The 122,696-nt window shown below is 42.0% G+C and overlaps 2 protein-coding genes and 1 non-coding gene across 4 annotated transcripts in view; 1 reads left to right on the top strand and 2 right to left on the bottom strand.

Annotated features, from left to right (window-relative positions):
- Window positions 1-14,724: 14,724 nt before the first annotated feature.
- Window positions 14,725-72,391, bottom strand: PPP1R42 (protein phosphatase 1 regulatory subunit 42). Of its 2 annotated transcripts, XM_065399958.1 has the most exons (8): window positions 72,263-72,391; window positions 69,938-70,104; window positions 68,240-68,378; window positions 64,635-64,751; window positions 56,366-56,483; window positions 55,029-55,160; window positions 50,027-50,195; window positions 14,725-14,797 (listed from the first exon to the last, which is right to left on the bottom strand). In XM_065399958.1, the coding sequence occupies exons 1-8, from the start codon at window positions 72,389-72,391 to the stop codon at window positions 14,725-14,727; spliced, it is 1,044 nt and encodes a 347-aa protein (XP_065256030.1). The 2 variants fall into 2 exon arrangements, with proteins under 2 accessions (XP_065256030.1, XP_065256029.1); XM_065399957.1 differs by lacking the exon at window positions 14,725-14,797 and having other exon boundaries at window positions 49,930-50,195.
- Window positions 72,392-96,181: 23,790 nt separating this feature from the next.
- TRNAY-GUA (transfer RNA tyrosine (anticodon GUA)) lies at window positions 96,182-96,271 on the top strand. Its single transcript is given in 2 exon segments — window positions 96,182-96,218; window positions 96,236-96,271. It is a non-coding gene; the product is annotated as a tRNA-Tyr (tRNA).
- Window positions 96,272-110,142: 13,871 nt separating this feature from the next.
- COPS5 (COP9 signalosome subunit 5) overlaps window positions 110,143-122,696 on the bottom strand; it is a 19,252-nt gene continuing 6,698 nt past the window's right edge. The window contains exons 4-8 of the mRNA XM_065400222.1: window positions 122,241-122,306; window positions 120,104-120,189; window positions 115,766-115,877; window positions 114,131-114,279; window positions 110,143-111,180 (exon numbers count right to left, since the gene is read on the bottom strand). Coding sequence (XP_065256294.1) covers window positions 111,096-111,180; window positions 114,131-114,279; window positions 115,766-115,877; window positions 120,104-120,189; window positions 122,241-122,306 — 498 coding nt within the window. The 3' untranslated portion in view covers window positions 110,143-111,095. The remainder of the gene's footprint in view (window positions 111,181-114,130; window positions 114,280-115,765; window positions 115,878-120,103; window positions 120,190-122,240; window positions 122,307-122,696) is intronic.

The following is a 122,696-nucleotide window of genomic DNA, read 5'->3' as shown; positions in this document are numbered from 1 at the left end:
ATTGATTTGGAATTAGTTTGGCTCAGAAGAATATATCAGATAATATGTTTGAATATACTTGTTCACTTACATTTTTGTTTAGAGTATGATATTATTATTAACAAAATACTTTTACTTGGGTTGTAAGTGCTTGTAATTCAGAGGAAAATCTCCCTATAGGTGTTAATCTTTCATTGTGAAAATTAATAAAATATTAATTATGTACATAAGAACTCTCACTGTAGTCCCTGTGAACTTTTTGTAAGTAAAGACTTGAGGATTGATAAAGAGTTATACTGGTACAATGGAGCTTAGTTATACCCTGGTAACTTATATCCAAAAACCTAGTTTCCTCCTCTTTCTCGTTCTCTCTCTCTGAGGTGGGGAGCACTCCACAAAGTACATTGGCTGAAATCCTGACTCCACTGGCGTCAATGGCAGAACTCCCATTGACTTCAGTAGTGCCAAGATTTTACCTGTGCACTGATTGTAGGTTTTGGATCAAGTATGTAACACAGTACCCTGTGGTGTAGACCCAAAAAAGTGTAAATGGGAAAATACAAAAAATATAAAGTATTTGTTTATAGTAGCATCCGTAATCAATGAGTTAGCTGCTTTCTGAACCCAGAGCTAGACTGTATTTGTTATGAAGTGTTGCTCAATAGATTCATTGTTTCCAAAGAGGTTCAAATGTGTGTGCTCAAATTTCATACTTGGGACTGATCCTGCATTTTCTGCACACCCAACATTTTCTATATGGACTTCCTTAATGGGCCTCTTAAAGAGACATGTTCCAAAATACAGTCTATTTGAAAACAAAAATGTATAAAGCCAATGGCTACCAAACATTTCCCATTTAATTTGTTTTTAAAATTCCACTGGAAACAGCTTTTTTTTTGTTTTGTTTTGTTTTTTGTTTTAAACAAATAAAACATTCCCTTGCCATACAGGTATTTGCAAACCCAAATATTACAGCATTGTGTACAGACTAATCTGAAAATGAAATAGTGAAAGTAAATTAGAAAAACATCTTTCTGTTTTAATAGTCTAAGGTGTTACTTGTATATGCTTTAAATGTATGATGTTACATGGACATCATCAATTTGAAATCTAGTCAATTTACAACAACAACAACAAATAGTTAAAAGTAGTTTCAGGTACTACATCATTCCTAAGCCCTTCTGCCCATTTTTTGTTGTTTTACAATCACATTTTCTTATTTGTAAAATATTTTTCTCTCCCTTGTTCCTGTGTGAGAGAAACATTCAGACAACAAGGGAATCTGATTATCTAGTTAACTGTACAAGAAAAACAGTGAAAATGAGTGTACAAAATAAACAAACTGGAAAAATATGGAGAGAACATTTTGGTAATTGATTTAGAGCACTCTTCAGGTGTTATTTGCAACAATAATAGGTACAAAAATTTCAGACTGATTTTTTTAAACCGATTATGTCCATTTTATCTGTCTGAGACCATTTAAATGGAAATATTTTGATCTTACACAATGAAACATTAAGTACTTGTATGTCTGAATGAGATGTCTTATTATATATATATATATATATATATATATATATATATATATATATATATATATATATATATATATATATATATGACATTTAAATTTAAATATATATATACACACACACATTCTGCAAGACGTTTTATATATTTATACACACACATTGTGCAAGATATGTTTTATATACATATAACACATTTTGCACAGTGTGTGTGTGTGTGTGTGTGTGTGTATATATATATATATATATATATATATATTAGTCAATTTAAATATATACACACACACGCGTCTTGCACAACATGTAAGTGCACACAAAGTAATACACACTATTCAATAGAAATCTATGTAGAATGTGCAGCAATGGCCTCTATTATATATGCAGAAAAAAGTTAAATATTACCTTTTAAATATTTATCACAAGTCTTAAAAAAAAAAATTCCAATTGTGGCTAATGTGTTATCATTATACCTCAAGTCTTTCCTTTCAAAATCTGTTTCTCTCTTTGCAAATAGATTTGTCCCAGTTCTGCATACCATTTTCTATTTAAAACCACATTTTAGACAAGGTTACTTTTGACAACTTCCCTTCCTGTGGGATTTTTTCAGATGCTAATGATTTCATTTATTTCTGGTACATCAACAAACAAAATTACATACAAACATTCAAAAGTTGGCACACATGAGTTCTTGGATGGACAGATGTGGCAATTTTTTCTTGCTTTGGACATTGAATAGAATTACTCCTCATTTCTTTATCATTTTTCAATTTAAAAAAAAAGTTCAAGTCAATGTTAAATACTTGGGATCTTTATCTGCATTATCTACCTCCACCCCAAACTTCTGCCTAACAGTCTTACCCCTTCTCGGGGGTGTTTGTTAGCCAACAAAGGATCAGGTTGGTATATATTAAAGAGGGGATATTTAAATGGACTAAAAATTGTGCGATTTAGTACAGTTTTATCTATTCTGTTACAATAAATACTATGGAACTTACATTGATTAAAGTTAGACTTCAATACAGTGTATGAATTAGGAAGAGCTTTACTAAAGGAATATTTTGATTTTAAATCGTGAAGCCAGCAATTGAAAAGCTCTGCCGCAAAGTCTATTTAATATAAAGTTTTATATAAAAACAAAATGGAGAGTGATATTTTTATTGGACTGATCGCATTCCTCTAAAGACATCAGCTTTCCTGAAAGCCACGTTCTCTTTTGAAAAGCTTGTCTTTTATTTTTAGTTCGTTCAAATAATTGAGACCAGCAAAAACTTTTATAAATGTCCTTTTTTAATCTGTTGGACCCACGTGATCATTTATCTGACCCTTGCACTAAACAGAAAGAGTTGACAGCAATCGTGGTACTTTTGTAACTTACACTGCTTCTTACTGTACAGGATTTTCAGCAGTGAAACTTTAAACAAAATGTTTTCCTCTTTCAGACTCTCAGGAACAGAGGCGAGCCCAAGGATGGAAGCCTCAAGGCATTGAGTCTGAACGGGACTTACTGGTAAATCAGGTCTAACTCTTATGTATTATTAATTGAAACAGGATGTTCTGTGTTGTATAAAATATTATAATTGGAATTCATAAAGCAAAACCCCTCGTGGAGCTTGATCCCAGAGCCAATGCTAGGGAGATCTCAGTACGCTGCTGAAGGGTGACTTACTTTTTCCTCTTGACGCTGCCCGGAGCAGGGAGAGAGGGGAAGGCTGGCGGGCGCTGATTCAATCCGGACTGGGACCGGAGCTCTGTCTAGTCTGCGCGGAGCTTGCAGCCTCCCTACTTCTGCGGTCACATTGTCCCTTGTCTCCCACAGACAGATGTCGGCAGAGCCTTTTATAAGGCACGGGGCGGGCTGCCTGCAGTGGGGAACCCGGAGCTCACCTGAACGCCAGTCCCCTTCGCTCCGCAGCCCGCTGCTTACGGGAGCGGCCGCCCACTTCCCCTCGAGTCATTAATCAAGCTGCAGTCCAGCGGCAAGGGAGTGGGGCGGGGCCACCCCTTCTCCCAGGAGACACCCCAGGCGTCTCCCCGGGGCAAAGAGAGAGGACAAGGGACAGCTGCCCACGAACGTCAGTGACCTGAGAGGAGTGGCCGTTTGGCTCCCAGCCTGGGAAATCTGGGCCAAGGAAGTCTGGCGCTACTTTACTTTTTCCAGCGCTGCAATGGCGGGGGGGGGACCCTGGAGCCCCTGGAGCCCCAGCACAGCTGCTAAGAAAGGCTGCTGCAAGCAAACGGGGTCCTTTCCGTTTCCTTCGGGGAGACCGCGGCTCTGAGCTGGGGGATTTGAGAGCAGCCAGCCACAGCCCGATAGCTGGGCAGATTCTCTCCCATTGCTACACTTGGGTTCTGGACTCCCGTGACACCGTAACAGCACGGGGCTCCCGCCACAGCTGACAAAAGAAACAGGCCTGTCAATTAGCATAAATGAACACTGAGATCATGGCTCCCAACCCCGTCCTATTAACAAATACTATAATACAAGCGAAATAATTAATAATAGTCGCCTCCTGTGCTTTAGTGCATCGCGTGCAATATATTAAAGAGCAAAGTTTAAGACCTCTAGGCACAAGCTTTTTACTGGGAACCTATTAATCAAAATACAGCTTTAAAGGAATGAAATTAACAGGAAATATTATTACAAAACATGGCTCTGAGGGGCTTCATTCCAATAATTTCGAAATCCATCTTAATGAAATTCTGGTTTGGGGGAAGAGGGAAACAGACTCCCTTATTCCTAGAGCTACGATTTGTTCAGGTCTTAGGACCGATAAATCCTACTAAAAACATTAGGTTATTTCGGTTTTAGCTGTATGATTTCACAGCTTGTCATTAGCGCACCCTGACTGATCATTTCCTGTGCGTATTTAATTTCTATTGTCATTACTGCTTCTTTCTCCAAACCTGGCAGTTATTAACCAGGACTGAGAAAATGATCCCTCTGCCAGATTGTATTTGAACTAAAAGTTTGTCGTGAGCTTTCCGTAGAAAGAAACAGAGCTGGTACATACGGTTAAAAACTATTGATGGCTGAATCTGAGCAGGAGATACGGAGCACAGTGCGAATGGATGCTCTCAACAAAACATTAACAAAAACGTAATCTCATGCAAGAAAAAGGAAATAGTTCAGAGACCAATGAATTAATCATCTTTCTATTGAAAGTCTGGCCTTGGGAGTCTCTGTGCGAATGAAAGGAATGACTATAGTCTCTAGGTGCAAATGCTGAAATTGTTCTTTATAAATATTGTTTTTGTTAGGATAAAGTAACAGTTTTGCTGGAGGGGAGTAATTTAAACGTTGGGCTTGGAGGTTAAACAATCTTTTAATAAGCAAGTTCTTTCTTTTCACTCCCTTGCTGTTTCTTTTTATAATTTGGTAGATGTGACCCTTGCATTTCCAAGCAGTGGAAAACTCACAGCTCTCTATCTTTCTTAATAAGCTTTCTTTCGCCTTTCATATTAATATTATAAACCCAAAGGAAACGGGGTCATGACTCTTCCAAAATACCCAATATACGAGGAAAAAAATCATCCACAGTTGAAAGAAAGAAAGAAAGAAAGTGACTGGACAGTGAGACCGAATATTTGATTTCAAAATTAATGGCTAGTAATTAAATATTAGTAACGTTAATGAGAAGAGACATTCAAAATAAATATGCAGTGTATAGAATAATCCCAGAACAACATTTTGAATGAAGTTTGATTGTGTGATAACATAGACACAATAAATCAAATCTTGGACCTATTAGAAAAATAAAGTCTGAACGATTTGTTACCGCTTTTGAAGCCAAGAAAATTAAGAGCTTAATCTTTGGCTATAATTTGAAATATTAGGAAGGAAGTGGGGAGAGAGGGATGATTTAGAGGACAGGGTTCACGGGGTGTATTGGGAAAATGGCTAAGCCAAATATTTCCATCGGGGGCTTTGGCTCCTGCAGTATTCATGAGAACCCAAAATTTCAAACCAACAAAAATAGGTGGAGATAGCCGTTTTAAACTATATATATAATGTTTATGAGGTGCTCTTTAATTAGAAATGAAAATATATTGTCATAGAACTCATTCAGAATGAGCTAGACATTACATTAACAGGATGAGGGACGGAGACGTGTAGGGTGCAGAACGCAAGGAATTGTATCAACCTGTATTTCAGATCCACCTTTCAAGAACAAAGGCAAGACATAGGAAGACAGCTGTCGGTTTGAAAATGATGCTGCCATCCGCTGCACAACTGGATTGGTTTACAGTGATATGAAAATAGTTGTATTCCTACAACTAAGATATTAACTAAGATTTTACTCCCATCATGTTCTCGCCACTGGACTCATTGTCTAACAGAACCACTTTATTTAATTTTATTTCAAGCTTTCTTTTTCCTGTTTATCCAAAGAGACTCTTTCAATAAGTTTAAAACAGACCTGTTTCGCTAGGTAGCAAGATTATATTACTACCATATAAAAAGAATAAAACATATGACATTCTGTGCTTGTTACACAATGTAATTTGAGCCAGCAAATTAATTACCTGTTAATCTCTGGTTTCTCTTCAGATTTTATAAATCTTTCGCCTTTTACTGGTCAAAGTTATGAAGAGAAAGCTCAGATTGATCAAAACAAGAACTGGGTTTTAGATCTGTTTCAAAGTACAGTTAATTGTTTTTCTCCTTCACCAATGTCCATTAGTTTAAATGGCTGGTCTATTTTAATATGACTGACTTGTCCATTTTAAATAAGTTATTTAAGACAGAATGTTAAAAAATAGTCCTAATAATTTAGGACAAATATATTTGACTCTAAAAGATACATTTTTACATTCCTTTTTGCCCTTGATGCTCTAGGTTGAGAGCCATGCCTGCCTGGTAAAGGACCTTGTGAAGGGAACTCCTAATATCGAGAGGTGAGTAGTAATTACTTCATTATGATTCTTTTTAAATTAAGCAAATCAAATCTGCATATTTGAAGTGATTCACTAGGCAGAGAGCTGGGGGCATCGTGTAAAGCATTTGTGATATTTTCCTTGTGTATGCTGGACTAGAGCCTCAGGCGGTGTATTGTCATAGCGCCATTTACTTCAGACCTGTGGCGATTTAGGTGAGGAGCTGCCTATACATACTCCCACGAAAGCTTATGCTCCCAATACTTCTGTTAGTCTTAAAGGTGCCACAGGACCCTCTGTTGCTCTATACATACTCTGTTCAACCACGGGTAACAGGCAGGTTCTCCTGGCTCGTCAGTGATCACTACTAGTCCCTCTTAGAGCAAGTGTGAAATAATATTAAGTAGTAACCTTTTCCAGGCTGTTGCAAGGAAAACGAGACTGTTTTGAGATTAAATACTAAGAATACTACAGAACCGATATTATTTATTATATTATTAATATTCATCTTTTGTATGTAAGTGAATCTCTATGGTAGCATTTTCGTTCTTGGAGAGGGAGTTTATTCAGTCGAAAATTGTCTTGTAGCCGTCTGCAGTAACATTACTGAAAGTTACAGACTTCATCGACCCCCCCCCCCCCCCAATGGCATTAAAACAACCCAACCCAACCCCAAAAAACTCCTCCTGTAAGTGAGAAATTCATCCCTTTCATAAGAGTCTGCAGCCTGCGGCCATCCGAAACCCCAGCCAACCTTCAAGCCTACACTGAAGCGCCCAGCCCGCTGGACTTAACATGGGCGCTGGCAGGGATGCCCGCGCTCCCTGCCTGCTCCCTTCCTGTGAACTGAGATGGCAGGAAACAAAGGTTATTCGCCAATATTTGATTTGTATAAAACGTTGCAAATTTCGCAGAGGCTGCCACGTCTCAGCAGGCACAGGGGGCCAGAGGGGTAGAGCCTCAGGCGCTTTGCTCACGCGGTGGGTCAAACTGGCTGATCACCTAGAAGAGATGGTTACAGGGGTCCCGTAAGCTGCTGGTGCTGCCCAGAGAGGACCCGAATGAAACCAAACCGACGCGTTGCCCCTCGCCTCCCACACATGTCCCCTGTGGGGCCACTGGCTGATTTGTGGCTGGGTACAGGTTTTTAAATCTACTCCTGCCTTCCTGTTCCTGTGCTAAACTCTGCTTACTCTCCGATTGCCGCCTGGCAATCAGCTGCTGGAGAGGAAACCTGCCACAACAGCTGGGGAAGAAACCGTGTCAGTCGCAGCAAGCCCACATGGACCCTAGTGTTCATTGCAGAATGGACCACATGCCAGTGGGGGGCGCATCAACCCCTGGTTGGACAGCCCACCCTGGCTGCTGCAGGGATTACTCAGGAAATCAGCACTGCCTCGTTTCTGTACCAGGTGAAGAATACAGCGGCTTCTTATCCTGCTTAGGTTTTCTTCCGGCATGAGAACCCTAATTTGTAATGACAGACCTGGCTCAATGCATGTTCCTCTCGTCAGCTCAGGGTTTAGATTTAAGGCAACTGCAACCTTCTTTTTGAAGGGCTGGTAAATCATGCCTCCCCTTCCCACAACTCCCCAGGGCCTATTTTAAATGAGAACATGCTGTTTAAACGGGAGCCTCACTTACAGTGTGGTTTTGGTAAGAAAAGGGACTAACAGAAACAGTTCTTCCAGCAGTGGCTACCACATAAAAAAAATCTGCTCAGTTTAAATTAAAGGATAATCTTCTGGTTTTGTAAGTACCATGCGGTCTGTGAAATACAAACTGCATTCTTTCTGCTTTATTTATCCTCACCAACAGCCAATTCTGGGACCAGGATTTGGCTAGTAAGTTTGTCCATTTATGAGGTAATACAGTAGCAATACTAGTTCCACTCCCTCCACTACAGCAAAAGCTAATTTATTAAAATAAGCAGATATGTCTCAAAGGGGACTTAAAGCCATATACTGGCTTTGATCCATGCACAAAACTCCTACTGATGGTAATTAAAGTTCCATAGCAAATCAAAGTCAGGACAAGGCCCACAGGGAACAGGTAAGCATGTAAAGATCAGAGCCAGTCAAAACCCAGAATTTCCATTTGTTTTGTTCCATTTGTTGTTTTGTTATATTATTTTTTATTTTATTTCATGATGTAGTAGTATTAACGAATCTATTTCATATCAAGTCGTGTCATAATATAATAGTTGAAAAATTGTATTGTATTTTTATTTAAAAAAACATTAAGGGGAACTGCTACTTACTACAGATTAAAACATTTTATCTTTTTTTGTTTTGTTCAATGTGCCTATTTGTTTTGTAATGAAATAGTTTGACGCTGACACTTCCAACAAGAAAACAAGGTAGGCACTCAATGTACTAATTGGCAAAGCATCTGTTTTCAACATCCTAGAAAAATATCAGTCTAACACAGGGATAGTGAAAACACCTGCTCCTCTAATTAGTAGATGGTTGCCATGTCATCAAATAATGAAAAATATAGACGTGGGAAAATATATTTAAAAATTAAATTTTTACATTGAAATGAAATTTCAATATTTTTTCAGAATTTTTTTCTACATGAACTTTTTAAATGTAATATTTTTAATAGAAACTTTCTGCTAACAATATGATTTTGCAAAATCATTGGTCTGTAAAATGGCTTTTCTAACAGAAAATTGCTGATTTTTTTCTGACCAGCTCTAGTGAGGCTATTTAGTCTTTTTTTAACACCATAACCATATGTCTCTCTCTTAAAAAAGAGAGATTCACATTTAGCTATTTTCCAACCACATCTTAATTGAAGGGAGGGCTATCAGCAACATGGATTTTTCTACCCTCCATCCTAAAAACATAGATCCAGTCATCTTGAAATAAAAGTAGTGAATTTATTAACTTTAGAAAACCACACAATAGTTTTGTTATTATAAGGCGATTCACAAAAAAGGGTAGGCAAATTCACTATTCATTTTTCCCAATTTGTTATCACCATATGTAAGATAACTGCCAAAAAAGCAGGCAAAACCCATTCGTTTGTTTATAATTTTTACAGAATTGCAAATTTCAAAAAGCATCTAAGATGTGTATGACGAAAGCTTATTCCATCAAAAGCTGTATTTTGTGTCTGTGTTGTAGAAGCAGAATATTAAAGTTTCTTGAAAGATCTAGAGAGTGGCAGAGAGCACATTGTATTTTCATTTTGTATCTTCCACACACACTGCTTTTCTGTATGACAAGTCACTTAGGCCAAAATTTTAAAAGCTGTCCACTAATTCACCGGTGGGTGTTTTTCTAAATGATATGCTCTAGTTCAACCACAAATTGCTTGTCGAGCTGCAGGAATCCCTGGGTGAAATTCTATGGCCTGTGTTGTGCAAGAGGTCAGACTAGATGATCATAATGGTTCTTTCTGGTCTTAAAATCGATGACATCTGTAACGATTGCCTCCATCTATAGGTGCTGGCTGAGTGCCCACAATTCAAGTTGTCTTTAGTGAGAGCTGCAGGTGAGCAGTACCTCTGAAAAAAATCAAACGCTAGCCAGCTCATATTGGATGCCCAAATGCAAAAAACACTCAAAACCCTTAAAACTGTCAATTTTGTAGAGGGGGGAGGGCAGGGTGAGTACAAGGTTGAAAAAGACTTCCTCCAAATAACATTCTGCTACAGAGGTCAGGGCATGACTTGCTAACATGTTGCGCTGAGTCAGTAATCCAGCTGTTGTTAATTAGGCCCACTCCCCAACAGTATTGACTTTTTTCTTTGGGATGCTCTTTATACAAGAAGCAACTTTCTTCTTTTATACAGTTTTGTCCCTTGACCTGAGTATCATGGCGAAAGACAGTTAAAATTAGAAGTGTCACACTCCAGTAAATGTTGGCTTCAGTGACCCAAAAATAATAGCATTTACAAATGTGTGATTTTAGACATATACATATACCTTCAGCTTTTCATATCTTCATGGCATATTACTCATTGATTTTAACAGGAGCAATAGCAGGTTCATAATGAGAACACCACTCTGCATTAATGTCTTACTTTTGGGTCTATTCTCCCCTCAATGTAGGCATTTGACGCCATTCTTAAATGATATAGAAATAAGCTAAGTTGGTTGTTCAGAAACATGTAATTTCTTTTGATGACAGGCAAATGACAAGAGATAAAACAAACCACATACATCTGTGCAATCTGTGAAGGTCAGATATTGAACTCCTTACTTAGTCAGAACTTCCACTTGATTTCAGCGAGATTTTTGCTTGAGTAAGGGGGCAAGATTTGGTCTTAATGTGATTTAATGGCTAGAACAGGAGACTGAATCAGGAAACCTGTTTTATTCCAGTGGCCATTACTATCTGTGCCTCAGTTTCCCCAACCTTGAAATTTTTTTGAGATTCTTGGATGAAAGGTGCTTTCATTTATTTATTCAGACTAATAAAAGGCACCTAACCAGAAGCTCTAGGTGCTTGTACAGATAAAGTACCCAAACTAAAATTAGTATATAATGATGATTACCATACTAATCCCAACAATATAAATTAACCAATAGGATGGATCACAAATCTAATAGTGCCACCCTTTCCAGCTACTCCATTCCCCTCACCAAAAGTACCCCCCAAATAGTTAGGCCTTGGCATACGTCCTGAGCATCAACAAATTAGGGCTCTGTCAAAACCCAAGAGGAAGTGATTATTAGAGTTGAAGACCCCTCTCAACAAAACCCTGCTACTAGCTCCCTTCCCTTTTGAAAGAGCACCTCTACTGATGATAACTGCATAAGTATCATACATGGAGAGAGGCAGGCTTTCGAGCAGCCAGATTCTAGACCATTTAGGACTTTATCAGACAAAACAACTCTCTAAATTGCATCCGGAAAACTAGCAGGCAGCCAGTGCATATTACAGAGCACTGGTGTTATTACATGCTCTTGCTGTGAAGCTCTGCTTTTTAATAAACAGCCACATTCTTACAGGTTCGAATGGTCTTAAAATTTGGGCTGTCAAGAGTTTAAAAAAATTAATTGTGATTAATTGCACAGTTAAACAATAATACGATACCATTTAAATATTTTTGGATGTTTTCTACATTTTAAAATATATTGATTTCAATTACAACACAGAATACAAAGTGAACAGTACTCACTTTATATTTATTTTTTACTACAAATATTTGTGCTTTAAAAACAAAAGAAATTGTATTTTTCAATTCACCTCATACAAGTACTGTAATGCATTTTTATCATTAAAGGTGAACTTACAAATGTAGAATTATATACAAAAAATAACTGCATTCAAAAATAAAACAATATAAAACATTAGAGCCTACAAGTCCATTCAGTCCTACTTCTTGTTCAGCCAATCACTCAGACAAACAAGTTTGTTTATATTTTCAGGAGATAATGCTGCCTGCTTCTTGTTTACAATGCCACCGGAAAGTGAGAACAGACATTCGCATGGCACTGTTGTAGCCGGCATTGCAAGATATTTACATGCCAGATGCGTTAAAGATTCATATGTCCCTTCATCTGCAACCACCATTCCAGAGGACATGCGTCCATGCTGATGACAGGTTCTGCTTGATAACGATCCAAAATAGTGCAGACCGACGCATGTTCACTTTCATCATTTGTGTCAGATGCCAACAGCAGAAGGTTGATTTTCTTTTTTGGTGGTTTGGGTTCTGTAGTTTCCACATCAGAGTGTTGCTCTTCTAAGACCTCTGAAAGCATGCTCCATGCCTCATCCTTCTCAGAGTTTGGACGGCACTTCAGATTCTTAAACCTTGAGTCGAGTGATGTAGATATGTTTAGAAATCTCACACTGGTACCTTCTTTGCGTTTTGTCAACTCTGCAGTGAAAGTGTTCTTAAAACAAACAATATGTGCTGGGTCATCATCCGAGACTGCTATAATATGAAATACGTCACACAATGCGGGTAAAACAGAGCAGGAGACATACTATTTTCCCTCAAGGAGTTCAGTCAAAATTTAATTAACGCATTTTTTTTTAACGAGCGTCATCAGCATGGAAGCATTTCCTCTGGAATGGTGGCCAAAGCATGAAGGGGCATATAAATAAATAAATAAAATAAATAAATTAATGGAGATATCCTATCTCCTAGAACTGGAAGGGACCTTGAAAGGTCATCAAGTCCAGCCCCCTGCCTTCACTAGCAGGACCAAGTACTGATTTTTGCCCCAGATCCCTAAGTGGCCCCCTCAAGGATTGAACTCACAATGCTGGGTTTAGCAGGCCAATGCTCAAACCACTGAGCTATCTCTCCCCCCAACATATGAATGTTTAGCATAGCTGGCACGCAAATACCTTGCAATGCCGTCTACAAAAGTGCCATGCGAACGCCTATTCTCACTTTCAGGTGGCATTGTAAATAAGAAGCGGGCAGCATTATCTCCCGTAAATATAAACAAACTTGTCTGTCTTAGCAGTTGGCTGAATAAGAAGTAGGACTGAGTGGACTTGTAGGCTCTAAAGTTTTACATTGTTTTATTTTTGAGTGCAGTTATGTAACAAAAAAAAATCTACATTTGTAAGTTGCACTTTCATGATAAAGAGATTGCATTACAGTACTTCTATGAGGTGAACTGAAAAAAACGATTTCTTTTGTTTATCATTTTTACAGTGCAAATATTTGTATAAAATAATAATATAAAGTGAGCACTGTACACTTTGTATTCTGTATTGTAATTGAAATCAATATATTTGAAAATGTAGATAAACATCCAAAAATATTTAATACATTTCTATTGGTAGTCTATTGTTTAACAGTGTGATTAAAACTGCGATTAATCACGATTACTGTTTTAAAATCACGATTAATTTTTTTGAGTTAATCGCGTGAGTTAACTGCGATTAATCAACAGCCTTACTTAAAATGTATTAATGTAGAGCATACTGTAGCAGTCTAATCTTGAGATGACAAAGGCACTAATACCCGACGAGAGGTCAGCATCCAAAAGAGAAGGTAATGCTCTCCTTTGTGAGCATGGGTGAAAAAAATCAGTCTTGGCCTCAGCTGTAACTTGGGCGTCCTGGAGCTGCTAATATTTAACAGAACCCTCATACTGCAAACCCGAGTAACAAACTTGCTCAATCAGAGGGCTGATATAATCTCTGCCATTTCTTCTGATTGCTTCTCTAGTGAGTAAATAACTCAACTACATGAGTCAGGTCAGACTAAATGAAATGTAGACCTAAATGTCAATGTCATATCAAAGTCACCATAGCCCATAGCACTTCACTCACACTCTCAGGGTAAGTCTACACTGCAATCGGACAACCATAGTTGGCCCGTGTCAGCCGACTTGGGCTCATGGGGCTCGAGCTAAGAGGCTGTTTAATGGCAGTGTAAACTTTTGGGCTTGGGCTGGAGCCCAAGCTCTAGGATGCGCCTCCAGCCCGAGCCCAATATGTCTACACCACCATTAAATAGCCCCTTAACCCCTGCCCCAGGAGCCTGGGTCAACTGACACAGAGCCGTGGGTTTTTAATTGCAGTGGTGACATACCCTTAATGGCCTCACATTGAGCAAGAGCGGTGATAAGATGGAATCTTGTGGTACTTCACATGAGAGAGAGCCCTAAGGCAAGATGAGCAATTGCCCAGCTCTGACTTTTTTTTTTGTTAGAAGAGGGAGCCCCTCAGAGCAGTCTTAACTAGGTTGTTCAGGACCACAATCATTTACACAAAATTTTAGGATCAGTGTTATCAGAGACTGCTGATAGATCTAAGAAAAATCAGCATGGACACTTGGTCTTCATTTATTGCCAGGAGGTCAATCGATGCAACTACTGCAGTTTCTGTACCATGCCCAGGCTTGAAAGCAGATTGACTGGAATCACCATAATTGAGTTGCCTCACCACAAACATCTTAACAAATATTTCCCAAAAATATAAGTTCAAAACAGACTGATAATTGTCAAGATTATCCATGTAAATTTGTATTCAAATATCCATTAATAATTTTCAGATTTTAATGGAAGCAAAATCTGTATAATTGGTAGTTAGTTTAATTTATATGAGAGAAATGCTAAATCACCAAACTGAAAGCCTTTTATTTCAGAAGATGTTACCATAAAATAAGCATAAATTAATGCATCCACACGTATTATGCAAAATAGTGGTCACACTCTCCTATGTGAGCAAAAAAGGAAAAATCTTCTTGTACAAAATATTCTTTAGTTTTTTTTTTAATTAAAATATTTGGCTTTTGCTTGGATCATTTCATCACTGGCTCTGATATACTCTAATTATGATGTTGCAATAAATTCCGTTGAGAATTAAGTGAACAGAAAGATGTAGTTGTCTCTGCAGTCGCTGGTTACAGGGGTATCTAACTGAGGAGATGAGGTTCCAATAGATCTTTTATTGGCAGTGAACTTTGAGAGTCTTTCAAGGTCAGGTGACTGTTACCAAAATAAAAATATACAGTTAAGCACAATCACATTTTTTCTAAGCCAAATGTGTTGGTCACAATCATGTTTAACATTTACCATTCATTGTCCCTGAATGAATGCCATGCACATACACACGCACAAACATAGCATGTGCTGATGTGCACTTATGTATCAATCCCCCACAAAAAAGTTCTTTAACTCTGAGTTAAGCTTGCTAGACTGCAGAACTCACCGAGGCAAAACATAAAAAAGCAAGGAAATAAACATCATTCAAAACCTTTTCTGGAACTCATTTGATCAGTTCCCCTTCTGAATCACAGACTACCTCCCTTCTAATACTGATAGCTCACATATATGTACCATCATCCTGTACAATCAATAAGCAATCCTGAACTCTGACTACATTTATTGGTTATTTTATCATGTGTTACAGGATTGGTGTAGCTTCATAATTGTATTATACAAAGTTCTGTGCATAGTTTTGTATCCATGTATCTAAGTGAGATTATGCTATCAGATTAAAAATAGCTGCAAAACCTGTTTTTCAGTAATGTTTAGGAAAACTCATGTCAATGAATTTTGTTAATACTAAATTTAGATCAATCACTAAGTTTTATGTAGAGATTGCAGAACTGAATTTTGTACATCTACATGCATGCTGGTGTATTGTATGGATGGTCAAAGCAGCATCATAGAGAGTTCAAGTGTTGATGCCTCAGTGCAGACAAGTAACTTGCCTGGTGCTGTTGCCTGGTTGCCCTTCAAGAACCAATGCCTTGGCACAGAGCCACTCAGCTACCTATTGCACTGGTACCTCAACTCCTGGGTGAACCAGGGCACCAGCACTGAAGAGCTGTCTCAGCGCAGACACTTAGCTCCCTTGCTAATGCAGCCTACTGCACCAGAAAGTTGAAGCTGCAATGTCACCAAAGATCAGAGCTTGAAGGACAACACATGGTGTGCTCAGAAGCTGACAGTATTTTAAACTTACCTTTATAAAAAACATTTTAATGCATCTGAACTCAGAGCACTTTACAGCTATACAATTCTTACTCATTGTTAAAATAAATGTATTACATTCTAGAAACAAGCCATGGGGTTCATTGAAATATGCACTCAGCTGGATCAAATTCCACCACACACTCACACTCACACTCACTCTTGCAAAATATTTGGTAATGGACATGTCCAATCACATACACTAGAAACATTTTAGAGAAAAGCTGTTACTTACCATACAGTAACTATGGTTCTTCGAGATGTTTTGTACATGTGGATCTTATTTTAGATATCCAGGCACAAGATCAGAATCTCTGAACAGCAGTGTCTGTTGAGACACACCTGCATCCTCACCTCCCCACAACCAATGGCATAAACAGTAGAGCACCCGCAGCGACAGCTCAGTTCCCTCACTAATTCAGAATCTCAGTTTAAGGAAAACTCAAAAAAGCAGGGATGAAGGCAGTGCGTGGGAGCCACAGTGATAAAACATTTAGCAGAAGGACTGTTACTGCAAGGCAAGTCATTTTTTTTCTTCTTTGAGTATTTGTACATGTGGATCCCACTCATAGCCCTGCTCTACACTATGAGTTTAGGTCGAATTTAGCAGCGTTAGATCGATTTAACCCTGCACCCATCCACACGACAAAGCCATTTTTGTTGACTTAAAGGGCTCTTAAAAATCGATTTCTGTACTCCTCCCCGATGAGGGGATTAGCGCTGAAATCAACATTGCCGGGTCGAATTTGGGGTAGTGTGGACGCAATTTGATGGTATTGGCCTCCGGGAGCTATCCCAGAGTGCTCCATTGTGACCGCTCTGGACAGCACTTTCAACTCAGACGCACTAGCCAGGTACACAGCAAAAGCCCCGGGAACTTTTGAATTTCATTTCCTGTTTGGCTAGCGTGGCAAGCTGATCAGCACAGGTGCCCATGCAGTCCCAGAATCGCAAAAGAGCTCCAGCATGGACTGAATGGGAGGTACTGGATCTGATCGCTGTTTGGGGAGACGAATCCATGCTATCAGAACTCCATTCCAAAAGACGAAATGCCAAAAATATTTGGAAAAAATCTCCAAAGGCATGATGGACATATGCTACAACAGGGACCCACAGCAATGCTGCGTGAAACTTAAGGAGCTCAGGCAAGCCTACCAAAAAACCAAAGAGGCAAACGGCCGCTCCGGGTCAGAGCCCCAGACAAGCTGCTTCTATGATGAGCTGCATGCAATTCTAGGGGGGGCCCCTACCACGACCCCACCCCTGTCCATGGACACCTGCAAAGAGGGAGTCTCATGCAACAGGGATGAGGATTTGGGGGGATGAGGAAGATGAGGAGGAGGAGGAAGATGAGGATAGCGCACAGCACGCAAGCGGAGAAACCATTCTCCCCGACAGCCAGGAACTGTTCAGCACCCTGGAGCCAATACCCTCCTAACGCGGGCTCACGGACCACAAAGCCGGAGAGGGCACCTCTGGCGAGTGTACCATTGTAAATATAATGCACAGTTTAAAAGCAAGTGTGTTTAATGATTAATTTGCCCTGAAGACTTGGGATGCATTCGCGGCCAGTACAGCTCCTCCTTTTAAATGGCCAACCCAATGGGTACTTGATATGGGAAAGGAGGGCGCCGCTATTTGAAACCATTCCCACATGTTTTGAAGGTTGAAGAAGCTGAAAGACTGTGGCTTACCATGGCTGCCTGCAAGCCGAATTCTGTTGCCCAGCCCTGCATGTGTGATCTCTCACACCAAACTGGCAGGCCCTCAATACAAGAGGTAAAATGCGACCTTGTACCGAAAGCACATGTGCTGTGTAATGTTAACAGCTTGGTTCACTGTGAAAGAGTCTACCCATTGTTCTCTAAAATGTGTCTTCTTAAATACTACTCTCCCTTTTTTTCTCCCGCAGCTGCAAATGTTTCAACGCTCCCCCTATCATCTCCATCCCAGAGGCTAGCGCAGATAAGAAGGTGAAAAAAAACGCAACTTGTGATGAAATGTTCTCTGAGCTCATGCAGTCCTCCTGCACTGAAAGAGCTCAGTAAAAGGCGTGGAGGCAACATAGTCAGAGTCCAGGAGAGCAGAAAATGAACTCGAGGACAGGAGGGACGACCGAGATGAGAGGTGGCAGGAGCAAGATGAGAGATGGCGGCAGCAAGATGAGTGGAGGCAGGATGCAATGCTGAGGCTACTGGGGAATCAAACTGATATGCTCCGGCATCTGGTGGAGCTGCAGGAACACAGACCGCCGCTGCTGCCCCTGTGTAACCGCCTGCCCTGCTCCCCAAGTTCCATAGCCTCCTCACCCAGACGCCCAGGAACGCGGGGGGGGGGGGGGGTTCCGGGCACCCAATCACTCCACCCCAGCGGACTGCCCAAGCAACAGAAGGCTGGCATTCAATAAGTTTTGAAGTGCAGTGTGGCCTTGTCCTTCCCTCCTCCCCTCATCCACCACCCCACCTGGTGCTTCCCTCTTCCTCCACCCCTCCCAGGCTACCTTGGCAGTTATCCCCCTATTTGTGTAATGAATTAATAAAGAATGCATGATTTTGAAACAACAATGACTTTATTGCCTCTGCAAGCGGTGATCGAAGGGGGGAGGGCGGTTGGCTTACAGGGCAGTAGAGTGAACCAAGGGGGTGGGTTTTCATCAAGGAGAAACAAACAGAACTATCACACCGTAGCCTGGCCAGTCATGAAATGGTTTTCAAAGCGTGCCCTGCTGTGCTCTTCTAATCGCCCTGGTGTCTGGCAGCGACCAGGCGATTTGCCTCAACCTCCCAACCCGCCATAAATGTCTCCCCCTTACTCTCACAGATATTGTGGAGCACACAGCAAGCGACAATAACAATTGGAATATTGGTTTGGCTGAGGTCTAAGCGAGTCAGTAAACTGTGCCAGCGTGCTTTTAAATGTCCAAATGCACATTCTACCACCATTCTGCACTTGGTCAGCCTATAGTTGAATAGCTCCTTACTACTGTCCAGGGTGCCTGTGTATGGTTTCATGAGCCATAGCATTAAGGGGTAGGCTGGGTCCCCAAGAATAACTATAGGCATTTCAGCATCCCCAACGGTTATTTTCTGGTCTGGAAAGTAAGTCCCTTCCTGCAGCTGTTCAAACAGACCAGAGTTCCTGAAGATGCGTGCGTCATGTACCTTTCCCGGCCATCCCACGTTGATGTCGGTGAAACGTCCCTTGTGATCCACCAGTGCTTGCAGCACCATTGAAAAGTACCCCTTGCAGTTTATGTACTGGCTGCCAAGGTGGTCCGGTCCCAAGATAGGGATATCCGTTCCGTCTATTGCCCCACCACAGTTAGGGAATCCCATTGCAGCAAAGCCATCCACTATGACCTGCACATTTCCCAGAGTCACTACCATTGATAGCAGTAGCTCAGTGATTGCGTTGGCTACTTGGATCACAGCAGCCCCCACAGTAGATTTACCCTCTCCAAATTGATTCCCGACTGACCAGTAGCTGTCTGGCGTTGCAAGCTTCCTGAGGGCTATCGCCACTCGCTTCTCAACTGTGAGGGCTGCTCTCATCTTGGTATTCTTGCATTTCAGGGCAGGGGAAAGCAAGTCACAAAGTTCCATGAAAGTGCCCTTATGCATGCAAAAGTTTCGCAGCCACTGGGCATCATCACAGACCTGCAACACTATGCGGTCCCACCAGTCTGTGCTTGTTTCCCGGGCCCAGAATCGGCATTCCACAGCATGAACCTGCCCCATTACCACCATGATGTCCAAATTGCCAGGGCCCATGCTTTGAGAGAAGTCTGTGTCCATCACTCTCGTGATCGCGCTGTCGTTGCCTCCTCACCTGCTTTTGCAGGTTCTGGTTCTGCACATACTGCAGGATAATGCGCGAGGTGTTTACAATGCTCACAACAGCAGCGGTGAGCTGAGCGGGCTCCATGCTTGCCGTGGTATGGCATCTGCAGGAGAGCAGAGTTGCAGCGGAAGCAGTGGATGATGACGTATGCCATGAGAACAGATATTTATACCGAACAACGAGAGGACCTGCGAGGCGGATTCATGGCACCAGGAGAGCAGAGTTGCAGCGGAAGCGGTGGAGGACGACGGTTAGCACCGCGCACATTTCCCGAGGAAGAACACACGTTCCCGGGAGCCCATGACAGACAACATGGAGAAATTTGCTATTGAGACACAAGCAGGAGAGCAGAGTTGCAGTGGAAGATGACGGGATGCCACGAGAATAGATATTTATAAAGAACGACGAGAGGACCTGTGAGGTCGATTCATGGCACCAGGAGAGCAGAGTTGCAGCAGAAGCGGTGGCTGGATGATGATGGATAGCAGTCCTACTGCACCGTCTGCTGAAAGCAGTATGATGTCTGCACGGAAAAAAGGCGCGAAACGATTGTCTGCCTTTGCTTTCACGGAGGGAGGGGCAACTGATGACATGTACCCAAAACCACCCGTGACAATGTTTTTGCCCCATCAGGCATTGGGAACTCAACCCAGAATTCCAAGGGCAGCGGAGACTGCGGGAACTGTGGGATAGCTACCCACAGTGCAACGCTCCGAAAGATGACGCTAGACACAGTACGGTGGACACACGCTGCTGACTTAATGCGCTTAGTGGGGACACACACAATCAACTGTATAAAATCGCTTCCTAAAAATCAACTTCTATAAATTCGACCTAATTTCGTAGTGTAGACATACCCTAAGTGACTGACAAGCAGGGCCCTATCTGGAAGGTGGGATTGAAGAGTCCTAGCTGACACTAACTAAATAGTGATTCTAGCATTGCTCTCTCAAATTTGACATCTGATCTTGAGGTCAGGTCAAGGGCATAATATTTAATAAGAGTGAGGGGAATACTCAAAGTGGCTGCCTTGCAGAACTCACATATGGGGATATTTCTGAAGCATGAAAACGAGGCAGCCTGAGTGCTAGTCAAATGAACTTTGATATTGAGAAGAAGAGATATCAGCCTATGATAACAGACTGAAATACACTGGGTAATCTGTTTAGATATTCCCTGAGAAGAAATGGCTTGTGTTTTAGAAGTGCTACTTTTGGAAACAAAAAGATGGAGGGATTGTCTAAAGGGCTTTGTACTATTCAGGTACTATAGCAAGGCCCTGGAAATATCTAAAGTATGAAGATTCTTTTCCCCAGGGGAGAAGTGGGGGTTGGAAATTGGGGAGATTAAAACATTGATTAAAATGAAAGTCTGAAACAACTCTGGGAATAAATTTAGGATGAGGTCTCAATACTATCTTATCTCTGTGGAATGTTGTGTAAGGAGGGTTGGCCATGAGAACTTGTAGTTTGTTGACCATTCTGGCTGACCAAAAAGCCCATCTTGAGTAAGGTAGTGTACAAAGCATTCAGGAGGGGGCTTCCTAATCAGAGATCAGTGTGAAGCAACCCATTTAAAAATCTGGATAATAGGTTGGGGGGGGAAAATGAGAATGACTGGACAGGAGGGTGGCATGCCAAAATCGCTGCAAGGCAGACTAATTGAGAGCCCAAAGAGCTTTAACTGCAGAATGTAATCAAGGATCCTGGGAATAGGAACATGCAACAGATCATGGTTGCACTGGGCTGCCTACATTGAAAATCTTTCCCACTTCGAGTAAGTTTTTCTTGTGGAGGGCTTCCTGCTTTGCTATAGGATTTCTTGCTTCTGTAATGAACAGTATCTATCAGTGGCACTTAACCAGCCAGCATCCAGGCTGTCAGGTGCAATAATTTCGAGTCTGGGTGAAGAGTTTGATCTTTGTTCAGTGATATTATGTCTGGACAGTCTGGAAGTGCTACTGAACACTGAGTTGACATTTGGAGGAAATCCATTAGCCAGAATTGCTTCAGCCAGAAGGAGCTATCAGGATCAACATAGCTGCATCCTGTCTGACTCAGGATATTAAAGGAATTGGAGGAAATGCATGCATAAGACCTTGATTCCATGGTATGAAAAAGGCATCTTGCGTGGATCCTGGGCTCAGGCCTCCCTGAAGCAAAAGGCCGAGCACTTTGTTTTCTCTTTGGTGGAAAATAAGTCTATTGTGGGATTTCCCCATTGTTGAAATATCGATGTGAAGATGGAGTGCTTCCGAGATCATTCATGACTGGTGACAGATTATCTGCTGAGAATGTCTGTTCAGCTGTTGTTCACTCCTGGAAAATGAAGAGCAGCTGGAGTTATCAGATGAAGTTGACACCATGTCCAGAGTCTGATCACTTCTTGACATAGAGGTGATGAACAGGTGCCTCTTTGCTTGTTTACATAATACATCAAAGATGTGTTGTCTGTGAAGATATGTATGGTGGAATTTTTAAAGCTATGAGGAATGCCTTGACGGCTAATCTGATTGGCTGGAGTTCTTGGACATTTATGTGGAGACTCATCTCCTTCTGGGACCATATTCCATGCATTTGGAGGTGGTTGAGGTGAGCACCTCAACTTGTTCTTGATGTGTCTGTGACTAGGTGAAGGGGCGGAGATGGGTTCCCTTTTTGAACATTCTGAATATCTGTCCACCAATTTAATGACTACAGGACATGATGTGTGACTAAGATAAACATGTTCATTTGATGTTTCATAGATTGATATACCGACTTCAGCCAGCCATGAAATGGATACAGGGGAAGTCTGGCTGGTGGCATCATGCAAGTGCAAGCTGATATGTGGCCTAACAGTTTGAAACAGGTTCTCTGCTGCATTAATGGATTTATCTTGATGTTGGAGAGGATTGTCTGGATAGATTGAAATCTCTTCTGGAAGGTATGCCTTTGCTGATTTGGAATTGATTACAGGTCCTGTGAGCTCTATTGTCTCTAGTGGGTTGATCTATCATTAGGCCCAACTCTTTGAACAAGAAGAGGTCAAAGTTCATTGATGCAGCAACATCCAGATGGGACATGACTTAGATCAGCCAATTGTCTAGATATGGATAGATGTGAATGCCTTGTCTCCTTAAATATGCAGCCCCCACAGCTAAGAATTTTGTGAAGAATTTAGATGCTGTGGACAGACTGAATGGGTTGGATCCTTGTTCAATCTAACAAGCGTGAACACAGCATTCAAGATAGCTGTAAGGAAGTTAAGGAGACGCACCTAAAACAAGGCAGAATGTAATATGCCCAGAAATTAGCACCATGGGGGCAGATGGTTCAACAGGATATTGTTTGACCAGGGGTGTGTGTGTGTGAATGCACACCAGAGAAGACACACAAGAAAAAGTGAAGCAAGACAGAGGGACAGCCTGACAAACATGGTGTATGAGACTGGATCAGGGGCGCAACCCAAATTTTCCTAAGGAGGGACGCAAAACTCTCCCTCCCCTGCTATGCACTCAGCCATAAGCTCTCTCCTCCACACTCTCCCCCAGTACCCAGCCCCAAACACTCACCCCATCATTTTTTTCTCTGCCCCGGCACCTAGCCCTGAGCTCTCTCAGCTACTCCCCCATACCCAGTCCTGAGCTCTCTTACTGCCTTCACACCCAGCCCTGTGCTCAGCCTCTACCTCCTGCACCTAGCTTTATGCATACTCCCCTCTTGCTGTCCCACACCCAGCCCCGCACTCTCCCACACACACTGGTCCAAGCTTGTCCCCACCCACACCCAGCCTTTTGGTCTCCCCGTCCCACATCCAGCCCCAAGTTCTTATCCAGAGAGGTGATCAAGCTGAAAAGCACCATCCCCACCAGGGCCTAGGCAGTTTTGGGAGCATCAGACCCCATCATCCTTCCACATCTCTGCTTCCCCAAGAACCACCAAAAGCCCAGATCCAATCCTCACATCTTCCTGTGGACTGAGGATTCCTGGTGCCCCCCTACTCTGCTTCTCCATGGGGGTCTGCGAATGCCCAGTGTCCCGGGTGCCAGAAGGACTTCAAAGGTTGGGGGGAAACCAGGCATATGGAGTTGCAACACCATTCAAATTTGGAGGGGCAGCTGGACCAAATTTCCAGCTCTGGTGAGGGGCCAAGGGGGGCCTTCACCCCCCCACAATTGTGCCCCTGCCTTTGAAGAAGCTAGAGAGGGGGCTTCTAGTCTGGTGGTGGCTAAAGAGGCTTGGGTCTGTAAGCAAAGAAACAATTTCCTTTTGGTTTCGGTTACTCCTGCATTCGGAGAAACAGGGGTTTATATATTCCTTGCTCTAATGGGGTCAACACCCACCTCTCATGAGCGTCCCCTTTTCTCTGGCTGATATACCTGCAATCACAGTCTTTTCAGGATGGCACCCGCCTCTCACGGGCAGCCCACTTTGGTTGGTTGGGTGTGAGCCTGCTTTTGGTTTTAGTTCTTATATTGGGGTGGTACCAGCCTCTCGCGAGCACCCCCCCCCGGCTGATGGTTCTCTTAGCGGGTCTTCAGCGACTCAGCCCTCTAGCGGAGCTGCATACGCTGTCCCCAATCCTGGGGTATACAGTCCAAGTTCTTATCTCGGCTCTGGTATGGGACCATACCTCTTAGACTTCTACCCAGAGGCACTGCCTTCTTCAACTATCCTTTCAGGGTCCATCTCAATACCCTCAGCTGGTGTCCTTGTCAGCAGTCCTCCCTGAGTTCAGTCAGCAACCAGACGAGCAGGGCCCAACTCAGTACCCTCCTCAGGTCTGGCCAGGTTCTGTGCTGAGTTCCCCAGGCTCAGCCTGTCTGTACTGACCTTTTCATGGTCCTGCTGCTAGTCTATCCAGCCAGCCAGGCTTTGGCAGCCTTCCCTGAGCTCGGTTCTGTCTGGTGAGCTCTCTGCAGTGAGCTGTCCACAGTCCTGTTGGTGTTCATCTAGGCACCCAGTTTTCCCTCATCGAGCTCCACACAGCAACTGAATTTCTCTGCTCTGCTGCTTGCCTTATATAGGGCCCTCCTGGCCCCTGATTGGCTACTCCATCAGCCCCTCTGCTGGGCTGCTCCTCTGCAGCCACTCTAGGCTGTCTGGAGGACTTCTCTCTTCTCTGTTCTGGGGCAGGGTCATATAGGGCAACAAGGCCTCCAGACCTAGTCTACCCTGCCACAGTTGCAAATAAACAAGACTGCATCAAAGAAAATACCAGACTCCATCGTCAATTTCTATTCCCAAGGGGAACATCCACAGGGACCCAAACTTTGACTAGCTGCTCAGGTCAAAAGGGGTAATGGTATACAACTAAGAAGTGTCTGTGCTTTGTTGCATATATTGTTCCTCAACGTCTAAAATAAAAGTCTTTTCTTGATTTCACATGTAAAGTCTAGAATCTCAAACTTTTTTGTAAAATAAAGCTGCACCAGGTGACTGTTCATAGTCATGAACAATTCAGTTCCCTCAATAAACACTTAAGTACATTATTAGTTTTTATGGTCCATTTACTAGTTTAGCTGAGGGTGGTTGGTAAGAGCAGTACAGAGAATTAGGCAGCCTATCAGCATCACATTTTACCCTCCTGTGTGTGTGCTGGAATCTGGGGACCCTGCCACTCTGAGGAGGTCAGAATCTCCCTCTATGTGTGTGTGCTTGAAACTGGGTCCCCTGCCCTGCTAGAGGAGTCTGAGTTCCTCTCCCTTCCCCCCATGTGAGTTGGGGGGCCCTATCCCATCTAAGCCCCTCTACTTTTTCTCAAGGGGGCTGGGATCTGGGGAATCTGAGCCCCTCTGCCTGCTCTCCCATTTGAAAACCAGGAAATACAAAGTTAAGGTACATGCCACCCCATGTGGGGTGGGGGAAAGGAAGTGTGTGTGTGGGGGGGGAATTGAGTGGGCATGGCTATGGCGGCCTGGCCAAAGCATGGATGAGGGGACCTGAAGGGGGGGGCCTAGTGGAGGCACAGGACCTGGCTGGGCATACTGCTTGTGCTACGTAACCAAGGGAATGTGCAACCTCCAGTAAGTTGCTGCCTGTGGTATGTTATGCAGCAGCAGAGACCACCAGATAGCAAGGAGCAACTTTTTACATGCTAATGGCTTTTAAAGTACTACTGACTTAATGAGATGAGAAGGGAAGGGATTAGCTGGAAATGTTGGTGGGGGGATATATGTTGCAGGGGATGGTGGGGGAGAGGAGGAGAGACATACACCAGTCTTCTCTCAATTGAAGAAAACTACTGTAACCAACATAGAATAAAACTGCCAAGATTTTGGACCATAGACCTGCCCTGTCAGCAATTTCACCCTCCAAACATTTCAAAGCATGACCACTATCACCATTCCAATCTGACAAAGTGTGCAGGAGAAGGGAAGACCACTTAAGAATCACATAACATCCCTTACCTTTAGCTAGCCACAGTAGCACCTCAACTGCAAACCTGAGTGATAACTACAACTGCTTAAATGAACTCTACTCCTACCAAAAATATTTCTCATTCTGTTAAAAAAAACACAAAAAACTAGGAAACTCACAGACAAAAAACCCTTATTTAAATGAAGAATTAAGGTTACCTGGTGATATCTTGTGCCCTTCCAGAACATCAAGTTCAGCAAAACTCAAACCTCTGAAAACCATGAGATAAAGAGGTAAGGTACATGCCAATGCAACTTTAGCTCTATCCTCTGAGTGATGCCCCAATACAGCAATAACACACATACTCGTCCTCTGCCTTTGCAGATAGTGCAGAACATTCAGGGAATAGCAAATAGGACAGTGTCTCAGCACCTTCTCTTTCCTAAGGCAAAACTTGTGCTTAGGTGAACAGTACAGAACAGGAGCTACTTTTACCTGCCCTGCACTCGAAATTTCAGCCTACAGAAACACCACCACACTTGATAAATTTTACAACCCTTTTACCAACCCCTTCACCTTTCACTCAGGATTCCACTTAACAGTTTACTTTCACTTAGCCATCATTAAACCTACAGATCACTCTTACATCCCACCCAGCTGCTGACAATCCCTGTGGACTGCTACTGACACATCCTAAGAACTCCTGACTGAAATGAGGCATATTGTATCTGTCACAGTACACATGCATCTCTCTCCTCTGATCACACACTCTGGGGGTGGCAGGAGGACATGGGATTGAGAGAAGGGCTCAGACCCACCCCTCCTGAGAGGGGCAGGACTGCTCACATTTCCTCATATCACAATCACAGCTTTGCCAAGCTGCTCCAACTATTTCTTCCACCATTCAATACAACTGCACCTAACACAATGAATCCAGGTGGAGTGCATGTAGATAATTCCCAGTGGCTATTGCCAGCTCCAGGGGGCCTGAGTTAAGGTTGCTTTGCTGTGTACCTCAACTGGTTTTCAGAGGTTTGAGTCTTGCTGAACTCAACATTCTGGAAAGGTATGAGATACCACCAGGCAATCTTAAATCTACATTAACCATGTTTTCTTTCAGTTAATTCTATTCATTAACATTAAATGAAAGTGTGACTGCAAAGGTCATGCTTTGGATGCATAATCAATATAACCTCATTATCAATTATCCACAAAAAATGTTCTAGGATATGCATTGTGTGTATTGTACTATATGAGCCAGCTGGAGATAATAAACTGAAAACATGTTTATATATGTTAAACATGTTATATAACTGTATGTGATCATACATATGTTTAGTTTATTTCATACTGGGGATTACAAAGAACCACAATACACAGAACAGACAACACAATTCAAAGGCATTTGCAGGTATGCAATTGAGTTTGACAAGGAGCATGTGACTAATAGCTGAGGGGATGTGGAAGTAAAACTGATCACCCCAAATACTTCCAACTCTTGAATTAGGCATCCAGGAAATGGCTGGTTGCTAGAAGAGATGATTTTGCATAGGTGCAAGGGCAGACACTAGGGTTTTCACCACTCATTTCCTGATAGTTACATCATTTAAAGATATTGCCATTATTCCCAGTTATATAAACACATATTACGTAGGCAAAACAGGACTTTCTGCACACCTTCTGAATAGCAAACCTATAAAATATTGATTCTACTAGCAAGAAAATGTGGGCTGAAACTGATATTTACAGTTTAATTTTACAACATCAGAATTTCAACAACTTCTCTACTCAGGGAAAATTAATAGCGCTGTATCCCATTGGGAGGTAATAGGTATCTTTAAAATACTTCAGTGATTTATTTTCTTTGAATTACATCCCCCAATACCCACATTTCTTTATGCATACTTAAAACTAACATTTTAACCAACAGAAAATTGCTATTATTTTTACATTAACAAAAAAGATAGATTATTCATTTAATGTTCATTGCTCTTTCAGTGACCTATTTAAGTAATCAAGCAATAATTAGCTTTTTCATTGTTCAAGCTATGCACAATCCTCAGTGGATCTTATATGTAGTTTTAAAAAGATATTTAATATCTATTTTTAAGATACGAAGGGTCAAACATGACCTAGAATGTATGAAAAGAGAGGAAACATCTGTCAGAATAATTTACAGTGACAAACACATAAAAAACAGCATTAATGTTCACTGATTGAGTTTGATCTGATACTGAATTTCAGTTAAACAATAAATATATTTGTTCAGTATCCTCACTTTCTGCATGGGGATGACTTGCCCGTGACCCAAGCCCTTGGGTCTAATAATGGAATACATGTGGACTTTTGATTATATCATTCCTCAGCATAGCTCTGAGAAGGTACATTCTTCTGCTTTATCTTTTTCTTGTTTATATTCTTTAATTAAACATTTTATTTTAAACTGTGGACAAATCCTCATCTTATTCACATGACTCACTAGCTTCAATGGAATGTGAGTAAGGTGATCAGGATTTGCCTCAAGTCAGTGATTAAGTATTAAATTCAATCTGCCTATGCATAGCATCCAAAATGGAATGGTCTATGTATTTGCAAGGCTAGCAGCAATCTTGGCACAAAACTATTGTTCAGATGAGATACTGCAGTTTTCTTAAAAGAGCGAGAGGGTAGATACATGAGTGAGGTGTTACAATAGGAGAATCTGTGGTTGCTTACTTGGAAATTTTCCCTTCTTCAAAGGGATATGCACACAGATCCTCAGTGTGGGGTTGTCACCTGTCTGTAGCTGTAGGGGGCAGAATCAAAGCTGATTGGATGGCTGATGAGGGACGAGCTCCCAAATTCCGGAAACCCTCTCAGTTTTGAGATGCTTCCAAAACTAGCCCTTCTGGGCTGTGAGACAAATAATGAATCTATTGTCCTGCATCAGCACCTTGCAAAAATAATACTCAACATCAGAAGATCATGAACAAGAAACATTTAACTACTGCCGAGAATTTTAACCATACGTTAAACAGATCTCACTTTTTCAGGGAGGGCTATATCTGTGGACCTATGCCTTTGAAGAAAGGAACATTTTCAGGTAAGCAACCACAAATTCTGTCATTCTCTCTCAGGTATAGGTCCACAGATTCTCATTGTGGGATTTTCTCAGCAGTGACAAAATTCCAAGGGAGGGCATAGGGAGCTCCCCCATCAGCTCTCCCCGCCCCAGTGCCTCCTGCCCACCGGCGGGCCCCACAGATCAGCACCGCCTCCTCCCTCCCTGCGCCTCCCACCTACCACGAACAGCTGTTTCGTGGCATTCAGGGAGGATGGGAGAGGGAGGAGCGGGGACGTGGCACGCTCAGGGGAGGAGGTGGAACTGGGCAGGAAGAAGTGGGGATGGGATGGAGCAGGGGTGGGAAAAGGTGGGACGGGGGTGGGGTGGAAGAGGCGGGGCGGGCCTTGAAAGTAGTGATGGAGTTGGGGGCAGGGACTGGGGCAGAGCCGGGGGTCGAGCATCCCCCGGCAGTTTGAAAAGTTGGTGCCTGTGAGGGAGGGTACAAAATAATGTCACAGAGAAAAAGGATTCCCTTACTCTAAGGAATCACTACAGCATGCAGGACCTGCCTGCCAAAGGCTGCACTGGCTGAAGGCTGAGTATCTTTCTTGTAAAACTTGGTAAGTGTATCTATGCCCAAACTGCAGCTTTACAGATTTCATTGCTTTCTCAGTCCATGAGACCACCATCACTCATACTGAGTGAAATCTGGTGCCCAACTGGAATAAAGATGGGACCCATTCTTCAAACCGCTTGGTCTCTGTGAAAGATGCAGCAGGATGGATCAACTGACAAAGTTCCCAGTTCTGACACTCTTCTTGCCAAAGTGATAGTGATCAAAAAGGTCATTTTGATAGTCAAATACTATATGTCCCTTTGGTGGAAAATGGAAGATTTTCTAGATATATTCAAAATTGCAGACAGTGCAAAAACATATACTTTTAAAGTATTAGCCTGCAACCTGATACCAAAACCATCTTGTAAAAACTCCAGAACATGAAACACTTTGGCTACTTAATGCTAAATATGTCTCTCTGTATGCCAAACTTTGAATTTAGACCAGATCCTTGTAAACACCTATCTGTGATAAAAATTTTTTGTAAGAATGCTAAGTTTTAGGATAAGAATTTTGTTACTGATATTAAACCTTATGGTAATGCTAGTTCTCAGTTAATACCGGTAAACAGATTTAAAGCTGATCACAGCAGAGAAACCATAACAAACCTGGTTTGCTGTATGTGAATGGGGAAACTGAGGCACATGGCCTCATGGCCTTGATAGCTGGGTGCCAAGAGAACTATAACACAAACAGCCTTCGAGCTAGTCAGTGACTAACCCTCTTGCAGTAAACTAAGTGGGGAGGTGTGACACTCTGTACCTCGGGGGAACACCCTGCACCCCCATGTTCATCCTTATAATATGATTGTGTGGTATCCAATGCAAAGTTTGTCATGTCGGGTGTCTTCGTAATGTTCATGATGCACTGAGCACTGTTGTTATAGTAATGTTATAGGTTGTAATTTCATGTATATAGTTATGAGGCTGAAAGTGTGTCCTCATGGCTTAAAACAAGCCCAGGCAAAACTCTCCAGGAGCAGGGGGGCAGTTCACACCTCAGCAGGGCATGTATGGGACAAACCAGCCCAGCCTCACAGGAACAAAGGACACTGGCCTAGGCAGCAACAAAGGATCTGCTGGACTGTCGAGTGAGTCACCCCCCTTCCCTTGATCAGTTTGGGACTACGATGAGGTAATGCTCACCTGACTCTGAAGGTCAGGGGGCAAGGCCAAGAGGGAAGAAAGGACGTGATAAAAGGGAGAGACATTTGCCATGCTCGCTCTCTCTCTTCCACCTCCATCTACAGACACCACCACCAAGCGATTGAAGCACTGATCAAAGGGGAGAGCCTGGCTGAAGGGCAACCTGCCAGCCTCTAGTGAGAAGCATCTAAGTTTGTAAGGGCACTGAAAGTGTTAAGATCAGCTTAGAATGCGTTTTGCTTTTATTTCATTTGACCAAATCTGACTTGTTGTGCTTTAACTTATAATCACTTAAAATCTATCTTTTGTAGTTAATAAATGTGTTTGTTTATTCTACCTGAAGCAGTGCATTTGGTTTGAAGCGTGTCAGACTCCCCTTGGGATAACAAGCCTGGTATATGTCAATTTCTTTGTTAAATTGACCAACTCACATAAGCTTGCAGCGTCCAGCGGGCATAACTGGACCCTGCAAGACGGATGTTCCTAGGGTTGTGGCTGTGACTGGAACTATTAGCTAGTGTCATTCAGTTGCACAATCCAAGCAGCGGGTGGCCAAAAGTGCTCACTCACGTAGCTGGGAGCAGCTTACATGCTAGATGCTGTGAGTGAACAGCCCAGGAGTGGGGGTTCTCACAGCAGAGCAGGGTAAGGCTGGCTCCCAGAGTTGAGGACTGAAGTGACCTAGCAGCTCACCGGTCCAGATAACACCAGGGGAACATCACAGATGGGTACTGGGGGAAAAGCATAAAGTAAGTCCATTTGGCCACTTGAGTGACAGAGAATCTATGCCTAAGGCTCCTGGCTTCCTTTTGCTTGCGAAGTATTGGTGACCCTTCTGGTTTCCCTTGAATGCAAAACGATCCAGGATCGGAACTTCAAAATTTTTGGTGATCAACTGGAAGCATTAGTTGTGAAGACTCCATTTCACCTGATCGATTTTCCTTCTGCTCAGCCAGTCAGCCTTCACACTGCTGCTGTCATTGATACACAAGACCCTGACAGACCGTAGATAGGCCTCCACTCACTGCATCCATGATGCTGCTTCCTTTTGTAGATCCCTGAACTCGTACTCCCTGATAGCTTACATATGTCATCATAGATGTACTGCCCATAATTACCAGAATATAACCATTCTGCAATGCTGAGGTCAGTTGTTTAAGAGCATAGAAAATTTATGCTTTTCTTTTGTTCTGAGGACCATGTCTCTGGACCCACAACTTCTTGGAAAATGCTTCCTATCCTTCCAGACTGGCATCTGTTGTTATGACAGACCTCTCTGGCTTCACCATGGCCATCCCTTCAGGGAATCTCTCTGGACTCATCCACCAATCCAGGAATTTCAACACAAATGATGGAACGTTCACTTTTCAAGATGGAAATATCAGAAAATGGCAGGGAAGGAACAGAAGGAAACTGGAGAGTCCTCATATGTTTTCTTGTCCAAGGCACTCTCCCTATGCAGGACACGATCATCCCTAGAACACCCATTGGGGTGTCTATCGACATCACTGGGCACCTCCTCACAAGAGTAATTGCTGATCTCATCTTATCCGATCTTTTGGTTGGCAGATATATTGTGTGGGCCTATGTGTCTATCAACACTCCAAGATGAAATAGGTGCTGAAGTGGTTGAAGATGACACTTTCCAAAATTTACTATAAATCCCTGCTGTTGCAATGTTTAGTTGCTTGAGTGGACCGCTCCTTTGATAAGGCTCTCACTAGAAAGTCATCCAGGAAAGAATAGACTTGTAACCCTTTCTGTCTGAGAAAATCCATCAGAACAACAAGGACTTTTGTAAATACTCAAGGTGTGGATGACAGTCCAAAAGGCAGCACTTTGTACTGAAAATGATTGGTCCCATGACTGAATCGCAGAAATTTCCTGCGCACTTGGTGAACTGGCATACGAAGATAGGTCTCCTTCAAATTGATTGATGTAAGATAATCCACCAGGCAGATTGTTGCCACCATGGACTTCAAAATCTCCATCCTGAATCTGCCCCCCCTTATGAACTTGTTCAGGTGTTTTAAGTCCAGCACCACTCTGTCCTCCTTGGAACTCTTGGGTACCAGAAACAAGACTGAGCAGTAGCCAGAGAACATCTCTGCCTCAGGATCTCTCTCTATCATGCCAATTTGAAAAATCTGATCTATGGCCTTTAGCATTTTTCAAATCTTTTGGGGATTTGAGGGTATTCAAGAAGGGCAAAAATGATGATTTGGTATCTTTGAAAATTCTATGATGCATATCCAGGACCTGTCTGTCTAATATGGAGAGAGGCCATTGATTTTTGAATTTTAATAGTCTCCCACTAGGTCAGAAGTTTACTGCCCATAGTCAGGCACTGGTTCTAGTATTGGAATTTGCATTGTGGGAAGACTGGTCTCTCCCCTTTTCGGGCTTAGACTTTTTCCAGTTGCTTTTGCTGTAATCTTGCAGTCCAAACTGTGAGGAGTAGACACAAAAAGATGGCAGGATCTGAGGTAAAGGCACTTTTCATGCCAAACCCAAGAGCTGCTCCCTAGCGCAAGAAGGAATTTCTTCCTGAGAGGGGGATTCCCTTCTTTTCTCCTCTGCGCAAAATTCCGGGCTTCCCCTGGGGCTATGGAAAGGAGACAAAATTGCCCAGTGAGGGAAGGGAGGCAGAGGGATGATTAAATCTGCACTGCGGGAGGACGAGTGCCCAGAATGGTTTCACTAGCCGCTTCTTGCTCTGTGGCAGATTCAGCTGGTCCTGCTTATGGTTTTCCCATGCTGGGCTATTGCCATTTGATGTAACCACTTGTGGCAGCCAAAAGGTTAACTTCATTTTTCTGTCATCCTTCAAGACATTTGCAGCGCAGCTGTCAGACTCCCCAGGGCTGGCCCTAGTCCAAAGGGCACTTCAGGCAAGGAGCATCTTCTGCGCTTCCCTCCCTCCATTTATTAAACCTTTGAATATCTCACTTTTAATGTATTTGTAGCCAATTTCACGACTTTGATGCATGATTTGCATGCATGATTTATCCTTGTCATAAGACGATAAATTTGCATGCTAGGATCTGTAAATCTGTATTTATTCATGCCATATATAAGCAAATTAAAAATTTGTTTCCTCTAAGCTTATAGAAACTTTTTAATTTTAGGAATAACTGAACTGTGTTCCACATTGGATGGACCAGTATTAAATAGTGTTACAATAGGTGACAGCCTTAGAATGTTAACCCTAGTCCTTTAGTTCAAAAAGTCACTTTTCTCGCCTTTGTCCTCACAGCATCAGAGAGATCCAAAGGCTTTCTAAAGGCATTTTCGAACGATAAAATAGCAAGCGATGTCAGTCTCTTGTCGGCCATCATCGATCAAAGATATGTTTTAATGAGCCTGAGCTTCGAAAAACTGCACTCATCACTCGCGACTGTGACCGGCAGCATGAGCAGAATCCTCAAAGCTATCCATACATTAGGAAAAGTGTCCTTCAGCTCTGCATCATGAATGAATTGGAGAACTTGGAGTGGAGAGTGCTTCCCGTGTTGCAAAATGTGAATGTAAAGTCTTTCCACATAAAGACTTTATCATTGATGCCCGAACATTCTCCATGTGTCAGCATCCGTTGAAGGTCCGTACAATTGTTCAAGAATGTTTTCTTGTCCACTGGGAGCTTAGAGTCATACAATGCCCCCCCCCCAAGTCTTTTCGTGGTGCTTCATTTATCCAAACTCTTCTTTGATGAACATTCAAGCAGTATTAACGAGCGAGCAAAAAAACTCTTGAATTTTTCTTCCAAGCTTTCCATCAACTCATCTATGCCCTCATAACCAAAGTGTCTTTTCTTCCAATGAATATGAGTTTCCTTGAAGACAGGCTCAACTCCTAAGTCTTCTCCCATTTCTTTAGCAGCAATGATGGCATCTTCTAATCTGTTGTCTCTGTAGGCCACAACAAAATCAAGGCAGCTTTTCATCAAAGTCTCATTCCGGTCTCAGTTTTACTCAACTGCGCCAGTTCCATCAGGGCTTGGTACTTTACTGGCCCTATGTTGCCAATGGGGCTCTCCCAGTGAGTGTCGCTTAGTGGCTTCGCAGTCAGATTTGTAACACTGTGAGGATTTTCCACTTAATAGTTGATGCTGAAAACTTATATCCTTTGCAGTACTCCAAAGAGAGATACTGAATCTAAAGATGACATTGCATCTGACACAACCAGGTTGAGGGAATGGAAACCACAAGGCACAAAGAAAGCTCTTGGATTCAGCACAAGGATCCTTGCCTGGATGCCACTGTTTCTTCCCTTCATGTTTGTGCTGTTGTCGTAGCCTTGGCCATGGCAGACCTGAAGCTTTATTTTATTCTCATTCAAAACATTCATAAACAGCTTTGTTAGGCCTTTTCCAGTAGAGTCGATCAATGTACTGGAAACAGATAAGGTGTTCCTTTACATGGATACACCCATCCTCGTCATCAAATAATCTTACTGTAAATTACATCTTTTCACTGTGCCTAATGTCGGGAGTGCAGTCCATTATTATGGTATAATACTTCGCTTTGCTGAGCTGCGTCAATATGTTATCAAGCACCTTCCTGGCCATAAGGTCAATCAATTCATTTTGAATTGTTTTGCTGCAGTAATGGCCCATAGCTTCTTTACAAACTACTCCATGTAAATATGCACACACGACATCATTGTATTTCCCGAAGAGCTCTAACAAACTGATGAAGTTACCATTATGTTCAGTGAACAACTTATCCAACGAGCCCTGGAAAGCCAAATTATTCTTTGCAAGGAAGAGGGTAATTGAGATCAGATGATCAAGCACATTCCTCCAATGCAGAGTTTCGACATTAATAATGTGCTGGTTTTCTGTATTTATTCAGAAATGGCCGGGTGACTTTTCATGTTGCTTCAGAGCTTCAGCTGTATGCCTGTAATTGTATGCAGAAAGCGCACGCAACCATTTGGCATTCTTGTTAAATATTTTGCAACAAAAACAGAACACTTTGTAAGTTGATTTTGAGTAAACTGGCCAACACTGATACAATTTCTCACCATTCTCGAGCACTCTTTTGCAAAGTGACTTTGAGAAGTGTCATTTCTGCTAATTTACTGGAAACATCATATCCTGGCTTTTGCCTGGCCCGTTCAAAATTGTACAATCAATATTGGCAGACTTTAGGATCGCTGGCCATAAAAAGCAGGATCTGATGTATTGATTTGTGGTGTGCAATTTTTCTCACTGCTATATCTGCCATCATGCAAGGCTGATTCTTCTTTATCGTTTCTCTCCTTTTCATATAAACCAGATTTTTCTTTGTTATTACTCTCCTTTTTGTGTGAACCACATTTTTCTTTATCTTCACTCTCCTCCATTCCTTATCTTTAGGTAACTCTACTAATTCCTTATTAATAGGAGTGCCATCATTTAGGCTTCACTCCTCATTTTCTTCTGCACTGGGATGATTGCTACTGCCTAAAGCCTGCACTATGTTGTTCTGTTTGAGATATTTTCCCATCAAATTTGCCCCTTGCTGCAAACTAGATTGCAATTGAGCTTTTCACTTCCTATACTAAGCTCCTGAAGGCTTCTTCAGGGGCATCTTTTATTTTCTACGGGGGAAAGCAGACAGTTTTAGGGATAGCAAAAGTTTATGTTCCACAGTCTTAGAAAGTCATCAAACATTACATGTTAAGCATGGCAAAAGAAATAACAGTATTTCTTTTATATTGTTGAGTAGATAGGGGTTTGATAGATATCTCTGGCGTCTCACTAAATATGTACTTTATTAGTCACTACTTACACTCTTCATGTCTTAAAATCAGGGCTTTGGAGCGGAGCCTGGAGCTGGAGTGCGGAGCAGCTCCGGAGCAGTGGAGCTATAAAACAAGGTTCACAATATTGCAGCTGGGCTCTCACTTCACTTTACTTTGTTCTTATATCTCACTGACTGACTGGTGACGCCTCGCCCCTTATATACCCGCAAGAGCATGGCTGACAACATTCTAGGAGGTTGGAGGAAAATGTAGTTCTCAGAAAGTCTGGAAGGTTCCATGAGATTCTACAAATGTCCAGAACATTCTAGGAGGTTAGTGAAAAATAAATCCACAGACAGAATACCTGAAACATTTTACTTCAAACATTCTATATTCCTTTATGACACTAACAACAATAACAGCACCCTAAACCGGATACCCCCCAAGCCCAGCATCCCAGGCAGTTGCCTGGGTTGCTTGCCCCTAAATCCGGCCCTGAGACTCCTTGCTGGTGGGAACCAGGCTCCTGGGTTGGAGTAAGGCAACCAAAGCAAAACCTTTCTAACCTGATGAATGAGGCAGCTGCAGTGAACGAAACACAAACCTCTCCTTCTGCACACTGTGGAAGAGAGACAGAGCAGGATGAATACAACCTTGGTCTTCTGTTTTTGAACCTTTCTCCGCCATCCTCTTAGCCTGTTACTTGAGTGGTGGGGTGGGTAGTGTTGCTATGGTAATTCCAGGCAGGAGACAAACCACCTCTTCAGGTTTTTCTTTTCTTATTTATTTTTGAATTCTTTCTCTTGCACTGGATTCTCCCACTCAGCCAGTAGCAACAGAAGGCAGAACAAAACTGAGGAGGTATCCAGAAGGTGGGGGCTAGTCCCTCATCAGCCATCCAATCAGCTTTGAGTCTGCTTCCTACAGCTACAAATAGACAATGATGCCACACTGAGGATATGCAGACCTAGCTTTCAGAGAGAAGTCTTACTTCAATAATATTTGTAAAGTGCTCTGAGATCCTCATTTGGAAGGAACTACGCAAGACCAAATTATTATTATAGCAGTGCATATAGTAAGGCAGTGATGCCATCTTTTTTGAGCATGTCTGCCAGAGCTCCACCATCACTTGGATTAATAAAAGGCTTGTTTACAGTACTAATTGTTGAAAATATCAGCTATAGATGGTCTGACTGAAGTTCATTACAGCCCTCTTTATATGAATCACAAAGACCTATAGACTGCTCCTGAGACATCACTTAAATAAATGGTATTAATTTCCATTTACCAATAAAGCAGATACTGATATTTTATTCCAGTAGAGTACTGAAGATGAAGTTCTGCCCCCACAGAAGTCTATCGGCGTCTTCATATTGACTTCAATAGGGCCAGGATTTCACCGTGATTTGCTAAATTATTGGGAATTTTCATAAACTGAAGTTGTTTAAAAGCTGCACATTCTAACATATAAAATGCCTATTTATTATCGTTAGCAAACCAGTCTAACTAAATACAATTTCACTATCAACGCTTACATTCAAGGAGTATTTCCACTTGACAGCTGGTTTTCATTTTTAACATATGTTCTTATAATAACCAACATAATTTCTACTTAAAAGTACTGATGCAATTTTAAGTGTATAAGAGTCACAAAATCATAGTTTTGAACTTCACTGTCACGGGCGGGGGGGATTACTGATATGCTGGATTTTTTCCCTACTAATATAGTTATATTTACTATAGATGATTCAATTAATTTTTATGTGTCCAAATGCAAATGGAAACATAAAATAAGCTTACTATGCCATAGTCTAAAAAAATAAAATAAAATTCAATGAGCTCATATGAAACTCTTTCAAAAGTACAGCTGAGTAGATATGCCTTACCACATCTGTCACTGCAATACAAATAGCCTTTAAATAATACCTACAAGAGGAATAGATAATGTAGCTGCAAGTCTAATCTCGTCTTTAAATACTATTGCTAAGCATTTATTGTTGAACTTTATATTTATTCCGGAACTGCAGTTACAACAGTGCTCACTACGAGTGAGGTAGTCAGCATTTCCAATAGAAACTTTTGTTTCTAATTAATAATTCATCTGCACATTGTTTTAAAATATTTTTTTCCATAAAGAGTTTAATCTTTCGACATATTCTGCCTTTAGCTACTCTAGTACAAACCCTGCAAAATCAATGGGTTTGCACTTATGTAAATGAGAGCAGAATCTGACTTCTACCATTTATTTATCCCCATAAAATACTGTGAAGGTATTTGAAGATGCCCATTTCTTCTTCTGCAACTCAAGAGCAATCTGTTCTTTAAAACAGAATTGTATTTCATGATGTAAACTAGTGGTATTTTGGAAAATAAGCAATTTTGTTTTAAGAAATTTAGATTACAATTTGCATAATTAAACCCTTTTATCCCCAATGAAAAAAATCTCTGAGGCATTTTGTAGTCATATATAGTTTTATGCACGAGAGCAAAAAATAAAAGTATTAATTTATATTTGTTTCCACTCTTCATTCCATATGATTAAAAAAAATAAACATCTCCTAGTAAGAAGGAAAATTTCTGAAGTTTTCCCATGTGTCACTTGGTTTTAATTAGCTCAGCAGACTATGACAGACTGCTTTATCAAGTGAAAAAAAAAAAGACTGTTTTCTGCACTTTTCAATGATCTAGTAGTTACTGGCAAATAATAATAAAAAAATATGAAGCCAGTTCAAGAGTGCCTTTACTGATGAAGGGAAGTATTGGTACTTAAGTGGAACTTAATTATTTTAGGATCACACTTCTTAAAGGTGTGTTTTCTAAGCAGTTGACTGAAACTTGTCCAGGTAATCTATAAACAAGAACGAGAATAATCCTAAACAGTTTATTAGTGTTTAAATGAGAATGCTGAACTGTTTAATTCCATTTTCTTTGTTTGAAAAGATTACTGTGTTCTGCAATCACCAGTTAGACTTTGTTTGGTATTAACCAGGGCTGGACAGAAAACATTTGCAAGGTTTTGAAATCTGTTTTTGTTCTACATTGGAACAAAATTGAGATCTTTTGAAAGTTTTCATGAAAAATGAGAGAAAGACACACCATTGCCCTGCAATGGCCAGTAGACCAGTGGTTCGGGCACTCGCTCTGCCTGAGTCAGAGCAGGGACTTGAACTTGAGTCTCCCAAATCCCAGATGAATCCTTAATCTACTGGACTATAGATAGAGTCAGTCTCTCTTGCTCACCCAATTAATATTTACCGTAATTATTTATACATAGTGGAACAGCTCCAACCAGAGAGACAGAGAGATTTCAGAATCAGAAGGAGCAGGGACTTGAACCTGTGTCTACTACATAGCAGCTGAGTACCCTAAAGACTGGCCTGTTGGCTATTCTGAGGAGGAGGAATGTCTCTCATTTTGAAATTCCATCCTGTACCTAAGAAACTTTCCTGACAAAGGTTTCAATAAAACTGACTCTTTCCTGTGAAAAGTTTTGAAGTTGTTGAATCAATATTTTCCTACAAAAAAAGTTGAGTCACAAAATTCCTGATGAGCCCTAATATTAACACAACAGAAAACAAGCCTAATCCAGTCCAAGGTTTAATCTTGTTCTCAGATACACAGGCACTTATAGCTGCATAATTTATAAAGTCAGCTAATGGTGTTGGTACAAAGATAGTTGTATATATACTAACATGTCTGTGATATAGCAAGAATTCAGAATAAATGATGATAGTATCACTGAGGCTATGTTTTAGTCACAGGTAATTTTAGTAAAAGTTATGGACAGGTCACAGGCAGTAAACAAAAATTCACAGCCCCTGATGTGTCCATGACTTGTACTATATACCCCTGACTATATACCCTGGGGGCTCTGGGGCAGGGGTGGCCTGGGGGTGCTCTGCGGGGTGGGGAGCAGCCCAGGGGTGCCACGGGTGCTCGGGGGGGGGGGGGGCAGCGGCACGCTGCCTGGGCCCCTGCTGCTGCAGGGGAGGGGGGGCACAGCAGCCTGAGACCCCTGCTGCTGTTGGGAGGGGTGGGAAGCGCAGTGGCCCAAGACTGCCCCAGCAATGGCCGGTTTGGCTGGCCCAGGGGCTGCCCGAGCTGCTCAGGAAGCCCCCCCAGGCCAGATGTACCTGCCGCTGCAGAAGTCACGGAGGTCCCGGAAAGTCAAGGAATTTGTGTATTTTGTGACAGACTCACAGTCTTAAGTATCATACCCATGTCACTATGTAACTCGAGCCATCAGAGCGTGGTGGACCAACCTAACTTAGAATTGTTTTCTTTGCAACATCAACTGACTAAAGAAACTAAAGAAAAAACATCTATTCTGTGAACAAGAAAAGTCATTAGGCCCTACATTCTATAAAATATTTTATGGCTACTAATTTGGAATGAGTTAAAATAGCATTTTTTTGTCTCTTGTATCATTCATGTCTCATGTTAGAGGCTAAGCTATCAGCATCATGCTTGACGTATAGTGCAAAAGGTGAACACAAGCAAATTATGCTGTTGGAAAATATATAAAACCCCTGGCTGATTAACTTTACTACCTTGTTTTAGGGCAACACTAATCTTTGTTTTTAAACAACGTATTGCCCTTTCATTGAGCTTTATACTCAAGTGAATATATGTGCTGGTTCATTGACAGATGTAAAAACAAAGCCATTAAGTGAACTGTGAGAGCAGAGAGCCAAGAGGCAGGAGCCTGCAGCTGCAGAATTCCCACTGCAGCACATTGCTCGTTCTCTGTTAGAATGGCTGATGGTAAACAATCTCCTCACACTTTTGAGAAATATCACCAAGACTTTATAATTTAGAAGTTAATTAATTAAGGAAAGAGCCTGCTGTTTAGAGAGAAGCCTATGGATCTGATGGAAAATTTTCAATTGCTAACTGCTGCTGAGAAGCTATAAAGGAGCCTTATTCATCTTTTTAAAAAGTGTGTTCCACCATCTGAACATGTAAAGGATAGTCTTTATAAGGAACAATTGTTTTCAGATTGTAAATTAGCAAAATTGCCACTTTGTTCTCCTCTCCTTATCCTCACATCCTAAACTGTCTAAGGCTTCAAAAGACAGGTTACTTGATGAAAAAATTTTGAGAGACGATATTGTGAATTACTTGATATTATGTTTTTTTAATTATGTTATGTTTGGAAACTCTTCTAAGCAGCACAGCATCATAAAATAATTTATAAGCCAAACTGTACAAAAATTGAAATATTCATTTGGAAAAGTATCTGATAAACTAGATGGGTCAAACAACGACTGTTTTACAATGAAAAATGTCATCATTCTGTTAATATTCAATTCACCTAATGTAAAGTTTCCCCATTTTTAGAGCCCTCTATTATTAAATAACAAGGCTAAAAGGAATGAATTACTGGATTCAGAAACCAATTTAGTCACAGGAAAAAATCCTAGATGGTCTCAAAAATGCTGGGTCACTTTGGGATGCTTGTGCCTTCTGCAGCAGTGGAGTGGAGTTCTATACAGGTTGCTATTTAACTGTGCTCAGCTTTGGCTTAAAATCAATTTAGGTCTACAGGAAGAGGGGTGCCTTACCACTCTTCAAGAGCTGCCTCTGTGCATTTATATTTATGGGATTAAACAGCCACCAGACCATTTACAAGTTGCAAAGAGGGAAGAGGCTTTACAGGTCATTATGGAAATCTATAAGGAAGGAATGATTGAGCTTTCAACTAGTCCTTGGGCCTCACTCACAATTCCAGTTAAGAAAAAAGATGGCAGCACTAGTTTCTAGGTGGACTATAGAAAACTAAATTAAATCACTTTACTATAAATAGATGATAGTCTGGATGCTGTAGCAGGTTCAATCTGGTTTTCCCTACTGGATCTTAAAAGTGGGTATTGGCAAGTGGAAATGGATCCAAACAACAGGGAAAAAAGTGCTTTCACAGAAAGAAAAAGGTCTCTGGCAATTTAAAGTGAGGTTTTTTGGCCTGTGTAATGCACCAGCCACATTTAAGAAGGTAATGGAGAACATACTGCATGGCATGCCTCTCTCTGGTGCATACTAAAATCTTTGAGTAGGAATTGATACATTTACAAATAGTCTGTGATAAGCTTAAGGCTGTCAGTGTGAATCCAAATAAAGGAGTTGTTTAAAAAAAAAAAAAAAGGCAATTTTCCTTGGGAACACAATCTGTGAGGAGGGAATTTCCACTGACAAAAAGAAAATTGAAACTGTACAAAGCTGGTCAAATGTCCAGACACTCATAGATGTGCAAAGTTTTGTAGGGCTCCTATTACAAAAGGTTTATTTGTGGATTTGCCAATATTTCAAAACCATAGTGTAAGTTGGGTGAAAAAGGAAAACAATTTCAGTGAGTAGCAGAGTGTGATTTCACATTTTCAGAGTGGACTGTACCTGTTTCAGCCTATCCATGTTTCAACCCCCCTATTCATATTGGATATAGATGCTAGTGCTTACGGTTTGAGGGACAGTAATGACACGAGAACATAAAGGACTTGAGAGGGTGATGGCTTATTACAGCAAAAGTTTAAGTTTTCTGGAGAGAATGTATAGCACCACCCAAAAGGAACTACTGACTGTGCTTAAATCTAAAGAACATTTTCATCACTATTTGTATGGAAGAAAAACTGTGGTCAAGACAGACCATGTATCCCTGTAATTACTCTTTAGATTCAGGAATCCTAAGGGACAACTTGCCATCTGGTTGGAAAAATGTCAGTTATGATCTCAGAATTACACACAAACCTGGGAACAAGCATGGTAATACACACCCTTGTCTGGGTGGCCTTGTTGAGAGGCTAATTGCAAACTCTGCTCTAAGCAGGAGAACAAGGAATTTGTTGCTCAAGGGAACGAGTGTGCTCAGGAAGAGATGTCTGTCTCCTCTCCTCTTATAATTTGCAGTACAAATGTTCCTGGTTCATCCATTGGAACAGTGGATGCAGAATTGCAAGAATGGACTTCTGAGCAGTTAAATGATTCCCAAAGAGAGGATATGGACATCAGGATAGTGTGTGATTGGAAAATCATTTGGCAAAGGTAACCACACTGGAATGTAGTATCTCCACAGACCACAGTAAAAGCTTTCTGGTCACAGTAAGAAAGCTTGGAGTTTGAAGATGGAATATTGTACAGGAGATGGGAAAAAACAATGGGCAATGGGTACAGGTACTAGCTGGTTGCACCAGATACATTGAAAAAGAAGGTTCTGATATGTCATGATTTTAAAACTGCTGGACATTTTGAGGTTGCAAAAACCACAGTCAAGCTAAGAGAAAATTTCTATTGGATGAAATGCAGACAGGATGTAGAAAACTGATACAAGAAATGTGATGTTTGTGTGGCAGAGAAGAGTCCCCCTATGAGAGGGAGCACCCCTGTGCAGCAGTATCTTGTCACCTTTGTCCGGCTTGTCCTCGTCCATTCCTCCACAGAACGCAAGTCGACGCCACACCATTCAGTTTTGTTGCAAGCACATTCTTTCCATTTCTGGCCAAAGAGTTTTGTCATGGGATCGGTCCAGTATCTTGTGGGGGCACCAAAAGAGCACACTGCTGTCAATGTGCTTGGGCCCTGCCTGAAACAGAGTCTGGCAATCAATATAACTATGTACTACTTCACAAAATGGTCTGAAGTTTACCCAGTAAAGAACCAAGATGCTGTGACAGTAGTAGAGGTCTCGTGAATGAATTCTTCACCAGATTTTGGGTCCTGAATTATACACAGCTCAAGGGAGAAATTTTGAATTCAAAGTGTTCCAATAGGGTTTCTGAAATTCTATGGCTCCACAAAACTCATACAACCCCAGCATACCCACGTCTGATGGGGTAGTGGAAAGACTCAATCAGACTCTGGGGGTTCAGCTAGCTACCTCTGCAGACCAGAACCAAAGGGTCTGGGATAGGGTGGATAAAAATCAATTATTTAAAAAATCAGATTTTTTTTTGATAAAATGCTTTTTGAGGAAAAAACCTATCTAAAGATAGTTTTAATTAAGATATAATGTATCTCAAAGATATCTTATAATGGAATAGGGATTATAAATTCTAATTCTATAGTATGAGACAATATATTAATGAAATGTTTAAGAAAATTTTTGTAAATGAGTTCCAATAGTTCATGGATTAGGAATCCAATCTTATAGGGTTCCAGGGGCTTCTGTATAGATTATTTAGGTTAATCTTTCTATCTACACAGTACACTCAGTGCTCAGTCTAAAACAGTGATTCTCAAAAACTTTTGTACTGGTTACCCCTTTCACATAGCAAGCCTCTGAGAGACCCCCTTTATAAATTAAAAACACTTTTTTATATATTTAACACCATTATAAATGCTGGAGGCAAAGTGGGGTTTGGGGTGGAAGCTGACAGCTCGTGACCCCCCCATGTAATAACCTTGCGACCCCCTGAGGGGTCCTGACCCCCTAGTTTGAGAATCTCTGGTCTAGAAAATACCATCAGAGATGCTTAGTTTTGCAGTTCTCAAACTGTGGATTTGTGTCTCCAGAGATAACATGCTTGTTAACAGCAAAAATATTTTAAATAAATAAATAAATAATATATATATACAGGTGAGAAATAACAGACCTCAACCCTATTGTCCCTCTGCAAATTTGTGTACACATAGTCAATCCCTTACCTCTCTCTAAAAGTGCAAAGTTTCAAAAAGTTCAATGACTAGAAGATTGTTGGGGGCGGAATAGATCTGGACAAGGAGAAGAAGTCTGGAGATAAATGGGAGAAGGGAGGGACAGGCAGTAGAAACAAAAGTGAAACTGTTTGAGCAGCACATTCCAGAAGTCTTGAGGTCTTTCTGAGTGTAGCCTTCATTGATTTGAGATCTACCATACCATTCTCTCACTAGAAAGGAAAACCTATAATAGAAGCAGGCTGTAAAAGAGACCCAGTTTGGGAATAAGAACCATTCAAGAAATATGTTTGCTGATGATGTTTTAAAGAAAGTCATACCAGTGAACTGGTGGAAGTCACTTAGCCCTGGTCTACACTATGAGTTTAGGTTGAATTTAGCAGCATTAGATCGATTTAACCCTACACCTGTCCACACAATGAAGCCATTTTTGTCGACTTAAAGGGCTCTTAAAATCGATTTCTGTACTCCTCCCCGACGAGGGGATTAGTGCTGAAATTGACATCGCCAGGTCGAATTTGGGGTAGTGTGGACGCAAGTCGACGGTATTGGCCTCCGGGAGCTATCCCAGAGTGCTCCATTGTGACCGCTCTGGACAGTACTCTCAACTCAGATGCACTGGCCAGGTAGACAGGAAAAGCCCCGTGAACTTTTGAATTTCATTTCCTGTTTGGCCAGTGTGGCAAGCTGATCAGCACAGGTGACCGTGCAGAGCTCATCAGCAGAGGTGACCAGGGAGTCCCAGAATAGCAAAAGAGCTCCAGCATGGACCGAACGGGAGGTACTGGATCTGATCACTGTATGGGGAGATGAATCTGTGCTATCAGAACTGCATTCCAAAAGACGAAATGCCAAAATATTTGGAAAAAATCTCCAAAGGCATGATGGACACAGGCTACAACAGGGACCCACAGCAGTGCCGTGTGAAACTTAAGGAGCTCAGCCAAGCCTACCAAAAACCAAAGAGGCAAACAGCTGCTCCAGGTCAGACCCCCAAACATGCCGCTTCTATGATGAGCTGCATGCAATTCTAGGGGGTGCCCCCACCACTACCCCACCCCTGTTCGTGGACTCCTGCAAAGAGGGAGTCTCACGCAACAGGGATGAGGATTTTGGGGACGAGAAAGATAATGATGATGAGGAGGAGGAGGGTAGCGCACAGCAGGCAAGCAGAGAAACCATTCTCCCCGACAGCCAGGAACTGTTTATCACCCTGGAGACAATACCCTCCTAACCCTCGCAAGGCGGGCTCCCGGACCTTGAAGGCGGAGAAGGCACCTCTGGTGAGTGTACCTTTGTAAATATAATACATGGTTTAAAAGCAAGCGTGTTTAATGATTAATTTGCCCTGAAGACTTGGGATGCATTCTCGGCCAGTACAGCTACTGGAATGCAGTCAAGCAACATCCGTTCTTTATCTCTGTCTTATCCTCAGGAAAGTGATATTATTCATGGTCACTGGTTGAAATAGGGGAATTTTATTAAGGGGACATTCAGAGGTGGCTGTTCCTGCTGGGCTGCGTGCCTGTGGCTGAAAAGAAATCGTCCCCGCTGTTAGCCACGCGGTGGGGGGAGGGGTGAAGCGATCATCCCAGAGAATTGGGTGTGAGGGGGGATTTAGTTAGGTTTGTGCTGCACGTTAACCCGAAATCCGCAGCCCCTCCTTTTAAATGGCCAACCCAATGGGTGCTTGGTATGGGAAATGAGGGCGCTGCTGTTTGAAACCATTCCCACATGAATGGTTATGAAGGTTAAAGAAGCCAAAAGACTGTGGCTTACCATGGCTGCCTGCAAGACAAATTCTGTTGCCCGGCCCTGCGTGTGTGATCTCTCACACCAAACTGGCAGGCCCTCAAAATAAGAGGCAAAATGTGACCTTGTACCGAAAGCACATGTGCTATGTAATGTTAACAGCTTGGTTCACCGTGAAAGAGTCTACCCATTGTTCTCTAAAAAATGTGTCTTTTTAAATACAACTCTCCCTTTTTTTTCCTCCCACAGCTGCAAATGTTTCAACACTCCCCCTATCATCTCCGCCCCAGAGGCTAGTGCAGATAAGAAGGCGAAAAAAACGCACTCGCGATGGAATGTTCTCTGAGCTCATGCAGTCCTCCCGCACTGAAAGAGCTCAGCAAAATGCGTGGAGGCAGACAATGTCAGAGTCCAGGAAAGCACAAAATGAATGCGAGGACAGGAGGGACGCATGAGAGGACAGGTGGCGGGAGCAAGAGGAGAGGTGGCGGGAGCATGATGAGAGAAGTCAGGATGCAATGCTGAGGTTACCGGAGAATCAAACTGATATGCTCCGGCGTATGGTTGAGCTGCAGGAATGGCAGCAGGAGCACAGACTGCAGCTGCAGCCCCTGTGTAACCAACCGCCCTCTTCCCCAAGTTCCATAGCCTCCTCACCCAGACGCCCAAGAACGTGGGCGGGGGGGGGGCACTCCGGGTACCCAACCACTCCACCCCAGATGACTGCCCAAACAACAGAAAGCTGGCATTCAATAAGTTTTAAAGTGCAGTGTGGCCTTGTCCTTCCCTCCCCTCCTCCTCTCACACCCCACCCGGTGCTTCCCTCCTTCCCCACCTCTCCTGGGCTACTTTGGCCCCCTATTATCCCCCTATTTGTGTGACGAATTAATAAAGAATGCATGAATTTGAAACAACAATGACTTTTTGCCTCTGCAAGCGGTGATCGAAGGGGGGAGGGGAGGGCGGTTGGCTTACAGGGCAGTAGAGTGAACCAAGGAGGTGAGTTTTCATCAAGGAGGAACAAACGGAACTTTCACACCGTAGCCTGGCCAGTCATGAAACTGGTTTTCAAAGCTTCTCTGATGCGCAGCGCGCCCTGCTGTGTTCTTCTAACCACCCTGGTGTCTGGCTGTGTGTAATCAGCAGCCAGGTGATATGCCTCAACCTCCCACCCTGCCATAAACGTCTCCCCCTTACTCTCACAGATATTGTGGAGCACACAGCAAGCAATAATAACAATGGGAATATTGGTTTCACTGAGGTCTAAGCGAGTCAGTAAACTGCGCCAGCACGCTTTTAAACATCCAAATGCACATTCTCCCACCATTCTGCACTTGCTCAGCCTATAGTTGAATAGCTCCTGACTACTGTCCAGGGTGCCTGTGTATGGCATCATGAGCCATGGCATTAAGGGGTAGGCTGGGTCCCCAAGGATAACTATAGGCATTTCAGCATCCCCAACGGTTATTTTCTGGTCTGGAAAGTAAGTCCCCTGCTGCAGCTGTTCAGACAGACAAGAGTTCCTGAAGATGCGAGCGTCATCTACCTTTCCTGGCCATCCCACGTTGATGTTGGTGAAACGTCCCTTGTGATCCACAAGTGCTTGCAGCACCATTGAAAAGTACCCCCTTTGGTTTATGTACTGGTTGCCAAGGTGGTCCGGTCCCAAGATAGGGATATGCAGTCTATTCCTCTCCCTATCCGTCTATCGCCCCACCACAGTTAGGGAATCCCATTGCAGCAAAGCCATCCACTATGACCTGCACATTTCCCAGAGTCACTACCCTTGATAGCAGCAGCTCAGTGATTGCGTTGGCTATTTGGATCACAGCAGCCCCTACCATAGATTTGCCCACTCCAAATTGATTCCCGACTGACCGGTAGCTGTCTGACATTGCAAACTTCCAGGGGGCTATCGCCACTCACTTGTGAACTGTGAGGGCTACTCTCATCTTGGTATTCTTGCGCTTTAGGGCAGGGGAAAGCAACTCACAAAGTTCCATGAAAGTGTCCTTATGCATGCGAATGTTTTGCAGCCACTAGGAATCATCCCAAACCTGCAACACTATGCGGTCCCACCAGTCTGTGCTTGTTTCCCGGGCCCAGAATCAGCGTTCCATGGCATGAGCCTGCCCCATTGCCACCAGGATGTCCAAATTGCCAGGGCCCGTACTTTGAGAGAAGTCTGGGTCCATGTCCTCATCACTCTCATCATCGCACTGCTGTCGCCTCCTCGCCTGCTTTTGCAGGTTCTGGTTCTGCACATACTGCAAGATAATGTCCAAGGTAACTGCTGCGGTGAGCTGAGCGGGCTCCATGCTTGCCGTGGTATGGCGTCTGCAGGAGAGCAGAGTGGCAGTGGAAGTGGTGGTTGGAAGACCAGTTTTGCAGACTACTGCACCGTCTGCTGCCAGGACACAACAGCAGCGGTGTCCGTTAGGTGAGCTGAGTGGGCTGCACGCTTGCCATGGTATGGCGAGACAAGAGCAGGAGAGCAGAGTTGCAGCAGAAGCGGCGAATGACAATGGTCATATAGAGGACCTGCGAGACCACCAGGAGAGCAGAGTGGCAGCGGAAGCGGTGGTTGGAAGACCAGTTTTTCTGACCTATTGCATCGTCTGTGGCCAGAGCAGGAGAGCAGAGTGGCAGCAGAAGTGGTCATTCGATGACGACAGTTAGCAGTCCTACTGCACCGTCTGCTGAAAGCAGTATGGCGCCCACACGGAAAAAAGGTGCGAAACGATTGTCTGCCGTTGCTTTCACGGAGGGAGGGGCGATTGACGACATGTACCCAAAACCACCCGCGACAATGTTTTTGCCCCATCAGGCATTGGGAGCTCAACCCAGAATTCCAATGGGCAGCGGAGACTGCGGGAACTGTGGGATAGCTACCCACAGTGCAATGCTCCGAAAGTCGACGCTAGCCATGGTACTGTGGATGCACTCCGCTGACTTAATGTGCTTAGCGAGGACACACACAATCGACTGTATGAAATCGCTTCCTAAAAATCGACTTCTATAAATTCGACCTAATTTCATAGTGTAGTCGTACCCTTAGTTCCAACTACTTCAGTGAGAGCCATACAAGTGTACATAGCAGAATTGGACCCAGGATCTTTTAGGGGAACATACCTGATTTTTTTGCTAACATTAACATTACTTCCTTCCTGGGGTCTTTGCAGAGGTTCTTCTCTGTTATGTGGAGACCTATGTAGCTCAGATAAAATAACAAATTTTGGTTTTCCTTTTCCAGAAGGATTGTAATAAACAGGAACAATGGGATGGCCTGTTCCAAAGTCATCTGCAGGATACAAAGAATTAAGTATTAATGTAATATTTCAAGTCAAAGTATGACTTCATTTTGCTAGTTATTATATGGCTTGCAAGTTTTAATATTTTTGTTATGTACAAATAATAAACTAAATGGTAGTGTAGACATGGTCTTAGTGGGAGGTCAGACTATTCAGCACCTCCTACAATCAGACCCTTATTTTGTGAGATCTTATGAGATAGCAATTTGATATGGCATGATTGTCGATCACAATAAGCCCTGTCGCTAAAATTACATATCAGAGCTTATCAAGAAGCAATTGGAGAACTTCCATTAGTTCATTTATGTATAAATGCTTATTTACAAGCTATTTGAGCCACCTGAGTTTTAATGACTAGGCTTAAAATCTTGCAAGAACAGTCTCTTTCACAAGCTTTCTTATATATCAGTACTTCCTGCATCCAGTTGGGTTGGAAATGCTGTGAAAATAGCCTTTATCGTTTTAATTATTTATTTATGTTTCCAGTCCTACTTGAAATCGAGAAAAGCAGAAGCACACAAAAATGAAAATTGAAAAAGTTAATTTTTTTAACCTCAAAAAAAGTTTAATTCAGGCTTGTTTGAATTTTATACCTAAATATTTTTTGGGGGAGGTGTGTTCTTATTTTATTTGCCTATTCAGACTGTAAACTTCCTGTGGGAGGGACAGAATCCTCTTGTGTGTCTTTACAGTACCAAAGACAAATTATTATAATGAATATAAACCAAGTGATAATACTAAATATGAACTAATTTGCCAACTCTCATATCTAGTTACATCAGTGGTGGGCAACCTGTGGCCCGTGGGCTGCACGCGGCCTGTCAGGGTAAACCGCTGGCAGGCTGCGAGACACTGTTTACATTGACCGTTTGCAGGCATGGCCGCCTGCAGCTCCCAGTGGCCGCGGGTCACTTTTCCTGCACTGCACTGATTGTGTGTGTATTTATCCCAAAGTGTTGGACAAGCATTCTTCTATATGTGAAAATCAGCCTTACAAAATTATCATGAACATTCACCATCACAGGCTCAAAATCTATTTGCCTATCCTTACCGTGATGCTGACAAGTTTAAAATAGAGGTGAGCCAGAACAAAAACTGAAGATCTAGACCTTCCTGATCAGAGAAGCTGAGGAGCTCCTTGACAGCCAGGTTCAGGAAACATCAGTACCCCAGGTAAAAAGGAGCTGCCCACCAAGGAGTCGGAGACAGAGGAGGTCAGAGAGGAAGACTGGCAGTTTGTAACTACCAGAGGCAAGAGGTCACGGAGACAGTCTACATGGTTGAAGATCGACAAGAATGGGCAGGCTGTGGCCACCAGAGAGAAGAGGACCAGGAAGAATTCCACGTAGCTGGAAGTTTCCAATAGATGCCAGGCCCTCAACTTGGAAACTGTGGAAGATACCTCTCAAGATCCAGCTGGTCACGGAAATGGAGACATGTATGGGACTCAACTGTGGATGGCAGTTTAGTCCAACCTGTAAGAAAATCAAGCTTCCTCACAAAGATTTCTTCAACTGTCCAAGGAAAACTGATGATCCTTGTTGGGGATTCAATATTCCGAAGAATTGATAGAATTTTGTGCAAGGGTCAGGCAGACAACAGGACAATGAATTGCCTTCCCAGAACATAACACTAGATGTTGCTCTAAAATTGGATAGACTTTGAAGTTGACAGGAAGGGATCCATTGGTGCTGGTTTGTTAGAGCACTAATGACACTGAGTCATGGGACGTCTCGCAGATATCGCAGGGAACTTGGAAGTGTGCTGAAGAATGACCAAGTGATATTCTCTGAGATCATTCCCGTCCCACAAGCAAAGGCAGGCACGAGGCAGAAGATTCTGAAACGCTAGCTAGAAAAGTGGTGTAGGTGGGATTTGGCTTTGTGGAACATTGGTCCACTTTCTATAGGGAGAGGGAGCTGTATAGTTTGGATGGCTTCCACCTCACTAGAAACAAGACCAATCTTCTCTGGGAGAGGTTGACTAGAGTCGCCAAGAGGGTGTTAAAAGGGGAGGATAAAAAGAGGGAGGATATGAGCACTCAGCACAAAATTGAGATGTTGAGAACAAAATTAAATCAAGGAACCAAAGGACATGAAGAGAAGAAATTATTTAATTGCCCATATGCCAATGATAGGAGCCTGGGTAACAAACAAGTAGAAGTGGATTCCTCATTTATGAGCATAAATTTGATCTAGTTGGTATTACTGAAATCTGGTGGGATGGTTCCCATGACTGGAATGTTAAAAATCCATGGTCATAACCTAGTTAGGAAGGATTGAGTGGACAAAAGGGGAGGTGGGACAAAAGGGGAGGTGGAATGTCACTCTATGTCAAAAATGGCATTACCCATTTCCAAGTCACTGATAATGCAGAAGAAAATGATCTTGAAAGCTAATGGATCAATGTCCTAACAGATAAGCAAAAGATGGGGTAGTTGATGTCTGCTATAGACCACGACTCCTAATACGTGCCAGTATTAAAACATCCTTGGAATGTCTAAATATTATAGATGACAATTTCCTAACTCAAAAAGTGTTGCAGCCAACACGGGGAATTCTAGATTACACCTCATCTCGATAGATAAAGAAAAAACTGGTCACGGAACTAAAAATTAATGGTAACTTGATGATGACTATAATGTGCAAACAGAGTTAAGTCCAGACCAGTTATATATCCTTGGTGCTTTAAAAGGGCCAATTTCACAAACTAAAAACAATTAGGAGCCAAATCAGCTGGGAGGAAGAATTTAATCAGAAAAATGTGAATGATAATTGGTAATTGCTTTAAGAACATTTTACTACATGCCCAAAAAGCCACAATCCCACAATTGAAGAAAAAGGCCATATTGGTTGAAAATACCAATCTGGTTTAGAGGGGGAGTAAAGCCAGCTATAAAAGTAATATATAAAAATGGAAGACAGCGGAAGTTGATAGTAATGAATATATATCAGGAGCTAGGAATTGTAGAAAAAGGAAGCAAAGGGACACAATGAGAAAGCTATGGCCAGCAGAGTTAAGGACTATAAGAAAGAGTTTTTAAAGTATATTAGCAACAAAAAGAATCCTGACAATGGTACTGGTCCATTACTAGATGGAAATGATATGGATATAATACAGAAAAGGCAGAAGTGTTCAGTAAATATATCTGTTCTGTAGTTGGGGAAAAAACAGATGATGTAATAACACTCTTTCCATTCCACTAGTATTTCAAGGGGACGTTAAAGAGCAGCTACTAAAGCTGAACATTTTAAAGTCAGCCAGTTTGGATAACTTGCATCCAAGAGTTTTAAAATAGCTGGCTGAGAGGCTCACTGGACCATTAATGTTGATTTTCAATAAGACTTGAAACACTGGGGAAGTTCCAGAAGACTGGAAGAAAGCTAATGTTGTGTCAAGAAACTATAGGCCTGTCAATATGACATCGATCCTGGCAAGATAATGGAGCAGCTGATACAGGACTCGATCAATAAAGAATTAAAGGAGAGTAATATAATTAATGGGTTTATGGAAAACAGTTCCTGTCAAACTAACTTGATATCTTTTTTTGATGAGAGATTACAAATTTGGTTGATACCGCATGACCTTTTTATTAAAAAACTAGAATATAAAATTAACATGGTACTCATTACATGGATTAAAAGCTGGTTAAGTGATGGGTCTCAAAATGTAATTGTAAGCAGGAAATCATCACCAAATGGATATGTTTCTGTTGGGGTCCCACAGGGATCAGTTCTTCGTCCTATGCTATTTAACATTTTTATTAATGACCTGGAAGAAAATATAAAATAATCACTGCTGAAGTTTGAAGATGACACAAAAATTGGGGAAGTGGTAAATAATTAAAAGGACAGGTCACTGATACAGAGCCATCTGGATTGCTTGGTAAAGTCCGCCAGAGCAAACAATATGTGTTTTAATATAGTTAAATATACATGCATATATCTAGGAACAAAGAATGTAGGCCATACTCACAGAATGAGGGGGTTCTATCGGGGGAAGCAGAGACTCTGAAAAAGATTCTGGAGCCATGGCAGACAATCAATTGAATATGAGCTTTGAGTATGATGCTGTGGCAAAAAGGTCTAATGCAATCCTTACATACATAAACGGGAATCTCGAGTAGGAAGAGAGAAGAAATTTGATCTCTATACGTGGCACTGGTGTGACCACTGCTGGAATACTGTGTCCAGTTCTGGTGTCCACAGTTCAAAAGGAAGTTGATAAATTGGAGAGGGTTCAGAGAAAAGCCACAAGAATGATTAAAGGATTAAAAAACATGCCTCACAGCAACAAATTCAAGGAGCTCAATCTAGTTACTTTAACAAAGAGAATGTTAAGGTGTGACTTGATTGCAGTCCATAAGTACCTACATGGGGAATAAATATTTAGTATTGTGCTCTTCAGTCTAGCACAGAAAGATATAACACAATCCAATGGCTGGATGTTGAAGCTAGATAAACTCGGACTGGAAATAAGGCACAGATTTTAAACAGTGAGAGTAATTAACTATTAGAACAACTTGTCAAGGGTCATGAAAGATCATCGATACTGTTTAAATCATGATTGGATGCTTTTAAAAAAATATGCTGTATTAATTATTTTGGGGAAGTTCTATGGCCTGCGTTATACAGGATGTCAGATGGGAGGTCCCTTCTGGCCTTGGAATCTGAATTTATTAATTAGATCTGAACCTTCCATCTTGGCCCAATCTTCAGCCTGAAGTTTGTTTCCAACATCTTTGCTGTGAGATAAAATTTTAGCGTTGTTATAATGTTGTAAATGATCATATTGTAAATGGAGTACTTGATTAGTTTGCTTACAGAAATGTGGATAAGCTGCATGCTCATTTGTCATGCTCTCTTCCTTGCTTTTTTTCCTAGAGGCTTTGGATGCTTTCCAATTCATTAGGAATTGTCTTTCCATTTCTTTTATTTCTTTCCCATCAAGGGATTCTGTGGAAAAAGGAAAACACACACACACTTTTCATAATAAAGTTAGTCAACTAAAAGGTTAAACTATTAAATATCTTATGTACACTGATATGTTTCCTTTTGCCAAAAATTGCTTACATTTTAGTTAACTTTGTCAGAAAAGAAATCAAGTGATAGATTATATCTTGAAAATTATTCATAAAGAAATGAATTTCATGTGTAACATGGCAGTTTTCAAATGCATGGGAAAGAGACTATCAATTATTTGTATGGTTTGCAAGGAGAATGTTTGATATCCAAATTAAGACGTGATAGTGAGAGTGCAGGGGTCTAAAAAGAGAGCATACATTTATGCAGGACATATACATTTATAAGGGCATAAGGAAGTACACACTTGCAACCAAAACCTGCTTGCCTTACTCATCAAATAGTCCCACTGACCTCTTGGGGCCACCTGTATGATGTAAGAAAGCACGATTTGATCCTTTATCATAACTTCACTCACTCTGTAGTGCAGTAGGACCCACAGTTCTAGCATGATTTGACTCCATCCACATTTCCAAATTAAGTATCTTGTCTGACTACAACTTAGGCCTGGTCTACACTTAAAAAATAGATCAACTTAGCTACATTGCTCAGGGCTGTGAAAAATATTGTGCCTTGGGTGCCGTAGTTAGGTCAACTTAACTCTTGATGTAGACATGCCTAGGTTGATGGAATAATTCTTCGGTTGACCTAACTACCATTCTTGGAGAGGTGAATTAACTACATCGACAGAAAAACCTCTTCCATCAATGTAAGAAGCATCAACAAAAAATGCATAGTTAAGACACCCAAACTACCTTAACTCTATCCTGCAGTAACGCTACAAGGGGGAAAAAATGAAAGATATCTTTAAAAATCAGTATCGCCTAATTTGGGACCACAAACACAGAAAAGCCTGAATTATAATTGTATGGATATGCCATAGTATCACTCCTTTTTAGTAAACTGTACTTTTGTTAATAATAATAAGTTGAGTCATAATAAGCAACAGGTTTTTTTTTAGCTTATTAATCAATTTAAACTATATAACTTGTACAATAGCTTTTAAAAATTATATTTACCACCTGACATTAATGTGGAGGACATTACTTGGTTTCATAGGAGTTTCACTGTAATTCAAAAATAGATAATGTGCCAACTATTTTTTTTAAGTGGAAAGAGTTCTAACCATACTCTTTTACCTAGAGTTTTTGACTGTATAATAAGCCTGTCCCTGTATTTTGGTTTGCGGCAAACAGGATTCCCTTTAAGATCCATTCTGCACAGCTTGGTCCATTTGTTCAATACAAACTCCAAATCCTGCAATTAACAGAAGAAAAGAGAAAAACCAAGACTGTTGCTTTATCTTGAGACTGTAGATGATAGAGTTCAGTAATCATGCTGGTTGTTCATTGAAAAGTCTTCTTTTGGACTTCTGGGTGTAAAATTAAGTATGTGTGTTTGTAGGACTGGGGCTTTGTATTACACTTTTTGAATGCAGCATAGTATTTTACATAATAGAAATAGGAAGGCAGTGATAGAAACATTTACGATCAAATACAAAGTGAGTGATGGCAAGCTGACATGCCAATCATCATCCGTTGGTTTTGATTCTTTATTTCTGACACTCCCCTCTAGAGTCAGGTTTTCACATCCCAAGACAATTGTCTAGCACTAGTTCCTATGATAAAAATCCTCAACTAGCTGAGGTGCTTCCAAATGGGAGGAATATGGTTATGGAAAGAAGCCAGAAAGCAACAGTACTAAGTAGGACTGGTTCAGACATATTGTAACAGAAGGGGACTCCGGGTCAAGAAGAGAGTGGGGAATGCAACAAGCTGTAGGTCAAATCTTTCCATAAAGGTATTAGGTTACCAGTCCCATGGTTTTGCTTTGCTTGTACTGGACTTGGTGCTAACAACATTCATTATCCTAGAACTGTAAGATGTTGTCTATCATTTTAAATAGTAAATGCTCAGTCCAGGCTCTGATGTTGTCTAATCAGATTTCCATACACTCTGAGCCTATTTTTGCAAAAGCTCTGGCTGGTGGCAGAAGTTTCTTTTGGTTGATTTTGCAGTGCCTCTGGAAAGCCAAATAGAGCAGAGACTTTATCTGAATAAGTCTATTGACCTCCACCTAGTGCTTACCCTATTTTCATGCAGGAAAAATTGATTGCTGAAGAAGCATTTTTGGAGGTGTTAAAGATTTTCTAACTCAGGGCACCAGTGATCAGTAATGACAGGAAAGCTCAGGTCCGACAACGGCTCTAGCCTGAAAACCAGTATTTTATGGACATGCATAAAATCTGGTCTATCTTCATCGTGCTTCGCTTGTGGGAGAGCATGGAAACTTCTATTGGGTTAGTTGGGAAGACCACAGAATAGGGTCCTGATACCAGGCAACAAAAATGTTAGCACTTGGTAGCTGAACACAAGAAAGCTACTATCCTTGTTTTTAGGATATAATAATGCTACTTGCAGACAATTGTCTTTGCCATCATACTTTTAAATGCCAGACACTGGAGAAAAGCCAGTCAAGAAGACAGTAATGTGAGTAACATATGCATATGTTTTTATATCACACATAGGAGAAGATATACAGCCTTTTGCATCATAAAAGGCCCTTAAAAATATAATTCTACCTGTACAGGCTTCAGAAATTCATAGGACAGTGGACATTTCATGCAAAAATTGATTAAAAAAAAATAAAACTAAAATCTGGCAAATCATGCTGGAAAAATATAATTTACACAAGACATAGTAACTCCCCTACATATCTGTGGGTGGCCAGTTACATTCTTGGCCCAAATAGTGAAACATTTAAAATGTACCTTTCTGCAGTCTGGGTTTCTGTCTGGTAAATCAAGGGCAATATGACCTAGATCAAACTTTTTCTGTCTTTTAACTTCAATATATTAAAGTTAACAAGATTTGAAGGCTATTCATAAGTGCTTAGTAAGTTGCTCCATTCTATTCAAAGAGCCTACCTTCTGAAATACACATGGTCCAAAATTTCCTTCCAATGTTACTCTGAATATGAATCCATATAGTATGTGGCTGTATAGAGCATTTGAGAGGATATTCTAAAGGCTATGTATGAGAGCGAGAGAAGAGGTGGATAATACTAGAACTGATGTACCATAGTTGTAGAAACATCTGCTGAATGAGGATCAGCATTTCATAAACCAGAAAATTTGGACAATTTTCATGGCTTGATAGCAAAAGTCAAATATCTGCTGATCCAAGTTCATAGGTCCTCCTTCAAATTCAGACTGCAAAATTAATAACAATGTGCCCCATCATCTACTCTGTCTCTGAGAGTAGAGGGGACTTAAATCCAGGGGGGATGCAGAAGATGATACTCTACTGCATCATTCCACTCTCCTCCCAATCTGATGAAAGCCACTCTGTAGGTGTACCATGTGGTTTAGGATTCATGGGTAGAGAATAAGGGGACAAAGGAAAAGGCAGCATGAACCTCCTCCTTCCCAACAAAAACCCATGGGACTTTTGCAGGTAAGTTAATGCTTACACCCACTTCTCCACTCCATAGTTTGGAACTGTTTAAGGGTAGATCTGGAGTAGCAGCCTGTGGGAAGCCCAGGGGAGAACAGTTCCTGGAGAAGCCATGCTGATAGAGTGAGTGGTAAAGGAAGTCCGAGAGGGGACAGCTGCAGTATGGAGACACAAAACTTTCTTCTTGTGGAACTTCCCGGTTGGGAACAGTTCACCTAGGGAAACGTTGTTAGTTCCATAACATTAATTACAAAGGAAGACTCTATCAGTATCTGTCTGCATAATACTGTGATAACATAACTGTTTAGTAGATTCAGTGTATACCCCCCTCTCCCTCAAAAAAGTGTTAAATAACTTTAGGAAAAAGACATTTTTGCCTGGGCTTATTTAAAAAGAAAATATTTAGCCAGCATAATTTATTATTTTGTTCTTATCTGGGCAATCAGCCATTGTCTTGAAAAATGTTTAATAAGTATTAGATTTCCCTTTAAAAGAATTAATTCAATTAATATAGGTTTTTAGAACACAAAACTGTATATTACTTAAAACCATAACATGTAAACAGCTAAACTTTGATGAATGTACAGAGTGCTGTAGATTTTCATGAGCAGTTACTCACTTGATAAATGACCCAGAACATATTCAGTCCAGTGTATGTTTATCTAAGAATACACTAATCCTGTGCTGAAATATGATTAGCCTTTCGATATGCTCTAGTTGTTCATTGCCTTCCTGTCTCTAATAAAGTGCTTTCACTTTCCAGCTTTCAATAAACTGTACTAAAGGGACCAGACACTTTTCTGGGCAGTCTCTGTTTGATAAATGATCATGTCATGCTATCACTTTGAGGTCTGCTACAAAATATTGAAGAGCAAATTATATTCCACATATAGGAGGTGTGAGTGCCTCAGTAGGCTGCTGTAGTACTGGCAATAACCTTCTTCACAATTAATGATGGCCATTTAAGAACTAGTATTTGACCAGTGTGCTCCAATTTTTATTGGAAATGTCTAGCTCAGCTGCCCTAACTACATCTACAGACAGCAATTTGTCACCATTCTGACTACCTGTCATAATCTATTTGAGAAAAAATCTATAATTTTTCTCTTGTTCCTGACTGAATTGTGAAGTGAATGAATTCATCTTTTTTGATATCTTCTTGTCATAATCAATACTGGCCAGAGGTTGAATAAATTAAAGACTTCGAACATACAGATGGTTTTATATAGGTCTTTTCAGTATTTTCTATATCAAACATAACATTTACATAGACATTAGATCATATTCTTCTCAAAATAAAGGTTTGTTTATTTAAGTTTTTATAAAAACAACAGAATATTTCCAGCACTTAGTAAAGTTCTAATTGAAACAGTTTTTTTTTTTTTTTAAAGCAAATAAACATCCCTTTCAGTATTTGCACCCAAACATAACAAAACAGCATCCTGGTAGTGTGCGTGAACCTGACTAGAAACAAAAGTGAAATTGCTAGTTTACTTTCATTGTCCAGACATAGAGAAATGAAAAAGCAAACAAGCAGAAATAGGAAAAAGTAGAAAAGAGATTTTTTAAAAAAATATTTAATTTGGAAGAATCCCAGGTGTTATTGATAAAGAGAGCTTTTTTTAAATTGTGGTTATCTAAGTTATCTTTTGACAGTGCTGCTAAATGTTAGTAAAAGGCATGCTAAGCATACATCAACTTATAAGTGAGCCAATTTTAAAAAAACAGCTGTAAGTAGTTTCATGTACTGTACATGAACCTGGCTCCCTCCTGCTAGTTTTTGTGGTTTTATAACAACATTTTCTTTTTCTTAAAATGATCTTCTTTTCCCTGTTGCTGTGTCAGAACACTCACAAAAACAAAAATGAAAACTGACTAATTAGCTAACTACACTTAGGAAAGGGAAAGACTGTCAAATAATCCAAATAAACAAATATAGGGAATATATTTTTCTTTAATTATCTTCAGTTATTTGAATATTAGGTATTACTTTTATAACAGTATGTAGAAAATGTTCAGGCAGAAATGTGATTTTTAAATCAAAGTTGTTCATTAGATTTTAGCTTGTCTGTTGTTTTTATTTTCAGCTTCCTGGCATCAGTGTACAGCAATTTATGGTCTTACAACAATAAAGTTGGTCGGTTGGTAAGAAAATTATCTAAAGACTTGTTAAAATTGCCGTCAGTGCAGTTCAGATCACATTTGATTATCCGAACCTCACTTATCTGAAACAGGGTCATGTTCCCTCATGTCTATTAATGAAACTGAAAATTCCCTTAATTGTCCAAAACTTCAAGTATATGAATTTATTAGTCTTAATCCTCAATTATGCTGAGCTCAAGCACAGCACAGGTGCGGGGGGTGGGTTTATTATGCTGCCATAACAAAACTGAACTAAAATGTTATGTTCAGAGAAAAAGATAATTGATATAGTTATACTGGACAAACCTCATACAACAGTGAAAAGGGTGTAGAGGAGATGCTTCATGTCACCTAGTTCTGTTATGCCTTTCACACTTTCTTCTCCTGCACAGACTACTATTCCATTCCCACTGTCATTTACCTCTCCTGCACAGACTACTATTCCATTCCCACTGTCATTTACCTCTCCTGCACAGACTACTTAATGTTCTCACTGTTGCTATTAAACTCTGCAAAATCCTTGATGGCTTTCTAACCCCCGCTCCTCTTCTCTGCCTGTCATTTCTCACCACTGCACAGACTCTGAGTCCTTCTGCCCTCTCTCCTCTGCCCGCACTATTGTTTCCCACTTTTGCCCACAACATCTAACAATACCTGATTTCCTTATCTGGTCTTCTTGCTGTTCCCCTCTCCTGCATAGCAGGAAAGTACAACTTTAATTTGCCATCCAAATCTTTGCACCTTGTTGTTACTTGATGTAAATTATAAATATACAGTAAAGACTTAAAATCTACTTTCCTTTTCATTTTTTTTTATGTTGAAGAAACAGTGAAAAGACACCAGTGAAAAGAGAAGTGTCACTACTGAGACTTTCCTTAACAAAAGCTAAATAATGACATGTTGATTTAGCAGGAATACTGCTAATATGTAGTAATTATTATTAGCCTCATTATACAGAGATAACTGAGGCAGAGAAGTTAAGCGACTTGCTCAACGCCACATAAGGAGTCATTTCAAAGGCAGTATTTGAACCTAGCAGCTGATAGTGATCCAGAACTGGAGTGAAAACAAACACGATATTTCTACTGTTTCCTATCTTCAACCTTTTCTAACCCAGAGAGTCATAGCTCCAAAGTCTATATCTCTCTAACTAATTTAACACATCCAGACAGGTTACACAAAAATATTTTCCCGTGAAGTCAGAGAGAGAAAAATAAGGGTGATAACATAAATGTAAAAGAACTGTCCCAAACTATGTGTCTTCCCATATAAAGGCTCTGATGTGGCTGAGAGGCCATTTCCTGTTATAGTATAGAAAAAATTGTCAAGCTTGACATCTTTAAACCTGTATATATATTTTAAACTGTAGCCTTTTAGAAGTAATTTGTCCATAATGATGATGGTATGTTTTTAAAAAAGGTAACCCATCAAGGATCTGAACTTAAAATAGCTACTGTACATGTTTAGGTGTCTGATTTGCTATCTTCCTACAAATGTATTTGGAAGAACTTTCATTTTGATGCTGACCATGAACGGAGCAGTTCTGTATAACTGGAGAGTTCCTTGATGATTTTATAAGCAGGAAATCTATGGACTTTAATCTGCTGCAAATCTCTAGTGACATAGTGAGCACCCTGATGTTACATATACACTCTGTTCCTCTTTGGATAAGAAAGCTGACTTTACATCTGACAGTTGTTTTAGAATTGATTAAAATCATTTTGAAAACAGCAATTTGCCTTGGAAAGGAAAATTTGTGATTCAGTTTTTGAATATCACAATCTGGTGGTCAGTGTCTCAACCATAACTGGCCAGGCAAAGTGAGGCTCTACACTCAAATTCATGGCTTTGTCTGGAATGCAATAATTTTTGAATGCTGCATCCAATCAATTCCAAAATTTCAATAAACAGTTTAGGCATCATTATTGAGTCTGGTGAAAATCGGAAACTGGACATGGGAAAATGGGGGTGGGAAGAGAAGGTGGGGGGAGAGGGGTTGGACACAGAGCGCATGGCATCTAGTTAGCAGACCAATCAGCTTCACCAGGTCTGTAATTATCTGCTTGATGGCAGCCAATAACACCCCTCATCTCATCTCTGCCCTTCTTCCCAATAAAGTTTAAATTGTTCTCCCAGACAGAAAGAAAAGAAATAATAATGGTGGGGGTAAATGGGAGAAACCTCTGGCATGAGAGATGAAGTTGGAGGTTGCAGGGAGTCCCTGAAAAAGAGGGGAATGGGAGGGTGGCACATATGGAGCTTGCGGGAATGGAGGGATTCAAGGAGTCACTGGCATGGGGAAAGAGCTCAACCTACAGAAGGAATAAAATGTGCAACCCTCTACTATTCATTTTACTATTACATCAGGTGCCATCCTTTTAACTATAGTTTCCAGAATAACATGAGCCACATCAGCCATTAAATTGACTGCTGTAGAAAACAAGTAAAGATATATTCCAAACTTCAATTTCTGATTGACTAATTAAATGTACCACTTCCCCCTACTTATTTTTATTTTCTTCTCCTTCCCAGGTAAGTTTTAGTTGTTTTGTATGAATAAGATTATTACACAATATGTACAGGATTGAATAATATAGATTTGGCTTGCTGTTCCTCTTTTTCTCTTTTCTCAGTTACTGAATCAGAAAGAAGGCTAACAGTGGATTTATTTATTTAGATAGGAATATATTCCTTTAAGAGAATTGGAATTGTTGCCTTTAGTATTTAGTTCAGTTTAAAAAACCTAACCCTCAATTTCAAAAGAAAACTAGCCTTTGCTGTAAATGTCTATGGCCTAAGTAAAATATATTAAACCTATTCATGCAACGTGCTTCTATAGTCATTTATTTAAAATGTACCCTCCTGTGATGCCCCCAGCCTGTGCGGGTCTGGACATCACAAAACGTTCATCACATCTTTCAACTTCAGTCTCATGTGTTAATGTTATTCATTAGTGATATCTATATGAGGCAAGATACTGTTTAATTTTTTTTTTTTTTTTTTTAATGTTGGGGGGAGGATATATCACATCTCACAGAAGTATATGACAGTTGACAAGGCAAATCCCTTCTAAGAAGATAAACTGTATTATTGAAAATATAGATCCAGAAAACTTGTTTAATGCATTTTATTTAAACTACATTCACTGCCGCAAAAAAAGATTGTAAATGCACTCAAGACCTCACTTTCTGTCTCATTATGTAGATTTCTTTATAACTGCTACTATGCAAGATAAGGGCTCTTGCTTAGAAGACACTAAGGTCCTTCTCCAAAAAGGGAATGGGTTCTACAGATTTCATGTCTCCCAAATGAAAGAAATTCAGTAGCCACTTTCATGACCACTGCTTCTTATGATATTCTGGCAGAAATAAAATATCTGGTGTAATTTGAAGATGAGAAGGGCTGAGACACTGGCCAGCCGATCAAATATCTAAGAACTGCCTTAACTCATTTACAATAAAAATGCTGACTAATGTGTGGGGATTTATGGCAGTTATCCCAAGACAGAGAACTAAAAATTGTAATGTGGTAAAATTTACTTGCAAGTTAATTAAAAACAAGCCAAATCCAACATTCTGATGCCATGGGGCCTTTGCACTGTGGGCCTGATTCAAAGTCCACTGAGGTCTGAGGAAAGATTCCCATTTACTTCAATCTGATTTGGATCAAGTTCCATAACTGGGGGCACAATAAATTATTAGAATGAAACAAATGTTGAACTGGCTATTAAAATACCTTAATAATAATAATGATCAGTCTGATTATTTTGATTTCACTCACACTAAATATTAAAAAACATTCTTTTTAATACCTTCACATGGTGAAGTTGGTTGTCAACTGCTATAAGATGAGAAATATTTTCCAGAAGTGCTAATTCTCCCAGTTCATCTATATTGTTATTGCTGATATTCAACACTGACAAAGATTTCTGGAAGAAAAAAGGAAAAAAATACAATTATTTTCTCACATTGCAAAAGTGTAACAGTAATTCCTTTGAGAAAATTCTGTCAGCAGGGCCACATTGTGAATTTTGTAAGGTTTGGCTGAAACGTGTAAATGAGACTACACAGGATCGTCTAATATTTCACATAACCTTTGATGCTGGATGTGCATGTCCTCTGTATAGGGGCTTGAGGGTCCCCACAAGGATATGTATTTTGGGTCATGAAGTCAACCTGCAACAATGTTGTATCTCTACTGTTTTCATAATATAATGCTTAGCATTTATATAGCATTTTTAATTTGAATATTTCAAACTGCTGTATAAAGGTGGGTAAGTATGACCCAAAGAACTCTTGGTGCCAATTGGCAGACGGCACGGGGTGCAGAAGGCTTTACAGGGATCCACTGGGTCAGATACTGCATAACAGTTCACCAAAGGGTGGCATGTGAGGTCTCTACCGTGAGCCAGTTGGCCCCTGGACATTATAATTGTTGCAAAATGTATGTGTAGATAATATTAAGGAGCTATGTATCTATACTGAAAATCATGTTCTTGAGGTCTTGGAGTTAAGGTAGGTCACCAGGGGATGACATACCTTGCAGATGTTCCTTTCAGGCAGAAGGTAACTGACACTTATTTCCCTGTCTCGTCATTTGTGTATTGTATGCTGTGATGCTTCCTGGGGGTACCCAGGATTGTAAGGCAACTTGCTGCCACCTGCCCTTAGCGTGAGGAAGCCTCATCTATGCCTGATAGGGGTCAGTTCTCCAACTCCACCAGCCACGAGCAACACCAGCACTCGACTCCAGGACTTGCAGGCCCCGCTGTTACTTTGCAGGTTAGTGATAGGGACACTCCAACCCTCAAGCCCACTGAGCATCTCCCTGGAGTGTCCAACTCCTGGGCCTCCTGGACACTAACAGTATTCACCAATCCACTACTTCCAAAGAAACAGCTTACCAGTTTCACTTTAGATCACCACTCAGCTTAATTCAAAGCACTTAGTTTTATTTATAGTGAAATCAAGCATACATTTATTTAACAAAGAACAGAGATTCAAGTAGAAGTATTGGAAACAAAAGGTTACATATAAAATAAAATTATAACGCATTCTAGAGCCTAAACTAAATTAACAAGATACTCATGTGTAATAAAGTATTGCTCACCCCAAATTCTTGCAATGCACTGCTAAGCAGGCTGTGACCCTTTTTTCAGACACATGCAAGCTGTCAGTTTGCCTCCTAGGTGAAGGATTCCATGTGTTTCTTTGCACTCCAAGATATACCAGACCAATTCTTCAACTTTATTCATAAATAGGGCACCCCCTGCTGTTTGTTTCTTCCTGTTGCTTTCCTCTCTTGTACATTTCACAATCTCTCAATTTGTACCTGAGTGACAGTGGGGCCTGCAAGGCCTAGGGAAGAGTGCTTGTGTTGCCTGTGGGCTTCCTTGTGCTAAGGGCTGGTGGTACAGTAGTGCCTCACAAGTCAGAGGGCCATGAAAGCATCACAATAAGTATTAATAGCCCTAATTTCCGGATGCAGAGCTGAGACACAGAAGTTAATTGACTTGCCCATGGTCACACACCAAGTCTACAGAAGAGCTGGTATTAAAATCCATATCTTCTGACTCCCACATTCCTTGCTCTAACCACTAGATTATGTTGCCTTCCTTTCAGACCTGATCTCACAAACTTTGTTCATATGCACACTCCTTTCTCATATACACAGACCTATTGCCTTAGCCTTTCTTTTGGAACTTACCCTCTTGATGAGTCCAACAATGAATAAACATGAACTGGGCCTTTTAGTAATGTGCAACTTTTTGGAAAACAACACGAGTTAATCCATCATGGAACACTCTTTTAGAGTACCTATGGTGAGCCCGCTGTTCTATCCAGGGCCGCCGAGAGCGGGTTCGGGCCCCGGTGAAAACATTTTTTTGGGCCCCCAGCAAGGGCGGACCGGCTAAACAGGGCCGACGAGAGGGGGGGGAAGCCGGGCCCGGAATTTTTTCGGGCCCCCCAGCAAGGGCAGACCAGCTAAACAGGGCCGACGAGAGGGGGGGGAAGCCGGGCCCGGAATTTTTTCCAGCCCCGCAGAAAGGGCAGACCGGCTAAACAGTGCCGATGGGGGGTGGGAGGGGAAGCTGGGCCCCCTTCCGGACCGCCGGGCCTTGGTAATTTGTACCGGCTTCCCCCCCTTCTCGTCGGCCCTGGTTCTATCCCCAAAATAAATGTAGTTCAGGTAACATTTATCCAAATTAGCAAAATATTGTATACTTTTATGTCAAAGGAAAAAAGGCACTTATGCGTTTAGGAACTGGAAAGAGGCATATTGAACTAGCATGTTTAAATCTAGGCTAGAAAAGGACTAATTATTGCTTGACCATTGACTGTTTCTTTCAGCAGTGCAAATCTAGAAACCTAAATCCCTCCTAGAACCGGATCTGAAGAGTGAGCTCTGCATATCAGAAAAGGACAGAAGTTTTAGCTCTACCATTCTTCCTGTGCACACAATTAATAACCCCAAACTTCCCAAGCAGTGGTCCAGGGACCACTGCTGGTTGGCAAAACAATAGCTGGTAATCCATGGAGAGATGACTGGGCTCATGTTTCTGGCCCTTTCCTTGTTTCCAGCCATGAGAAACAAGAACAGATGGGAGAGGAAACGAATGTGAAGAGCAAAAATAGATACTGTGATTAACTTTGTACAAAAAGGACAAAAGACATCACTCTAAAGATGGTTGAAGAAAAACCTGATTATATTTCATAGACTGAAAAAACTGTTCATCTTTTCATAAGGATTTTCCCCAGAATGCTGCCAAATTCATTGGCTGCTGGGTTATTAACTCTAAGTGCCACCTCTGAAAAAGTTTGCAAGCTTTGGATTCAAGAATTGAGTAATTGACTTCTCTATAATAAATCCCTTCTCTCTTTTCAACTTATTCACTGTTTATTTCTTCTGCATAAAGAAAATGTATCCTTCAGCTTCAGGCAAATAAATAAATACATTCCACAAATAAACAAGCAAACAGGTTGCTGGACTCCGCTGGAATGTGGCACTCCAGTTTTTTCCTAGCTATTTTCTAAGTTACATGGAGAGAAAAAAAAAAAATCAACCCTTTACAGATCCCACTTGAATGGAGGCCTTATAACTAAGGAAAAGGGGGCAATGTACAAAATATTGAGCCATCCACACTACCTTTCTTTCATAAGTCTATTGCAGGGGTCGGCAACCTTCGGCATGCGGCTCATCAGGGTAATCCGCCCACACTGCTTCCTGCAGCTCCCATTGGCCGGGAACGGTGAACCGTAGCCACTGGGAGCTGCGGGGGGCCATGCCTGTGGATGGGCAACGTAAACAAAATGTCTCGCGGCCCGCCAGCAGATTACCCTGATGGGCCGCGTGCTGAAGGTTGCTGACCTCTGGTCTACTGTCACTGCTTGTCAGAAAATTCATATATATGCTTACTGCCAGGGAATGAAGAGTTCTTGGATCAAACAAGAGCTTTTCTCCAAGAGGAAGCCGCTGGCTTTCAACATGTAGCTCTCTCAGTTCTTCTAATGTTTCCAAGCCCTCTACTACTGTGATGTAATTGCCCCCCAGATACCTGCAGAAAACAACATAAATGGGACTTAACGCAGTTTGGGGGTAAAAGAAAAACAAAACAAAGCAGGTTCACACTCAAGTCTCAAAATAGAAATGAATCCCTTACAGGCATTATTAAACTGTAGCGATTAATGTGTTAAGGAATTGCAACTGAGTGAAGAATTCCTATTTAAACAGACTTGTATCCAACTGTACTATTTATAGATTAATAGATGCAAGTCTAGTCTATCAATTCTATTAGTCTATAGATAATAATACTCTTGTTAAATCTTTTGGAAAAGAAGACAGTATTTCAAACAGACTAAGTCTAATGATAAATTTCAAATAATATCCATTGCTACACAGTGTATGTGGTCACAAAACACTTGAATGGAAATATTATATAGCCAATGAAGGGTATTTATGATTTCTGGCAAGGCTCCTCCTTTGCCTCATCAGCCCGAGTTTCTGCTTTGGCAGTAGAGGCCTAAAGTAAATCAGTCCTACTTTGGAGGTTTTGAATGATTTGGGCTTTTTTCCCCAATGCTTACAAGGTGAGCCTCAAGGTAGGCAGAAGTAGTTCTCTTAAGCCCAAAAAACAAACTCACAACACAAAAGAAATATATTTCCTTGTCCTTCTCCAAGGCGTTGACTTATTATTTTGGCATCTGGCTGCCAACCCTTCCCCAAACAGAAGTAAACTTGGTTGTTTCCCCTATAGCAGGGGTAGTCAACAGGCGGACCGTGGGCCAAATCTGGACCTCCTGTGCTTTTGAATGGACCCCGAAATCTTTTGATTTACTTATTATCATTATTGTTATTTTCGCTGGAGTATTGATCTTGACTGTACCTTGACCAAGAAATTTGGACCTTGACAAAAAATGAGTGACTACCCCTGCCCTATAGGGAGAAGGGCAGCCTTCTACCTAGAAGAAGCTTTTTCTCACTGATACCCTTAACCTTGCTGTAGCTTGTTTGGCATCCCTCTCTCTCACCAGAAGAGGGGCTTTTTAAGGTCACCAGCATCACTTAATTGGACTCAGGTGTCTCTAATTAACCTGAGGTAACCTTGTTTCAGTACATAGGGAAAGGAGCCTTCACCATTCTAGGATTGATATACCTGCCTTCCACCACATTCTTGGTGGTACTAAATAACAATCAGTTGATATTAACAAATAGATCACAAGCTTTAGCTTTTAGTTGGTCTGAGCAACCCAATTCAGCATCCATTTAGCATCCAGAGAGGTTAAATGCTCTACTTAATACTTCCAGGTGGCGGTACATATTCAAGCACGTAGGCCTTGCTTGGTTTTACCTCCTAGATCTGATTCTCATCAAACATTCTCCCCTGCACCCTAGCTTTTATCATTCCTTTCCCTGCAACCACTGTAAAAAAAACAAAAAACAAACCACTTTCTTATAGCTGTCAGATCTGACTTTATCATGGATTTGAAAGACAACATTTAGCTTACTTACAGGGACAGGACTTCAATGCTTAACTTTTTCTTAAATTTCTTATTAATACATAGTATACAATAACATTTTTTTATTTTTTCAAAATAAAAGACAATTTTCACTTACAGTTTCTCAAGTTTTTTCAGTGATGTGAGGTTCTCTATACATGAAATGCAATTGTTTTGCAGGTACAGGTGTGTTAGATTTGAAGCAAAGCACAAGTTATGGATTTGTCTAATTTGGTTATCATACAAATACAGGACATTAAGATTTCTGCACAAAGAGAGGTCATCCTGGAAGAAAGAATAAAATGATTATATTCAGCTCCCTTATAATCAACTTCTGGAGCTTGTTATTTTTTGCCTTAGATTCAGTTCTGCTGTATGATCTATCTAGATTTTCACTACTGACAAACACTAACTTTAATTCACCACTTATAGTAAACATAATTAAGCAACGTCTCCTGGGGCAAAGACTGATTTTTCTCTTTAATGCTTTGCTGTATTGAAACTGAGAATCATGGCTCTCCCCAACCTGTGAACATGACTTAGTTTATGATCTCATTGTCTTCCCTGCCTTCTTTAAGTACATTTCAGGAAAACATCTGTTCAGTGGATTGCTGCCTCAAACAAACTGAAAGCTACCTTAATATGTCATTGGTGTAATGGAAAACAGTTTCTCAATTAAGAAAGTATAAAAACGTTGAATGTATTTTACTATATTTCCTCTTTTAAGATTTCACCAGAATCTGACCCTTCCTTGAAAGACATTCTTAAAAATAACCTGAAAAATATATAAAATTCTGCTAGCATATTTATATCAAAGTATTCCTAAGGCATCTGTCACCTTGGTATCTAAAGACCTGTTCTCCTGCAACTGGATCTTCATGGCAGACCCCTGCTCCTGGGCTTAGCTCTTTTAACTTCAATGGGGCTCCATGAGGGTGCAGGTGTTTGCCTACATAGAATCCAGCCACAGGATCAGGGTGTAATACCTTTACAGTTCAAAACCGGGTTTAATGTTTTATTTTTAAGAAATCCATCCCTGGTTTGAGTTTAGTCAGTATCTTGAGGGAAATCAGAACTAATCCAGGCCCCATTGAAATCTATGGGAAAACTCCCATCATTAAGTTGAAAAGGAGCAGGATAGAGCTCACAGTTTGCAGGTTTACTCTTTTAAAATTAAGTACCATTATTTTTAAAATGGTTAGACCAAAGAGAGGTCAAATTAATTCACTAATGAAAGGTATAACCTGTGCAATTTTGGACAACCATCATACTGGTCCAAATTTATTAGCCTCACTTGACCTATATCCCATCCTGTTTCTCTCCTTCCCCTTCCCAACCTTCCTCCAAAATGCAGGGAATAAATCATAGGCAAGTGCAAAGAATTTGCTACAAGTTAACAACTCTTCCATAAGATTCCTAAGAGAAGAAAAAATAGCTATTTAAAAATGAAAGTAGTGCTGTATTTTAGCAGCATTTGAGACTATTACTACCTCTTTAAAATAATGAAAAATCTGAGCTGCAGAGTTTCTGTTCTCCCCTTCCTCTCTTGGTCATTAATTAGTTACAGTACTTTTATTAGGTATTATTTGCATTGCAGCAATGCCCAAAGGTCCCTAATTATCATCAGTGCACTGGGTAAGCTTTACAGCTCACATTTTTCATGAACTTAATAAGGTGGCAAATGTCTCAAATTAAATTAAAAGATAGCAAACTAATTTCATTTTTAAAACAATAACTATATATTTGCTTCTTCTATGGAATGTTACGAAAGAGATTTTAAACTTTAACCTTTCTTAACCTACAAAACATTGTTTAACATTTGAAAGGCAGAAAGCTACTGAGTGCATCTCTCTTCTTCAAAGCGCAATTGCTTTTAAATACTTTTCTTTTAATAAAAAAATATTAGGTAAAATAGCTGATGTGCCCAATACATCCTTCCTGTGTGCTGGATACATAGGTTACACCCCCCACTTTCATGCAGGTAAAAATCCCAACTGACTTCAATGAGAGTTTTGCCTGCCATAAGAAAACAGAATAAGGCCAATGGTGAAGAACAATTTTGTTGGTCAGTGGGAATTATAAAACACTGAAGTGTGTGAATATCTGAAAGAACTACAGGTACTATCACAGCTTTAAGGTGTTTATATTCCAAATATCTGTACATTCCAAATTAATCTTATGTACTGCCAAGTACACGCAGGCTCTCTCGGAGTATCTATTTTTAAAAATTCAGCAATGCATGCTACAATGTGTGTTTCCAAATAGACCTTTTAAAAAATCTGGTCAATTATAATGTTTTAAAATATAATATAGGGATCAGCATTGTCCTCCCAAAAATTAACAAATAATCAAAAACAGCACTAAAACATCCTAAAACCCCAGCTATAAAACTGAGTTAAAAAATTAAAAGTAGTATTGTCATGATTTATGAAAAAGTTCTTACAATTGTATCAATATTTTTATCTGATAAGTTCAGGTGAGTTATCTTTCTCAGGTACTGTGCCAGAGATTCTTCTTTGCGGTTTTTGTGATTGATGCTTTTAGCAACTAGATCCACTGTTAGTCGAACCATAATTCTGTAATTAGCCAAATTTTCAGAGAAACTGTTTTGATATCACTAAGAATTCCATATATTCTTGTAAGTGGCTTTTCTAAAGTGCCTTAAAAATAAAATGAACAAATAAGATTACAGTGTTTTTATACAGAAACTCTGGCAAAGTTAAAAAAATATATTTTACCAAAAATCTCATTAAAGTTTAATGTAATTTTCCCCATGGAATTTCTTTCACATTTACTGCAAGGCATTTATGTATAAACAGAAGCCTCCTCTTTTATAATCAGCTGCTCCCTCCTGGTTTTCATCTTCTTGTTTTTGGAATTTTTCCAAAAAATAAATGATTATATCACAATATTTTGTTTGTTGTTTCAGTGTGTTTAAGATGCCTGCAACACCCATTTCTAGTCAATTTCATACTGAAACAGCACTACTGTCTGGAGCAGTAGAAATAATTCCTGGCCACTTTTACGTAAATAACTAATTACTGACAGTTCCTAACCTTAATTCAAAAACACTTATCAGTAGTTAATCAATTTACACCAAACCTAAGAAGCTTTAAGTGTATCTGATATCCTTAAGGATTGAAAAACTTAACTCTAAATTTACATTTGTCTATTACTGGGGTTGGTGGCAGGTCTTATCCTAATGATCAGGGGTTCTCAAACTTCATTGCATCGCAACCCCCTTCTGACAACAAAGTTATTACGTGACTGGGGGGCGGAGCCCAAGCCCTGACACCCTGGGTGGGGGGAGAGGCAGCTGGAGCCTGAGTCTCACTGCCCCAAGTGGGGGTTGAGCTCAGGCTTTAGCGTCAGCCCTGGGTCCCAACAAGTCTAATACTGGCCCTAGCGACTCCATTTTGGGGTCCTGACCACAGTTTGAGAACCACTGCTATAGACGCACCAATATGGAGTTGCACAATAGTTAACACAACTCTATAGTGCTGTCGGTGAGCACACAACTTTAAAGTGAGTAAAAATTTAATACTGAAAAATGCCAAACCTAGTTTTATCACTTAAAACACTGATAAGTATGAAAATAAAATATTAAAAGACAACTGCAGCCTAAATTCTTAGGGAGGACTGACCACATGCAAAGTCTAAAGTTCAGCAGCTTTCAGTTGTACATGTACAAAACAACTTTATTTAGTTTTATTTAATGGGGAAAGTATATTTTTTTCCTGCTCATTTAATTAAAAATGGGCTGAGTAGATTCTCCTTAAACTTTCCCCCAGAATTTTGCCAGTGGCTGAGACAAATCATGGAGAGCACAGTGTTACCAACTCCCATGAAATTTGTGGTTCTTCTTAAATCCCAGCTCCTGGATTCATGTGACTACATGAGAATCGACGCTTTCTCTAAAACAAAACAAAACAACAACAACAAAACAACAAAACCCAAACATTTCTAGCTCTCATGGTTGTGGATCAAAGCTTGAAAATGTTTTGTGCCACACCCAAAGACTCATAATACCAACTCCACATTTATTGTTTTAAAAATCTTGTTATTTTTAAGCCAATATTATGATCAGCTCAGGTCAGCAATATTAAAGTGTCACAGAAGAAATGAAGTCTGAGAAACTGATCAGCAGGTGAAATGCAAAGAGAGCATCTGATGCGACTTCAGTACTTCCTGCTGATACAAGCTTCTCCCCATGCTCTATACCAGGAGTTGGCAATCTTTCAGAAGTGGTGTGCCGAGTCTTCATTTATTCACTCTAATTTAAGGTTTCGCGTGCCAGTAATACATTTTAACATTTTTAGAAGGTCTCTTTCTATAAGTCTATAATATATAACTAAACTATTGTTGTATGTAAAGTAAATAAGGTTTTTAAAATGTTTAAGAAGCGTCATTTAAAATTAAATTAAAATGCAGAGACCAGCGGCCAGGACCCGGGCAGCGTGAGTGCAACTGAAAATCAGCTCGCGTGCCGCCTTCGGCACGCGTGCCATAGGTTGCCTACCCCTGCTCTATACCAGGGGTAGGCAACCTTTCAGAAGTGGTGTGCCGAGTCTTCATTTATTCACTCTAATTTAAGGTTTCGCGTGCCGGTAATACATGTTAATGTTTTTAGAAGGTCTCTTTCTATAAGTCTATATTATATAACTAAACTATTGTATGTAAAGCAAACAAGGTTTTCAAAATGTTTAAGAAGCGTCATTTAAAATTAAATTAAAATGCTGATCTTACGCCACCAGCCTGCTCAGCTCGATGCCAGCCTGGGGTTCTGTTCACCTAGGCCGGCAGCGGGCTGAGTAGGGCCTGCGGCCGGGACCCCAGACCTGGGGGTGGGTGTTTCAGGGGTCAGGGCAGAGGGCTGGGGAAGGGGGTGCAGGGCAGAAGGCTGGGGTGTGTGGGGGGTGTAGGGCAGAAGGCTGGGTGTGTGTTGGGGTGGGGGGGGGGTTCAGGGCAGAGGGGTACAGGACAGAAGGCTGGGTGTGTGGGGGGGTTCAAGGGTCAGGGCAGAGGGCTGGTGGTATGGGGGGTGCAGGGCAGAAGGCTGAGTGTGTGGGGGAGTTCAGGGCAGAGGGATGGGGCTGTGGGGGTGCAGGGCAGAAGGCTGTGTGTGTGTTGGGGTGTGGGGGGTTCAGGGCAGAGGGCTGGGGGTGTGGGGGGGTGCAGGGCAGAAGGCTGGGTGTGTGTTGGGGTGTGGGGGGTTCAGGGCAGAGGGGTGCAGGGCAGAAGGCTGGGTGTGTGGGGGGGTTCAGGGCAGAGGGATGGGGCTGTGGGGGTGCAGGACAGAAGGCTGGGTGTGTGTTGGGGGGGTTCAGGGCAGAGGGCTGAGGTGCTCGGCTCGTGGGGGTGCTCCCAGCCCCCTGCCCTGAGCTGCTCAGGGCAGGGGGCTGGAAGGGATATGCCCTATTCCACCCCCTTCCCCCAGGCTCCGTCCCTACCTCTTCTCTGCCTCCTCTACAGAGCTGTGTGCACGCTGCCGCTATTCCCCCTCCCCCTCGCAAGGGCCATCAGCTGATTGGCCAGGGACAGAGAGGAGGAGGGGCAGGAAAGCACCACGCTGGGGGAAGAAGCGGGGGAGGGGGGAAGCTTGGCTGCCGCAGAACCAAGCATCTGCCTCCTGCCCCCGCCGGGGAGAGCAGTGGGCAGGGGGGGGCTGAGGGCCGGGACCATGGCAGGGAGCTGCGTGCCACTCAAAATCGGCTCACGTGCCGTGTTTGGCACGCGTGCCATAGGTTGCCGACCCCTGACCTAGGCTATGGAGCCACCCTGCAGCCTTCCCCACAGCTCCCTTCCCCACCCCATCAGCCACAGTCCCCAGGCTTCTGCTTTCCCCCCACCCATCACTTCCCTCCTCCTTCCCGGCCCATCTAACCCAGGGTGATGGCAGCACCTCTCTGCCAACCCACACCCATCTGCCCCATCGACGGCTGCGCCGCCCCTGCCATCCTCCCGATCCCCGCCATCCGATGGCAATGCCTCCCCTCCCCACCCCCGCCCGATCTCCCCCACTCCGCCCCAGCGCCGCCCATCACCCTAATCTCCCCAGAGACGGCAGCACCTTCCCACCCATCCCCTCCTGCGCTCGTGGCCGGTCGCCCCGCGCCTACCACACGCACCCTCCCCCCCCCACCGGCCGACCAGCGCCAGCCTTGGTGCGGGATGTGACGGAACCATGCGCGGTTTCTCGAGCCGTCTAGTTCAGGGCCGGTTGCTAGGGTGACAGAACGCCAGCCGCAGAGGCTGCCGGGTGGACGCCTGGACGGTTTCTCCGCCCGCAGGAGTGGGCGGGGTTACAATCCTGCCTCTCGCCGCCTCAACTGTCGCAGAGAGTAAGGGGGCAGAAGGGAGGAGGAAAAGAGGACTCGCGCGCATGCGCACTGGAGGCGAGAGCGCCTGGGGTTCCGCCTCCATCTTAGATTTTGGGGGGTTCCGCGCGAAACTGGGTCCAGACCCTGCAAACAGGGAGAGACACTTGTCCTATCTCCCGTCCTCCCAGGGTTGCTGGTTGAGCCGCTGGCTCCCAGCCCCTGGCAGGAAAAGGCGCGGAACGACAGCTCCTGTGCGAGCTTCCACCGGCAGCCTGTGGGCAGCTGCTCCCCCGGCGCTGGTTACTCATAGCCTGCTTCTGCGGCTGGGCCGCGTGCTCTCAGCCCGCCCTGGCGGTGGATGTGGCCCCAGAGCCGGCCCAGGGCTAAGGCCACACGCTTATGCCAGATGCACGTAGAGCGCACAGCTGGGGGCAGGCTGGGAAAGCTGACACAGTTACAAAATAAAATTAAGAAAAAACAAACCAGGAGCCTGTTCTGGCAGCCACACTGTGGTAGAAGTTCAGGATCCCAGGGCAGTGTCCTTAAATTGAGTGAAAAGCCCTCCCTCCCCTATCCCAGCCAGCCAGGCAGGCACCATTCCCAAGCAGCAAAATAGCATCTGCTGTAGGGTGACCCGGTGTCTCGTTTTCGACCGGAACAATGGACCCTGGCGGCTCTGGTCAGCACCACCGACCGGGCCATTAAAAGTCCAGTTGGTGGTGCTGCCGAGCTAAGGCAGGCTACTCCCTGCCTGTCCTGGCTCTGCACTGCATCCCGGAAGCGGCCAGCAGGTCTGGCTCCTAGGCAGGCGATACAAGACTCCATGCACTGCCCCCGCCTCAAGCACCTGCTCTGCACTCCCATTGGCTAGAAACCATGGCCAATGGGAGCTGCAGGGGCAGTGCCTGTGGGCAAGAGCAGCGCACAGAGCTGCCTGCCGCGCCTCCACCTAGGCGCTGGACCTGCTGGCCGCTTCTGGGGCACAGTGAGGAGTCAGGTCAGGCAGGAAGCCTGCCTTAGCCCCCCACTGTGCCACTGACCGGGAGCTGCCGGAGGTAAGCCCACGCCTCAATCCCCCACCCCAGAGCCTCCACCCCTAGATGGAGCCCTCACCCCCCTGCACTCCAACCCCCAGCCCAGAGCCCCCTCCCACACCCTGAACCCCTCCGCCCCACCCCTCCAGCCTGGAGCCCCCTCCTGCACCCCCAGCCAAAGCCCACACCCCCTCCCACATCCCAACCCCCTGCCCCATCCCAGTGAAAGTGAGTGAGGGTGGGGGAATATAGTGAGCAGGGCCAGCTCCAGGCACCAGCTTAACAAGCAGGTGCTTGGGGCGGCCAAGGGACAGGGGTGGCACCTGCGGCAATTCGGGGGCGGCAGGTCCCTCACTTCCTCTAGGAGCGAAGGACCTGCTGCTGAACTGCCGCCGCCGATCGCGGCTTTTTTTTTTTTTCCAATTGCCGCCGCCAGTCGCGATCGCGGCTTTTTTTTTTTTTTTTGCTTGGGGCGGCAGAAATGCTGGAGCCGGCCCTGGTAGTGAGTGGGGGGTGTGGCCTCAGGGAAGGGACGGGGCTAGGGTGTTCGGTTTTGGGCTATTAAAAAGTTGGCAAACCTAGTCTGCTGTAGTAAATGCTATTAAACATATTCTAGCTGCGATAAAATTATAAAATAGGCTGTCAAGGCTGTATCCCTACTTTGAACTTTAGGGTACAAATGTAGGGGCCTGCATGAAGACTTCTAAGCTTAACTACCAGCTTAGTTCTGGTCCGCTGCCACCATCCCAAAGCTAATTCCCTTTCCTGGGTAGCCTTGAGAGACCTTCACCAATTCCCTGGTGAATACAGATCCAAACTCCTTGGATCTTAAATAAGGAGAAATTGACCCTTCCCCCCTCTTTCCTTTCACCAACTCCTGGTGAATACAGATCCAAACCCCCTTTGGATCTTAAAACAAGGAGAAATCAATCAGGTTCTTAAAAAGAAGGCTTTTAATTAAAGAAAAAGGTAAAAATCATCTCTGTAAAATCAGTATGGAAAATAACTTTACAGGGTAATCAAACTTAAAGAGCTCAGAGGACCCCCCTCTTCTGTCTTAGGTTCAAAGTACAGCAAACAAAAATAAACACTCTGGTAAAAGGTACATTTACAAGTTGAGAAAACAAAGTAAATCTAAGACGCCTTGCCTGGCTTTTACTTACAATTTTGAAATAAGAGAGACTTGTTTAGAAAGATGGGGAGAACCTGGATTGATGTCTGGTCCCTCTCAGTCCCAAGAGCGAACAACCCCTTAAACAAAGGACACACACAAAAGCCTTTCCCCCCCCCAAGATTTGAAAGTATCTTGTCCCCTTATTGGTCCTTGGGGTCAGGTGTCAGCCAGGTTACCCGAGCTTCTTAACCCTTTACAGGTAAAAGGATTTGGAGTCTCTGACTAGGAGGGATTCCATAGCACTGTACACAGGAGAGCTGTCACCCTTCCCTTTATAGTTATGACATAGGCACTTAAAAGATCTGACGGTGTGTCACAGCTGCCAGCTTCAGGGATGTGCATGTTTGGTAGCTGAAGGATTTTGTTTAATAACTTAGTTTTCTCAGTTTGACATGTCCTCCCATAGCTGGCAACTGTAACTAGTCATAGAAAAGACAAAAGTGCACTTAGAAGTACTTTTTTTCATTTGCAGACCCTTAAATATTTTCAGATGGAGGTGCATACCCCTTTGGAAATCTTAGACATAGTCTGTGCGGACCCCGCAGGGGTCCACGGATCACAAGTTGAAAACCACTGCTTTAAGATGTTGAAGCAGCACCAATATGGTAGAAGTTAAGGATCCTATGGCATTTTACATAAAATGTGTGAGAAGCTCAGGGTTCCAACCACCATTGCCTCTGTCAGCAAACCTGGTTTTGCTATATCAACAGCACTTAGGCATATTCTATTGGTATTTAACACTAAGAAAGAGCAAACACCAACTATAAACTCAAGGAATAGAATTTATACTCACAAATAACCTGCTGATGCAGAGACATGAGCACTATTTACTAAGCCATATTTACATTATAGAGATATTTCACTGTAATTTCTCAAAATATGCATAATATAAATTAGAAGCATAACTGCTGCTGTTACATAGACAATATGCATTCAACAACCACTTATAGTCTCTTGCTTTCCAGTTGATTCTCCACAGATTTATCTGAAGTGGTACACTTAAGTTATGAAAGAAAGAGAAGCAAAGTAGAAAGGAGCATAATTTGTGGTTTCTGAGTGTCAGGGATTCCTCTAGCCCCCTCCTCACCACAAACATTACATATTAAGAATAGTTGCTTCTAATAATAAAAATAATAATAAAGCAAATTTTCTAATGTCTTGAAGACCCAGCAATTTTTTTTAACCCCCAATTGTTGGTCAGCTGTCAACACAAACTAACAAAAGACAATGTTTAAAAGAGGTCATACGCTATTTGTATTCCTTGCAGATCTCTCTAAAGATTCTGGGGCTGAGTTTTCCCATGTGTAAAATGCATTGGCATGAAGCTTAATACTTTGTTTATAAATACTTCATTTATCCACCAGCTTTTTGGGGATTGTCTGCCCCATTCTTTGCAGCTCAGCCTAATTGAGTGACCACAGCTGGCTCCCACTAGGACCCCGGACACAAAAGCACTTTGGGATCCTCAAGGAGAAGACACTATGTAACTTTAAATTACAAACAATGTTGTTATGCTTTTAAGGAAATGCCTTGAACAGGTGTAAATTGAGTACAATTTCCTTGAGGGGGGAGAGCGGGAAGTGTCCCTTCAATAAGAGATTACTCATTTTGTGCAGTAACTGCAGTCCTTCAAGATATTTGTCTCTATGGGGGCTCCACTTCAGGTGCACATGTGCCTGTCAAGCCCTTGAGCAGAGATTGTCAGTTAGCAGTATCCGTTTGGCCTGCTAATGTGCCCTATGCCTCCTTGTTCTGGATATTGAGACTATATATGGGTGTGCGGGCAAACCCCCCCCCCCCAGGTTCCTTGTCCAAACAAACATTCCCTAAGGAACAGGCCAAAGCAGAGGGGAAGGAGGCCAGGTAATGGGGCACCCAGTAGGTATGCACATCTCAAAGAACCGCATTCAATGCATAAAGTGAGTAACCTCATCTTCCCTATGCATTCTCCACTTCAGGTGACTTCTGAGCAGTATCCCCAGAAGCAAGAGGAAGCTTCAGAATAGAGTCCAGAAGTAAAGACAGTATTGCAGAACCAGAGTGCTGCATTGGATCTGACGTATGGAGCAGGGCCTAATGTTTCGCAAACGTATGTATTGAAGCCCATGTAGCAGCCCTACGTATTTCAGATACTGGTACATTCTTAAGTAGGTTTCAGAGTAGCAGCCATGTTAGTCTGTATCCGCAAAAAGAACAGGAGTACTTGTGGCACCTTAGAGACTAACAAATTTATTAGAGCATAAGCTTTCCGATTGGTACTGATGCATCTGAAGAAGTGGGCTGTAGCCCACGAAAGCTTATGCTCTAATAAATTTGTTAGTCTCTAAGGTGCCACAAGTACTCCTGTTATTCTTAAGTAGTGCAGTAGATGTTGCCTGCAATCTGGTTGAATGTGCTATCTCCCTTTGGGGGCCAGGGGGAGGGGATGAATGCCCACAGCATCATAGCAAGTGATAATACACCCAGATATCCATCTCAATAGTCTCTGAGTAGAGATCGAGGATCCTGTGGATCTATCCGCAGAGGAAACAAAGAGGCTAAGTGACTTCCTAAATTGCTTGGTCCTATCTAAATAGAACGCCAATGCCCTTCTAACATCCAAGATATGTAAACAGGATTCCTGTAGAGAACTATGTGGCTTTGGGAAAAACACTTGTAGATGAATTGATTGATTAAGGTAGAACTCTAATAGCACCTTAGGTAAGAATTTAAGGAGTGGACCTAAAGAAACCTTGTCCCTAAAGAACACTGCAAATGGGGGGAATCTGCCATCAAAGCTCTAATCTCCCTGACCCTGTGGACGGACATGATGACTAGTAAAAAGGCCATCTTCATAGATAAATGCAACAGAGAACAGGTTGCCATTGGTTCAAATGGAGGACTCATAAAGTAATTGAATACCAGGTTGAGATCCCAGGTCAGGGTGGGGTTTGTAATCTGCAGACAGAGGTTCTCCAAACCCTTAATAAACCTAGAATATAACAGATGAGCAAATAAGGAGAATCTTTCTACAGGATGATGAAAGACTGATATTGCAGCCAAATGGACCTTAACTAAACTGATTGATAATCCCAATTTCTTTTGATCCAACAGCTAATCCAGGATGTCTGAAAGTGCCACCAAATCAAGCAGGAGGCAGCGATGACACCACCAATGTAAGAATTTCTTCCATTTCTGCACGCCGTGAGGCAGAGGACTGCTAGGTTTGGATGAAATGCATGAGTTGTGTCTTGTGACAAGAGATAATGGTCAGGACCTTGGATGACGGTTGGACACAGGTGAAACAGGTATGGGTAGTCCGGAGATTAGGGTCTCGGTACCAAGAGACGCTCAGTACCCTTGAGGAATGGGGATTCCGGTTCATCTGTTATTAAGAGTTGTTTAGTATATCTGAATTGCTGTGGTACCAAATAGGGGATTGGTACTGATGCAGAAGCCAAGGCCACTGCGTATGGAGTGGGGGCATACTGAAGTAGATGCTGATGATGTCTGGCGCCATTGCTTGCTTGGTGCCGAGAGTACTGGATGCCTGGTTACCAACAGCTAGGCTGAACTCGATGATGCCAGTCTCGAGTGTCTGTGCTTGCCTTCCTTGCTGGTAGAAAGTACTGAGGCCCTATCAGACCCATGTCTCTCCTTTGTGCTCTGGGACTTTATGGATTCGCTGGTACTGCAGGAGGAGTCCTTCAAATCAACAATACCGAATTGAGAGGTTGAGGCTTCGTAGACCATAGATCTCACCAGGGACCTGGACTTTTTTGAAACTGGCTCCTTAAGGTGAGAGTCCATGCCACTCTTTTTGGAAACCTTCACTGAAGCCTCCAAAGTCTTAGGCTACGTCTTCACTACAGGGGGGGGTCGATTTAAGATACGCAAATTCAGCTACGCGAATAGCGTAGCTGAATTCGACGTATCACAGCCGACTTACCCCGCTGTAGGGACGGTGGCAAAATCGACCTCTGCGGCTTCCTGTCGACGGCGCTTACTCCCACCTTCACTGGTGGAGTAAGAGCGTCGATTCGGGGATCGATTGTCGCGTCCCGACGGGACGCGATAAATCGATCCCCGAGAGGTCGATTTCTACCCGCCGATTCAGGCGGGTAGTGTAGACCTAGCCTCACGCCTGGTCTACACTAGGAGGTTATGTCGAATTTAGCAGCGTTAAATCGAATTAACTCTGCACCTGTCCACACAACGAAGCTATTTAGTTCGACATAGAGGTCTCTTAAATTCGACTTCTGTACTCCTCCCCAACGAGGGGAGTAGCCCTAAATTCGACATGGCCATGTCGAATTAGGCTAGGTGTGGATGGAAATCGACAGTAATAGCTCTGGGAGCTATCCCACAGTGCACCACTCTGTTGACGCTCTGGACAGCAGTCCGAGCTCGGATGCTCTGACCAGCCACACAGGAAAAGCCCCGGGAAAATTTGAATTCCTTTTCCTGTCTGGCCAGTTTGAATCTCATTTCCTGTTTGGACATCGTGGCGAGCTGAGCAGCACTGGCAACGATGCAGAGCTCTCCAGCAGAGATGGCCATGCAATCTCAGAATAGAAAGAGGGCCCCAGCATGGACTGATCGGGAAGGCTTGGATCTGATCGCTGTGTGAGGCGATGAGTCCGTGCTTTCGGAGCTGCGATCGAAAAGACGGAATGCAAAGATCTACGAGAAGATCTCAAAAGCCATGACAGAGAGAGGATACAGCTGGGATGCAACGCAGTGCCGCGTGAAAATCAAGGAGCTGAGACAAGGCTACCAGAAGACCAACGAGGCAAACGGACGCTCCGGATCCCAGCCCCAGACATGCCGTTTCTACGAGGCACTGCATTCCATCCTAGGTGCGGCCGCCACCACTACCCCACCACTGACCGTGGACTCAGAGGATGGGATATTGTCGACGGCCGGTTCCTCGGAGATGTTAGCGGACGGGGAAGATGAGGAAGGAGATGAGGAGGACAAGGCAGTCGACAGCGCTTACAACGCTGATTTCCCCGACAGCCAGGATCTTTTCATCACCCTCACAGAGATCCCCTACCAACCGTCCCCAGGCGTTAACCCAGACCCAGAATCAGGGGAAGGATCAGTCGGTAAGTGTTTTAAACATGTAAACATTTATTTTGAACAGAACATTAATATTAACAGTGGGTTTTTCATGATTTGTTTGCCCTAGGCGCTTAACGTTTCAGTCCTTGGCAGTGCAACTACTGCAAAAAAATCTAACAATGTCCGGTTTATCATGATTGGTTTGCCCTAGGCGCTCTACTGTTTAGTCCTTGCCAGTGCAGCTACAGTAAAATTCGGTCTATATGTCCGGGGATAGAGCTGAAATCCTCATGGGACATCTCCATGAAGCTCTCCTGGAGGTAATTGGAAAGCCTTTGCATGAGGTTCCTTGGGAGAGCGGCCTTATTGTGTCCTCCGTAGTAGGAAACGTTTCCGCGCCAGGAGATCAGCAAGTACTCTGGGATCATTGCCTTGCAGAGCATGGCGGCATACGGCCCTGGTCTTTGCAGGCTTTTCCGAAGCATCCGTTCTTTCTCGGTCTCTGAAATCCTCATCAGAATGATGTCGCTCATGGTGACCTGCTTTGAATTAGGTAGGGGAATGTTAGTATTGGGACTGCTTGCCTGTTCCTTTACAGAACTGTAACCGGCGGTTTACAGCCACGCGGTGGAGGCGGGAGAGGGGCAGCATACAGGGATCTTTCCCTGGGACAGCCACTAGGGGGTGGGACAGGGGCAGAGTTCATGCTTGCCGGATTGCTGGCAGCAGGAACTGGCCAACACTAGGAGCATTGCTTTGAACGTGAAAGGAGGCCAGTGCTATTATTAAAGTTTTAAGCAGCCACAAGTCTACGGCTTACCATGTCAGCCTGCTACCCAAATTCCGCTGTCCTGCCCCGCTTGTCTGATCTGCACTGCAAGACCCCAGGCACTGAATGCGAAGGCCGAAAATTCGACCTTGTCCTGAGTGCGCATGTGATAGGTGCTGTGCATGGTCTTGTTCACAGAGAAAGACTATGTTCTTTGTTCACAACAAAATTAATCTTTCTGAGGAATTCACTCCCTTTTTCCCATCCCACAGCTGCGACTGTCTCCCGACCTACCCTGGCATCACACTCCCAGAGGCTAGCGCAGATTAGGTGTAGAAAGAAAAGGACACGGGACGACATGTTCTCGGAACTTATGGGCTGCTCCCGAGCCCAGGCAGCCCAGCAGACCCAGTGGAGGGAGAACTTGTCCCAAATCCATTGATCACACATTGAACGGGAGGAGAGGTGGCGGCAGGAAGACCAGCAGGCGACTCAAACGCTGCTTGGACTAATGAGGGAGCAAACGGACACGCTCCGGCGCCTTGTGGATGTTCTGCAGGACCGGAGGCAGGAGGACAGAGCCCCGCTGAAGTCTATCTGTAACCGCCCTCCCCCGCCACAAAGTCCCATACCCCCCTCACCCAAAGTCCCAAGAAGGAGGGGCGGCAGAGTCCGTGAAAACTCTCACTCCACCCCTGCAGACTGCTCAAGTAGCAGAAGGCTGTCATTCCCCAAAATTTGATAAGTCCTTTCCTTCCCGCCTCACCCAAGCCCCTGTCCCAGTTTCATCCCCTAAGTGTGTAGTTGCTAATAAAAAATACGTTTCTGTTAATTACTGTTTCCATCATGTTCTTTTAGAGGAGAGTCTGTTTGAAGGGGGGAAAGGGAGTTGGTAATTGGACAGGACAGTCACCTTTACCAGGGTACAGACGCGGGGGCAGGTTCAGCAGCAGGTCACACACACATTGCAGTCACTAGGCACCCTGGTCAGTCTGGGAGGTGGTTTTCATGTTCTGTGTGTGGCGGGCTATGTGACTTTGTGGCGGGGGAGGGCGGTTAGAGATCTTATGCAGCGGTCCTTATCCTGGATCACAGAGCCACGCAGCAGGCGATCTGTAACCGTCCTCCCCCTGCCACAAAGTCACATAGCCCCCCCACACAGAGTCCCGAACAGGAGAGGTGGCAGGCTCCGTTAAAACAACCAGTCCACCAGTGCGGACCGCTCTAGGAGCAGGAGCCTGTCATTCCTCGAGTTTAGAAGTGTCCTTTGCATCACTACACTACACCCGCTCCCCACCACAGTCTGCGTCCCAGTTTCAACACTTTACCGCGAAAACAGTAATAAAGAAAACGGTGTTCATTAACAAATTTCCAGAGATTTTATTTTTAAACGTGTGTTGGAAGGGGGGGAACGGGGTGAACGGGGTATGTAACTGGAGAGGATAGTGAACATTCACTGGGTAAAGAAACGGGGGCAGGTTCAGCTTCTCTGTAAACAAACTTAATAGTCACAGGTTACCCTGCTCACTCAGGAACCTAGCTTTCAAAGCCTCCCGGATGCACAGCGCGTCCCGCTGGGCTCTTCTAATCGCAGGGCTGTCTGGCTGGGCGTAATCAGCAGCCAGGCTATTTGCCTCAACCTCCCACCCCACCATAAAGGTCTCCCCCTTGCTCTCACAGAGATTGTGGAGCACACAGCAAGCTGCAATAACAATGGGGATATTGGTTTCGCTGAGATCAGAGCGAGTCAGTAAGCTTCTCCATCTCCCCTTGAGACGTCCAAAAGCACACTCCACCACCATTCTGCACTTGCTCAGCCGGTAGTTGAAGAGTTCTTTTTCACTGTCCAGGGCGCCTGTATAGGGCTTCATGAGCCAGGGCATTAGCAGGTAGGCTGGGTCCCTGAGGATCACTATAGGCATCTCCACATCCCCAACAGTTATTTTGTGGTCCGGGAAGTAAATACCTTCCTGCAGCCGTCTAAACAGACCAGAGTTCCTGAAAACATGAGCGTCATGAACCTTGCCCGGCCATCCGACGTTGATGTTTGTAAAACGTCCCCTATGGTCCACCAGTGCTTGCAGCACCACTGAAAAGTAGCCCTTTCGGTTAATGTACTGGCTGGCCTGGTGGTCCGGTCCCAGGATAGGGATGTGAGTTCCATCTATAGCCCCACCGCAGTTTGGGAATCCCATCGCGGCGAAGCCATCTATGATGACCTCCACATTTCCCAGGGTCACTACCTTTGACAGCAGTACCTCAACGATTGCGTTGGCTACTTGCATCACAACAACCCCCACGGTAGATTTGCCCACGCCAAAGTGGTTCGCGACTGACCGGTAGCTGTCTGGCGTTGCAAACTTCCAGAGGGCTATGGCCACTCGCTTCTGGACACTCAGGGCTGCTCGCATCCGGGTGTCCTTGCGCTTCAGGGCAGGGGACAGCAACTCACAAAGTTCCAGGAAAGTTCCCTTCCGCATGCGAAAGTTTCGCAGCCACTGTAATTCATCCCAGACCTGCAGCACTATGCGGTCCCACCAGTCCGTGCTTGTTTCCCGGGCCCAGAATCGCCGTTCCACAGCATCAACATGACCCATTGCCACCATGATGTCCACAGCGCCGGGTCCCGTGCTTTGTGACAGGTCTGTGCCACTCTCAGACTTCATGTCCTCACCGCACTGCCGTAGCCTCCTCGCCCGATTTCTCAGCATCTGCCTCTGGAAAAGGTGGATGATAAGGTGCGAGGTGTTGACAACGGCCATAACTGCAGCGATGGTCGCAGCGGGCTCCATGCTCGCAGTGCTGTGGCGTCCGCGCTGTCACTCACCAGAAAAGTGCGCGAACTGATTGCCCGCCGGCGCTTTCAGGGAGGGAGGGTGGGAGTGACGGTTGGATGACGACACATTTTTTTCCCCAGAAGGCATTGGGGGCTCGACCCAGAATTCCAATGGGCAGCGGGGACTGTGGGAACTGTGGGATAGCTGCCCACAGTGCACCGCTTCCAATGTCGACGCCCCATTAGTGTGGACTCACAAAGTCGAATTACTGTCCTTAGTGTGGATACACACGTTCGACTTTGTAATATCGATTCCACATATTCGATTTAAGTAAAATCGAACTACTCTCGTAGTGTAGACATACCCTTAGGTTTCTTAGGGGAAGCCTGCACTGAGACACTGGATCTGTCCAGTGACAGATGTGCAGGGTGACTCCTGGCCAGACTCAGAAGCTGGCCGAAGGGAGCATTCCATCATAAACAGAGAGATTAAACTCAAAGTGCTATTCTTTGCCCTGGATTTGAGGTGTTACCCTGATAAATGGATTTTGGGGTGTGCTACAAATAACCTATCACCCCCATCAGTCTGTCCTGCTGAGGTTTCTGAGATTGTTAAGGAAACACTAAAAGGACACAGATATAACCTTCCAATAAAATTATTGACACAGGCTGTATTATTTTCCTTAATAAAGTATCTTTTTATTAATGTAACTAATAATCTCTACTACAATATAATCTAAAAGTAAAAATCAGACACAAATCCTTTATTGTGAGTTAAAGAGCATCTAAACTGCAATAGCATACAGTTTAAATGATTCTAAGCAGTGTGCTTTGCTACAGGTAGCCAGTCTGTGCTGACAGCAGTTCTTAGCTTATTCTTTTGAGTTTTACATAGATAAATTACAATGAAGACATACACACACACTTCAAGCATATACAGGGCCTAATACTGTACTAAAACTATTCTACACTATATGTTATAAAATAACTTACTTCCTCTGCTGATTATTTGTAGATGTTGTGGAAGTTGCCGGTGTTTGCAGCTGTTGCTGCTCCCGGCTCCCTCTCTCTCCTCAGCAATACTCTTTTTTCAGAATTAAACTGATATTTTCTCTTCCAGAGCGAGAAACGACGATTGGAAGTTATTCCGCCCAGCAAGTCTTCTGTGCTCTTGGGCAGCTTTCTGATATCGCTCTCAACTGTCTCATTCAATTGCTTTATATATACTCGTGGGGGAATTCTGCAGCAAAAAAATTCAAAATTCTGCAAAATTCTGCATATTTTATTTGTCAAAATAACACAATATAATTACACTAGCTTCAATTATTTTGGTAATTTATTTCAAAATACCTGTCAGCAAGTATGTCTGTAACAATACACACAACAAAAAAGATTCAGAAAATGTTTTTTGACAAATAGATTCCTTACTAGGCATATTAATACAGAATTATGAGTAATAATTAATTTAAACTACAAAACAGAACCATATTTCCCGCACCCCTCAGAAGCAGTGCAAAGGCTTGGGGGAATCAGGGTTAATGGAGGAGCTGAGGGAGAGGGAAGTAATTGCTGGGAAGGAGCCTGGGTGTGAACTTGGAGGGTTGTTGGGTCTGGGTGTGAAAAGTATAGAACAGTTGTTGTTGGTTTTTTTTTTTTTGGGGGGGGGGGGGGGGATTGTTAGGGAGTGCAGGGCCGGATTATGACATTCAGAGGCCCTAAGCTATGTCAAGTGTAAGAGGCCCCATACCATAAAAAAAATGAATTAATTACACCTCTACCCCGATATAACGCGACCTGATATAACACGGGTTCGCATATAGCGTGGTAACCCTGGGGCTCCAGCAACGGAGCTTGGGCGGCGCTTTAAAGGGCCTGGGGCTCCGGCTGCTGCAGGGAGCCCCGGGGCCTTTAAATCACCACTGGAGCCCTGCCGCTGCTACCCCTGGGGCTCCGGCAGCGGGGCTCGGGGGGCGATTTAAAGGGCCCGGGCTCCAGCTGCTGTGGGGATGTGACAATGCGGTTCTGGCGGAACCCAACTGAGAGTGCCAACTCAGGACAAATTGCTCAAACAGGGCAGGTACAGCCCAAGGCTGGGGTTTTTTCCTCCTCTAAGGCAAACCAAACCAGCCAGACTAAGAGGACTTCGGTCTCACCCCACTGGCTAACCGCAAGTCTCACAAGCAATCTCCTTAGACACTCCAGTTTCCCAGTATCACCACCAGTACCACTCGTTATGGGGACAAACGGTTATGAAAACCAAGACCCCAATAAAAGAAAAAGGTTCTCCTGATCCCAAAGGACCAAGCCCCAGATCCAGGTCAATATACAAATCAGATCTTACCCATAAATCACGCTGTTGCCAATCCTTTAGAATCTAAAATCTAAAGGTTTATTCATAAAAGGAAAAAGAGAGAGATGAGAGTTAGAATTGGTTAACTGGAATCAATTACATACAGTAATGGCAAAGTTCTTGGTTCAGGCTTGTAGCAGTGATGGAATAAACTGCAGGTTCAAATCAAGTCTCTGGAATACATCCCCAGCTGGGATGGGTCCTCAGTCCTTTGTTCAAAGCTTCAGCTTGTAGCAAAGTTCCTCCAGAGGTATGAAGCAGGATTGAAGACAAGATGGAGATGAGGCATCAGCCTTATATAGTCTTTTCCAGGTGTAAGAACACCTCTTTGTCCTTACTGTGGAAAATTACAGCAAAATGGAGTCTGGAGTCACATGGGCAAGTTCCTGCATACTTTGCTGAGTCTCAAGGCATATTTGCCTTCTCTCAATGGGTCCATTGTATAGCTGACGGTCCTTAATGGGCCATCAAGCAGGCTAGGCAGAGCTAACACCAGTTTGTCTGGGATGTCACCCAGCAGCATAGCATAAGTTTGAAATACAGACAGTATAGAGCCAATATTCATAACTTCAACTACAAAATTGATACACACATATAGACAGCATAATTATAACCAGTAAACCATAACCTTGTCTTAGACACCCCATTTGACCCCCTTTATACAAGATTTGCATGCCACTACAGAACCTTGGTTGCAACAATGATCTATATGGTCCCAGATTATATCAATAACGTCACAGGGGAGCCCCAAGCCCTTTAAATCACCGCTGGAGCCCTGCCGCTGCTACCCCGGAGCTGCGGCAGTGGGGCTCGGCTGATGATTTAAAGGGCCCGGGGCTCCCCGCAGCGGCCAGAGCCCAGGGCTCTTTAAATCACTGCTGGAACCCTGCCGCCGCTACCCTGGGGCTGTGGCAGCATGGCTCGGGCAGCGATTTAAAGGGCCAGGGCTCCCCGCAGCGGCTGGACCCCGGAGCTCTTTAAATCACCGCTGGAGTCCTGCTGCCACTACCCCGGGGCTCCGGCAGCAGGGCTCCAGCGGCGCTTTAAAGGGCTCGGAGCTCTGGCCGCTGTGGGGAGCCCTGGGCCCTTTAAATCACCGTCGGAGCCCTGCCACCACTACCCTGGGGCTCCGGCAGCGGGGCTTGGGTGGCGATTTAAAGGGCCTGGGGCTCCCCGCGGCTGGAGCCCCGGGCTCTTTAAATCACCACTGGAGTCCTGCTGCCACTACCCCGGGGCTCCGGCAGCAGGGCTCCAGCGGCGCTTTAAAGGGCTCGGAGCTCTGGCCGCTGTGGGGAGCCCTGGGCCCTTTAAATCACCGTCGGAGCCCTGCCACCACTACCCTGGGGCTCCGGCAGCGGGGCTTGGGTGGCGATTTAAAGGGCCTGGGGCTCCCCGCGGCTGGAGCCCCGGGCTCTTTAAATCACCACTGGAGCCCTGCCGCCGCCACTATCCCGATATAACGGGGTTTCACCTATAACGCGGTAGGGATTTTTGGCTCCCGAGGACCGCGTTATATCGGGTAGAGGTGTATTTTCACATAAAGGATATTGAATATATAAAAATGAAAGCTTTATATTTGTATATATATAAAAAGGCAAAGTTGTAAAAATAGAATAATAATCTAACTAAAACACGTCTTGCAATATGCCTGTTTGCGTTATAAAATAGTTTCAAATTAACATATTTTCATCTATGATTTCTTGATTAGTAGATATGAAAACTTTATATCTACAGCAACACAAAAGCAGTTACAGTTACACAGACCAGCTTACTTCATGAAAGCAGTACAGCCTGCGGGATGTCTGTTTGCACATCACATTAATTTTAAAATTTGAAATTTAAAATATTTTCTTTCGTGAGTTTTGGAGAGCAAAGTCATTGATGATGTCTTCAAATAATAAGCTATGGAGTTTGTCACTTTCGATGCACAAAATGCTTAGGGCAAATAGCTTTTCTTGCAGCATTGTTGTCCGCAGTTCATTCTTGATATATTTCAGTTGCGAAAATGACCTTTCTCCTGAGCAGTTTGTTACCATTAGATTAAAAAAAAGCTGCAAAATCACTTTAAAAAAACAGTAAAAAAATTATATTATAAATATTGAGATTTTATATATCTATACAACAACTAATAATATTTTATTAATGTATGTATGCCGAAAACCTGTGTTATTTTACCAGGATATTTCTGTGAAAGTTAGTGCTATTTTGTCTATATTCTCATAGGAAAACAAGAAAGGATATATAATTTTTTTTACAACATGAATAAGGAAAATTATCTTTCTTTTCATATGAATAGATGAAAAAATGTTTGATTAATTTTGTTAGGGAAATACAAAGTTTATCCAGACTATATATTTACAAATGTTTATTCTGATTTAATTTTCACTACGAAACAATGATTTGATCGGATTTTTCTTTTGCCATACTATAAAAATACAATATATTATACATATGATATGTGATTTATAAGTCTATATAAGAATTTTTACATAGCATACTACCTATAATAAAATATTATCTTGTGTGCTCCAAACCCGCCGAGCAGAAAATCCCAGTCTTTTTTCTAGGCAGACATCTCTGCTCATGTTTGCTTCTCTATCCTTTGTCTTCCCCCAGGACCACCAATTAATCTCGAGTAAACACCTGGGACACACAGAATGACAACAAGCTATATGCTCAAAAGAAAGAATTTACTAGAAAAAAGACTGGTAATCTCTAGACAGGCATTGAAAAAGTGAGAAAAACTAGCCTATATTCAAGCAAATATAATGAATATTTAATAGCCTATAAATCATATATGCACATAGTTTGAAATAACTTGCTCACCAAATACTCAGAATATTTTGATATATATGTATATCTTCCTTCACTTCTCTCAAAACCCTCTGTTTATCCTTTTGTCAGCACTCTCTGATATTTACTGTGAAAGTTCCCAAAACTGACGGAGAGAAACCAACACAAATTTATCCTCCTCAAGATCCACTTGACGCAAGTACCTAAAACAATCCCCTTCAAACTCAGTCATGTGAAGCATGGATAGCGCATGAAGCAGAAAGTGGCATGCGTACTAAAATACACAATTGTACATATGTACAGATCAAAAGAAGAAAGAACACTCTAACACTTAAGAAAACGATACATGACCTCACTCCTAGGACGAGTCCCATAGGAGTATGAGCTTGGCAGGATTGCTTAACAACACTGCCATCTCCGGCCTCACATTTTCCCCGATTTTATCAGCAGTGAGATTATTTATTTATTTATTTAAATAAGTTATGAAGGCATGGTCAGAATTTTACTAGTAGCAGCTGGCCAACAAACTCTGCCTTAGGAAACTGATAGCAGACTTACTCATAGAAATACTAATTTTACAAGTGCAATTATCATTTTTTTCTCAGCCCTGGCCTCCACCTGTCAATAATGAACAATTATTGAAGGGTAAGGGTATTTGTGTAGCCAGATGTGTATATTTTTGTCATAGTTGAACCAAAATGTCTATTATTTAGAGAGAATCTTCTTTTTCCCATATCTCCTTTATTTATTAATCGATTTTGATAAAATCTGAAATGGAGTCAGTTTTTTCTTTTTTAGAGGGCCCTCATAATGTGAGGCCCTAAGCCGGGGCAGGCGAACTTTTTGGCCCGAGGGCCACATCTGGGTGGGGAAATTGTATGCAGGGCCATGAATGTAGGGCTGGGGCAGGAGGTTGAGGTACAGGAGGGAGTGCGGGGTGTGGGAGGGGGTGCAGTGTGTAGGAAGGGGCTCAGGGCAAGGGGTTGGAGTGCAGGAGGGGTGCAGAGTGTGGCAGGGGGCTCAGGGCAGGCGGTTGGGGCGCAGGAAGGGTGCGGAGTGCGGGAAGGGGCTCAGAGCAAGGGGTTGGGGTGCAGGAGGGGGTGCGGCAGGGGGCTCAAGGCAGGGGGTTAGGGGGCTCAGGGCAGGGGGTTGGAGTGTGGGGTGCAGGAGGGGTTCGGAATGCGGGCTCCGGCCCAGTGCCGCTTACCTCGAGCGGCTCTGGAGTGGCAGCGGCGTGCAACGGGGCTAAGGCAGGCTCCCTGCCTGCCCTGGCCGCAAGCCACTCCAGGAAGTGGCCAGAATGTCCGGCAATGGCTCCTGGGGACGGGGTGGGGCAGGCAGCTGTGCATTCCCCTCGCCTGTGGGTACCACCCCCGAAGCTCCCATTGGCTGTGGTTCCCCGTTCCCGGCCAATGGAGGTTGCGGGGGGCAGTGCCTGGGGGCAAGGGCAGCGCACAGAGCCCTCTGCCCGCCCATGCCCCCAAGGGCTGCAGGGACGTGGTGCCAGCCGCTTCTAGGAGCAGTGCGGGGCCAGGGCAGCCAGGGAGCCTGCCTTACCCCCACTGCGCCACGGGGCTGGCAATCCCGTGAGCCGGATTGAAAGCCCTGATGGGCCGTACTTTGCCCTCCCCTGCCCTAAGCTGTAACATAGTTAGCTTATGCGTTAATCTGGCACTGCTATTAGGGAGTTTCCCCCATGCAGACACTGGCTGACCCCTAGCCTCTCCATTTCAGCCAGGAATATCTGCCCCTGTCCTCATGTGTCCTTTCACCCCCCGTCCACATGTGTCCCTCCACCCCCACTCAGACACTCCCGCCCCCTGTTCCCATGTGTCTCTATGCCCCCCACTCAGCCTCTTCCCCCATGTGGCCCTGGACCCCTCTCCCCGCCTATGGCCCTCCACGTCCACTCGTATTCGACCCCTGCCCCATTCTGTGCTCCCCCACTAGCCCTTATGAACCGCTGCCTGTGACCCCCAGCAGCCCAATGTGCCCCATGCTGTCTCTCTCATGACCTGGCCCAACAGGAGCTGTGAAGGGGGCACCGCAAGCTCTTTCTCTTCCCTATGGTAGCTGGGGCTGACTGGGAGAGGCTGCTCTGTTCTAGCACTACAGCGCCCTCCACGGTGCGCAAGAGGGAGAACTGCAGCACTTTCCAGCAGAAGTTATTTTCTGTGGGAAAATATAACAATATGCGCTGCACGTGAATTAGGCATGCGCACATTGGTGCAGAATTCGCCCAGGAGTATAAGTTAATAACTTGTATACTGTTCCACTGGCCATCAGACCTCTATTGAGCATGCTTGATTCACCTACTTAGCTGTCCTTTCACCTTTCATACTGACAACACTCACTACCAAACATTACCTCATTTTTGATAACCAACGGAAACAGCCTTCAGCTGGCCAAAGCCAGTTCAGCTAGAGGCTGTTTGAACTTTTCTGTCACCCTTTTACTTTGAGTACTGCACATGCTCATTGTCATACATTATCTCATTCTGCACATTCTTGCTTAAACTGTTTTTGCTTTAGAGCCAAGATTACCTCATTTGACCTTACTACTCATGCTCCAGGACATTTACTTCGTAACCATACCTTATTTTATGTAATTTTTACTATTGGGCAAGCTCAGCCCAGAGATACTTCATGGCCAGACTTCTTTATCCATTTTTCCTCAGCATCACAGAGCTCAGTTTATGGAGTAGTGTGAGGGAGCGGTTCCATTTCTTTCCGTTTTGGGCTTTTGTCCATCACATTTGTAGAGCTGGGATTTCTTTGGGCAACCATGATTGCACATAGTGTGTAAAAGTCTTCTGGCGGAGAATTGCTACAACCGATCTGGCGGACTTTCTGGCAAGGAGCTGCAAGGAGCTATCCGTAGATAATCTGAAGCTTTGCTGTCCTTGGCCTGTGCACCGAAGAGGCGGGCAGGGAGGCAACTCGTCCCCTTTACTTTGCAGTTTTTGCTCTTCTTGTTGTCATGAACAGAGGCCTTAGGTGTGGGTGTGTGGGAGTGCAAGGCCTGGGCGTGTGTAAGTTTCTCCGATGGTCTCTGGAAAGGTGTATTTTGTTGAAAGGCAAGAAAGGGGAGCAGCGTTCTTTGCTATGTTACGTGTCCTTGTTGAGTGGAGGTCCTTTCCAAGGGGGTGTGCAAGCATAAAGGTAGTTTGTTTTGCGGTGTGAAGAGATCGCTGGATGGGGTTTGCGCTGAGTTGACAGTGCGTGGCGGAGGGGGCGGGGCTCCTGGGGAGGGCATGGGGACTTAGCTCAAATGGTAGAGCGCTCGCTTAGCATGCGAGAGGTAGCGGGATCGATGGCTGCATTCTCCAGGCTGCTGCTCTTTCTCTTTTTTTCATCCCCACCCGCTTGCACCCACCTGCACCATTTATGTCCGCGCAGAAAGGAGCGTTCTGGTCCGCTCTTGGCTTTGGGGTAAGCCTTTTGTCCTGAGGGAGCAAAAGGGACAGCTTCTCTTTCAGGAGAGTGTGTGTCTGAGTTCTTTTCTGTTGCCAGTCTCTTTGTGTTTGTTTTTCCTGAGGTAGGCGTGGGAGGCCGAGTCGGGTGGGAAAGGGTACGAGCGGGAATGTGTCAATTATTGACGAAGGAGAAGGGGAATGGACTAAGAATATGTTGTGGTTGAAAAGGCCCCTTTGAAGGCAGGCAGGAGGCCGTGAACATGTTTTCCATTGCACCACCGTCCCTATTCTGGGTGGGAATCAGGGCTGGGGTCCCAACATTGTGCTGCGCGTGCTTGAGACAATCCCGGGTCCCTTGCGGGTCAGCGGGAGGACGCGGCGTCCCGGCTAGCAGGCAGGGCTAGCGTCGCGCCCCCTGGCGTTCCGTTCTTACTTTGCGGCCTTGTCTTCGTGCCATGCCAGTTAGGGAGCCTTTGAGCAGTACATGTGTGCGGGCTTCCCGTTGGGTGAATTGCGGGTAGACTAGGCGGCTACCCAGCACCCGGGGCAGCCGTGAGGATGAAGGGATAGGTGCGTGTCGCTTATTCCTTTCAAGGGCTGGGCAGAGGCAAGCCTATAATTATCAGTTAATGCCAGTGGCACTTCTGCCTGACGCCTTGAGTGACTCGTGGCCCTTTGCTCCTGTCTTCCTTCGATAGCTCAGCTGGTAGAGCGGAGGACTGTAGGCTTAATTCCCCTGGGAATCCTTAGGTCGCCGGTTCAACTCCGGCTCGAAGGAGTGGGCTTTTGTTTCCTTGGTTACACGCTCTTCTTTAGAGCTCCCACTCTGGCCACCGCCATGGTTTACTCCATTCGTGCGAGACTGGCCGCTGGAAGTCTGCTGCGTTTAAAGCACCACTGGCCACTACTTTCATCTACCACACCTGCTTCCAGGTACCTAGGCCACAGTTTACGCCTTTATAGGCAGAGTTCCTTTTTCTTCGCCCTCCCGCACTCACAGCGTAGACATCTAGCTATGGATCTCAGGCTTCGGAAGTGCCATTTATCACCCTGGTAGCGGGGCGCCTTTGTCAAAAAAGAGACCGGCCGTAGCTATGTCCCCAAGCTGTCTTTGGTGTTTTTTGCATGGGGCAGAGGTGCCGCGGGGACGTAGTTTCTGGTGGCAGGGAGGAGGGGAACGTAGGGGGAAAAGGAAAGGCCCTTTAGTGGCTGAGAGTCCCTTGTCCTTCAGGCTCAACCGATTGTGTGCGCTGCTGACGGCGGGCTATTATGCTCAACGTTGTAGCAATGTGTGCGTTTCAATGGTTTGCTCTCTCTTTGTCCCTCTTTCCTCAGCGTCACAGAGCTCAGTTTATGGAGTAGTGTGAGGGAGCGGTTCCATTTCTTTCCGTTTTGGGCTTTTGTCCATCACATTTGTAGAGCTGGGATTTCTTTGGGCAACCGTGATTGCACATAGTGTGTAAAAGGCTTCTGGCGGAGAATTGCTACAAGCCCGATCTGGCGGACTTTCTGGCAAGGAGCTATCCGTAGATAATCTGAAGCTTTGCTGTCCTTGGCCTGTGCACATAAGAGGCGGGCAGGGAGGCAACTCGTCTCCTTTACTTTGCAGTTTTTGCTCTTCTTGTTGTCATGAACAGAGGCCTTAGGTGTGGGTGTGCGGGAGTGCAAGGCCTGGGTGTGTGTGAGTTTCTCCGATGGTCTCTGGAAAGGTGTATTTTGTTGAAAGGCAAGAAAGGGGAGCAGCGTTCTTTGCTATGTCACGTGTCCTTGTTGAGTGGAGGTCCTTTCCAAGGGGGTGTGCAAGCAGAAAGGTAGTTTGTTTTGCGGTGTGAAGAGATCGCTGGATGGGGTTTGCGCTGAGTTGACAGTGCATGGCGGAGGGGGCGGGGCTCCTGGGGAGGGCATGTGGAATTAGCTCAAATCGTAGAGCACTCGCTTAGCTCTTTAGTGGCATAGAGTCCCTTGGCATGAAGGCTGAAGGGGACACTCTTCAAAGAACTTATCTTTCTTAATGGTCTTTTCCTCTGCTGAATTTTTCAGTGAAAGAGCAAGTATCCCTTAGTGTCTTGATGAGTTGCCAGTGAAGTACTTGAGCATGTGAATATTCCCATCTAAGTGAATAGAACTACACAAATTTTTAGAGAGACTAGGGAATTTATTTTATTTGACCAAGCGACTGTGTTTTATTGGTGAAAGAGAGAAGCTTTCAATCTTATACTGAGTTCTTGTTCAGCTCAGGAAAATATCTAGAGACTTTTCTACACTAAAGGTTATTTTGGTATAATTTACGTTACTGAGGAGTGTGAGTTATCCACAGTCCTGATGATCTTCCACCGACATAGCTATCGCCTCTCACGGAAGTAGGAGTTATTAAGCCAACAGGAGAGCTCTCTCAGATCACAGAGGGATTCTTAAACTGGGGGTTGTGACTCCTCAGGCGGTTGCAAGATGATTACATGGGGTACATGAGCTGTCAGCTTGGTGGGGCTGACTGCCCCAAGCTCCCATTAAAGAAAATTACCTCCCCTTTTTAATTGGGGAGTCACACTCAGAGGCTTGCTGTGTGAAAGTGGTCATCCATACAGAACGTTTGAAAATCTCTGGCTTAGACCATCGCCACCACAAGCGCTACAGCAGTGCAGCTGTGCCGCTGTAAGTGCTGTAGTGCAGATGTAGCCTCAGAGTGCCACAGCTAAATATGAGGTGGAACAGATTGTTTAGCATAATTAGTTAACACATATTTCAAGGTACTTTTCAAGGTGAAGTGGCCCGTTAACACCCCACCTGGAGGGAAAGAAAGGGTGATTAAGGCAGCTGGTTATAGATTGTAATAAGCCACAAATCCAGTATCTCTATTCAGTCCATGATTTTTAGTGTCTAGCAAAGTTATGAATTTAAGCTCCCAGGCTTGTCTTTTGAAGGTGTTGTGCAGATTTCCTGTGAGGATGAGTACTGATAGATGAGACATAGCCAGATCACTTTGTGAAAAAAGTGTTCACCCACAGATGATATGGTATTTTTGTCTTGTATCATTTTTCTGTGTGAGTTCATTTGAGAGCATCATCATGGTCTGCCCCCCACTTGCCCCCTTAGTTGTTATTTACATATTCAGTGAACTATATATTGTGATAGGCATGTGTAGGACCCGTGGATCTTGAAAGGTGTGTTATCGGGGGTACATAGGTGCTTAGCTGTTTTGCTAGACTGGGGACTAAAAGCATGTCATTTAAGACATAGCCACTTAGAATTTCTCTTTTTTGGGAGCAGGGTCTCTTCCAGCCGTCGGAACTGTCTTCATTCTAACTTTCTCTCAGTATCCTGGAAGATTTTAACAGAAACGTTTTTTTTTTCCCTAAGAGTCCAACCTTCTTCCCATTGAAGTCAATGGCAAAACTCATTTTCAATGGGAGCAGGCTTAGGGCTTAGTTTTTCTATTAAGTGTATAACTGCACCTATATTTACTGAATGTGTAGGCCTTGCCTTTTAACATTTGTTAGAAGCGGGAGCAAAGCCTAAAATCTTCCCATCCTTCAAACCTGGAATTTCCTCTATCCGCCTTGCAAATGACCAAGACTATACCACAGGATGACCTTATTCCTGCAATTTAGTGTGGAATCCAAACTGAGTGTGCCCTGGAGGTGTCGATGCTGGGAAAATTTACGTTTTCAAAAAATTAATATTATGAAAGTTAATTTTGTATTTAGCTTGCCCCCCTCCTGGCTACAGGTTTTGCAGGTGTCTAAAGCTGTCTGTTAGTAATCTGATTTTTAAAAATAGCTGAGAGGTTTAAGAGAAAATATTTGTTCATTAAGATTTGAAATAAGATTCTTGTCTAGTGGCACAAAGCATTAAACAGTCATCTGCGTACTCTCCAGTGTAGCAGAAATTTGGCAGAGTACATGAAGTCCTAGTCTTCAAGAAAGCATTTGGAAATAGTTTAAAAACATCAGGGGCTGGATTTCTTACAGTTCTAGCTTGTATGTTTTAACTGAAAGTCATTTTCTAAGTACACTAAACACCTTGAGAATCTCTCTTTTATAAACATGAGGACACATTTTGCATGATTTCATTTCTGAACTGAACTGATGTATTTTAAAAACACCCCAACTGATAGGAATCTAGATATTTTCTGAGAAAATTGTTAAAACACTTCCCCCAGAGAGGTAAGTTACGAAGTGAAGCTTAAATATTTAAAAAAGCTAGAAGGAAAATGTGGTTAAACTTTTTAAAGATCAATTTTCAAACCTTTTATTCTGTAACATTTAAAAATCTTTCCTGATCATTAACCAATACACATGCTCTCCTATTTCTCCTGGAGAGTGAGATATCTATGTAAAATAGGACCAGCATTGTAGTTACTTCATTTAATCCAGTTTAAAAACACATACGACAACTTGATTTAATTTTTATCACTGAAAACTAGGAGATATATATCTATCTATCTATCTATTTGGAGGACAGTAGAATGTTCCCAAAACAATATGGGCCAGATCAGATGACAGACCATATTTATTGAACTTATGTAGAGAGATATACCTCAGACATTTTACTATACTTGTATATTTTAAAAACAGAACTAGACTTAGTCAAATATGGCATTTTTATTAGACATATCTTCTCCCAAATTACTAAAGGCTTGTCTACACATTACATTTATTCTGGAATGAGGCAGGGTGTGAATTTAAAGCAGAATAGCTATTCTTTATACTCAGCCCTAAGCTAGCATGCAAGTATTTCACATTCTTCACTCATCCCTATCTAGGTACAGTACATTTTTACCAGCTGTCTCTGATCCTGCAATTAACTGCATGCTCCTTCCACACATTTGACTCTAGGAGGAGCAGCAGTCCACCCACACCTTATTAACTGCAGGGTACTGTCCCCTCTGAGTGGTGGGGATGCAAATTTAGTGAATCCCCATTGTGTGTGTGAGCAAGAGAGGTAAGGGGAAGAAAAAGAAAGGCTACCTGTGCTGTGAAACATTCAAAACAAAGGATAAAAGTTCACCTCCAAGGAAGGATCCATCCTGGAAAATTTTACCTCAGAAAATAAATATTTTAGAAACTTGTGAGCAAGAGAAAGCAGAAGTTTAGAATGGAAGCTATTTTGCAACCTTCACTATAGTGAGCATGATCAGAAGTTGCTATAATAACCAAGCTTAGGTTAAAACTGGGTAAAGGAAGAGCTTCAGGATTTCTTTATCATAAAAAATAAATTTAAATTTTCACCAGTGTTATATAACTTAAGATATATAGAGTGAGAGAGAAACAATGCAGGTATTTCTAACTTTTCTAATCCTTTTATTTTCTACCAAGACATTTTAACAGTTTGACATATGTAAAACAAGAAAAGAAAAAGGTACAAATGTTACACACAGCTGTCATTCAGCAACCATTATAACATGTCCTGGTACTCCAGATTATTTTGCCAACAGAGAGAGAGAGAGAGAGAGAGAGAGAGAGAGAGAGAGAGAGAGTGTGTGTGTGTGTGTGTGTGTGTGCGCGCGCGCGCACATATCTGAGAAAATTGTTAAAACACTTCCCACAGAGAGGGAGGTTATATACACTCACACGAATAATTTTTTTTTTTCCAATAGATTTTTCTATAAACGTAAATCAGACTTTTTCAAATGCATTTATCAATTAAGGCTAGCTGATATTTTACATAGATAATTCTAGTACTTTAAGTGATGCAATTGTGCAGCCTTAGCTGGTTGTAATAACAATATTTTTAAGAGCTGAAAATTAAGATGTCCCATGGTAGTATGGTATAAAGTACTGCTAATTTGGAATCTGCATCATGAAGTTCAAAATACCAACACAATTAACGCATTCATTGCACTTTTGAAACATATCTGCCATTTCAATACTCCCAGCTTTCTCACGAATTTCAGGCATCTACCATACAACAAACTATCTCCTTTAGAAAACAAAACAATGTGTGCTTCATTCCAGACACAAATGATATCTCAAATGAAGGCAGGTTGTCTTCAACAGCAGGAAAAAAATTCAGATGGTTGTAATTACTAAAGATTGTGTGTCCTCAGATGCAGGCATATAAATTAATTTCCTTTTTAATAAAAGTTATGCCATTTCAGTTATACACAAGCCCTAAGGTAACTGGGTCTAAAATAAACAGAGAAATTCACAGAGGAAATGATAGATGAATTACATAGGAGTTGAATACAAGTTTCAGTAAAAAAATTCAAGTTCCTAAAATAATATATATAATCCTCTCAAAGGGCTTAAGCATTTCCTATCCACGATGATCTAAACAGACAAACTGAGGCAAAAAATAGAGTAAATGTTCTTTGTTATTAGTATTACTAATACTTGTTGGATAGTATGGCAGTGTCTGACAAATTTGAGATGACATCCACTAATAATTAATAATAATAATAATACTTAGCACTTATATAGTGCTTTTCATCTATAGTTCTCAGCAGGTAAGGATCATATCTCTATTTTACAGACAAGAAAACATGCACAAAAATGTCTTGCACAGGGTCACCCAGTTGATTCATAGGACAAGTCTGGAAAAGAACCCAGGTCTCTTGAGGCCTAGCCCCACAAACTAGCTGCTGGACCATACAGCTTGCCAGAAGTCTTCAGTTTTCAAAAAGGCTTGCATTAAGCAATTTTTCATAACAAGAAACAAACCAAACGTCATAGCAAATATTTCATACCCTTAACATTTCACAAGAGGGTCAAAACTTAACTTTCCTAAAGTATATTTCCTCAGGGATATGACTGAGGCTGTGAAAAGTACCACTGTAGTTAATAAAAAATGAGCCGTTAAGGAACAGTATCATTTTGTTAAGTCATTAAATAGTTTAGTGTAATTGCTGTTAATTCCCAAATAAATATGCATACTGCCTAACTAACTGGAGACTCCCTGATATCAGTTGTTCAATAAGTCTTGGCATGAAAAAAATCCTATGTGCAATCAATCACTTATCATACCGTATTTTAGCCATTTCCTTCTTTTAAGCATTTGTACCCTCAAAATGGATATAGCTTCTATTTATATTTCAGATAAACAATAAATCAATTTTTGAGTTTCTATATATCTTAGCATAGTGTGACCCCAATTCTGACTGGGGCTTGTGTGCTATAGCCCTACAAATCATCTACTTTACTAAGAAATGTACCCTGATTTTAAGTAACAGGGTAATCTAAAAATGAACAAGTCACATGAGCTTTGCCAAAGGGGAGGAAGAGGAACAAATATTAACCATTGTTAATAGTTTATGTTCACTTATGCTTTTTGAACCATGTAGATAAAATACTGATTAACATGTCAACATAATTCATTTACATTTCCTTAACAGAAATGCATTCTTCTTACTTTGGAAGTATCTTTGGTAACCTTTGATAACCAAAAAGAGGTTTTGTAATAATAAATAAAATAAAAAATAAAGAAGAGATGGAGATGATAAAACTTTAAAATAGAGATTCCCCCCTTATTCTGGACTACTCTCATAAAATACCCACGGACATCAATATTCAATGAAATTGCTTGCATAAATAATTACTTGCATGAGCAAGTGTTACAGGATTGGGATTTAATTTAGGCAAACAAAATAAACATATCATATCAGAAGCTAAAGTTGGTGCAGACAGTTTTGTGGAGCAGAACATTTCTTGTAACCTTTACATTGCAAATATATAAGGATCAATTTTCCAGAATGCTCGGTACACCCAACTGGGGCTAGATTTTCAAAAGAACTCTGCTCCTAAATTAAGTGACCAAGATTTTCAGAAATGCTTAGAACCCACCAGCTTTCTTTGCTGTCAAAGGGAGCTGTTGACTTTGAAAATCTGGCTACTTTAGTTAGTTGCTTAAATGGAAGGAAGATGCTGGGTGCAGAGTCCTTTTGAAAATCTGGCCTTTGTATCCTGAATATCTAAGCAAGCATGTTTTCAGTTTTGCTAAATGCTGGTTGCAATCACTGATTGACTAAGTATTACCAGTTTAAATCACTTCAGAAATTAGTGATGGGTAAATATACTGAGTAGTTGATACAACCCTTATTGTGGAACTTCAGAGCTAAATTCCATAACCTTAAATAATTTTGCTATATCTATGAAATCTGAGAATTAATAATAGTGGTACTGCTGCTTTATGTAACTAATGACCCCAGAGATACCATATACATATTGCTCGCAAATGTTGCCTTTGCAGTTTAACTCTTAAAATAATCCAGGAATATAGAAAGAAAATTTGAAAGCTGAACAGTCCATTTTCAATTCAGTGAATATATTTAGATATAGTGCAGACATCGGCAACCTAATTAATTCCTATGCATGCATGATTCCTACATCTGTACCTCATCATTAACATACAAGTGTTTCTGAAACTCTTATTTTTGCAGATTTCACATACCACATTCTTACCCAGAATCACTGCAAGTTCTGTGTTCTTCCTCTGTTGTGTTTATTTGCAAGAGGCTGCACTATACTTGAGTTTATTATCTTATTGTGCAATATTGTGGCTGTTCAAAATATGAAATACTGCCTAGACATTAAGTATCAGAGGGGTAGCCGTGTTAGTCTGAATCTGTAAAAACCAACAGAGGGTCCTGTGGCACCTTTAAGACTAACAGAAGTATTGGGAGCATAAGCTTTCGTGGGTAAGAACCTCACTTCTTCAGATGCAAGTAATGGAAATGTATATGCCATCATGTGCCAGCAATGCCCCTCTGCTATGTACATTGGCCAAACTGGACAGTCACTACGCAAGAGGATAAATGGACACAAGTCAGATATCAGGAATGGCAATATACAAAAACCTGTAGGAGAACACTTCAACCTCCCTGACCACACAATAGCAGATGTAAAGGTAGCCATCTTACAGCAAAAAAACTTCAGGACCAGACTCCAAAAAGAAACTGCTGAGCTCCAGTTCATTTGCAAATTTGACACCATCAGATCAGGATTAAACAAAGACTGTGAATAGCTATCCAACTACAGAAGCAGTTTCTCCTCCCTTGGTGTTCACACCTCAACTGCTAGCAGAGCACCTCACCCTCCCTGATTGAACTAACCTCGTTATCTCCATACTGATTTATATCTGCCTCTGGAAATTTCCATTACTTGCATCTGAAGAAGTGAGGTTCTTACCCACGAAAGCTTATGCTCCCAATCCTTCTGTTAGTCTTAAAGGTGCCACAGGACCCTCTGTTGGTTTTTGTCTAGACATTGTTTTATAAATAGGGCCCTACCAAATTCACGGCCATGAAAAACGCGTCACAGACCATGAAATCTGGTCTTTTGTGTGCTTTTACCCTATATTACTCAGATTTTATGGGGGAAACCAGCATTTCTCAAATTGGGGGTCCTGACCCAAAAGGAAGTTGCAGGGGGGTCACAAGGTTATTTTAGGAGGATCATGGTATTGCCACCCTTACTTCTGCGCTGCCTTCAGAGCTGTGCGGCCGGAGAGTCGTGGCTGTTGGCTGGGCGCCTAAGTCTGAAGTCAGCGCCCTACCAGCAGTAGTGCAGAAGGGTAGCAATACCATACCATGCCATCCTTACTTCTGTGCTGCTGCTGGCGGTAGCTCTGCCTTCAGAGCTAGGCTCTCCTGGCTAGCAGCCACTGCTCTCCAGCTGCCCAGCTCTGAAGGCAGCGCTGATGCCAGCAGCAGCACAGAAGAGTAGCAGTACTGCAACCTCCCCTAGAATAACCTTGCACCCCCCCCCACTCCTTTTTGGGTCAGGACCCCTATAATTACAATACCATGAAATTTCAGATTTAATTTTTAAAATCCCATGATTGTGAAATTGACCAAAACGGACCATGAATTTGGTAGGGCCCTATTTCTAAATCAACAATCTTAGCTAGAATTTCAAAATTGACTGCACGGTATTTTGTATTACAGTATATTGTCGAAACATGTCACAATGTATGATAAAATATAGTCTTAATTAGTTGGGTAAAAAGTAGTCTTAAAAATTAGTAATTTAAGTATAAAACCTCAGAAAAGTTAGTGAACAGTTAAACAGTGGTTCTCAACCGTGGGCTGCACACAGCCCAGTTAGCACACAGCTGCAGCCCAGATCAGCTGTGTGCTAAAGGCCAGAGCACAGCAGAGCAAAAAAAAAAAAGGAAATACAGTAAACTACTAAATAAATAAAGGGAATGTTAAAAAAATTGACATGGTAAGGAAACTTTCTGTGCTTGTTTCATTTAAATTAAGATGGTTAAAAAAGCAGCATTTTTCTACTGCATAGAAAAGTTTCAAAGCTGTATTAAGTCAATGTTCAGTTGTAAACTTTTGAAAGAACAACCATAACATTTTGTTCAAGGTTACGAACATTTCAGAGTTATGAACAACATACTTTCCCGAGGTGTTTTAACTCTGAGGTTCTACTGTAGACAAATAATCAGGTGAGTAAAAGCAGACGCAATTCTACCACGTTGGCACTATCCAAATCAGAAAATATAATCAAAATGCACCTTCATCCCAGTTCAATGTGCTATTTACAGAAGCACATTTCCATCTTCCAGAGAAAAGGATTTATTTACAGCAGTGATTCTCAACCTATTTACCATTGTGGGCCAATGCTACCTGTATGGCCCTGAGGATGTCACATGGGCCGTAGCTTTGTGCTGACTGGGCTGAAATTGGCCCGCAGGCCACAGATTCAGAACCACTGATGTAGGGGTAGTTTCTCCATTGCCAGAATTTAGTGTGCATTTAAACAGAGAACTGCAAAGCAGCATTAGTAGTTCTGGTGGGGCACCAGTGCATCCTTGAATAGTTCAGTATTCAGAGAACAAGACTGAAAGGTAGTTTAAGAAGATCTTTCTTTAATAAGGGCATGTACAGTAAAGGAGGTTAGCATCCTATCTATAATTCTGGCTAGTCTCTAATCGTTAGACTTAGAAATACACTTTTCTCCTGTGCTGTGGAGCTTCTACATACTAAAATTAATACAACGCAGTAAAATATAGTACTCACAGGTTGGAAATATCTGAGCATATATTGAGATACAGGAGAAATTTTGATGACTTCAGAAAGAATTGGGATTTCAAATGCAATTCTCAACATAAAAGTCTGTAAGTTCATCTAACACCTCCGTTTGTAACACTAATTGAGGAAACTACTGTGCTTGTTTGAATTGTTTGTATTTCTTACATGCAATTTGTTTTCTAAAAATAAAAATAGTTACCTGCTATCAAATGAAATATGGTTGTGCAACCGAAATACAGGCCCTGAAATACTGCATTGTGCTGTAAAAATTACACTCCATGCATGATACCAGGGATTGAATTGTGTAATTATTAATTTGTAAATAAGTGATACATCAAACAGAAGTGTGGAGGATCAAGATCACACATTTCTATACCAAGGAAAGATAACATGTAGCTGTCAAGTCCAAACACACAAGGTTTTCACATTTCAACCACTATTCTACGGAATTAGGTTAGAGATTAGCTCCCTACATTTTTTGTAGCAGTTGGCCAGTTGTGTGTATATTCTGTTTACCATACATTTTTTGATTCTCTATGTTCCAGACTATGCCCATAAATGTGTTTATGTAAGATAGCTAGCAACTTGTTACTGTTGGGCAGCTTGGAGAGAAAGAAACCGCACTGTGGCCTCAGTAAAAGCCAAGTCAGGAATAGCAATAGGGGTATGAATGCCTCACCAAATACTAGCAAGGGTTACTACACCTCTACCTCGATATAACGTGACCCGATATAACACGAATTTGGATATAAGGCGGTAAAGCAGTGCTCCGGAGGGGCGGGGCTGCGCACTCCGGTGGATCAAAGCAAGTTCAATATAATGTGGTTTCACCTATAACGCGGTAAGATTTTTTGGCTCCCGAGGACAGCGTTATATCGAGGTAGAGGTGTATTTCATTTCCTGAACAGTGCCAAGAGCCTGGCATGGAACACAGGCATAGTGTGTGCCCAGTAAATGATGAAACTAATTATATAAATAAATAGTAGCTTAGAGCTGTATATTTTTGTCAAATTTAGATGAATAAAAAATTGCTATGATTTAGCTAAAACGTTATAAAATAGCACCTGAACGTCTAAAGTTTTTGATTATCATATGCAATAAAAATAACTATTTGGCCTGATAATATGCAAGTGAAGTTTCAGTTCATTGCCATTTTAAACAGGCAGTTTAAATTCCTGAAACCAGGGTTTTAAAAAGTAACTATTAAAACTACTATATCATGTACACATGCTAAAATACAGAGGATTTCTGAAAAGGCTATATTATACTAACATTTTACATAGATATTTGTACTGTCATAGAATCATAGAATATCAGGGTTGGAAGGGACCTCAGGAGGTCATCTAGTCCAACCCCCTGCTCAAAGCAGGACCAATTCCCAACTAAATCATCCCAGCCAGCCAGGGCGTTGTCAAGCCGAACCTTAAAAACCTCTAAGAAAGGAGATTCCACCACTTCCCTAGGTAACCCATTCCAGTGCTTCACCACCCTCCTAGTGAAAAAGCTTTTCCTAATATCCAACCTAACCCCCCCCCCCACTGCAACTTGAGACCATTACTCCTTCTTCTGTCATCAGGTATCACTGAGAACAGTCTAGATCCATCCTCTTTGGAACCCCCTTTCAGGTAGTTGAAAGCAGCTATCAAATCCCCCCTCATTCTTCTCTTCTGCAGACTAAACAATCCCAGTTCCCTCAGCCTCTCCTCATAAATCATGTGCTCCAGCCCCCTAATCATTTTTGTTGCCCTCCGCTGGACTCTTTCCAATTTTTCCACATCCTTCTTGTAGTGTGGGGCCCAAAACTGGACACAGTACTCCAGATGAGGCCTCACTAATGTCGAATAGAGGGGACTGATCACATCCCTCAATCTGCTGGCAATGCTCCTACTTCTACAGCCCAAAATGCCGTTAGCCTTCTTGGCAACAAGGGCACACTGTTGACTCATATCCAGCTTCTTGTCCACTGTAACCCCTAAGTCCTTTTCTGCAGAACTGCTTCCTAGCCATTTGGTCCCTAGTCTGTAACAGTGAATGGGATTCTTCCGTCCTAAGTGCAGGACTCTGCACTTGTCCTTGTTGAACCTCATCAGGTTTCTTTTGGCCCAATCCTCTAATTTGTCTAGAATTTGTCACAAAACTTGAGATCAGCACTTACAGAGCAAATTCTCACTGATGACTTGAGTTGTGTTTCCAAAGAGATATTTAGGATACAGCTAAAGAAAAATCCATTTTCTAATGTTCCGTGCTTAGTATTCTTGCTTTTTGTCATATACTGTATTCATTCTGTGTGATAAGGGTTGCATGCTAGAATGTAGAGTTTTGTGAGCTCTCGTATGGGAAACATTGGGGAAAGAATTACTTTACCCAGTATCCCAATACAGTTGCTGTATTTTTTTTTAAGTTTTCTAAAAGGGACTACATACTGTGGAGCTCTGAGCACTGTGTCTGCTCCTGCGCAACCTACCGTTGCCAGTGTTAGGTCACAGGGTAAGGCCACGAAGACACTGATGACTGACCATCTTGTGATCGTTAAAGATCCCATGGCATTTTTTCTGACGGAGAAGAATTTATGCTGGTGCCCTGACTAAATTTAAGTCAAGTAATTACACTCTGCCTAAGCTACCCCTGAAGTTCTAATTAATTTCCTTTCCTAAAATGTTGCTCTTAAATATTTGCTACATTTTAACTTTAGAGGTGCCTGTATTTTCCTCATGAGTGACATAATTCCATTTTATAACTTTCATATCTGCTTAAAGTACACAGGAATCCATTTGGATGGAAAGCATTACACAAATGATAACTATTAAAAATTCCCAGACAAAAGACTGACATCAGGGCATAGTTAAGGTTGAGAGTACGTATCAATTATGTAAGGTATAAAGCTTTACAGCATGTTACATGAAGCATATTGTAAATTATCCCCAAAATAAATACTGTAAACACAGAAAATTCAGGATTAAGGATAAACTTAAAAGAAACCTAAACATCTTAAAGTATGGAAATACAGCATAAAGGCACCCAAACAAACTTAACTTAGCTCTGCAGTGACACCACATTATAAGCATACAATTATGATTAATGCATTTTAGTGTTTATAGTCCTAGATTAGATTAAATTGATTTTTCAAGACACTAATTTTTCATCTTTTTCCCTGGCATGCAACAAGTGTATGTGACAAGCAACAGAGGGAGGGCTGGAAAAGGATAATGGTAATATTATATGGTTACATAAACCTATGTATAACTAGACGGCTTAACTGCAAATTTGTTATTTGACTACTCAGCTATGTCTTACATTTTCAATTACTGTTTGGAATTCTTAAAAAGTCAAGAAACAAAATTTAAAAAGGCAACACATTAAAACGTAAAGAGGGACACACATTCAGCCCTCTTGCAAAAGCTTTGTTTCCTAATGGTGCTCCCTGACTTTAAATGCAAATTATGCACTCAGCAAAAATGGAGGTTTTGTGCATTTGCAAGAAGCCTCTGCTTTTCCTTGTTTTTTTAATCAAATACACTTATTTTTAGTTAAGTACTTTAATACACAGTGCACTAAGTACATACAGCATAAGAGTCTTCCAGAGAGAAATTGCATGGAGATCATCTCAAGCATGATAATTTATTAAGACCTAAAACTTTTGAATAAAAAAAGAAAAACTTCACAGAAGAGTAATATTTCAACTGCACATCTTTCTCTGGATGTTTATTTTAGTTTTAGCATACACATTTTGTTTGCCACAATCTTCTTATTCATAAGGAGGTTAATGACACTGTATTATACACATATAATAGAGATACATAAAGGCTTTCAAACACTGAATTATTGGTCTTTCATAACTGCTGAGCTGTATGTAAAGAATAACTACATTTTATTTTCTAATCATATCTGGATGACATTAAGGCATTGTGTACTAATAATTCTATCACTGCCCTGGCTTCCATTCATTTGCCACTCTTTTTTCTATGAAACACAGTAGGATATTAGCAAATAAATTCCACTGCATGGCTGCAAGATATTCTTACAATACATTAATGAGAATAGCCCCCCATTGAGTCAATCTGCAAAAATAAGCTATTAATGTTTCAATTAGAACTTTGTTTAAAAAACTAACCTAAAGGGATTCAAGGTTTTAAAATTAAAAGAAGAGTTGGGAAAGCATATTAAAATTATGTTCTTAACAAAAATGGAATTTCTTAAATTAGCTTTATTGTCTCTCTAAACTAGATGAATTAGAAGAATTATTCTGGGGAAACAGCAGAAAATAATTAAAAGCTAGAAATAAGTGTTTACAAAAAAATCACTTCCTCACTTTTATTTTTTTTATTGCAGATTGATAACAGATATAAATACTAAAGAGCAGCATCTAATAACAGTCACATTTACTTTTCTTGTGAAACTATTATCCAAAATGGTTGTGTTTTATGATAGAGAACAAAGTTTACAATAATTTTCAGAACCATCTGTTCTTTAAAACTGGGCAAAAAGGTGGGAAAGATGATTTAAAGTACTACAAATTAGCTGAATAAGTATCCATTCTTACTTTAATTCCAAAACTGAACATGTCCAAAAGAAAGAAATAACCATGACTTTTTCAGCCTTGGAGATGCGTACCAGCTGGCGATGCGCCTCAAGCAATATTAATTTGATTGAACAGTTTATCCTTAATAACCTGAGACATCAATCCATGTATAGCTTCTATGGTGGTCTTGCAACTGAAAAACAAGCATAAATTCAACATTGGCTAAACACCGAACTGTCACTGTATAATAAGTTATTCAGCTGTCTCAGGAGTTCGGGGTGCCCATAACCCCATGAATCTTCACAACTCTCCAGATATGAAAAGTCACACAGCAATTTAGTTGCTGTTGCCAAAAGCTATTTGTTATCTAAAAAGGTAAACTGACAAGCTCTTTACATGTCAAGAACCAATTTTAGACAGTACTTTTTGTCCAACAGTTTAGGACATTAACCTAAAATACAGGAAACCGAATTCAATCCATTATTTTAGGTTTTAATTTAACGATAGTAAAAGAAATTTAAAACCTTGAACTCATGTAATAGAAAATCAGTTCCAATACTTTTTTTTAGCAAGTGTATATGTGAAATTCAGTATGTTCAGCTAATGATTTTAGCATAACAAAACAAAAACACCACCCTCATTTACCTCTAAAAGAGTTATAGTCTATATTTGATCAGTTCAAATCCCTGTAAAATTAGAAAGGAAAAACTACAGTACTTCACTCAAGCCATGTCACTGAAGTGACACAGTGGATTGAAAAAGTTAAGTGTTCTTTTTTGTGACCCACAAGAACTTATTCACTCTAGACTCTAATAGCTTTTTAAGCTTGTTAATCAAAATGCTATGAAAATATGAAAGGATAATAACTATGCCAGAACCTATAATGACCACACCGTACAATAAATGGTGGGGCAGTCATCACGCTTGCTGGAGGAAGACATTTGAGAGGCATAGTATGATTTTTACAGCAACTTTAGAGCAGGTTAGCATGGGGACGCTGACCTATCCTTTCCCCCTAGGTGACCGGAAGAGAGGGGATACTATATAGGTCCATGGACCAGATTAGCCAATGCAAAGTGTTTTTTTTCCCTGCCTTCCTCACAGCAGGTTGGCACGGAGGGAGAGGAAGGGGGGGGGCGCCTTATTTGGGTAAAACATGGAACAGAAGTTAGGCTACGATGTCAGAACTCATTATGTAAATATGGGGTGGATGTCCAGTGCAGGTATTCCGTAGGGAATGAATACAGTGGTCAGATAAAATGGATTTGTGAAAGATTTAAAAGAGGTATTAGTTAAAGGCGCAGAAATGGGGGGCTCCTATGACTGGCACAGCTGGGAACCAACCCCCCTGCCTTTATAGCCCCCACAACCCTCATTCAAGAGGTGTGTGTGTGTGTGGTCCCAGCTGCAGGTTGGCTGGGGACCAGGATGGAAAGGGGGGAGGGCTGACGGAAGCCCCCGGATATATATGAAAATGATCATGGAATTACCTGAACTATACACTTTTATCTGCCGGGTACTCCCAGACTGTTAAGGATAAAGTTGTGTTCTAATTAAAGCATATCCAGTGCCTCCTGTCCTTCCAGCATAGCTGGAGAATGATGAGTTCTAGGAACACTTATTTGGAGTAAATTACTTGAAATGCTTCTTTCTTACTACACAACACAGGATGACATTTCATAGTTTGTAAAGCATCACTGTTCAACAGTTATATAGTGCCACAGATATACTTTATATGTAACCATATTGGAGATTAAATCAAATGGTAAAAAAATTGATTTGGTGACTGATGAAAGCTAATTAAAAAGCAACAGGTGATCACCGAAGAGCTTCACAGACCAAAAAGGAGGTTGGGTAATTATTTAACCAATCATAGGAGCCCTTCCCCATTCCGTTCCTTTAGCAAGCACCTCCTTTTTAAGTCCTTTACCAGGCCATCTATCTGGCTCCTGGATGTCTTCCCCATGGAGCACCTGCACTGGACATCTGCCCCACACTTACAAAATGAGTTGTGATATAAAGCCTAACCCCCTTTCCCCTTCACCATAATAAGCCAATATGGTTGTGAAGGCAAAATTCCTTCCCAGCCTGCCTAAAAAGGAGTGACTAGCACAATACCCACAGCAGGTCCTAACCAATATGATATTTGTCATCTTGAGGGGAGGGAGAGTGGGTGCTGCCTTGCTTGCTGCGTGGAGGAAGGTCTTCTAATGCCCTAACCTGCCTTTTTTAAAACCTTCCGCACTTATGTTCCCAGATGAATCAGTGTCGCCCACACTGACCCCCACCCGCCCTTTCTGCAACAGCTTCTGACTTCCTTCCTCCTCCTATCCATAAAGCACTGCTACCCCTCTTCCGGCAAGCCATGACAATGTCAACCCCCACCTGGTCACCCCCATTTCAGGTGCAGTGTAGTCATTTGTGGAAGGAAGTGTTTTATGCAAAAGATGGGAAAAGGCAAGTCCTCAGTTTTTTAAAAGACTAACCACATGGTTTAGACATAACTGTAAAATGCTGTATAGAGAGACGGCAAAAGTCCTTAATTTAATGTATATATTGATTACTTATATTTCTCTCCTCTTTCCCGTTATTGGAACCCACTTGCAAAAATAAGAAATGCAATGCTCAACCTATGCTAGCCTTTTGCATTTGACAAATTTCCTATATTTTGAATGGACTTTAACATAGATATTTTTGATTAAAAACAGATCAACTAGAAATACAGAATTGGTTAACAACTTTAGTGGAGCCAAAGAAGTTTGAAATGTCATTTTTATAATGCCCACCAAAGAAATGCCATGCTGAAGCAGGTCAAAGGTCCCTAGCATCTTGTCTGGATGCTTCAGAAGACACACAAGATTTACAATACATAATAAACCCAAAGGGATTTCTTCATGGCTTCAGTTAATATTTATTCACTGTAGTAAATACAAAAATTGTAATTGCCCTTGTGATGGAAATAAGAGGTATTGCTATGTTTTAATTTCTAAATTACAGCAGTGTATTTTTTACTCTGACTCCTCCAAAATGCTTAGGAACTGGAGAATAATTCCCTACAGATCATAGTTTAAAGTATGTGAACTTAGGGTTTAAAACAGAATAGTATTTCTTACAAAAGAGAATCCAGACATGTATTATCTCACCTGTCCCTTGTTGCTTTAGCAAGTTTGTCTTCTGATTTTCTGTCATGTGTCTCTAAACCCAACATGAAACTCCCTCGGCCCAGCTGGGCTTCTGACTGTTCTAACTTTTCAGACAAATCAAAGACTTGGCCAGTTGTGTAGTCAGCATTCTGTTGGAATAAAATACTATTAAATGTATTATAGATAGAGCTGTAAGTCATGTTGGTATTTATGCACAAAATACACAAGTAAGCAACCTCACAAAATACCTTTAAGTCTAAGTAGTGCTGGGCTTAGCTTGGCAGACCAGTTGGAGCTCAACAGATTATACACTGATCTAAATCTTGGAGTACCACAGATGGTGGGATATGGAGTATCTCCGAATTCACAGCAAGCTGAACAATTGAATTTAGAGTCAATGGTGGCAGCAGAAGATGGAGCCCAACACAGACACAGCAAAGTCTTGACTTCATCACTAACGTGTGAGGAAGCATTGAAGTCTCCTGCTCAACATGTAGCATCCTCCAAAATGATGGAAGTTCTCCTACTTGTCCCTCCTAAGTCTGCTCCTTGCCTGGTATTTCTTCCTACAGCTCACAGGAATATATAAACTACATGTCTACAGACTAGGTTCCTATGGACTGCAGGAAGTATTCAGTTTTCACAGGTTCAAGTATTCAACCAAAGCCGTATTAGCATTGCCCTCTGTTCAATTTATGCAACCTCACTGAGAATAATGGATATTATTCTGCTCTAATTTACAAACTATGCAATACAACAGACTTGCACAGGTATTACTGTGGGCAGAACCTTTTACTAGGCATGAAGTGCAAGCTGGAAAAAGCAAAGTTTGACTTTCAAATCCCTATTCAAGTTTGCAGGATTGGAAGTTAGGAAAGAAAAATATTTTTATTTGCAAATGCAGCAAATTTGATTTGGAATAATCGAGAGAATAGGGAGCCTCACAATATCATTTTACAGAGTAAAAACACATATTAAAGACTGTGTGCATTCTACCCCTATGACTAAAATAACCACTGTGTGTTGGATTTTTATTGAAGAAAGTAAATGAGATTTTAATCCAAAGTAAAAAAGTATGTTTATAACAGAAATACAATGAATGCAATGGACGCTAGTTATCTAGTGGTCAAGTCACAATTCCTACTTGAGGCACATGGTTACAACAAAAAAAGTCCCTTTTTAAAGATACTAAGTATGGCTTAAAAGGAGTTATAATAAAATTAGTAACACCACCAATAATATCTAGCCTATATATCGGGTAACCTTTAATGGATACTAATTACTACTGTAAGGGGATACTAAATATACCCTCATAACATTTAGTAAGGGGATACTAAATGTTATGAGGGTTTAAAAAATAGATTTAACTGAAACAATGAGAACAAACTAGTTAGCTTCACTTTCTGGTTATCAAACAGTAAAAACAGAAAAATGTTTACAGAAATGTTTTATTTATATTCATGAAAACTTTCCTCTTTATTATTTGGTTTTGTAAAACCTGATGCACAGAATCTAAATCTGGAGTCAAAATTACCCAGCAGTGTCCCATTAAGCAATTTGCAGCAGAGATCCCTGCCTCTAGCACCAAGGAGTCAGAGGTACCTGCATTCTTAAAGGATATGCTATTCTACTTACAGTAAGCAAACTAGAAGAACTGAGTGTGTTCACCCAATATTTGTTCCACAATAGTTCAAGCAATTTACGATCCAAAGATGATTTGAAGTAGGAGACCTCTAAAGCGTAATACCTATTTAAAAAAAACAAAGCAAATTTTTCAAAGTTAGCTACCAGTCAAAGATGTAGGGTATTTTACAATCAAATCCTCATGGTCATAGGCATCTGAAAAGGAATAAATAGAAAGTAAATGCATTTCTCAAAAACGCAAAGACTAATAGAACACCAATGTGACAAATGACAACGTTTTAGGGTCCAACAGTAACACACATTAAGATCTACACCATCTTCCAAGAATGTTTCTCTGAGAAGGGATTTCCCTCCTGTGTCTAATGTATGCTGTTTTAATAGTTATAACTAACCAAATGCTGTTTTCTTCATTCACTTAGGGTCTGTTGTAACACAAGATCTTTGGGGTCAGCTACTGTCCTTTTAATAGTGTTTGTATAGTGCATATTACAAAGAGGCCCTGATCCTGCTTGGGACCTTTGGGTGCTATCATAATATTAGTATAATTTATATATAAAAGTAAATTGAAATACTGCTGATCTAGTGGAATGTGATAAGTGGCAATGTTGGATAGTGGTAAGCTTAACAAAGAGCCTATTTATCCCTTGTTATGCATCTTAGGCCTTGGCTACACTCGCGGATTCACAGCTCTCCGAGGGGAATAGCTTGCAGCGCTGCGAGGGAGCGTGCAGCGCTGCAGGCGCTGATTACACTGGCACTTTACAGCGCTGCACTCGCTGCGCTCAGGGGGGGGGGGGGGTTTCACACCCCTGAGCGCAGCAAGTGCAGCGCTGTGAATTGCCAGTGTAGCCAAGGCCTTACATGTTAAGAAGACAGATTTTCCTGATATTACAGAATTCACAACTAAGGAATAAGGAAGATAAGCTATCCTGTTTTGTTTTAAATACATGATTCCTGTTGCATCTTACAAGATAGCAGTACATGTTGCAACTCTCTCTGCTGCTCAGATATTCATTATACTGAAAGTAAAAAATATAAGGTTCGGTATTTTTAAAAAATACTTATTTCTTCCATTAAGCTGTTTTATAAATACAGATGTATATAGAAAGCCTTGCCAATTGAAGAACATATCCCCTTTCCTATTAGTGGGAATTCAACCTAAATGTGTAAATCAAAAGGAACCCTCCTGCCCTCCCTAGCTCATGCCTTCTATAGATTATCTCTTTTGATGTACTCATTCTGAAGTGCTTGCAAAATGGATTGAGGCCTTCAGGAAGAGGAAGAGAAATCAGATTTGTCAAGGAACAAAAAGGCTGCAATAGGACCAGGGGAGAAAAGAGATCTGTTCATTTGTTTGTAAGTTTTGTTACAATTTTTCAAACATCTGTTACAAGCAATTCTCAGAAGGCTGTTGGAGGGTGGAGGATGTGATGCTCCTGAAAAAAGAAATTTCATGTAGGGTTTAATAAAAGGAGAACCTGACACACCCGTAAGGTAATCTTCACTTTAAGCTATGCAAGAACATTTATATCGATGTACCAAAGGCATCATACTGGGAGTTGGAACATGAGGTACAATTTTTTGGGTATCAGAGAGGTAAAGTTAAATGATTGCTGGGCTTCCTGTTCTTGTGTGGCTCCTACAGCATTTACTTTGATGCAGTTTTATTTTGTTGCAGCTATAACTACCACTTATACGTTATCCAATTCAAATTACTAAAACATCATTCTTTAAAAAAAAAATATTGCCTGTCTTTCCTCTGTCACTGCACGTAAGTTATTTTTGAATAATTTAAATTAAATTATTTAAATGGCACAGATCCACTAATCCATTAGCAATGATATATTAACCCTGCTCTTGGGAGACCTGTTTGGTAAAACTCAACCATATTAGGAAAAATGCACTTATAAAGTGAAATCTTCTAATGCTGACCAATTCAACCATATAATGAGCTAGAAAGCCAAAATAAGAAGAAGTGAGAAGGGGAGAGTCAGCAACAAGAGATATGAGATATATTAAATGGTCCATTTTGGGGGGACATTTTTGACGTTAAAATTTGCTTTTACAATTAACCCCCTCGTATTGGCTTTGTACTTTTCCTGTAATAAAAATCAGTTGTTTTACTTTGCATTTCCATAGCATCTTCCATCTGAGATGATCAGACTCTTTTACAAAAATGGATTAATTAAACTTCATACTGTTGTGATGCAGAGAAAGATCCTCACTTTAGAGAAAAATGAGGCACAAAGGTGAATTGCCCAAGGAAATCTGTGGCAGAATCAAAATTAGATTCCTGATATCCCAATTCCCAGGCCTGTGCTATAATCATTTGACAAATAAATTGGTGAATAAACTAGTAAAAATAAAGAAAAATGATGCCCAATTTAAAAAATCACAGAACAGCGTGTGTGTGTTAGGTCACATATCTACAAATATACAATTGAAGAAAATTTAAAATGTAAAGTAACATGCCAAATATAATTCCTTTAAAAAAATTAAATGGCAAAAGGAGAGACATTCGCAAAAGTTTCACATTTGTAAATTTACAAGCTAAATGCTTTTTCAACATTAATTGAGGTGCTTATCATTAGGAATTGACACTTTAATTAAGAGAGATGGCATTTGGTATAATACACAAAACCTATTTAAGCATGCTCTTCCTCAAAGACAACCTCTCATCTAAGTACTGTAATAGAATAGCAGTCAAAGATGAGGTAAAAGTGCACCCACTGGGACTGATGTATAGATTCATGGCTGAGAAGTGTTGGAATGCAGTCACTCCCTGGGGGGCGGAGGGAGGATTGGACACGTGTATAAGATTATAAAGCAGTAGCTCTGCTTTTCTACCCAGTGCCCACTGGCATTGCCAGCATACCAGGACCCAAACACAGAAGCTCATTATTAAGGTAGGAAAGAGAAGCCTAAAGAAACTGTCACTAAAACCAGTATTACAAGCCCTGGTACAAATACTAGTGGGTGGAAACGACTATTCTAATCTTCTGTGGTACAATTCATTCACATGGCAGGAGAAGGAACATCAGAGACACCACAGTGTCAGCAACTCCTCACCCAACAGACTAAAGCATAGTGTCTGCAATTTCAACCCCTCCTCTTTTTTCATGGCTATCCTCCACTGGGGAAGACTGAAAGTTCTCTTCCGTAAATTTTCCATGTAGCTTCAAGAAAGATAATGACTTAGAACAGATACTAACTAGCTATCTGAGAGGGAGACTATTATGGTAATTATGACATTTTTCAGAAAATTGAAAAATTCCATTTATCTGAGAACAGATTAAAAAAGGTAATGGTAAATTTAAAGAAAAAATCTAATGCGATAGAAATGCACAAACAATCACACTTCATCTAGAAGGTTTGCTTTAAAATGAATAGTCAGAATGACTAGCAGTTAAGTGTTTGCCAGAGATTTCTACTTTGATGGTAATGCAAATAATTAATAATAGTTACCAGCTGAGATTTTTATAGAGCTTTATTTTTTTAAGTACATGGCCTTCAAGTTCTTAGCTTGGAAAAGGGAAAAGCATTTTTTTTCTTGTTAATATGACAGGAAAACCTTGAAAGACTATATATATTTCCAATAATGCAATTTCCCACAACTCTCCAGAGTTTTAACTACCCATCCCTTTGGAGTCCAGCCCTTCATCAACATATGAATCATTCAGCATGTAACTCATTAATTCTAGTGAGAGTTGTATGCATAAGTACCAAATGTACCTAAGGGATAATTTGCTCTCCCAAGTGAATGGGTGTTAAGTAATATTTTACATCAGACATCATAAACTGACAATAATATGAATTTGATAATTATTTTGAACACTGATTCTGAGTTCAAGAGTTCTCAAACTGGGGTTGCAAACTTCAATTGGGTCATGAGAACAGGTATGGAGCAAAAATTGCTAAAACCAAATGACCTCTAGGACTAAAAGAAAGCAAATTAACAGGAGAGGAGAAGCAGCTCTTTTTCCTGCCTCTTTTGATGCTATCAGCCCATTCTCCTTGCAGCAGCTCCTCTTTCCACCCCTTCTACTCTGCTCCAGAGAAGCAATGCTTGAGGATGGCAAGATGCTAGCTGTATTGACCCGAATGCTCTGAGCATTCATCTGGCTCACTGAAGCAGTGTTCCCCAAACCATCTCCCTGCTGAATGACAGCTGGCAACACTTCCCCACATAAAGCTAGCAGCGGAAGAAAACAAAGGCTTGTAGTATTTGGGTCACTGCAAGAAACCATGGCACTTAGGGCCATGGTAGACGGTGGAGAAAGATTGAGACCTTCTACTTATGATTCAGATAATAATTCATGAGTTACTTACTGTTTACAGTGTACACCAAAGTCTTCTATTTTATTAAGTGGAATAGTCTGGTATTCTGAAGGACCTTCATCTGGAGGCTTAAAGCCCTGAAAAGTTAAACAAACAGCAACCACCACAGTAAGTGGAAAAGTGATACATACATTTCTTCATGCAAAAGAAAGAAGTCATTTTAAGGCTGCTTGCAAATGCTGTTCAAGTTCCCAATTAAGACAACAACTTCCATAGGGAAAACAGATGGCCCAGCAGACTTATGGATTTTGGAATCTTCTCTCTTGATCCCTGGTTCATCTGGCCTGGGTTAATAGTCATTACTATTTGATGGATGTGCAGAAATGTGTAGGAAGTGAGTTGCTGGTCTCAGACCAGTTCTCATTGGGCAGATATCCGCACCATAAATGGCCATATAGTTTTCTCTTAGGGCAATGATGGAAGGGGCATGGAGGCCAGATTACTCTCTTCATCCCTAGAAGTGACTGCGCCAGAACAGGATTGACAAACATTAGCACAGTAGTGAGATGAACCCTGCACTACTATTGCCCACCTTGTACCTATCCCAAAACTTCAGTCTCCAATTAAGTCAATAGCAGCCTTCACAACCACTGAATTGGCAAATACCACCCACCTGAATCATTTCCATTACTCCTCTTAAAACATTCTGCTAAAATGAATGTCTAACTGTGATTTGGTTTTTAAGTTCAAGTTACATTTCTTCTTCCTGTTTAGTGCACTGAAAGTATTTATATGAGATTTTTTTGGTTCATACATGAGTATTTGTTGTTGTCAGAACTTATTTCCTTTTGTTTAGAAAAATAGTCTATGCAGATCTGCTGTTCATTCGTAACAAAAAGGTACTGCATGAATGCAATGGGGAATTTTTCACACATATTTTTACAATTACAATGTGATGCCGGATTGGAGTCTTCTATAAGACAATAATGTTTCTACTTTCTTACAATAGGATCCACTAGCCCAGATTCTCATGTCCAAACAGACTCCTTTTGACTTCACCTATACTCTGCATGAGCGTAAAGGTCCATGCTAACAAATCACATCGCAGAAGTAGGCCCCAATCCTGCAAAGACATGCTTAATTTCATGCACCGTGAGCGATCCTACTGAAGCCAACAGAACTACTCATAGTGCATAAGAATGTGTGTAAGTCTTTGCAGGATTAGGGGCTTAACTGGAATTCAAGAAGGTGTAATTATACTTGATTATATATCAACTAAGTTATACTTTTATTTCTCTATCATCGATATAAAAATAAAACTAGATTTGGGAAAATTTTATTTCAGCTTTAAATAATTTCAAGTTAAAATAAATATCTTAAGCTTGATATGTTATTATTTTCAGCTTAAAATTTCCATTTCAAAATGTGGTATTTTATTTTTTGTTTTATCCTGTGACTGACAACATTTCTTTGAAAAGACTGTCAAAAATAAAAGTAAAAAGAACGAGGAGTACTTGTGGCACCTTAAAGACTAATACATTTATTTGGGCATAAGCTTTTGTGGGCTAAAACCCACTTCACTGGATGCATGTATGAGATTTTGACTCTTGCTTTTCTCAAAGCAATCGCAATACAGATTCCCAGGTTTAAAAAAATGTGCAGCCAAAAGCTGATTTTTGCACTAATAAATCATAGATTTACTATTCCTTCTTCCCTATAACAGTCCAAATTCTTATAGATCTATGCCACAGAAACTTTAGAAGTAGCACAACTATATTTAACTGCTGCAATTATGTTGCAGCTCCAATATCTAAAAATATATTTAGTACAACAGGGAATAAAACTCTGTGGGAAGACTATAATTCAACCTCTCTAAACACAAATAACACATAAAGAAGACTATTTAAGTAAGGAATCCTGAAACTGAAATCAGATTATTTACCAATGTTATTTTTCTTCTAAGAGGCATGCATAATATGATGATATTTTAATACTTATTGTAGGTTAGAAAAAAATTACATCTTTTGCTGAAAAAGGAAGATACAGAATATAAAAAAGGAAAAACAGGTCAGATTATGTGCTTTTCAGTCTTAACAGTGACCCTTAAAAATGGGATCCATGCATTTAGTTATATACAGTTTAATAACCTTGATAATAACCATATACCTTTTTTAACCTTAACTTTTACCTTGGGATATGTTCTAAAAGCTCCAAGATTTACTTTTCCTGCAGATATTGTTCTTGTTGGATCAATCTGTAAAAATATAGGTGATTTTTGATATATGCAGGTGGCATACTTATTGATCTATTTTAACTTTATAGTTATTACACTGAATCACTGTAACTTGAAAAAGTTGCATTATGTTCTGTAATAAAGCATAGTACTTTTGTAATTGACATCAGTTTATAAGGAGCACTCCATCAACAGCTGCCTATTAATCCCACTTCTCTACATTAACAGAATGGTTAATATCAGTCTCAGCAAACCCTGTACTATAGTGTGTGATAAAAATGTTACCATCTGTCAGTCAATACATTGGTGATACTTATTGCTTTTAATTTTAACCCCCCCCCCCAATAAATTAAGGATGGAAAAGACCTATTAGATAATCTAATCTATTTTGGGGATAGGTCAGGAGGATAA

Source organism: Emys orbicularis, chromosome 2 (genome assembly GCF_028017835.1).
Source record: "Emys orbicularis isolate rEmyOrb1 chromosome 2, rEmyOrb1.hap1, whole genome shotgun sequence".
Taxonomy (NCBI): Eukaryota; Metazoa; Chordata; order Testudines; family Emydidae; genus Emys; species Emys orbicularis.
The sequence above is the reverse complement of the archived record's forward strand: the minus strand, read 5'-3'. Positions and strand labels throughout refer to the sequence as shown.

Coding starts and splice junctions, on each gene's coding strand:
- PPP1R42 (XM_065399957.1), bottom strand. CDS start 72,391: ATGGTTCGACTAACAGTGGATCTAGTTGCTAAAAGCATCAATCACAAA. Junction 56,484..64,634: donor ACCAACTTCACCATGTGAAG/GTATTAAAAAGA, acceptor TGTTAATTGCAG/GATTTGGAGTTTGTATTGAA. Junction 50,196..55,028: donor TGCAGCTTATCCACATTTCT/GTAAGCAAACTA, acceptor TGTATCCTGCAG/ATGACTTTGGAACAGGCCAT.